Below are 135,097 nucleotides of genomic sequence, written 5' to 3'. Positions count from 1 at the left end.
AAGTGGTGCCACAGGATGCAAAAGGGAGTGAATAGGAACAAGAAACAAATTGTACGTCACCTCAGGGATTTAGCGATGGCCTTCCAAATACTTCCAGATGAAGTATTTCTGTAATCTTCCTATTTCCTATTACTTGAGAAAAGATCAAGAATCACTTCTAAAGGCCAGTTTAAGCCTTTGTTGTCTACGTAGAGTAACGAATAAGTCAATCTGCCTCATAATTTCATCCTGTTTCATGCCTTCATAGTTGCCAATATTCTTGAAACTGACAACCACAAACCATAAAGAATTCTCCCACTCCGTCCACCCCGATCTGCAAGACAGTCACTCCCCCTTCATTCCAAATGAATTTCTTCCAGTAAGTTTCTTCTGCAGTAGGTGGGATAGGAGAAAGATGCTTTTACAATCCAAGTTAATCATATCCCTAAAATATATTAAAATGTGAAATTAATAATGTTCATCCTACTCACAAGAAAAGAAAGCCCATTAGATTTGATTCAAAGTATAAGTTCATGACAGCCAGATGCCTTGAAACCTAGTCTGTGTCCTTTTATTGTCCCTGATGCTTTTTGAGCTGGTGTTCATCTTAACATCCAAACAATTTTTAGAAGAAATTAGTTTCTTCAAAGCTGTTGCTTAAAGGAGGATATTAGACCAAAAAAACCCAAGACAAAGCCAAACAAAAAAACCTGTTACTAAGTGTTCCCTTTTTTTCTGCATTGGTAATATCAGAGAAGGATACACACAACTGTTCTTTCTTTTAAACTGCTTTTATAGTCAGTGGAATAACCTGCAGGGCTCACAGTTGCCATAACTATATGCACGGCTGGATAATATTTTGAGATATTTATGGGTCGTTGTTTTGTTTTTTCCATCCTTCATTTTCCCCTTTCCAATCACCATTTGAGTTGGTAGTAAGCTGTGTGTGTCAGTGCCTGGGGGAAGTCAGGGAAGAGTGCAGTGTAAGTCTGGAAATTTTATTGGCTTTTGTTTCCAAAAGTCGAAAACCTAGAGGATAAAGTCTGAGAAAATAAGCTTGGAGAAGCAGAAGAGAAAGAGATACGATTCTCTTTATTAATGAGGGCCCCAACCCAAGCAAGAGAGCTCAGGTTGTTGGCCTCGCTTGCGAGAGGAGCTGTGCGTTGCTCCCTGGCCTCAAAATGCTGGTCTCCTGAGGCACGTCAGGCCTGGGGCTCCAGGCCTCACAGAAGGTTCCTCTGCTTCATCCGAGGCTGTGCCTGAGTGCCAATTGGAGGCCTCAGAGAACCACTTGGGCTTGGCCAACAAGGATGGCTAGAGTGACCAGAGTAGATTGGAGATTATTACTTCTTGGGCATCAGGTAGGATGATTGAATTTTAGAAATCCTGGAAGATTCCCTCTTCTGTGGAGCCCAGGAATGGTGGAGAAATAGTCTGCCACCATTACAATGGGTTAAGGACTCAGAAGTTTGTTCATTCATTTAAAAATTTATTTAACAAATATTTGTTAAAAGCAAAAAAAAAAAAAAAAAAAAGCAATTGATAAGTCAGGCACTGTTCTAGTGGCTTAGACACATTCATGAACCAAAGGAAGATCCCTGCCCTCATGGAGATGAAGTTATTTTCTGAAGTCATATTTCTCTGAGCAGTCCTTTTCTTCACCGACTTCCTCCTTCTGACCCAGGTCCCCTTGCCACCCCCAGCCTTGGGGCAGAGAGAGGGAATGAGTCCGAGGGGACTGTTCAGGAACGTGAAGGTTGAGATGGGGCAGAGGGAGAGAAACACTGTGGAGAATATGCCAAGGGAAGGCCCCTCCTTGAGGAAGAGTGCTGATAGAGGTAAACAGCTAACAGGATCCTGGGCCCCAGAATTCACATAATTCTTCCCCTTTGGACCTGCAGTTTTGTCTTCCTTCACCATTGCTGCACTGACTTTTTTCCCTCTGGTGACGCTTTGCCCAACACCCTCTCTTTCTGCTCCAGGTTTGGTGATAGCTGGTGCAGTCCATGCCAGTATTTTGTCTCACAGGCTCTTTGCCAGGATTACATCACGAGCTGATTGTCTGTGTGCTCATGTGATGAGAACAAGCAGGCTTGTCTCCTAGAAACAGAATCTTGGAGACACCGGTTGTGATTGTCTTTCGAAAAGCTTAGTTCAAAAGGATAATGTCTTCAGACAAGATAATTTCAGAATTTGCCTCTTTCTCAAGTCACCTTAGTATTTTTCTGGTCTCTCTGACATAATGCACAAGTGGACCAATCAACTCATCATTCTCCTTCCATCAAGGCCAACTGAACTGATGTCTCCATTGGAGAAGAAGTAAAACAATAAGCAATCTGTCTACATTTTGTAGAGTATTTCCACTTTGATTCAATTTATTTTTGTCCTTTTCTTTTCAGTGTCTCCCATATAGGCTTTATGTGTTCCTGTTGTAAGCACTGTATGGTCAACTATCTAATGAGAAGCAAGTCCAGAAATATCTCCTAACTACTCTTCTATAATATTATCATGGGAATAAATACCTTCCATTTATTTGCCCCATACAGAAAAATCAGACATTACTTCCTTCATCTTCATAACAGCAACAAAATGTGGTTCGGAGTTGTGATACAGGGGTACTGGAGTAGGAGTCATAGACCTGGTTAGTTGTCTCAGCTCAATCCCCACTAGCTGTACTCCTTAGATAACTCACTTAACACTCTCGGCCCTAGTGTCCTCATTTTACAGATAAAGGAGCTAGGGTGCCTGGCTGGCTCAGAAGAGCATACGACGACTCTCGGTCTCCGGATTGTGAATTCAAGCCCCCCAGTGGTTGTAGAGATTGCTTAAGTAAATAAACCTTTTTTTTTTTTTAATGGGGGTGGGGGCTAGATTAGGTTATCTCTAGAATCCCATCGAGCTCTAAAATTCTGAGATGCCTATCTTTAGTATTTAAGCTGCCACACTGGAAAAGAGATTTAAAAGCATGTTCATCTATTTCCTCCTCTACTTGGTTCATTTAAGTAGTAAAAGCCATTTTAAGTAATGTCTCCATGGCTGACAAGTTTAAAAAGTGAAGATTTACAGGGTCACCTGGCTGCCTCAGTTGGTAGAGCTTGTGACTCTTGATCTCAGGGTTGTGAGTTCAAGCCTCATGTTTGGGGGTAAGAGTTTACTTAAAAAAAAAAAAAAAGATTTGGAAAGTGACCACTAATCAATAAAACATAGATCCTATTTGCAGAAACATTTGATCAGGACCCAAGTAGCTGTGTTCAAATTCAAGCAGTTTTGGTCCCCACTAATCTTATTAACAGTTGTCTATGGGTGAAGACCAAACTGGAAGGGTCTCATTAACAAAAAAACAAATGAGAACAATTCCTCTGCTCATAGCTGTTTTCCCAGAAAACAGAAAAAAAATCTTACATACCTGTGCCCCTCTTTCCATTATGCATCACACATAACTCTTCTTCAACCATGGAGTTTAAGGAAGATCAAGGGGAGCAGGAATCCGGGACACTTTAGTTGATGTCAGACTGTGACCAAATACATAGCACATATCGTCAATTGAGACACCTTCCCTATGGACTGCCAATATTATTTCACACTACACGTTTGACAAAGCACCCTGTTCGTAGGTGACCATGAGCTCTGGTTTAGATGCCTCTTGTCTCAGCCTAATTCTTTTTTTTAAAATTTTTTTTATTCTTATGTTAATCCCCATACAGTACATCATTAATTTTAGATGAAGTGTTCCATGATTCATTGTTTGTGCATAACACCCAGTGCTCCATGCAGAATGTGCCCTCCTCAATACCCACCACCAGGCTAACCCATCCTCCCACCCCCCTCCCCTGTCTCAGCCTAATTCTTAATATGACCCTTTTTACTCTCAAAAATGTCCTGTTTTGACAATAAATTATATGGTCATTCTATCTAAAGTTTCTACTCTGGAAAACCAGTTAATGAAAACCTTTTTCTGAGTTAAGAGTTTTTAGTATGTTTTGTGGAGGATTCTTAGATATGAATTGGTTCTCCTTAGTAATATAAGTTTTTAATAGTCAAAATGGTAGGGTGAATGGGCATACAGAGCTGGGACATTGAAATTATAAGACAATACTGAAATAGCAACCCGTATGAAGAACAATGAAATGTTTATATATTTTTGTCCTGATCATATGAAAAGTGGGAAAGACAGGCACAAGGATGCCTATCAGGTTATTATGGGGAAAATTAAACATCCAAAGATTGAGAACTGATTAAATATAATATGGTATAACCTGTACTGGTATATTTTGTAGGCATTAACATTGTGGTTATAAAATGTTTAGTAAAATCAGGAACAAAAGTGTACATATTTCATATTAAGATGGAATAGAATTCTCTAAAATAAAAAAGTGGGATCATACATGAAGAGATTAAGAATTTCTGTTTATAAAAAAATAGAATGATCAAAATAAAAATATTTATAATGTATGTGAGAAACAACTAATTTATTAATCATACCTTGAATAGAATGAGAAGAAACCTGATATTCCAATAGGTAAATGAATAAACAAGTCACACACAAACATATCCACAAAGCCCAGTGGTCAATCAGACATTTTAGAAAATGCTCAGGCTCAACACTAATTAAAGAACTATATAGTTTAAAGCCATATTTTCCTCATATAAAATGATTTGGTGTCTGAAGTAAATGACTGGCTTCTAATGCAGCAGAAATTGATCTTATAAAAGTACAGATATTCAAAGATCTAAAGCATATATCTATACAAATAGGTCAATGATACTACTCAAATGAGGAGTTGAGCAGGCTTGGAAGCACAGAAAAGATCCACAAGGACAGCCTTGATAATCCTCGCCCAGCCACTGTCCAGAGAAGACATGGAGATGTAGGTTTCTGACTTGGAATACATCCATGGTGACACCTGGCAGGTTGATCCTTACTGTCAAGTTAGATACAAGGGACAGGAATAATAATAATGCCAATAATAACAATGAACATTATTGAATGCTGTTTGCTAGGCATTGTGGTAAGTGCTTTACACGAATTTTTAATTATCACCAAAAACTCTTAAGAGAAATTTTATTATTTTTATCTAGTTCACAGATGAGGAAGCATCAGTACCTGAATCCAGATTTTTCTGACAACAATGAACATCTTCTTAGCCATTTTGTATAAGACTTTTAAGTAGTTTTTCATTCAAGAGATATGCACTAGACCTGTATTAAGTTCCGAAAATTTAACTGATAGGAAGACAGATGTCTCTTGTCCCTATAGAACTTACAGTTTAGCAGGACCTTACGGTCTGATGGTGCTGCTGACAAGCTCAGGCTTACTGTGAGGTGAACACATTAGGCTCTCTTAACCCGATGCCATTGGTGCTAATTCTGTTGGATTGACATTTATTCCTAACTCCTTCTATATGACTTTCTGTGCAGCAAGGACTGGAAAGCTGAAAGCTATCTTTCCCAGAATAGCTTGCAGCTAGGGTTCTAAATGAAAGTTGGATTCCTCCAATCAGATATACGCATGAGCGATATGGAGCCAGCTGTCAGGTAGAGACCATCAATCTTCCTTCCTTCCTTGCTTCCTCCCTGCCTGTATCCCTCCCTTTCTTTCTAATTTTGGTGAGAATATTGAAGTTTTACTCTCTGAGCAATTTCAAGTATACATTACAGTGTTATCTATCGACTATTGTCACCACATTATACACTAGTTCTTTAGAACTTATTCATCTTTTAACTGAAAGTTTGTACCCTTTTACCAACCTCTTCTTATTTCCCCCACTTCTGAGCCTTGGCAACCACTTTTCTACTCTGTTTCTATGAGTTTGACTTTTTTGGAGTGATTCCCCATACAGGGCACCTGGGTGGCTCAGTTGGTTAAGCGACTGCCTCCGGTCCAGCTCATGATCCAAGCGTCCTGGGGTCCAGGTCCCTGCTCAGCAGGGAGCCTGCTTCTCCCTCTCCCTCTGCCTCTCCCCCTGCTTGTGCTCTCTTGCTTTCTCTCTCTCTCAAATAAATAAAAATCTTTAAAAAAAATCTTCTTTTACCCTCAGTCAGTAATCCTGGACACCAATAAAGCAAGATCTTTCCCATCCAGTTTCATTCTTAACCTGGTGCAGTGGCCCAATGGTCTCCAAATCTTTTTGGTCATGCACCTCTAACTAAGAAGGTTTGAGCATCCACTATCTCAGTGTGTGTGTGTATGTGTGTGTATGTGTACATATGAGTGAAACATGTACTACTGAAATATTATGTACATCATAGAACATCCACAAATTGAATTAAAATATAAAAATAAAAATTCTATTTTTTTATCTTGTGTCCCATTATGTGAATTTACCCTCCACTGGGGTACACACACTACATTTTAAGATGAACACCTTGAGGGGCACCTGGGTGGCTCAGATGGTTAAGTGTCTGCCTTTGGCTCAGATCATGATCCCAGGGTCCTGGGATCAAGTCCCGCATCGGGCTCCCGGCCCAGTGGGGAGCCTGCTTCTCCCCCTCCCTCTGCCTCTCCCCCTGCTCATTCTCTCTCTCTCTGTATCTCTGTGTCTTGAACGAATAAATAAAAAAAATCTTAAAAAAAAAAAAGATGAATGCCTTGAACTTCAGAACAAGTTTCAAAGGAGCCAACCTCCTGCAGTGATAAATCTACTCTGGCTCCTTCCATAGAAATATTTTTAAAACTAGTTTTTAATGGCTTTTTAGTTTCTTAATCCCCACAAGTATTCCTTACATCAAGCCAGAACTAACTTAATCCTTGATTTTTCTTGTTCTTTTCTGACTTATCATATTTCTTTTCCTTTGCTTACTCACTATATTTGTAGTTTTATTTTCTCTCAAGCAATCTATTTCCAACATATTTTAACATTTAAGCCATATGTATTTACATTGACTTTACAAAATATTGTTTCCAGCAATATTGACAGGATACACACACAAACAAGGAGGGAGGGAATTTCCTTTAGATTCCACTTGGATTCTGCCCAAGATGGAAAGGACCTGGAAGCCATTCAGAGACTGGATAAACTGCCAAGTGGATGGAAAATTGTAAAGTACTTTGGGATTTTCCACAGGTAGAAATATATAAAAGAAACATGAATAGAAACAAAACCTGTGCTACTTTTCACTAGAAATCACTCTTTATCTAATACATAATAAAAGCTGTGATCTCAGCGATTTGGCCATCATACCCTGGATCGGTGTCAAAAGCCTATAGGCCAGCAGTGAAAAGCAGTATATTGTTAAAAAACTTTATGGGTCAAATTTGAGGCATTTAAAGATACATTCAGTTTTATTTCAGAAGACAACCACCCGTTACCAGTTCTTTTGCATCTTTTCAAATATATCATACATAACACTAATAATAATGTACTATATAGACCATCCTGAACCTTTCTTGTTTTTTTAATTTTTTTAATTTTTTAAAAAAAGATTTTATTTATTGACAGAGAGAGAGACAGCGAGAGAGGGAACACAAGTAGGGGGAGTGGGAGAGGGAGAAGCAGGCTTCCCACGGAGCAGGGAGCCCGATGCGGGGCTGGATCCCAGGACCCTGGGAACATGACCTGAGCTGAAGGCAGACGCTTAACGACTGAGCCACCCAGGCACCCCTCTTGTTTTGATTTAAAATTTATCTTTAGCAAAGTTTCTAGTCAGTAAAGGAAGAGGACCCTCATTCTTTTTTATAGTTTCATGAAAAGCTGTAAGATAATTTAGTCAATTATTTATTTACCAATATTAATGATCAATAACACCAGTCCAGCTATTTTACAAATACTCCTGCATGAATAATCCTACACATGCCATTCTATGTATGTACTAATGTGTCTGTAGTATGAATTCTTAGAATTCAATTGCTGGCCAAAGAGTGGTTTTAACTTTTATAGGTATTGGCAATTATTGCCAGCAAAAAATGAAAGTGCGTAATGTGTTCTTTACGATGCTAATGATAATGCTTTATAGTTAGTAAGCATTCACATATTCATGTGGTGATCCAATTAATTGTTGTAAAATCAAAGCACAATATGTGACAGAAATGGGACATACATAATCTTCAAGACTAAAACATGATAATTATTCTCCATGATGAATTCAAAATCATCTCATGTTAGACGAAGGAGGTTCTGAGTTTATTGTTTCCTTGTGTTGGGCGGGGAACAGAGAACTCAGAGGTAAACTTTCCATCTAAACTCTACCCTAAGCCTACAAGCTTGCATCATTTGGCTGCCATGGATGGCTCTCACTTAAAAAAAAAAAAGAAACCTTCATTTTAAGAAAGAAGGGTAACGTCATGCCTTATAAATCAAAAAGCAAGAACAAATCATTTTCATAGGACTGTTTAGAGGAGGAACAAAGCTTGCTTTGTTCTTCCAGGTGTGCTCTTTGGATAAAAAGATATTCCTGTTAAGGCCTCAATTGAAGTCAACCTACTGAGCAGAGAATACTGTTCAGGATCATCTCCAGTTGAAAGCATTCAGGGTATAAATGAAATCCTATTGGCAGGAAAGACAGCATCAAGATGTCCATACCTCTGAATTGAAAACAGACGAAGACTAAGGAGTGAACAGCAGATGCAACTGTTGGGCAAGACGGTTGGTGCTCTGGCACCTGGGTTTGCATATATATATATATATCCGTTGGCACCATTTGTATCTTTACCCAATGGTACAGATTATAAGTGTCATTGCCTTTATGGTTACATCAGCTCTGTTAGAGATGCAAAAGCTCTGCAGAGGACCAAGCCTTCTCTTAAGGACACACACACAACTTTGTGAGCTAAACACACTGACGCAGCTGTATTCGCTGATACATAAATGCAACTTAAAGGGAGAGCAGAGGACAAACAGGCCCTGTCCTGGGATAATGAGTCTGTCTGGCCCAGTGCTGGTGCTCTGTGATTCTGTGATGCTGACCCAATTCAAACAGGTCTGAACTCAGTTCTGCTCCTGTTTTTTTCCACAGGTGGCTTAAGCCTTGAATCAGCCTAGACCGTGCACTCCACAGTGCTTAGCTCAGGCCACTGCACACTGACCTCTTATCCATGATCTTAGTCCTAGGGGCTTAATTTTTCACTCTGATCTGCTTGCCCACAATTTGAATTTTGCAGGGGGCCTCAGGTGAGGGGCAGCTCAACACTTGCATCTTAATATCTGCTTTGCCGTTACAAGTCACGATAACCATCTGCTTCCTCTCCCTGAGAGCTGGTGCATGCTGACCCCCAGAGCCTTTGTCCTGCCCTAGCAGCTTTACTCGCCTTCTGGGGTCCTGATTAGAGTCTCTCAGAGTCAGGGGAGCCACAGAGTGCAGTAAAAATACAGACTTTGGAGCAAGACAAATAGTCTTGGGTCACAGCTTGATTCTTTCCGGCTGTCACTCTGAGCAAGTCCCTTGGCCATTTTGTTCCAGCATTCTCATCTGTAACATGGTCACCTCAGTGTTAACGTCATGAGGTTATATTGATAGGAGTGGAAGCAATAATGTGCATAACATTTTTGGCAAAGGCCGACAGGTTCTATGCACTTTATTTTTATTGCTCTATCCTGTAGCCACCTTTAACCAGAGCCTTTTCCCCTCCAGTCTATGAGGACGGTGGCGGTCTTGATGACTTGTATATTAAAGAGATGAGGGGGAAACCGTCCTTTTTCTTCTCTTCCAATGTGACTGATATGTGGATTCTTCCTCTTCATGATCCTGAATAAAAGACAGAAGTGTTCTTAGGACTGCTGTTGGGGTATGGCCCAGATAACCTTCTCCTCAGTCGAGAAGGAGGGTCTCCTATGGGAGGTCCCAGCTTGAGCTCTTCTTTTAGTGCTAGAAATGGTCTTTCACAGGGGTCCTGCTGGCTGTGAAAAATGCAGGCTTTCAGCACAGAGCTCACACAACCATAATCCTCATTTTGGACTTAATAATAATATAAGAGGAAAGCGCATTAGAAATTACTCTTTCATCATGCATATCCTTACCTTGAGAAGGCCAATAAACACTAATTAAAGTACAGACCAATACAACTACAGATAAGGAAATCAGACTATTTTGTGCACGAGGTCATGAGGAAAAGTAACAGGTGCAACTGTTGACACCAAGCACCCTAAAGGGGTGTTTTCTTGCTCTGTGCTGAAGAGAGATGCAGAATTGCTAGTTACTATTCTTCTGCAAAACCTTTCAAGTCTGATGACCATTACTGAGTTTGTCTTCTGGCACTTCTTACCAAGTTAAAAGATTCTAATTTTTAAAAAGATGTTTAGATATTCTGTTTTTCAATTGCTTGATTCTACTTTGAATTCTTCTTAAATATCTCCATATTTTTAAGTAAAATAACCTAGTGATCACAGTGTTCCAGTGAGATTTAAACCACTGCTGATTATAATTGCAGTTCTCTTGTCCGATGCCTTATCACCTGGAAGACTAGAAACCCATGTTTCTGATATACTAAAAACAATCTCCAATCTAAACTTGGATCAAGGAATCCCCCTACCCAAGGGAAAGCAGTTTAGCTGCTTTGAGAGTTGTTGGAACCTATAAGTAGTTCTTGTATATGTGCCTGTGGGGATTTGGAGTTTCGGAAGACAGGGAAATGTTAATCGATGGCAAACCTAAAAGGCTGGCAATAAACAATGATAGATAGCTCCTTTTCTCTTAGAAATCTAAGGAAGGAACCAAGAGAAGAAATACAGAAACCTGTGATGCAACAAAATCACAGGATGATTTAGACTTTGAAGAAACTTACTGTTCTTCTGGTTTAAATGCTTTATTCAACAGGTGATGATCCAGGACTATGATGCTAGAAATTGACATAAGTTTAATTTTAATACCAATTTTAGGGATGATGAAATTGAGGTAACTCAGACAGTAAGTGTAGAGCTGGAATTTGGACCTAGCTTTGGTTGGCTTTGGGGCCTAAGTTTTAGCCTCTGTGCTACCTCATGCATATACATCTATGAGGTGTTTTCTTGCATTGATTCACTGTGTTTGTTCATAATGAATGACTGCATTTGCCCCATTGCGTTTTGCTTATATTCCCTAAAAGAGTTAGGTGGTTTTAGTGTAAGGAAAAGACATTCCCTTACGTTTAAGAGACTTGGATTAACACTTGTGCTTTTCCCCTCTGGAGAATTTATAACCTCCACAGTATCCCAGGAGATCAAATTGGCAGGGGGAAAAGGGCCAGGGAGTCAGGGAAGGGCACAGAAAGGCCAAGCTGAAGTTCATACAAACAATCAAACAAAAAACTGGGGGTAAGATGTGAGGAGTAATGACCAAAGGACACACCTAGTAAATTAAAATACTGAAAATAATACTGGTCATGCTTTAAAATTGGAAAATAATATTGATAAAGGAGATAAGTCAAATTGAGGGGCTGAGTTAAAAGGATGCTCCTATAGGGGAAAAAAAAAGGACTCACTGTTTTCCCACAGCCTGGCTTGAAGTTTTAAACATTTCATCTATCTTTACATGATAAGTAGAGAGGAGGAGAAAGGAAAGTAGCAGGTCCCTACCTAAGACACATAGCAAAAAACGTATTTATTTCAAAATATAAGTACTAAATTTCTACCACTTCACCCGTTCAATAATTAAAATTTATTGAGCACCTATTCTGTGCCAAGCCTTGCATGAGATACTACATATCCATAGCTACATATCCTCAATCAATTTACTGCCCAGCAGGGGAGATAATAAGCAGATATCTGCAATATAATGGGCAGGTAATAGGACCATAAAACTTTAATACAATAATTTGAACAAGCAACTCAGCTTGGGGTATCTGGAATATAATCACAACAATTCCTTTTGAGTTGTAGGATCCTTTTGAAGGATGAGAGGAAGTTTGCCAGATGAAAACAAAGGGGAGAAGATATTTCAGGTGAATGGCACTGCTTGAGCAAAGACACAGAATTATGCAAGCACATGCATGGAGGGTCTGGAGAACTGTGCACAGTTAGCATGGCTCTAGCTAGAGGACCGAGGGTGGTGGCTACTGCAGGTGATCCTTGAACAATGTGGGGGTGAGCGGTGCTGTCCCCCTGTGCAGCTGAAAATCCACATCTAAATTTGGGCTCCTTAAAAACTTAACTACTAATAGCCCACTATTGACCAGAAGCCTTACCAATAACATAAACAGTCTATTAACACATATTTTGTACATTGTATGTATTATATATCTGTTCTTACAATAAAGCTAGGCAAAAGAAAATGTTAATAAAGTCACAAGGAAGAAAAAATACATTTATAGTACTATACTGTACATATCAAAAAAAATCTACATTGAGAGTGGGCCTGCAGTTTAAACCCATATTGTTCAAGGGTCAGCTGCATAACACTAGCTAGTTAAAATGAAAGTGTTAATAGTTATATAACAAGTTAGTTCCACTTACGCTAATGCCAGACTGGAATGCAAGTTGAGCAAGGCTGGGTCTAAGAGAGTGAAAGTTTCTGTATATGATAGAGATTATTAAAGATAAGATAAAAAGCAGCTTCATAGCAGAATGATGGACAATATAACCAAGCTTATCATTGCCAGAGTTTAAGGAAGTCTTGACAACAAAGAGATAGAGTCAAGCGGACCACTTCACCCTGAGACAGCAGTGGTGAGTGCTTTCTTGAAGCACTGAGCAAACTGAGGTTTCAGTTCAGCAAACTGAAACTGAGCAAAACACTGTAGAACAAACAGAATGAATAAACAGAAGAATCTGTGCAATCCTCTTGGATTTCCTTTTAGAGAACATGTCTAGAGAAAACAGTATGGCATTTGGAGACTCAAAGCCTGAGGTCTGAATTCTGGCTCCGCCATTTACTAGCTACGTGGCTGGGAACAACGTGACCTCCAAGAGTCTCAACTACCTCCTGTGGAAAGTGGAGGCATGGAGAGGTGCCTTGCAGAGATGCTGCAGTGAAAGGTCTAGCACGAGGCCTGGTACCCTCAACATGAGAGTTAACACTTGCTGTGACCTCAGAGGGCTTGCTTTGAACATGTAATTAAAGTTGCTGCCTTCTTCAGAACAACTCTGGAGTAAGTCCTTGGAAATAAGCTATGTTCCATGAACCATCTGGGTAGGACGGTTGTATGTGGTGGCGGTATGTCTATGGATAGGTGAGCAGGTTTTTTTTTTTTTTTTTTTTCACTTACATGCAGAATGTTGCTTTTATTGATTTGGATTCATTCATCCATCAATCATTTATGCAACTTATGAATTATTGAACACTACATCTGAAATTAGTGATGTGCTGTATGTTGGCTAATTGAATTTAAATTAAAAAAAAGAATTTAGGTGAGCAGTTTTTGAAATAGTTTTAGAACTAAGAAAAAAAATTCTCCTTTATACAGTGGGTGAAAGATAACTATGTAAAACTTTTTACCAGTCAGTGTTATACAGAAATTGCCAACTCTCAAAGAAGCAGTAGACCTTACAAAACCTAAGTTCTACAAAAGTAGATGGCTACAGGTTCATCTTTTTTTTTTTTTTTTTTAAGATTTTATTTATTTATTTGACAGAGACACAGCTAGAGAGGGAACACAGCAGGGGGAGTGGGAGAGGGAGAAGCAGGCTTCCCGCCGAGCAGAGAGCCCGATGTGGGGCTCGATCCCAGGACTCCGGGATCATGACCTGAGCCGAAGGCAGATGCTTAACGACTGAGCCACCCAGGCGCCCCATGGCTACAGGGTCATCTTTATGTTGTTCACCATATCCCTAGTACTGAGCACTGTATCTGACACATAGCAGGCACCAAAGAACTACCTGTTAAATGAAGGAAGAAAGAAAGGAATGGTATTGAAAGGGTTTGGGCATGTTCAAAAATGACATAACCTTAACATAATCCAAGGGCAAGTTGATAAGTATTTTGGGGATACATTGGCTTCTTTATGTTGACACTGAGATAATCAACTGTCATATTTTCCCACTAAATATTCCTTAGTACAGGGGTGCTTGGGGTGGCTCAGTTGGTTGAGCATCTGACTTTTGGTTTTGACTCGGGTCATAATATCAGGGTCGTGAGATGGAGCCCTACATCGGGCTCCATACTCAGTGGGGAGGCTGCTTGAGATCCCCCCCCCCCCGTGTGCTCTCTCGCTCTCTCTCTCTAAAAATAAATAAATAAATAAATAAATAAATAAATAAATAAATAAAATCTTAAAAAATATTCCTTAGCACCATTTTTAGAGAGAAATATTCACTGGATAAATCCTTGAGCAGGTGAAGTTCTTAGAAATTCCAGATGGGTCGGTTTATAGAGTTCACATCTGAATGGACATTGTTATACAAAAAGACTGAAGGAACCCAAATCATAGTGCAGTTTTACATTCCTCCTTTCACATGAAACCCAGGAGCCGTCAGATGATTTTTGTACTCTTTTCCGTTTTCAGCCAAAATAGACCCTTTCTGCCTCTCTCAAATTTTCCCATTATTGCATAATCTAGGAGGTCCCTGCAGAGCTTTCCTTGTTGTTAAGCAGAACTGACCAGAAGAGTGATACTTTCTATTTAAGGCAGAGCTTGGAAGTTACCAGCTGATTCTCAAAGAGCACTGAGAAACAAATGCTGCTATCATGCACAAGATGTTTTGTCCCTTTGAGTTTTACTTTCTTGCCTCTTAATATCGGCTCTTATGCAGCAGCTTGGTGGTTACTTACATGGGATCATTGGCATTGCTATTAGTTCTTTAGAAGGCAAAATTTAGGCTTTTATATTTTGTTTTCATTACATTTGAGAAAGAATGCCTCACGTCCGCATAAACAATCCTGGAAATTCCATCTTGGAGTTTCATATTCAAAATATGATAGTATCGGGTGCCTGGGTGGCTCAGTTGGTTAAGCGACTGCCTTCGGCTCAGGTCATGATCCTGGAGTCCCGGGATCGAGTCCCGCATCGGGCTCCCTGCTCGGCAGGGAGTCTGCTTCTCCCTCTGACCCTCCCCCCTCTCATGCTCCATCTCATTCTCTCTCCCAAATAAATAAATAAAATCTTTAAAAAAAAAATTCAAAATGTTATAGTATCTTTGTTCCTTTAAGAGGCCCCTGATAAAAAAAAATACCTCTAAACAAACAAACAAAAAACAACCCACACCTCACAAGGTGAAGGGGTTCTGGACAGTATACAATTTTGATAATACGTCATTTTATAGAGTGATATCTGTCTTCAATATCTAACTGGCATTTTTTCTCAATTAACCTAAATTATTTCTAATATCTTTCATAATTATTTAAAACATGTTCCTGTCATCGCATTTAAATCCTATGAAGGGCAAAGGGACTTGACCTTTATATAAGCAAACCTCAGAGACACTGCAGTTTAGTTCCAGACCCCACCACAGTAAAGTGAATATCGCAATGGATTTTTTGGTTTCCCAATGCATACAAAAGTTAGGTTTAGTCTATTAAGTGTGCAACAGCATTCTGTCTAAAAGAACCCCAATGTACATACCTTAATTTAAAAATACTTTATTGCTAAAAAGTGCTGACCATCATCTGAGCATTGAGAGAGTGGTCATCTTTTTCCTGGTGGAGGGTCTTGCCTCAACGTTCATGGCTGGGGACTGATGAGTGATGGTTGCTAAAGGCTTGGGTGGCTGTGGCAATCTCTTTTTTTTTTTTTTTTTTTTTGATGTAGTGTTCCATGATTCATTGTTTGTGCATAACACCCAGTGCTCCATGCAGAATGTGCCCTCCTCAATACCCACCACCAGGCTAACCCATCCTCCCACCCCCTCCCCTCTAGAACCCTCAGTTTGTTTTTCAGAGTCCATAGTATCTCATGGTTCGTCTCCCCCGGCAATCTCTTAAAGTAAGACAACAATGAAGTCTGCCCCATTAATTGACAAATTCCTTTCACATTTGATTTCTATGCAGCATGTGATGTTGTTTGATAGCATTTTACTCCCTTTCAAAATTGGCATCATTCCTCTCAAACCCTGCTGCTGCTTTATCAGCTAAGTTGATGTAATATTCTAAATCCTTTGTTGTTTTTTCAACAATCTTCAAGCATCTTCACCAGCAATAGATTCTATCTCAAGAAACCACTTTCTTTGTTCATCCGTAATATGTAACTCCTCAACCATCTTATTATGAGATTGCTGTAATTCAGTCCCATTTTCAGGCTCCACTTCTGATTCTAGCTCTCTGGCTATTTCCACCACATCTGCAGTTACTTCCTCTACTGAAGTCCTGAACCCCTCAAAGTCATCTTGAGGGTTGGAATCAACTTCTTTCAAACTCTTGTTCATGTTGATATTCTGATCTCTTCCCATGAATCATGAATGTTCTTAATGGCATCTAGAATGGTGAATCCTTTCCAGAAGGTTTTCAGTTTACTTTGCCCAGATCCCTCAGAGGAATCATTATCTATGGCAGCTAAAACCTTACACAATGTAATTTTTAAATAATAAGACTCGAAAGTCAAAATTACTCCTTGGTCCATATGCTGCAGAATGAATGTTGTGTTAGCAGGTATGAAAACAACATTAATCTTGTATGTTTCCATCAGTTCTGTTGGGGGATCAGGCACACTGTCAATGAACAGTAATATTTTGAAAGGAATCTTTTTTTTTTCCTGAGCACATCTCAACAGTGAGCTTAAAATATTCAGTAAACCATGTTGCAAACAAATGTGCTGTCATCCAGAGTTTGTTGTCCCATTTATAGAGCACAGGCAAAATCGATTTAGCATAATTCTTAAGGGCCCTAGGATTTGGAAATGGTCAATGGGAATTGTTTTCAATTTAGTCGCCAGCTACATTAGCCCCTAACAAAAGAGTTAGCCTGTTTTTTTTTTTTTTTTTTTTTAAGATTTTATTTATTTATTTGAGAGAGACAATGAGATAGAGAGAGCATGAGAGGGGGGAGGGTCAGAGGGAGAAGCAGACCCCCTGCCGAGCAGGGAGCCCGATGCGGGACTCGATCCAGGGACTCCAGGATCATGACCTGAGCCGAAGGCAGTCGCTTAACCAACTGAGCCACCCAGGCGCCCCGAGTTAGCCTGTTTTTTGAAGCCAGGCATTGGCTTCTCCTCTCTAGCTATGAAAGTCCTAGCTGCTTCTTCTAATATAAAGCTGCTTTTTCTACATTGAAAACCTGTTGTTTAGTGTAGCTATTTTCATTAGTTAGCTAGATTTTTTTTTTTTTTAATTTTATTTATTTGAGAGAGCGGGCAAGAGCATGAGCAGGGGCAGGGGGAGAGGGAGAAGCAGGTTCCCTGCTGAGCAGGAAGCTGAACCCCAGGACCCTGGGATCGTGATCTGAGCCGAAGGCAGACGCTTAACCAACTGAGCCACCCAGGCACGGCTTTTTTTTTTTTTTTTTTTAAGACTTTATTTATTTGACAGAAAGAGCACAAGCAGAGGGAGAGAGAGGGAGAAGCAGGTTCCCTGCTGAGCAAGGAGCCCGATGCGGGACTCGATCCCAGGACCCTGGGATCATGACCTGGGCCGAAGGCAGCCGCTTAACCGACTGAGCCATCCAGGTGCCCCCAGGCACGGCTTTTTAAAAGATTTTATTTATTTATTTGAAAAAGAGAGAGGGAGAGAGAGAGAGAGAGCATGAGCAGGGAGGAGGGGCAGAGGGAGAAGCAGACTCCCCACAGAGCAGGGAGCCTGACACAGGGCCCCATCCCAGGACCCTGAGATCATGACCTGATCCGAAGTCAGATGCATAACCAACTGAGCCACCCAAGCGCCACTTTTCTAAAGATTTTATTTATTTGTTTGAAAGAGAGAGAGAGAGAGAGAGCAAGAGCAGGGATGAGGGGCAGAGGGAGAGGGAGAAGCAGACTCCCCACTGAGCAGGGAGCCTGTCACAGGGCTCAATCCCACGACCCCCAGATATGACCTGAGCCAAAGTCAGACACTTAGCCGGCTAAGCCACCCACGTGACTCTCAGGTAGATCTCGATAACTTGCTGCTTCACCTTACACTGCTTTGTTATGGCGAGGGCTTCTTTCCTTAAACCTCATGAACGAAACTCTGCTAACTTCCAACTTTCCTTCTGCAGGTTCCCGGCCTCTCTCAGACTTCACAGAATTGAAGAGAGTTAGGGACTTCCTGTGGATTAGGCTTTGGCTTAAGGGAATGTTGTGGCTGGTTTGATCTATCCGGGTCACTGAAACTTTCTCCATATCAGCCATAAGGCTGTTTTTCTTTCTTATCATTTGATTCTCACTGCAGTGAATTTTCAGTTTCCTTTAGGACCTTTTCCTTTGTGTTCACAACTTGGCTAACTGGTACAAGAGGCCTGGCTTTCAGCCTGTCTTGGCTTTCAACGTGCCTTCCTCACTGAGCTTAATCATTTCTAGTTTTTGATTTAAAGTGAGGGACGTGCAACTCTTCCTTTCACTCGAACACTTAGAGGCCATTGTAGGGTTATTAACTGGCCTAATTTCAATCTGTGTCTCAGGGAATAAGGAGGCCTCGAGGTGAGGGAGAGAGATGGAGGGAATAGCCAATTGGTGAAGCAGTCAGAACACACACATTTATCAATTAAGTTTGCTGTCTCATGTGGGTATGGTTCACAGTGCCCTAAAACAATGACAATAGTAACATCAAAGATGACTGATCACAGATCAACCAAACAAGAATAATAAAAACTCTGAAATATTGTGAGAATTATCAAAATATGGCACAGAGGTATGAAGTTACTAGCATTCTAGTTACTAGCATTCTAGTAACAGAATGCTATTGAAAAAAAAGGTGCTGATCAACTTGCTCCATACAGGGTTGCCAAAACCTTCAACTTGTAAAAAGCACAGTATCTGGAAAGTGCAATTAAAGCAAAGTGCTAAAAAGAGGTATTCCTGGGCGCCTGGGTGGCTCAGTCGTTAAGCGTCTGCCTTCGGCTCAGGTCATGATCCCAGGGTCCTGGGATCGAGCCCCACATCGGGCTCCCTGCTCAGCGGGAAGCCTGCTTCTCCCTCTCCCACTCCCCCTGCTTGTGTTCCTCCTGCTCTCGTTCTCTCTCTGTCAAATAAATAAATAAAATCTTTAAAAAAAATAAAAAAAATAAAAATAATAAAAAGAGGTATTCCTGTAATCTCAATTTAACCAGTCTGTGAATATGGGCTTTTCCAGGGAAGGGGGTGTGATCTCAGGTTTATGGCTGTCTTCAGTCAAAGGCAAGTCCCAGAGAGGGACTCAGCTCAGAGACAGTGATTGCCAACACTCCCAGAAGCTGGCAGGATGTGTTCCAAACCTGAGGTAGGGGATCCTGGTGCTACACCCTGGCCTCTAAGTAGAGATGGAAGTGGGACAAGCGTGTGCAACTCTGCTCAGAGTTCTGGCCCTGTTCATTTTTAAATCATGGCAGATCATCTTTAATTTTTTTTTGAAGATTTTATTTGTCAGAGAGAGAGACAGAGAGAGAGCACAAGCAAGGGGAGTAGCAAGCAGAGGAAGAAGCAGGCTCCCTGCTGAGCAAGGAGCCCGATGTGGGACTCGATCCCAGGACCCTGGGATCATGACCTGAGCCGAAAGCAGACGCTTAACTGACTGAGCCACCCAGGCATCCCGAGATCATCTTTAATTTTTAAGTTAGTTTTAAACTTTTAATCATGACATATATCACGCTAGAGAACTCACAATATTTGTATTACTAAATAGACCATTTCCAATACCTTGGGAGCCCCCACATAAATCTCCTTAAATGTATCCTCTCCAGAGGTAACTGCTGAGCCAAGTTGGATGTTAATAATTTATTGACTACTCTTTATAGCCTTTTTTTTTTTTTTTAAATTAAGACACCAGTGGGATTGGGTTAGAGGAAACCATTCAACCTACAACATGATTTTTTTTTCCTTACAAACATTTTATTTCAAGTGTGCTTAAACACATCTCTACACCGATTACAGAATGGTTGTCCCATCCATTCACAGATAGGACACTGTTCTCGACATGGCAAACAGGGAGTATCCCTACAAATATCTTCTTTACATGTGTTCTTAAACACTTCTCTCATGCATTCTTTTTATGGCTTCTTAAAGATACATAATTATCTATTCCTAATCAATATTTTTTTTTAGTTTAGTTTAAATGGAATCATTCTACTTTAGTCTCTTCCTGCTTAACATGATCTAATTTAATTTTATCGATTATAGCTGCAGCTTGTGCTTTTTCTTTATTGCATATTATTCCATTGTATGATGAGTTATTACGCAATGCCATTGATTTCTTTTGTATTGTCTGATGTTGTTGGTTGGAACTTTGGGTGCTGACTTGTCTATAAGAGTTTGTTTTTTAAGAGAGGTTTTATATTTAACCAAAGCCTTAATCTCTAGTTGTTGACTTCCATACAATGGCACAAAACAGATATAAATATTGTTTTCAAATAGGAACTTTTTGTTTTGATAGAAATGTTTTCCACTTAATCATTAGAGTCTGTTGACCTATGGTGGTTTGTTTTAGTTAGAGCATAACTAACATTATAAATAATTTTCAAAAATAAAATCAATGTTTTATAATTGATAAACTGTGATTCTATAGTAGAAAGACTATATGAAGAAATGCTGTCTTTAAAAATGATGTTAAAAGAATCAGCAAAGTCAATAATAATTGTGGTATATAAAAACAAATTTTGTGTATGAGCATCTCACGAATAACTCTGATCATTTGAGTTTTATTGCTGCGAATATCAAACATGGGGCCTCAGCCTGGAACACACCTATTCAAGATGATGAATCATGGGCAGTGAATTAAGAAATGTTGAACTTCAGCCTACAACTCTAACAATAAGGAATTTGGCTAATTGCTTGGGTTTTTACAGTACACTAATGTGAACAGTTCTTCAAAAAAGATTAATTTGCTAAATATAGCATTGCTGGAAATGACCTTTCTCTAATGGTTTTCCTGATGAAGAAGCAATTCCTACAAGACACTTTGGCCCTCAGTATAATTTCAAGCAGCTAATGACAGAACAAATCAATGGCTTTAATTATCTACTTGCCAAAATTAAGCTAAAACTCTTGAGAGCAAAAGCCCCAGCGGGGGTTTGTTCAAAAATGATTTTAAAACATCTAAAACAGCTAAGTATTCTTGATTCAGAAAAATTTCTTTGAAGGAGGATATAAATTCAAGATCTGGAAGTGCCTTTCATTTTCCATGAGTTCAGATCCATTAAGCTCTCTGGGGCAATGGTTTTTTCCCCAGGAGGGAAAAAGGAAGGTGTGTGTGTGTGTGTGTGTGTGTGTGTTCCCCCCCAAAGGAATGCTCTTCTCTAATTTTTATTTTAATTTTTTAAAAATTTTTAATTATTGTAGACTTTTTGTATCAGGGCCAAAAGTCTGCACTGTCCTTACTATGTTTACAGAATGATGGCTTTGTAAGTGATAAAGTAACACATAAGGACATTAATTACTCTGTGTATGCTTGCAGGACTCTGTTAACTCTAATCAGGCAGGAGAGATTTGCTGCCATCTTGTTTGGCGTGTGAGACTGTGTGTGTGTATGAGTAAGTAGTTCACTCCACCCAAGCAAGACAATAAAACGTTGTTAGAGATTGGGGGAGGGGACCAGGTAGCAGAAAAAGCATGTGCTTCCAAAGTCCTATTACTGTAAGAAGGATAATCTGTGAGAAAGGGCAGAGGGAGGTCATCTGTGGTTTGGGTGGCTCGGGTAGAATCAAATGGAACGAGCATCTAGACCCCTTGTTCACATCACGAATCTCTGACTATAATCACACCTGAGAAAGCACTTTGGTCCTGGATTTCATACCAATGAACTTAGCCATTCTGAGGTGGTTGTCTGCTTTCTTTGTTTTTATTTATTTATATAACTCATTTAAAGATTTTATTTGAGAGAGAGAGAGAGAGAGAGAGAGCATGCACGCATGTGTGATCACGAACAGGGGGAGGAGCAGAGGGAAAAGCATACTCCCCGCTGAGCAGGGGGTTCCGAGGAGACGAGGCAGGGCTAGATCCCAGGACCCCGGATCACGACCTGAGTGGAAGGCAGATGCTTAACCAACTGAGCCACCCAGGTGCTCCTATATAACTTATTTTATTATTTCTTAAAATTCCAGTATAGTTTTTTTTTTTTAATGTTTTATTTATTTATTTATTCATGAGAGAGAGAGAGAGAGGCAGAGGCAGAGGGAGAAGCAGGCTCCCCACCTAGCAGGGAGCCCGATGCGGGACTCGATCCAGAACCCTGGGATCATGACCTGAGCCGAAGGCAGACACTTAACCATCTGAGCCACCCAGGCGCCCCTCCAGTATAGTTTAATACAGTGTTATATTAGTCTCAGGTGTACTGCTTTCTTTAGTTATACAGGGGGCTTTGTAACCTTGCAAAGACTCTAGCCATCATAGAAATGATGACATAAATCAAAATAATTTTAATGCTTCTATGTACACCTAGAGGTAAGTTTTAAAATCACCATTATAACCTGCCTCTATTTGTTATTTAACACATTTAATACAATTAAGGAGATCTGGCATTTTGTACTTGTGATTTTATTTTTTTAAGTTTTATTTATTTTTTAGTAATCTCTACACCCAATGTGGGGCTCGAACTCATGACCCCGAGATCAAGAATCCCATGCTCTTCCAACTGGGCCAGCCAGACGCCCCTGCACTTGTGATTTTAATTTGAAATGCTTAATTAATATTAGTCTTGTGATTTTTATGAGGCAGGTATTTGATATAGTTTGAAAATAGTATTGGACTGTCTAAAGGAATTGGATATTTCAAGTCTTTATGCTCAGGTTTCCTTTTTTTTTTTTAAAGATTTTATTTATTTATTTGACAGAGAGAGAGACAGCAAGAGAGGGGACACAAGCAGGGGGAGTGGGAGAGGGAGAAGCAGGCTTCCCACTGAGCAGGGAGCCCGATGCGGGGCTCGATCCCAGGATCTTGGGATCATGACCGAAGCCGAAAGCAGACGCCTAACAACTGAGCCACCCAGGTGCCCCTATGCTCAGGTTTCTTAGCACCATTTAACTTAGGAAAGTTTAGTTAAATATTTGGATCTAATATGTTGGATTATGAAGGCCTTGAGATACACTGAATTTCTCCGATTATTGTTTAAAATGCTTAATTGAAATACAATTAGTTGAAGTGTTATTTGGAGTAAATTACTGTTAAACTTATTAGTTATTGGAATATTAATCAAAGATCAAGTAAAAATTTTATAGAAAAATTACACGTGTATTGAAAACCAAATATTTAAGTTTAAGAAACACAAATCTTTATGATATACCAAAGCTCCCTTTTTAACATGAAAGAACTCAGCAAACAATTAGGCTCTTCTGGGAAACTAATTTCCCCAATTCCTGGCAAATATGAGTGACTGAATACTCAGCGTTCGGCACAGAAAACAGAATTCTAACAGAGGAGAATTTCTACTCGCGCAACAGTGTACGAGTAGAAGGGACTTTGGGTGCTCACACCGTTGTGCAAGAACTGGAAGAGCTGAAGTCTGGAGGCCCAGTTGCTGCTGGTCCTACCATCACACCTGCTGCTATCACTGAGGGACTGGGTGCTGGGTGCCCAAAGACAAGATCTGTGAAGCAAAAAGGCCACAAATCCATGGCCTATTTTTTATGACTTGGCATTATTTTCTAACACCACAGAATGCAGGTCAGAAATTGGATGCCTTTTATCAAATAGAGCTCCTGGGGGATACAGAATATTGGTCAACCGTGGGTGGTTTTCCAGTAGTTTTAAAAATGTTTGTGACCTAAATTAGGCTACTTAATGGCTCTTTTCATTTTGTAGAAACTATTTCCTCTTGACATTGTAGAAAACAGGCTTCTCTAGTCACATAGTTTTACGAGGATTACATTTCAGGCACTACATTCCCCCTCACCCCCCACCCCAGGCAATATGCCCGAGAGTGCGCTTCCCAGAGGAAATAAGACACCATTAGCTCAAACCTGTGTCTTCCAGTTCCCTCTTGGAAACGTATGTATTTTTCTATTGAGTAGAATTAATTTCACAATGTGCCCGAAGACTGCTTTGAAAAGAGTCTTATCAACAGAATGGATCTGATTCAGATGGATCAGATGGATCTCCAATCAGAATGGATCTGATTCCAAAATTAACTCACCACATTTACTTCTCATTTTTTGTATTCTTGCTAGCAGCTTAATCTTCTAGTTGGCATTTTGATCTAGGACAGAAGCACTGTATCTTCTGGTTTGGAAATTAATTTGATTTTGCTCTATAATAGTGTCAAGAAGTGATAGCTAGAATTAAGTCTGTGAGATATAAAAACTAAAATAATAGCTTACGGGCGCCTGGGTGGCTCAGTTAGTTAAGCGACTGCCTTCGGCTCAGGTCATGACCCTGGAGTCCCGGGATCGAGTCCCGCCTTGGGCTCCCTGCTCGGCAGGGAGTCTGCTTCTCCCTCTGACCCTCCCCCCTCTCATGTGCTCTCTCTCTCTCATTCTGTCTCAAATAAATAAATAAAATCTTTAAAAAAATAAAATAAAATAATAGCTTACACCCAGTAAAATTTTCTCTCTCTCCTGTGTGCAGTGTCTCAAGGTAAGTGGCCCCGAACTGGTATGACCAAGTTCCACTGAGATCACTGTCCTACCATACCTGAGTATGGCCTTCATCCTTGTGGCCCAGGCAGGTGACGTCAGCTTTCCAGGCAGAATGGAGAAAGGGGGAAAATGAGGGCAAAGGGCACGTGCCCACTGTGTTAAGGAAGGTTTTGAGAGGCTGGGGGCTTATACTTTACTTCCATGCTGCTGGCTAGCATTTACTCACATGCTTTCAACTTAGCTGCCACGCGAGTCAGGTAAATACAGTTTTTACACTGCGCACTGCATGTCCTGTCAAAAATTCTCTTGTGTTGGGAGATGAGAAAGGATGTAGTGGGGGCAATGAGCAGTCTATGCCACACCCATACTTTCATAAACACACACAAAACATATACTTCAGAAAAATATCAGAATACTCTAAAAAAAAAACCACTTTTTTTTTTCAGTAAAGGAAATTAAGCTCTACCATCTGACCCGATGCATTATTTGCCCTAAGTAGCACAAATGCCTTTTTTTTTTTTTTTTTTAAAGATTTTATTTTTTGACAGAGAGAGACACAGCGAAGAGAGGGAACACAAGCAGGGGGAGTGGGAGAGGGAGAAGCAGGCTTCCTGCCGAACAAGGAGCCCAACGCAGGGCTCGATCCCAGGACCCTGGGATCATGACCTGAGCGGAAGGCAGACGCTTAACCGACTGAGCCACTCAGGCACCCCAAATGCCTTTCTTTAATAGAAAAACTTATTCAATATTATCTCCCGTTACAACACTAGCAGTCCGGGGAGTCCTTTCACTTTGTTCCCCTAGAAGGTTTACCTGATTTGAGTTCTTCAGGAGGACAGAGTTTGGTGTGGATTATGGATCAGCAGAAGAGTGAGCAGAACCAGGAGGCATGAGGAGGGGCCGGAGGGGACGAGAATATCCAGCAGGGAAGTTTTCCTCTCTCTCTCTCATCATTTCCTGTTTCAACATTATGGAATCTGCTTTCTGCGCTAAGATGATTCCTGGGCCACTGTGAAAAGCAGGGTAATGAAACTGGAGGCAGAAGCTGAAGGCTGGGGAACCCCTGGGCAGCAGCCCGATCTACAGGAGGTCGTCAAGGCTACTTTGTATTGAGAGTGCCCAGGCGCCAAGCATGATGAAAACATCACCTCATTTTATTCCCTGAACAATCCAATGAAGCAGTAATTGTCAACTCCATTTTACCAGGGACTCAGAAAGTTAAAATAACTCCCCAGAGTCAGACAGCCAGGGAGAGGTAAAGTCAGAATACCAATCCGTGTTTTAGTCTACTGGTTAAACCGATGGCTCACTGAGGTAATGAGATTATCCAAACACCTCAGGCGCAGACCAAACGTTCTTCTAAGGTGATTTGGTCCATGAAGGTATAACTTGGGTTCCATAATTGACTAGTTAAAGGTGAGGAATGGTAGATGTCAAGAAAATGAATAAGAGGCACAGTACTTCTGAAATGATTTTATTCTACCCCTACCATTCAGCTGAGCATCGTCTTCTTTCCTTATTCTCCTTGAAATCATGATTATTGGTTTAACTGCAGTTCCCAGCTCTTCCACCATTCTTTATCCACAAGACCTCACAGACTTTGTCCTAAATGCAATGCAACTGCCAAACTTTTTCTTTCCCCTGTGGCATTTGAGACAACACTTCTTTTACAGGCCAAATGAAGTCAGGTTGCTAAAAAATGTTGAATTCTTAAAAAAAAAAAAAAAGTTGAATTCTTTCTTCTTCAAATGTCCTTACAGATAGCAGGCGATGTTGGTTGACTACTCTGCAGCCCCTTTTGTCCTTGCTCAATAAAACCCGGGCTTCGTTCAAGTATTCTCCATCCAAGCGTCTCAGGGGAGGTAGGCCCAGCCTTGGGTGAAATGTGATTGGTTTGAGAAAGGAACAGTTTTATTTTTCTCACCAGGAATTGATTTAGGAATGGACAGGTGATAGAATTCTGGGCAATATGAAATGAGGGATACCTGATGGAGACTTCTGGGAAATTTTTCTTTACTTATTAAGAAAAAGGATGCAAGAAAGGATTGCTTCCTCTTCTGGCCTTTAGACACGGCCCTGTAAAGGTGGCATGTTTGGAGCTGCTGCAACCGTTTTGTCAACATGGAGAAATCAACCAGGGGACAAAAGCAAAAATGCTGAGGATGGCAGAGCAGAAAGACTGAAGGAATCTAGATTTTTAAAAAAAAGATTTTGAGAGAGTGAGCAAGAGAGAGCACAAGTGGGGGAAGGGAGGATGCAGAGGGAGAGGGAGAAGTAGCCTCCCCACTGAGCAGGGAGCCCCATGCGGGCTCGATTCCAGGACCCTGGGATCATGACCTGAGCGGAAGGCAGTCACTTAACTGAGCCACCCAGCCACGCCAGGAATCTAGATTCTTGATGACTTCAATGAGCTGCTGGAATAACCAAGCCTGAGCCTAAACCTGGTCTTCCTGTTACACAAAATAAATACATTTATTGTTTAAGCCACTTGAGTTGAACTTTTTTGTTACTCAAATGCAAATGAAGCATCTTAAGTGATAAACTAAAGCAGGAGAAATAGAACCATGGGATGAGGAAATGGGTCACTTTAGGTATGAACCACCAGAAGTGGGAATGTGCTATTTTATATGTTCACACATAATTATAAAAAGCTGTTCAGGCAATACTACAAAAATAGGTTACTTCTATTCTTTAAATTAGGAACTGCAAAAACCTCCAATTAGAGCAAGAGGCAAAACAAATTTGAGAAAAAGAATTTTGTCAATTTTTTCTAAATACTAAAATTTTCACACACTCTATTAAAGGATATAAGTTCTAACAACTCCTTCTGGCTAAACATGCAGGTATCTTCTTAATAATCCTCTGCCTCTCAGGCTAACCATTTGTGTTTTAGGAGAGACCTATTCCAGAAGGTCTGTATGGGTCTAGAGTTACCCAACTCTCACCCTATAGGATGATGACGTTCATTTCCCAGGAAATGACTTTCCATTTCCCAGATAACGCAAAGGATACTGTAAACTGTACAAGTGTCCATCACAGAGATGTCCGTTTTGCTCAGACCTGTGAGCACTTTCTCATAAAGGTGCATCTCACTGGTCCTCAGCTCCAGGAATAAATGTTCAATACATGCACGTTGAAAGATAATTAAAAGTGGAACTCCCCCTTTTTTTCTAAAACAAAACTCCCAAAGGATTACTTGTTACTGGGAAGAACATCATACTACAGTTGTAGGAAAATCTGCAAGTTTGAACTTGTTTTTTATTCCTTGCCAGATGGATTGTTAGTAGCTTACGGTGAAATTTCGGCCTGTGAGAGATATAACTGCTTCTTGCTGTGAGATTTATGACAAGGTTGATGTGAGATTTATGACAATTATGATCAGCTGGATGTAGGAATGTCTGTTGTTGCCTCAACCTGCTCCTCTGGGCTAATAACCGCCTTCTGAGTTGCCTTCCTGCCTGTAGATGAGCACACTCCAGGTGGGAAGGAAACAAAATATTCAGGAACTAGTCCTTAATCTATTGAAATCATTGATTTTCAGATTTCCCTAAATCATGGCTAAGCCCAGGTATGGTTTCTGAGTAGTCCAGGCCTCCGGAGATGAGCTGGACTAGCCTGCCGAGCAGATAAATGCCTCTTGTCCTCCTGCCTCTGGCCCAGATCACAGTTGCCTACAACAGAAGCATAGTTTCAAGAGCCATCGAAGAGAAAAGGGTGTATTGATTCAAACAAAAATCTCCCATTCTTGGGAGATTTCACAATGCACATTGCATGTTAGGGACTCTGAGAAGTCTTGCAATCAGTCTTTGTATAACTCAGCCCTTCTCAAACTTATTTGATTTGGGGATATTTCTTTTCATATTAACACTTATAAATACCTCCCAAAAGACTTGTTTCCTGAGGTACAGACATTCAAAATCAGTTGACTGGGCCATATTTGTTTTCCCCGTTTTTACCTTCTAAGGGATGGGTGTGTGTGTGTGTGTGTGTGTGTAAAATGGGTAACTGGGGGGAAGGGGTTAGGGCATTTAACTGAACCAACCATATCTGAAAAGAGGAAAAAGTATATCCTTCATGAGGAGACTGTGAGGAGTGCTCAATATATGTTCACTATTGTTCAGTCAAAGCTAGTCTCACAAGTCTCTACCTATTGGTACTGGTCTGTCTTCTACTCAGAATAAGACTGTCATCTTTTATACAAAGGTCCTTCAGATATTTAAAGACAGGTAACATGGCACCTTTCTTCCAGGCTAACTATTGCTGGATTCTTTACGTGTGTCTCCCAGACTATGGCTTCAGAATGCTTTTCCTTCCACTCATACTTTAAACAGCTCCTTTACCAACATACAGCATTTTGATCTCTCTTTCCTGAATATGTCATAAAAAGAGAGTTTTCCTTTCTTTTACAGTCCTTAAAAGGTTGAAGTTTATTTCCTAAGAGATGAAACTGTCAGTACCGCTATAAACTAAAATATTAAATCTAAAGCAGGATTTTATTTTGAAAAGTTTGTTTCCTTTTTTATTTTCTCTTCCACAACAAATACTTTAGTGTAACAGTTACTGACTCTTAAAATGAGCGAATTACAGGGTTACGCTGAGCATCAGCTGAAAGAATGACTGCAAATTTTCTCCTGTCCCTTTGATAAGAACTGCGTCTTTTCTGATGCAAGACAATACTTTAAGGAGGACTTGACCAGATGTCCTCTAAATTCCCCCCTAATCCTCACATCCCGTAATTCAAGGCTTCTGCAATTTTGTTGAAAGTACAGCATACTGAAGTAGTCCTCATTCCAAAGCATAATAAGTTCATGACACATTTTAGAGGAAATTTCATTTATAACTATAGTACAAATAAATTATATGTATATAAAGATATATTTAAATATATTTATTTCCTATTTCCTTTTTTTATTCTAAGAAATTGCTTCTTCAGAGGGTGATTAAATTCATTTTAAAGTGGTTTATCTACTCATGCTGCTTATTTTCCCATTTGACATGTTAATCCCCTATCTTGCCAGATAACCCTTTGGTTATTTCCATCACATATAAACAAATGTTTCCAGTGACAGAAAGCCAGGGCAGCACCCTCCCATATGCCACAACACCATTAAGAATTCTTGACAAGGACGCAGCCCTTTGGAGCTCTTAGCCCAAATACACAAAAAGGCCACACTCAGCTTGTCAATTGCCCTGATGACATGGGCAAGGTTGGGACACATATTTTTTTTAAAAAAAGGGCTTTTTGTGTGGACCTGTGATCAAAAACTGATATTCAACACACAAGGACCTCCTCCCTCAGAGGTCTCCACAGATAGTAAAGTAGTGAGGTTTTTGGTAAGCAGATGAACAAAGCAGGACATGGGGATCAAACACTATCTTATCAGTGTCACAGACCAACTCAATTCACTAAAATCTACCACATTTGTATGTCTCTCCATGGTTATATGCTTTAGTCATTAGCTAATTCCAGTCTTCTTACTGGAAGTGTTTCTTGGTAAAGAATTTAGGGCTTTAAGTAGGGAAGAAATAGAAACATTTATTAAACCCTTACCAACCGAAATTTAATCATATCACATATACCACGATACACAAATAAATCAGATATACACAGATACCAATGCAGGCAACATTATTTTGCCCTCTTTTTGTGTTTAAGAAATGCCTTAAAAAACACAGAAGCTTCTTGAACATCCATCAGTTACCTGGAGGAATAAAAATGTTCCAAATGTTATTCATCAAAACTCTAGAAAAAGAGATGATTTCTCTCTTCAGTATTTAAAAATTGGTATCTAACTAATTTCATTTTGAACTAGGTTAGTAATCTAAGTCTTCTCCAACAAGCTCTTAAAATTCAAAGAATTTTATCTTCTAAATATAATAAAGACTTAAGTACACATTCAAATTGAAAATGGGAATTTATTTTTCTATTACACTTTTCTGGCGAAAAGGAGCTGACGGATTTTTTCCTTTTTATTTTCTTATAGCAAACATTGTCAGATTTTTTTTTTAAAAAAGCAAAATATAACAGAATTGTAGTTGAGAAGACTAATTTTATGTAAATGGTATTAATCACAGCTCAGTTACAAGAACACTTGATATAGATTAGCTTCAGCAGATGATGTCAACTTTTCAATATTAGTATTTCTCATATAATTTCTGGGTGGCCTTGACATATTTTTCCTCAACGTAATGTCTTCATTTTTTTTTGCTCCAGAATTTCCTTGACTTAAAATAATGACTTGAGGAAGATCACATGAGATTGAAAGGCTCTGTGCTATTTTTTAAATGTTGGGCAAAGTTCGGCTGATTGATATGTAATTCATTAAAATGAGCTGTATTTTTAGTGCCCTGGGCTCACACAACAGTTTGAGAGGTTCTGGTTCCTTTTGTAGCTGAGGAGTGTAGAGTCCATTTTTCTAACAGACCACAGAAGTTGCTGAAAAAGTCCAGTCAACAGATCACATTGAATCCTACTATTCAGAAGAGATTTGCATTTCATGGTATTGTCACAGGGTAGGTATTTCCTTGAGCAAGACTCATGTTTACCCAGTGTTAGAGGGAACATTGAATTTCATAACCATAGTCGCCTTTGTCTGTGAAAAAATTTTTAAATTTGCTGTGATTGCTTCATTTCAATTTCATTTTCTTAGAGTCACGCATGCTCTGTGATCTAAGTTTCTTAAGTTCATTTCAAATCGGAAAAAAAAATTCAAGAGGATAGAAACAAGCACAAAGTAAACAAACGTATAATTTTGCCATTAAATTTTCTCCTGGATAACTCTGCAAATATTTCTTGTCGTTTCCATTCTGCTTCAACACTGCAGAACAATACAATCATGGCTCAAAGGCGAAGCAATGTGCATATGAGTGACAAAACATGGAAACCAGAAAAGGAATATAAACGTAAATAAAACTTTTAAAATCCTAGTAATACAACCACCTTCTTCCTTAGTTGTTGTTAATGTTCATTCCACATGAATTCACATTTTGGTTGCGGAAGGCCCTGCACCATAAGCCCAGGTCACAAGGACCGCAATCTGTGGAGCGTAAAAGCGAGCCTGTTGCCAGTATCTACTGGTAGCAAACTTGCAGAAGTTTTTTAGAAGACTAATAAAATTATATTCTGCTTATTTGTTTTCTGGATTCTGGGGACCTTGGAAATAGAAAAGGCTAAGAAACAGGGCATGCTTTTTTGAGGTTTCTTGGGCGGGGAAGTAGAAAAATAGGTGTTTTCCTTTGGGGCTTTTTTGTGGCTGAGAATGGTGAAGTTGAGATTTCTGAGAGCACGATTTTTCATTTTCCTCAGTCTTTAAGGGAGTGGTAGGCTTTGGCAGTCCGGCTGTTGACAAAATCTGTCTTCTTAAACTGAGCCTTTGGAGTAAGCAAACAGAAATGTGAAAGGTAACAACATTTTCACAAGAGAAAATGGAGTTTGGAGTGATGTCTCACCAGGGGCAGACAAGCGGGACATTACGATCTGGCTGTTAACTGCAACCCATACCCTTTTAGTGTTCTTACCTTCTTGTAGGCATTATGGAGCTCCGTGTGTGTCCACAGAGAATAGAGGAGAACAGAAGCAGCTTTACTTGCTTTGTTGGAGGCATAGCTGAAAAGAGGAAAAAGGCATTCCGAGATCAGTGAGAACGTGTCAGGCTTCTGGATGCTGTCTTTGGACGTTCCGTAAATCTTCTTTAACTGCTGTTGCTCGGTGGCCATCCACTAAGTCAGGCCACTCACAATGACAAGATGGTGAGCCTTGAAGGCCAGGGGCCACAATGGGTTTAAAAAAAAAAAATTATTAAAAAAAAATCTTTTAGGGCGCCTGGGTGGCTCAGTTGGTTAAGTGACTGCCTTCGGCTCAGGTCTTGATCCTGGAGTCCCGGGATCGAGTCCCGCATCGGGCTCCCTGCTCGGCAGGGAGTCTGCTTCTCCCTCTGACCCTCCTCCCTCTCATGCTCTCTGTCTCTCATTCTCTCTCTCTCTCAAATAAATAAATAAAATCTTACCAAAAAAAATAATAATAAAATTAAATAAGGGAAGGGGCGCCTGGGTGGCTCAGTCGTTAAGCGTCTGCCTTCAGCTCAGGTCATGATCTCGGGGTCCTGGGATCGAGCCCCGCGTCGGGCTCCCTGCTCCGCGGGAAGCCTGCTTCTCCCTCTCCCACTCCCCCTGCTTATGTTCCCTTTCTCACTGTGTCTCTCTCTGTCAAATAAATAAATAAAATCTTTAAAAAATAAATAAACAAACAAATAAATAAAACCACTAGCACAGGCCAACAAATAGTTTATAGAGCATATTCCTGGTATTTATAAGGAATATATCCTTAGATTTTATAGATCCTTGATTTATAGAATACAATTTGTATATTTATATACACTATTTACATTTATTTTATATTGCATTAATAAATAAAATTAAATATATATATACACACTATAGAAATGTATTTGTACATCTATAACGCATATATGTAGAATACAAATTCAGGAAAGCATGACTGAAAAATATATCTACCTCCTAGACTTAGTGACTCTACGAGTGTTAAGAGTAGTATTTTCAAGGTAATATAATAAATTCTTGTTGAAATATTTGTTAAAATAGCTTCAAAATTTCTTTGTTTTTGTATAAAGTGAATGGAAAATGCACTCCTGTTATAAATCCAAGTCACTACAGAATTGGACACTGTATTTAGTTTTTTTCTTCAATTTTTTAAAAAGATTTTATTTATTTATTTGAGAGAGAGTGAGAGAGAGCGGAGGAGGGGCAGAGGGAGAAGGAGACTCCCCGTGGAGCAGGGAGGCTGACATGGGGCTGGAACCCAGGACCCCGGGATCATGACCTGAGCCGAAGGCAGACTCTTAACCAACTGAGCCACCCAGGCACCCCTCTTCTTTATTTTTTAAGTAATCTCTACACCCAACGTGGGGTTCAAACTCACAACCCTGAGATCAAAAGTCACATGTTCCACCCACTGAGCCAGCCACGTGCCCCGACACTATACTTAGTTTTTGATGTTTTGCTTTCAAATTTGTCCTAAAACAAGGTGAGTGGGGGGGATGAGGTAACTGGGTGATGGGCATTAAGGAGGGCACTGAAGTAATGAGCCCTGGGTGTTGTATGCAACTGATGAATCACTAAATTCTACCCCTGAAACTAATAATACATTATATGTTAATTAAATTGAATTTAAATAAAAAACAAAACAAAAAGTTTGTCCTTTTAATCCTGACTCTGAATATGGTCTTCCTTCCCCATGAGGTCTGCCAGAGTGGGGCTGCAGAGCACAGGGCCTGCCTGAATGGGGCTGTGGGGAAAGAGATGTGTGTTTACTCCAGGACACCACAGACCGCTGTGCTTTCCCGTGGGGCCAGGCACACATCTGTCTACCAGGGGTAAAGTCCGTTTGCTTTACAACTGATTAGAATTGGGGTATAACATTTCATCTCTTTCTTAGTTGTTTACAAAAGTAACTTGTATTTAACAAGTCAAACAATTCAGAATTGTATAAAGAGAAAAAGATGCCCTCTTTGGATTCCATGCCTCTAAATTAACTAATAGTAATAATTTTGTTACACAAGGTTTTTCATTCTCTTTATCACCTTTTTTTTTTTAAGTGGGGAAAAATTAAAGACACAGAAATAGGGATGTAGAATGACTTCTATACATTAGGCCTTCTATTCTCAAAAGGGAATAAGAGATGGAAGAGATGTGATAGAGAAAACCAAGAAAGCAAGAATTTCTGATTATGTTGCCTCCTACTTCTTGTATTATCCCTGCTTCTTCTAAGCCACCTGGGGCGACACTGACTCCAGATCTAAGTGAGGAAAGGGGCAGTCCCTGTCCCTAGGACTCCCACTTTGCCTACGTTTTGCTGGTTTTAAATCACAGCTGTGGCTCTGGGAAATAAATTAATTCATTAGGTTGATAAAAGGCTGGAGTGTACTACCCAGGGAAACTATTGAGTTCGACTATCTGGATATTTTAGAAGTGAATGGGCAACGATTTGGCTTGGAGAATTCAGTTTTTCATTTGCTTGATTATCAAGGATTGAACCAGAAGATCTGGCCCAACTTTACAATCTCGTTTTTTGGGCATAATACCCATGGTACTCAATGTGTGTTGAAATTTACATATGGGAGTGGTGGTGAGGAATGAGGAGACAGCCAACAGGCAGATACTATAGGACTTACACATCGCCTGAGCTGATGGTCATGATTTTCTGCAGGCCTCCAGTATTTAGAAGATCCCGTGCATTCTGGTAACTATTTTGGATCATATTGTTCAGAGTGTAGCAGGCAGAGGCTGTAGTCTCAATAAGAAGATCAGTACTCGGGACTGTGTCAGGAATTATGGAAACCAAATCCGGTAGAGTTTCTTTGGCTATAAAATGAAAAAAATCAACACTTGATTAGAAGGACTGTCCCTTAATCTCAAGATCCTAATACATTTTGGGTAAAGAACATTTTTTTTTTAAAGATTTTATTTATTTATTTATTTGACAGAGAGAGACAGCGAGAGAGAGAACACAAGCAGGGGGAGTGGGACAGGGAGAAGCAGGCTTCCCACTGAGCAGGGAACCCGATGCGGGGCTCGATCCCGGGACCCTGGGATCATGACCTGAGCCGAAGGCAGACGCTTAACTGACTGAGCCACTCAGGCGCCCTGGTAAGGAATATTTTAAAAAGAAACACAACTGGTTAATGAACATATGGAAAGATATAATCTCTGATACTCAAATTTAAAAAAGATTTTTAAAAAGATGATATTCTTTTTTTTTAAAAGATTTATTTGATAGGGAGAGAGTGCATGTGGGTACACATGCCTGTGAGTGGGGAGAGAGGCAGAGGGAGAGGGAGAATCTCCAGCAGATTCTCATGCTGAGCCGATCCCATGACCCTGAGAGAATGACCTGAGCTGAAATCAAGAGTTGAATGCTCTGGGGCGCCTGGGTGGCTCAGATGGTTAAGCGTCTGCCTTCGGCTCAGGTCATGATCCCAGGGTCCTGGGATCGAGCCCCACATCGGGTTCCTGGCTCAGCGGGGAGCCTGCTTTTCCCTCTGCCTCTGCCTCTTCCCCTGCTCATGCGGTCTCTCTCTATCTCTGTGTCTCAAATGAATAAATAAAATCTTAAAAAAAAAAAAGAGTTGGATGCTCAACCAACTTAGCCACCCAGGTGCCCTGAAAAAGATGATATTCTGTGCTCAGTACATTGGAAATCTTTTGATAGAAATGACAATGACAATCTGACAGAAGTGAGAAGAATTAAAAAAATTTTCACATTCTTTGATTCAGTAATTCCACTTCTGGAAATTCATCCTAAAGACATTACTTTTAAAAACAGAAAAAGCTTTATGCAGAGGCTCTTATAAGTAAAAAATTATAAAAAGCCTAAATAACTCAACAGGAATATGATTATCTAAAACACATCTGCCAAGATTATGTATCCCAAAAATATTTACGAAACATGTATAACAAGAAAATACTTATGTTAGTATTCTGTGAGAAAATTCAGTGCAGTTATTTATAAAGAATATATAACATTTGGAAAAAAAATATTCAAAAGAAACCTGAGAAGAAATACATTAAAATACTAATAGGACTTGTTTTTCTACAATACTATTGATGGTGACTTAAAAATTTTTTTTTTGACTTAAAAATTTTTAAAAAATTATCTGTACTGCTTAGTTTCTTCAATGTACAAATACTTTTTTTTTTTTTTTAAAGATTTTATTTATTTATTTGACAGAGAGAGAGATAGCGAGAGCAGGAACACAAGCAGGGGGAGTGGGAGAGGGAGAAGCAGGCTTTCCACCGAGCAGGGAGCCCAATGTGGGGCTCGATCCCAGGACCCTGGGATCATGACCTGAGCCGAAGGCAGATGCTTAACGACTGAGCCACCCAGGTGCCCCAAATAATACTATCATTTAAAAAAGAAAAAAAAACCCCACTATTTCAAATTTATCTTTTCACCTTCTATGTAAGTTCTTGGTTGTAGGGTTTTAATTTGGCTTTTTTTGTGGTAACAAAAGAGGTATTAATATTTGATGATTTGATTATAACTTGTCAAATATATTGGTATATATTTTAGGCAATATGAATTTATACTGGATTTTTTGCAATAATTCTTTTCATGTATGTTTTCTTCTTTTTCTCTTACTACTTTGGACTCTTCTTAAATGATTGAGAGCATGCTCCTACTGCTCCTCACAACTCTTCAATACAGTGTTGTGTTTATCATGGTTGTATAACAAATACTTCTGCCTAATTTTATTGTTTCTTCATCTGAATTTATGTGTCACGATGAACTGCACTCTTCTCTAGGGCACTGCATTGTAATTAGTCATGGGCCTGTCTGAATTCCAAAGGGGGCTATGGGTTCCTTGAAGACAATTATCATATTCATTTCTGGACTTCCAGCATCGATCGCTATGCCTAAAACGGAGAGGGATGCAATAAAAGGAACTGAGCAACTATCATCCTTTGATAATACGTGGACATGATTGACAGGAAAGACACACCTTCTGCTCAATGACCTGAACTCTGGCTTTGACTCTCATTGAAACATCATGGCCCAGTGTTCAGAGCTCAGAGCTCAGCCTCTGAGGTCACACTTCTTCAGTTTCAGTCCTGTCTCTGCCACTCAGTGGCTGTGTGGTCTGGGCAAGCTACTTAACCTCTCCATGCTGCATTTTCCTAACCTGTAAAATGGGGAATAATAGTATCTACTTCAAAGAGTTGGTAATATATATACATACATAATTGCATACACATAACGTTAGGAAAGAAAATAGGCAAAAGAAACCTGAGAAGAAAGAGCATAGGTATGTATACATACATACACACACACATAACTGGGCCTGGATAAATATATTTATTCTGGGACAATTAAAATGGGATCTTTAATAGTGATATATAAAATTAAAGGCCTGATCATCATATTGGAGGGTTAGAGCTCAATGTCATATTGTTGAGGGAGATTTTATTTAATCTTTAAATTCAATGCCTTAAAAAGTCAAGACATTAGTTGGATGTCTGAAAACATCTGTAACTATGAGTAAATGGGAATTGAGAATCTCAAGATGTGTCCAAATACTTCCTTATAAATACATTATTTTATCTGATGCTTGTAAAATCACTGTGAGGTAGTGACCGAATGACTAGCCAAGGAGATGTGTGTAACGAAGTAGCACTGAAGGACGCAGATCCGCTGTCCTCTGCATGAGATCTATTATTCTGTCACCATACCAAGTGTGCCTATCTTTAAATTTGTAAGGAAACAGAAGTTTGTAAAAAAGATTTTATTTATTCATTTGAGAGAGACAGTGTGTGTGCACAAGCAGGGGGAGGGTCAGAAGGAGAAGCAGACTCCCCGCTGAGCAGGGAGCCCGATGCGGGGCTCGATCCTGGGACCCTGGGATCACGACCTGACCCGAAGGCAGACGCTTAACCAACTGAGCCACCCAGGCGCCCCAATAAAATGTAAGTTTTAAGTTTATTTCTGTAAATCTGAGTAATATGTGAGGATTTCATTCCAGGTCAACATATGGAAAGTTTTAGTCTAGAAGTCTCTCATGAGAATGCGATTCATGTATTTCAAACTGATTTTCATTTATTCCTGGCTATGAATACTCTGAATCAAGATGGGTCCTGTCACTCAAATTGTGTATCTGACATAAAGCTGATTTGGAATTTAAAAATTGCATTTATCTTGCAGAAGCCTCTTCTCGATACTGTCTTTGAAATGAGAGGAGCTTTATCAGGGGATCATCTTATGAAAGCATGGGGCTACACAGAAGCAAATGCATAATTATATCGTCAATTAATCTTTGACAAGGGAGGTAAGAATATGCAATGGGAAAATACCAGTCTGTTCAACAAATGGTGTTGGGAAAACTGGACAGCAACATGCAAAAGAATGAAACTGGACCACCTCCTTACACCATACGCAAAAATAAGATCGATTAAGGACCTCAGTGTGAGACCTGAAACCATAAAATTCCTAGAAGAGAGCACAGGCAGTAATTTCTCTGACATCGACTGTAGCAACATTTTTCTACATCTGTCTACTGAGGCAAGGGAAACAAAGCAAAAGTAAACTATTGGGACTACATCAAATGAAAAAGCTTCTGTTCAGCAAAAAACAACCAGCAAAACTAAAAGATAACCTACTGAATGGAAGGAGATAGTTGCAAATGACATATCTGATAAAGGGTTATTATCCAAAATATATGAAGAACTTATACAACTCAGCACCCATAAAACAAATAATCCAATTAAAAAATGAGCAGAAGACAAGAACAGATGTTTCTCCAAAGAAGACAGATGGCCAACAGACACATGAAAAGATGCTCATCATCACTTATCATCAAGAAAATGCAGATCAAAGCCACAATGAGGTATCACCTCACACCCGTCAGATGTCTAAAATAAAAAAAAACTCAAGAAACAACAAGTGTTGGCAAGAATATGGAGAAAAGGGAACCCTCGTACACTGTTGGTGGGAATGCAACCCGGTGCAGCCACTGTGGGAGACAGTATGGAAATTCTTCAAAAAATTAAAAATAGGACTACCCTACCATCTAGTAATTGCACTACTGGGTATTAACCCAAAGAATACAAAAACACTAGTTCAAAGGGATACATGCACCACTATGTTTACTGCAGCATTATTCACAGTAGCCAAATTATGGAAGCAGCCCAAATACCCATGGATAGATGAGTAGATAAAGAAAATGTGGTGTGTGTGTGTGTATATATGCATTATATGGAATATTATTCAGCCATTAAAAAAAGAAAGAAATCTTGTCATTTGCAACAACATGGTTGGAGCTAGAGAGTGTAACACTTAAGTGAAATAAGTCACTCAGGGAAAGACAAATACCATATGATTTCACTCATATGTAGATTTTTTTTAAAAAAAGATTTTATTTATTTGAGAGAGAGAGAGAGCACAAGCAGGGGGAACAGCAGAAGGAGAGGAGGAGCAGTCTCCCTGTTGAACAGGGAGCCCGATATGAGGCTCGATCCCAGGACCCCAGGATCATGACCTGAGCCGAAGGCAGGTACTTAATTGACTGAGCCACCTAGGTGTCCCTCATATGTAGAATTTAAGAAACAAAATAAACAAAGGGAAAAAAAAGGCAATCCAAAAAACAGACTCTTAATTATAGAGAACAAACTGATGTTTACCAGACGGGAGGTAGGTGGGGGGGGGGGGGAATGCATGAAACAGGTGAAGGGAATTAAGAGTACACATACTGTGATGAGCACTGAGTACTGTAAAGAATTGTTGAATCACTACATTGTACACCTGAAATGAATATAACACTGCATGTTAACTACACCAGAATTAAAATTTTAAAAATTGCAAAGAATCTAATAAAGATGATCTCATTAGAATTTTATGGATAAAAGCCTCAATACAATAATAGGTTCCAAAAAATAAACTGAACAAAACTATACTTTTGGTGCAAAGTACTTCATTAGTGAGAGGATTTGGATCAGGCTGGTCATAATAAATCCTGATGTGACTGTACCATAATGGTCCTTTGGACCTATTCCATAATAAAGGAGAAGGCCAGACCTATTTAACAAAACACTGGTCCTCCCTATAATGTACAGTGGGCATCACCTACAATTTACATGGCACTTTAGTTAAGAGGACCACTAAAATGACAAACTGGAATACAGACATTTGAATAGAAACTTTCCTCTCTCTTTCCCTCTCTCCCTTCCTTCCCTTCCTTCTTTCCATTCTTTGTTTCTTTCCATTTTATGTTTTTACAGGCTGGTGACAAAAATACACATTATACATGTTACACACATATCATACGCATGTTACAAAAGAGGAACTATTAGAGATTGAGGAGACTAATATTGCTGCGGGGGCAATCAAGACATTCTTCTAGGTTTGGCCAAAAGTTGGAAATCAGGACTGAGACAAACTTGAGTACACATTACCACAGTCTCTAAAACATGCCTGAAATGTAGTGAAAAATTTATCCAAAGTTCAGTGATTCTATATCATTTAGTTTGCTTTTGTTAAAATTAACTCTAATTAGCCACTAGATGTTGTATGATCCAATTTTAATATCATTTATCTTTCTGTTTGTCTAAACTCTTATGTCCATAGGCATAGAGAGATGTCTGGAATAATATTCATCTAAGGGTAACAATGGTTGTTTTCTGAGTGGTAAGAGGAAGTATTTTTGCTTTATTTGTGGTGCTTTTCTTAATTGCTTGAATTTTTAAAATGAGCATACGTCTTTTAAAAAAAATTGAAGTTGTTCTTTAATAAAACCATCCAAAACAATGATTTTCCATTTACCTAGGTCTGGTTAAAAGTGACAAATATGGGATGAAAAGTCACATTGTTAAGCCATTAAAAATTAAGAGGAAAAAAAGTGTAATTATTCTAATTACCAAGGTGAGCCAAGAAAATTTCAGATGTAATGTATCAAAGCCAGAACTCACTCAAAGTAGGCAAACTAAGAAAATAAATAAACATTAAGTATAGTGAAATGCAAAAAACACCTTCTCTCTGCTAAGGCCATTTTCTGCTCAACTGAAGAATTAAATAGAGGGTTTATATATATATTAAAAAAGAAAAAAAAAAAGGAAAGTGTGGGGCTACACTTGTATCTTCCCAACAGTTAGAAGATGGTAGAACATGGGAACAACAGCATTTCTGCCCTGAAGGCATGTGTAGAACGCGTCCAGGGCGGTTACCTCCATCAGCCCTGCTTAAAGATGGAGTCAACATTTCCTTTGCGGAAAAAAAAAAAAGTCAAAGGATGATACACCTGATTCAAGTGCAGCACAAAAGTCCACAAAGGACAATGAGAACACTTTCATAATTTTCAGAGCGCCTAGGGCAAGGTTTCTTTTAGATTCGTGAAAAATTTCCAGGCTCTCTCTATATTTATAATGGGCAGGAAACCATTGCATGAAACCACCTCTCCAATATTGTGTGGCTGGCTGGCTTTGGAAATGACATTAAAACATAACCACAGACTTCAGTATCTCTGGTGCTGTGTGTCTGTGTGTGTACTCCAAATTAACCCAATCCCCTAAAACCAAACAAAAATTTGTCTATAATTTTAGTGGAATTTTGTGAAAAACTGAACTTCGAGTTGTCAGGAATGACTAATTTATGGAGCATTAGGAAGCATGACTGATTTTGGTGTTAACAACCTTCCTATTATCTCATTTTATAGTTTTTGACCTGATTCACATTTATCAGACATTTCTGTGTATAAAGCAAATGAACAAAACATTGTATTACTTGATAGTGTAACATAGTTATCTTTGTCAATAATAGACTCTCAAAAAAGGGAGCAAATGTTTCAATGTATTCATTGTAAAACCACCTATGCCAAATTTTTTTTTAATTTTTAAAATTTTTTATTTAAATTCAATTTAGTTAACATATAGTGTATTATTAGTTTCAGGGGTAGAATTCAGTGATTCCTCAGTTGCACATCTCATCAAGTGCCCTCCTTAATGCCCATCACCCAGTTATCCCATCCCCACCCACCTCCCCTCGAGCAACCCTGTTTGTTCTCTATAGTTAGGAGTCTCTTACGGTTTGCTTCCCTCTCTGTTTTTATCTTATTTTTCCTTTCCTTCCTTTATGTTCATGTGTTTTGTTTCTTCAATTCCACATATGAGTGAGATCATATGATAATTGTCTTTCTCTGACAGACTTACTTTGCTTAGCATAATCCCCTCTAGTTCCATTCACGTCGTTGCAAATGTATGCCGAATTCAATATATATTCAGTGACTCCTCCTTCTTGTCTTTTTGCATGTCCATCCATTTTTTTCTAGTGCAACAGGGACCAAGCTTCTAAAATGAGGACTGCTGTGTGTATATTTTCAATGTTTTAGAAGAGCAGTGCTTAAGCAGGTTAAACTAACTGTGCGGGTTAAAAAGACCCCTGACCGCACAGCCAATGGCTGAAAAACATCAGACGTGTCACCTCCCTTGTTAGTTATAATTAGGGATGAAATTTTTCTTCTGCAGTAATTCAAACAAAAAAATGCTGGATATTAAGAAAAATCCTATTTGAAACCCAGGGAGAAAGCCTACCTGGATCTGGATGCCTGGGTGCAAAGGCCAGGTCTATTTCCCACATTTCGCTCCTTTTGTCATTTTCAGTTCGTCATTGTATAAAACATGATAAAGACAATGGTTCCCTGCCTTTGTAATTTCAACATGTATTCACGACATCGAGACACGTTTGTTGACTCACCAATTTCATTCTGCAGAGAAAGATTCCGAGACAAATTTCTCAGCAGGGAGACCGCTGTCTTTTTCACACTTGGATCACCAACATGCAGCATCTTGCGGGTGTGCTGAAGGCCATTTTCCTTCTGGACAACTGTCTGAGCTACTGACGTCGGCATCTGTTGCATGAGACATGTCTTATCAGTACTACTGCCTTTTGACTTCATGCTAATATTAAATTTCTGTGGATTATTAGAGACTGAGCAAGATGTTTTGAAAACTAAGCTGTGATGAAACTAGTCTGAAGATATTTCCTTTAAATTCTTATGTTTTCAGGGGCGCCTGGGTGGCTCAGTTCATTAAGTGTCTGCCTTTGGCTCAGGTCATGATCCCGGGGTCATAGGAGTCTGCTTCTCCCTCTCCTTCTGCCCCTCTCCCTGTTCGTGCTCTCTCTGCCTCTCTCAAATAAATAAATTAAAAAAAAAATTCTTATTACATTTTCAATTTTATTACAGGATAAAAACAGCTTATTTGGTATTTTTATTTTTATTTATTTATTTATTTATTTATTTTAAAGATTTTATTTATTTATTTGAGACAGAGAGCATGAGAGGGAGGAGGGTCAGAGGGAGAAGCAGACTCCCTGCCGAGCAGGGAGCCCGATGCGGGACTCGATCCAGGGACTCCAGGATCATGACCTGAGCTGAAGGCAGTCGCTTAACCAACTGAGCCACCCAGGCGCCCTTATTTGGTATTTTTAAATAGAACACTAGATTTGGTTAGTTTCTATGTTTTTGCATGTTTATAAATAAAATGGGCCTGTCTTTTCTTTTATTTCCTCTTTATTCCCATTTTCAGCTCAGCATTGTGAAAAGGATATAAGGACAATGTTTTAGAATCAAACACTAGTGTCATGAAATTAGTTGCATAATGTTTTTCCTTTTTCTATTTTCTTGAACTATTTGTTTAATACAAGAATAATCCCAACTTTGAGGGCCTCGTGGAATTTACCTATAAAGACAACTGAGCTGAGAAAAATTTTAAAGGGAGATGTCTTTAATATTTCAGCATATTTGCTCGCTGTTGCTTTGGTCACCTTCTTGCTCACATTTTGGTATTTTACATATTTTAGTAAACTTATTCATTTCTAAGAAGTCAGCTTATCCTGAAAGAGATATTGGGCTTTTAAAGAAAAGAATGTATGGCTAGTTAGATTTACTTTTACATTCTCAATCAGAGGTTGTATGTGCAAATCATATTTGGAATCAGGCTGGCCACCTACTTTCAGGGGGTCTGAGTACTGACCAGAACCTTCCTAGCATCAATAAACTTCTAATACTGGGGTCTCAGCTTATATCTAAAACTTTATAGATTTGTATTTGAAGCTAACTTGAGGCCACTGGCCAGAAATTCCTAAAATTCTTGACCATTCTTCAGGGTGTCTATCTTCTCTGTTTCTCTTATCTAAACACTGCTTATTTCCCCCACCTCCTGCAGACTGCTCTCCTTACATTCTCCACTATACTTTTTAGAACAGGGGTTCTTAATATAGGGCCCAGGATAGGTTTCAGGGAGGGGACAGGAGGTCCTTAAAACTGTTTCAGTATTGGGGCACCTGGCTGGCTCAGCTGGTGGAGCCTGCGGCTCTTGATCTTTGAGTTGTGAGTTCGAGCCCCACTTTGGGTATAGAGATTACTTAAATATTAAAAAAAATCGGGGGCGCCTGGGTGGCTCAGTCGTTAAGTGTTTGCCTTCGGCTCAGGTCATGATCCTGGACTCCAGGGATCAAGAGTGATGCACTGGGCTTCCTGCTCAGTAGGGAGTCTGCTTCTCCCTGTGACCCACCCCCCTCTCATGCTCTCCCTCTCTCATTCCCTCTCTCTCAAATGAATAAATAAAATCTTTAAGAAAATAAAGTGTTTTAGAAATTTGAAAAGTGCTTATTTCAATGACTTTTAACTTTGGCTATATGACGTTTAACTTATTTCTATTGATACATAACTGACACATAACACTGTAATAGTTTTAGGTGTAAAACATAATGATTTGATATACCTATATACTGCAAAATAATTACAATAAGTTAATATTCATCACCGCACATGATTACAACTTTTTTTCTTCTTATGATGAGAACTTTTAAGATTTATTCTCCTAGTAACTTTCAAATACACAATACAGTATTGTTAAGTGTAGTCACGATGCTGTGCATTATATCTTCGGGACTTACTTATCTTCTAATTGAAAATCTGTACCTTAATCTTTTCTTTTTTTGTACCTTAATCTTTTGATTTCTGTACTTACAGAGTTTGCTAAATGGGTAAATATTATTAATTCTTTCTCTTTCCTTACTTATTATTAGAATGACCACTATATCTAAACCAATAAGGTTTAATACTGACTAGAAATTACTGTCATAATTTTATACTTAAATTACATAACCAATCTTTTAGGAAGCTACTCATTTCAGTTTAGGTTCTTTGCCATTTCAGGCACATGGCCATCAACTGCTCAGCGCTATCTCAGTTATGAACACAAGGTTAATGGACTGGATGTTTTCTGAAACTATTTTAAATGCTTTGCTTTTCGTGTTTTCCTATTCAATGATTCTTTTTAGAAATTCTAAGAACAAGTATTTTTGATCATACAATTTAAGCATAACAAAATTAGGAAAAGTAATAATTAGAAAGGATATATATGTCAAAATTTTAATAAAAAGCATCTTGTAACTTAAAAGAACATTTCACTGTCTCATGGTGCTAATGATTTTCTCCTATAAATCTCCAGTCAAATTAAACTCTAACAACTTGAGTACAGGTTCATACCAGTTCAGTGTAGGCTTCCTTTCAGGGGACCAGACTGGTTTAACGTTAGGTATGATTTTAAATGCCTTGACACAATTAGGACAGTTATGAGGATATCTCCAATGCTTGGACTCCTTTTGGACTTGGAATCTCCTAGTACCTTAGATTTCTTTTTATGTATTTATCCCAGTTAGATTATTACCAAGCACAGGGATTTTGTCTTATTCACTGCTACATACTTAGCACTAGGCTAGTTAGTACCTGCTATAGTAGGTGCTCAAAAAATGAATAAAGGAACTTAAGATCTAGGTAGTAAACTACATATTCAGAACTTAAGTGGCATAAATATTTCTATCCTTAGGAACATGGAAACATCTCTGGACTGTTTGGAGTCCATGAGAGATCTTGGAATGGAAGAGGCTAAAATGCAGGCTTAATGGGTTAGCTCGTACTGAACCATACTCATAGCACAGGGAACTCAGATATGCACACACATAGGTGCACACTGCGTTAATTCCTGACGTTTTCTTTGAAGTCGGCTGGGAGTTAATAAGAGGGCTTCCGTAGTTTGGGAAAGTGAAAGAAATGGTTTTGGGAAACCTAGCATGGGAAAATGAGAAGGTATGATGACTGTGCATCATTCAGGGCTCCCTGGTAGTTTCTTGTTCCCTCCTCTTTGTGCACAAGTAAATTTTGCAGAAAATCAAAGAGATAAAAAAAAAAAAACTTTTAAGATTTTATTTTATTTATTTATATATATTTTTAAAGATTTTATTTATTTATTTGACAGAGAGAGAGAGACAGGGAGAGAGGGAACACAAGCAGGGGGAGTGGGAGAGGGAGAGGCAGGCTTCCCGCTGAGCAGGGAGCCCAACGCGGGGCTCGATTCCAGGCCCCTGGGATCATGACCTGAGCTAAGACAGACACTTAATGACTGGGCCACTCAGGCACCCCTAGATTTTATTTTTAAGTAATCTCTACACCCAACATGGGGCTCAAACTTACAACTCCAAGATCAAGAGTCCCATGATCTACTGAATGAGTCAGCCAGGTGCCCTAAGTTTGGTCATATTCTTAACCACAGTGCTAAGATAAGAGAAATACTGGTTTTAGTTATTTCACAATTTTGTTCAAAACAGGGCAAGCTTCTTTGTAAACACATTAAAGAATGAATATGGTTTCTTAAGAATAAATAATATTTTTGTTATCTACAAGAGTACTCTTCTCTATGAGGATGGATAATTGGAAACTGGACATATAATGAACAACTTTGTGTGTGTGTGTGTGTGTGTTTATTCTAATAATTTTATGATCAAGACAAAGAATATAAGCTTAGTTCAAATAACTAAATATTCATAGAATCCTAACTGTGTAGTACGGTGTAAAATACATAGGGAGAGGAATAAGCTTTTACTGTTTTATATATTTTGACTTTGCTGGTATAAAGTAAGTGCATCAGGAAGAGAAGCAGCTCTTTATTTTGTAGTTGAGTTTCTGGGACGTAAAAGCACAGATGTCCTTTCCAACTCCATACACAGTGGACATCTGTTGTTTTTGCCTGGGCAGCACTCATTCTTCCTTTTGCTAATGAGCAGCTCCTTTAGCATTTCAGTCCATGTGGTCCCAGTGGCAATGACCCTGCCTGCTCAAACCCATGCCCTTGAAATTCACAGGTGGGCATATCCCCCAGACCTGGCCAGTCAGAACATCAACAGGCTCCTAGCCACAGGTTCAGATATGGGCAAGTGCGACTCATTTCTTGAGTTCCAAATGGAGCTATTGAGAAAATAGTAGTTTCTTTTCTGTGGGGACATTGGGTAGATAAAATGTAAGTCTGAAATCACTGGTGACCTTTGCTATCATATGAGAAGAGCCTTTGAGAATAAAAAAGGGGAAGAGGGAACCCAGAGATAGAGTTATAATTACAACTGCTAGGACACCTACCTACCATGACAGAAAGAAGACTCACCTTGACTTTCCAGTTAAATGGGCCAAGATACTCCTCTTTTTTGCCCAGGCCAGTTTAGGTAGGATTCTGAGACTTATAACTGAAAGAGCTCTAATATAAATATCTAGGAGCCTTTCACTCACAGCCTAACTTGGCTCTGCAGAAACTGAGGCTGAAAGTCCTAGAAAGCTGGACCTCTTGCTGGCAATTACTGAGAACTGTCTTGACTGAAAAAACTTTTCCCTTACTTCACTGTCTCATTTCTGAACCTAACGTAGGTAAGACCCACAATGTCATTATTTTTATAAAGCAGAAGAACAGGGGTGATACTCACTGGTCCACTTCCTGCAGTGAGATTCTGCAAAGCTCCCAAAGATGCTTCCTGAGTGTAGTTTCGGACACTCTTGGCGATCAAGGACAAATACATCCGTATCACGATGGAATGCCATAGCCATTCCACACCCTTCGGGTTGCTCTTTTCTTCCGGCATCGGCATGTCCTGATATTGCTAACCACGTACACAGTGAAATCCAGAATTAATGCCTTCCAGTGATTTCTAGAATTCCACACCCAAACTAAGGGACCAGAAAAACCATTTAGTCTAGATAGACGGACAATTTGCCTAATAACAAGCCCCTGATATGGAAATGAAAAAGCAAATATGTATGATTTCCAAGCAGTTAACGTTTAGCTCATAATGTCTATTTCTCCTTAACAACACCCCAACTTTATATTTCATACTGAGAGAAAACTCGAGAATGAAGCATAGGCTATTCTAGAATAGTTTTCAGGCTGCTGTTAAGCTAAAAGCTAAATTAGTCACAACCACTGTGGAGATAAGAAAAACAGGCCTCTTCCCTCAGTCTTGTGAAGTTGTCTGGGATAACATCAGGATTCTAAATTTACCAGTTGCTCTCCAAGTTCACAAATACGTACCACGATAGTCTGAGGAACAGGAGGGGTTACATTCTTCCAGTTTTCATGAAACGCCAGTAGGGACAGTATTCCTTCGTATGGATGTACTTTTAGGATACCCAGAGCTAAACATCAGCATTGCTTTTAACGTTACACAGTCTATATACCACTGGCTACACTGTATTAAGCTTATTTCCTAACTTATAAAGCATACAGCAGTGGGTACAGTGGTTAACAATGCAAATCTGTAGCCAGACGACCTGGGATTGAATTCCACCCCCTCTTATAATTTCCTGGATTTTGGGGGGGGAAATTAGCCATTCTGTACTTCCGTTTCCTCGTCAATAAATGAGGATATTAATAATACACACCTCCTAAGGTTGATGTAAGGATTAAAACAACTTAAAATAGTGCCCGACATACACTAAGTACTCAGAGATACACACATACACACTTTTTCTTTCAAAGTCCTTCCAACATACCTCTTTTATTTTCCTGCTTCGACTGCCAAAACACCCAATACTTTTGTTGTTGTCAGTCTGGATAGTCCGGTTTTGAATATAGATACTCTGGGAATATCTATCTGGGAGCTCTGCCTCCAGCTGGTAGGAGAGGTTATGAAGAATGCACACACAGTTCTCTGTGGCCTGAGAAAACAGGAGATGAATACTGATCATAGACATACAGACATCCCTCTGCAGTGTGCTACCACAGGACGTGCTACGCTTTCGGTCTTACACAGTTTAGTAGATGCGGAGGGGTGTGCTTGCACGGTGTCTGGGGGAGTGGAATGAGTGTGGCTAGATCACGAATGGTCACGAGCACAATGCTAAGAAGTAGAGGCTGGATTTCTTAAACCACTGGAGAGCCTTTCTGGTTTACTTTGAAGAGTGTGTTCAGACGATTCTATATTTTATGATACGTAATTTGGTAGCCACATGGAGCTGGAAAACAGAAGAACTGTTTGCAGGACCCGTTAGGAAGCTATTGCATGGTAAGTATGAAAGATGCACAAACCAGGGCAGCAGTCACGGCATGAGGGAGGAGGAGCGCGCCAGCTGAAGGGTGTTTCCGAGGTGGCACGCACATGGTTTGCTGCCTGAGGGACACAGGGTGTGAGCGAAGGCAAGCAGGCAGTCAGAGATCATGCAGATTTCTGCTTTCATTTGGTGGGTGGGGATAATTATTAAGAAGGATTATTCAGGGGCGCCTGGATGGCTCAGGCGTTAAGCGTCTGCCTTCGGCTCAGGTCATGATCCCAGGCTCCTGGGATCAAGCCCCACATCGGGCTCCCTGCTCGGCGGGAAGCCTGCTTCTCCCTCTCCTGCTCCCCCTGCTTGTGTTCCCTCTCTCGCTGTGTGTCTCTCTCTGTCAAATAAATAAGTAAAATCTTTAAAAAAAAAAAAAGAAGAAGAAGAAGGATTATTCAGAGAAGGAGCAAGTTTGGGAATAAGGGAAGAGATGAACTTAAGTTCATTATTGCACACGGAACTCTTGGGCTCCTTTCAAATACCTACATAGAGTTGTTAAACAGGTAGTTGTAAACTGGGGTCTGGAAAGTAGACAGAAAAATGGGGCTAGGTAGATTTTAATATTTCTAAGCATGGATGGGAAACTTTAAGCTTAGCAAGTGAGTTAATGAATAAAGCTAAACCCAAACAGAATACTTCCAGAATCCTCTGAAGCATCTTAGTAAGACAAAGTAAGTAATTCAAACAAGAGATATTTAACCCATGAATCACCTTGTCATCTGGCTGGTAGTCTGCGATGGTTCCTCTTACATAATGGACCAGCGAGTCGATCAGTCCGTCACATCTTCTCATCACTTTCCTCCCATCAGGGCCGGCTGAACTCATGTTTCTATCAGGAAAAACAACCAACCGTTAAGACTTAAGCTGTGTATCTAATAGGGCTTCGTTTCAAAGCTTTATTTGATTGATGCTGCTTCCAAGTGTTCGGAAAACTGACAAATTTGTAAAAGAGTGGCAGACAGGTCCTGGGGTCAGTTCATTATCAATTGCCTGATGGTCATCAAATCTGGACACAACCTCTAACTATATTCCTATAACATGTCATTGGGTCAGTAAAAGCTTTCTGTCTACTTCACTTCAAGCACCAAGGGCACAGCATCATTTACTTAATCTGCAATCTGTTTCTGAGAGGGTACATATGAAGCAAACACTCTGCAACTAAAACAACAAATGGATCATTTGACGTAGCAGTATACTAGATGTCCAAGTGCCAACCTATTCCGTGTCTTAACTCTATGTAAGTTAAAGTGACTTAAATTCTCTGGGCCTCAGTTTCCTCATTTGTAAAGACATGATGTTGGACTCTACTATTTTGGGGTTTTGTAGCTTTCAGTGTAAATAATTATTGACAAATATCAAACCAGATATTCTAAAATGTGATGATTCTATAATTAAAATGGCAGAGAGATGTGACAAGAATGCAAAGTTCCACAGTGTGTAAGACCTAAGTCAAAAGCATGACCTATAAATATCTTTGCACTTAGTCTATTTCTAATTTTGCTAGGCCATGACACCTTTCTATAAACAGTACCTACATCTACAAGTGGAGGTTGCTTCCTTACAGAGAATTGAAACTTATCAAATCCAGCAAGGTAATTTATTTGGGGATCAAATTTCAAATTCAGAATCTTAATTGCTAAGAACTATTCCTATAAAATTTATCAGACCGGTTTTTTGTTTTTGTTTTTTTTTACTGGTAGGTAGAGTATTCAAAGTATATTCAAAAGTTTTTGTTTATAATGTTTCTGTCAGACTGAACATCAAAAGAACTACAATTCTGAGAACTTTTTGGGTCTTATTTTCTTCATCTGTAAAACAATATATTGCATTAAGTGATTTCAAAAAGGCTTTCTGCCCCAAAATACTGCTTTCAATACATACTATATCAGAGAACAAATGTACCCAGCATGGTATCAAGAACTAATGGGAACAAGAAAGGAACACACAGCATTGTACCCTGCTTCCCATGAAAATCACATCCATAGGATGAACTTGATGATACAAGACTGTTTTTAACCCACAGAAATGTAATTTCATGATTCAACCTAATAGTTGAGATGAGACTAATATATTTAAACTAAGGATATACAAAAATTTAATGGTTGTTGGGCTGATACAATGAATTTTTAATTTTAAGAAAATCCTTTGTGACTTTGGTTTTCATTCGACTATTCCAATTAAAGATTTACCTCAATTTTTACTGTACCTAAAAAACTGACACTTTGTCCATTAACAAAAGATAATGCATGGGTTTATAAACTAAACTGAACCATTTTTACTATAGCTTTTTTTCTCAAGAAATGATCATTTGAACCAAGATCCTGTATCTATTCTCTGAAGAAGCCTGACAGAAACTGAAAAAGCATCTTTTCCAGTCATCTTCTTTTTTTTTTTTTTTAAAGATTTATTTATTTGAGACAGAGAGAATGAGAGACAGAGAGCATGAGAAGGGGGAGGGTCAGAGAGAGAGGCAGACTCCCTGCTGAGCAGGGAGCCCGACGTGGGACTCGATCCCGGGACTCCAGGATCATGACCTGAGCCGAAGGCAGTCGCTTAACCAACTGAGCCACCCAGGCGCCCTCCAGTCATCTTCTTTTACACATGGAGAAACGGAGGTCCAAAGAATTTAAAAGTTACTTTTCCCAGTGACAGCATAGTAGTGGTCAAGTCAGAATAGGAGAGCTGCTCTTTATTCTGTTCTCAGGGGCGGCTCCAGAATAGAGCACACCTCATCAACATTCATTCACTCTGTCATTTGCTTATTAGCAAACACCAGATGTCCCCCAACTCCAAGACAGCGTTATCACATCTTTTAAAGTTTCCCCTTGACCTTTTTAACCTCTGGCTTGGAGAAATGGCAGTAGTTTAAAATTGCTTTGACAAATCAAAAGGTTTCTGACTAGCTAAAGCTGCCACATACCTTGCAGATGGATGACCTAGCTTTGTTAAACTTCAGGGTATTTATTTTGGGTGCGAATGGTAATTCGCTTTGGTGGGACTGCCAGTTCACATGCACGGACTCTTGTCTCGTAGTTTGGTATTATCCAGACTCTACGTGCTTAAAATGGGACTTATCAGGGTTTTCTGGCACTCGACATCTTTGTTGACAGAAAGTGTAACCCCACTGCTTCAGTATTTGCTCCTGCATATCAAAAATAGTTCCTACCTTACTCAACTGCCCAGAAATATGAATGATAAGGGTGGATTATTTTATAGCACTACATCCATGAATAGAAGTCACTAGTCAGAAAGGAATTTGTTATTGTACCACTCTGAAAATAAGCAGTAATTATGAAAGTGATATATCTATCTTAAGGGACTAAAACATTTTTTTCAACAGCTAGTACTTAAGTTTGTGGAAATCAGAGAATTACCATGGCTAATCTTAGGCAGAATGGAAGCTTTTACAATGTATCTACCAAACCCTGAGAAATATTTATTTATAACTATTTCCTCTATGTAGCCCAGAAGAGGTTTAATATGAAAAATATCCCACAGTTATAAATGAAACAGTATCAAATATCGATATATGGAAACAATTATCTTATTGAAAAGTAAAAAAGAATGAGCATACAAACACACTACTCAATAAAAATTGATTATCAGAGTTACCAATGAATATATTAGAAATGTTTAATTTAGTGTCTATGATTTTAACTCAATTAGATGATGGTTTTACTTCCCCTGGTATAATCTGGACAAAGGCTGAGTAAATATGTGGGCAACTTCCAGGAAACCAAAATATGTATGCTTTTGTACACTGAAATTTAAAAACCAGATCCTTGGACTGGGGGGTTGGAGGCTGGGGGGAGAAGTGGGGAATATAAACTCTTCCCACAAAGGCAGGATTGTTTTGGAGCTCTTCATCTTCCCTGAGCCAGAACAGGGGGAACACTAGCTTGATCAGTTACTTATGCTTGACATGAGGAAGAATTTTTCTGGTAATAGGACTTGTTAAGCGTGGGGGAAAAAAACAGAATCTGAACCTCTGCATGTCTCTGAACAAAACTTTACAGATTTAGGAAGATTCAGGTGTTTTATCTAAAAGCAAATCAATGACTGATGACTGTCTCTAGCACCACTTTTCTCACACATTCCTGTGTGTCATAACGAAAAGGAGAAAAGAAAACCAAACACTCAGGACTTTGCTAGAACTGAAAGAATGGTATGTCTTTGTGAGATTAATGACAGGGTGACTAAACCTTAAATTCATAGGGCAAACCAAAAAATGGACAATGTCAAATGATAAAGACAACCGCAACTCAGTGTGTGTGACAGACATTGCAGTAGGCACTTCACAAATACCGTTATCTGTAATTTTCACAAAATTCTCCAAATTGGGGCATGCTAAAATTTCATTTGGAATCCTGACCTGTGACTCTTGTTTAAAATCAGAATTCCCTGCTTCTAGTAGGCTTTTTACTGGCCCGTCCATAAAAAGTTATGTGTGTGCAGCTGCGTGCAGGCTGTTACAGCTAGTTGGCCAGCACCGACAGGAAGTCTGTCACAACACAGAATGTCCAAAGCTCAGTGTGTGGTGTATGGTCAGCGAGCGTGGGGAAATGAACACTGTATGTTAACTATACCGGAATTAAAATAAAAAATAATTAAAAAAAAAAAAAAAGACTACAATTACTTACCAGATCTGAGAATGGCAGACAACATAATCATATGGTTAGAGTCTTTTCAAGACACTTCACCAACAAGTAATTCTAAGAGGCAGAGATTTTTTTTTTTTAATGGGGCAATACCTACTAATAATAGGTGTCATTTCCTCCTAACACACAGGTTACGTGTGTGTCACATACAAGACCTACTGCCTATGGGGCCAGTCTTCAAGGTCTAGCTAGCATACTGAAAGAGTGATCACCTTGATGGTTTTACAAATATCGTAGGTACATCTTCACGTTCACCAACAACTATAGGATTTCTAATATCATGTATCGTAAACTGTGCAATAAGGCCCCAGTCCACTAAGTGCTTGGAGTCCATTCTAAGACCCAACGGGCACTTGATAAAGAGATTGGTGGATAAGGAGGCGTCCTTCTTCCTCTTGTTATTTGAGATTTAGGGCTGGGCTTTTGTTTATCTCTCAGCTGATATATATCAAACAGTTGGGCCTTGTCTGTGAGTAACCCAGAGAAAGCAGCAGAAGCAGCTTGTTATTGCCCAGAACAAAAGGGGAGCCTCATTTGAACTGGCAGAGGGACAAAAACTCTTTGCCAAGAAAAGGGATTGTCTGTTACCCTAAAGTCAACATCAGTTCCTGAAGGTATCTGCAGATATCTGTCAAAGTCAACTGTTTGGTCTGCAAACAGAAGCATCATTGGGAGGTAGAACAAAGCTCTCCCACGTACATGTCTTGTTCCTTCCAGGACAAGGAACATTAACCGAACAAAGATATGTCAGCATCTATTACACATCAAGAAACCAGAAGGCAGAGGAAAAGAAAATCTATCCTTAAAAATCCTTTGGTTTTGCTTTCCTGTATTTTTCAGATCTTCTAAAAGTATTCTGAATAATCAATGTAGCCAGCAATCATCTGGTTGGTAGGTAAGAGTCACTTCCTTTGGATTTAGCTGGCTGTTCAAGGTAGAATGCCAAATTCCATTTCAAATCGATTATAAACAGCGAACTAATTTTTGTAATATGCCTGGGAGCCACTGGAACTTGAATAGACATTCTTGACACCTAAAGGAGATTTCTCAGATGCCAGACAATGATTGATGAAGATGCTTAAGACTTAGAGTAAAATCATATGATGCTCAGATGGTCTGCATCTCCAATACAGGCACAGATTTTAACCATAGGATAGCAACAAAGTCATCAGCTGCTTTATTCAAATATACCAACCTGCTAATTTTTTTTATCATGATGAATTACAAAATTTTTAATAGTTCTATGATGATAATCAAGTATTTTTAGAAAAAGATTTTCAGTGATATAAGATACAGTTAATAATAAACTACTTCCAAATTAAGTTATACACAGATTTTTTTTTAAACATGAGGATGCTAAGAGAGTAAATCTTAAAAGGTCTCACACAAGAAAAAAAATCTTTGTTAACTATGTAAGGTGACAGATGTTAACTAGATTAACTGTGGTGATCATTTCACAATGTCTACAAATATCAAATCATTATGTTGTAATGAAACTAATGTGTCAATTGTACCTCAACAAACAAACATAGGATGCTTTTAAAAATCTCTGACAAAGTCATTCTTGGGAATTTTTGTTCAGGACCCAAGTCACATACTGACTGATACAGAAAGACAAGCAAATACAGTCCTCTTGATATAATAAAAATTATTCTTCTGTTACCTTCATTGATTTTTCTTCCTCCATATTAGTTCTATTCATGTATCCTTAATAATTATCCCAGGGCTGAGCCCAAAGTAGGTAGTCAATATTTATGCATTGATTGATAAGAGTAAAGAGTTTCTTTGGCAAAGAGATATGTCATATAATTACTGAGAAGTACAACTCCTAATCTGAGTCTATCTGCTAAAGGCATGAATAGGATAGTAGAAAATTTAGTTTGAAGAACTGAGACATTTGCAAGGTTTGTAGCTGTGCTGTTTGACAATTCCAATGCGACCTAAACTCTTAACACTGGGTTCAGGAAGATCAGAGAGGGGTGGGGTGATCAGGTAAGCATAGCTGGATTTGCTTGGTTTGATGTTTGATTTGTTTGCTTTACTAAGTACTAAGTACTTTATTAAGTACTGTTGAGAGATTTCAAACAGGTGACCTAAAACCCCTGAGATTTCGCTTATAAACAATCATTTTTTTTAAATCAAGATTTTATATATCCATTTAAATACCACGTACATCTTTTAAATTTACTTGAAGAGAAATTTACAAAATACTTTAATTCATTAAACTAAACATGTGTTTGTATTTTATTAGGGATCAAGAATTCCTGTCCCCGTTGAAGTCCTTCTATCTAGCTGGACTAAAAATCAAATTGACAAGATTAAGAGGAGAAAATCAAATAGCGTATGTACAGAGAGTCCACACAGTCATGGAAATTCTAAAGACAGGCAAAATGAGGTATACATGTTATTCTAAACTAAGGATAGAAGGGTAGGGGTCTGGCACTTCAGAAGAAAGGAATGTAATTCACAAGGTGAAAAGAAGAGCAAATGTCTGGTAATTAGATGTTTGTCCTGCCATACAGATAGGACACTCAGATAAAATTTATCTCAGCTAATAAACCTTATTCTGGGAAAGACCCCCCAATTTAGAGTTTTCTATGTAGTTAACGAAGGGGCAAAAATTTCTCTTGAGCACACAGGGTCTTGATTGCCTTCAGCTCAAAATAATCTTCATGTCAAAGTGGCCTATCTTAGCGTGGCCTATCCTTGGCCCCCACAATACCTAAAATACACAACATATGAAATGCAATTATAACTGATAGTTTAACATTGCTAGTAATATTGCCAATTCCATTATTTATGGTGTAGGGGGAACAAATTTTGCCACCCCAAGATATGCCTCTTTGACATGTTATTTTAAGCTGGTTATTTTTAAGAAATAGCAAACACAGGAGAAGTTCAGCAAACCAAGTGGAAGTTACCCTTTTGTAAGAGACATTTACATTACTTACATTGCAAGAGACATTTATATTCCCTTACAATTTGTAAGGGAAATCTCCATTTGTAAGGGTATCCCTCTGCTATATCAGGAGAGGAAAGACTAAATCTCTAGAAATTTATCAAAGAAGAAAGCATGGATTTAAAACTGCATAACAGGGGTGCCTGGGTGGCTCAGTTGTTAAGCATCTGGCTTCGGCTCAGGTCATGATCCCAGAGTCCTGGGATTGAGCCCCGCATCGGGCTCCTTGCTCAGCGGGAAGCCTGCTTCTCCCTCTCCCACTCCCCCTGCTTGTGTTCCCTCTCTCGCTGTCTCTCTCTCTGTCAAAATAAATAAATAAAATCTTAAAAAAAAAATAAATAAATAAATAAAACTGCATAACAGCCTTATTCTTGTTTACTGTGCTTTGCCTGGTACCCTCCTTTAACTGACTCCCCACCCAAACATCTTTGTCTTCAGCTGAAGATGATATTTAAGGTGATGGCTTGGAGTGCTTGGGTGGCTCAGTCTGTTAAGCTTCTGCCTTTGGTCATGATCCCGGGTCCTGGGATCCAGCCCTGAGGAAGGCTCCCTGCTCACTGGGGAGTCTGCTTCTCCCTCTCCCTCTGCTTGTGCTTTCTCTCTCTCAAATAAATAAATTAATTAAAAAAAAAAAAGGTGATGGCTTTAGTTATTTTGGGGAGTTACTCACTTTTCCTGGTTTCTCCCATGTTTACAGGAGGTATACATGTTATTAAGCTTTTGTTAGACTTTCTCCTGCTAATCTAAGTCAATTTGATTATTAAACCAGCCAGAGGAACTCTGAAGGGTAGAGAAAAAATTTTCCTCTTCAACAACCGACTTCTTATTGCTTATGTTTACATATCAAATGAAGACTTTAAATAATTAATTAATAACTGTTTGAAGTATATTTCTGGAAAAATCACTCTTTAGGTTGAATTATGTGAATACTTCTATTGGGTTTTGTTATTGTTTACACTATTTTAATTAACATTCTTCTAGTTTTATATAAATTATTTTCCAGGAATAAAGAACTACATTTAGATTACAGTTTTAAAATGTAGTTCTGGCCTGCTTTGGATCTGCAGTCTGACAAAAAATTATTTGATACTCAGGGAAATTATTAGACCCTCATTTAACTAAGTATCTTAATTATTGAATTTTTAATTATTTAAATAATCATCTGGCATTATGTGTATGGTTAAACCAAATAAATCCTCTTCTGTCATAAGTATTCAGAACAAGGGATGACCACAAGTAAATAGAACGAAAATATACAATTAAGGAATGCAGACTCAGGAAACTTCTGAAGTTTGATATCCAGATATGTATAAAAAAATTAGATTTAGTAACATTATATATATATATATATATAAAATATATGTATGTATATATATATATATATATATATATATATACATATGTATTGGACAAGATAGAAGTATTTGAATATATTAAAATTCTACATGGAGACACTCTTTTTCCAGAGAGTGGGTATACTGATACTCAAGACCCCCTCTCCCACCCTGTGACATTACTCTTAACCCTGTGGCTAATTAGGAACATGATTAATAGTTACACCTTTTCTCTCTAAAGGTAGTTTGCTTTATCAGACCACTCAAATCCACCGCAGTTAGATTTATAGTGGTGACAATGGAAGTTTCTTTTAAGACAGTTGTAAATTTTAGTACATATGTTATATATTCATCAAAACACATTTACTACACCATCACATATGGGGGGAAAATGAAATTTAAGTAACTTGCAAGAGAAATGTATTACCAATTGCTTTTCTTCTTTAACTGGCATCTATAGGCACAAAATACAAGAATAAGAAAAATCATCCTAAACAAAGTAGCAAAATTCTAGGGTGGCCTTCAATTATGGCGATAAGATGAAAGTGCCAATTTTATATGCATTTCTCATTATGACTATATTGAATAATGATAGAGGTGAACCAGTAATAGAATGAAGAGCTGAAGATAGAGAGGGACATTCAAACGCCTACTCATCCTTCAACAGTTCCTTAAATATGACTCTCCAGTTAACTCTTCCCAACCCTCAGGCAACATCAGTTAGGCAACTCAATGCCTCTGGAACAGTCTTTCATACCTTTTACACTTCTTATCAAATGGATTGTGATTCCCTTCAGGTGCCTGTCTTTCCCACTAAACCTGGAGTTCCTCTAGGGCAAAGGTAGGTCCCATTCCCCTTGGAAATTTCAGAAATTTAAACTGTGCTTTGAATATAGCAGGTATTCAAGGAACAAATACAGTGTTAGATAAGAGGAAGAGGAAAGACAGACCAAATGGTAAAACCAAGAAAGCTGGACTAGTTTCCTTTTGCAAATTTCTGATAATGGTTCTATAATTGTGAGAGAGTTACTGTCAATTTCTTCAAGAATGAAGAAGGAGACTGCTAACAGAGGCTGCCGAGATGTGTTTGGTCAGAAGTGTCTTCCAGAACTCTGAATCTCACTGCTCTCAGAAAAAGCATATTTTTCCCATTCTCTACTCTGACAGCTTCCACCATTGCCCATGGTCTTATACCTGTCCACCTAAGTCCAACTGGAACCCTGGAGGCACTCTAATTTCTGACCTCTAAGTTGTTTCCATCCCTTCTTCTTTAAGAGAACAAAGACTCAGGGAAGAGAAGGGAAGAGAAGGGAAGAAAGGAGGAGGGAGGAAGGAAAGAAAGGGGAAGAAGCCATAAGAACGACATGGAGGAATGGAGAAATAATGATAAATCTTTGGTAGAAATTTCAAACTTCCTCCTAAATGAAACAAGACGAAAGCAGAGAGGGAGATAAACCATAAGAGACTCTTAATCTCAGGAAACAAACTGAGGGTTGCTGGAGTGGAGGGGGGGTGGGAGGGATGAGGTGGCTGGGTGATGGACACTGGGGAGCGTATGTACTATGGTGAGCACTGTGAATTGTGTAAGACTGATGAATCACAGACCTGTACCCCTGAAACAAATAATACATTATATGTTAATAAAAAAATTAAAAAAAAATTAAAATAAAAAAAAGAAATTTCAAACTTCCTCCTGATAATAACTATTGGTTTTATTTGTCACATCCATAGGTTTTCCAAAGGTGTGCCAATCAGTGATGTGGAACATACAGACTTGACAGCCATGTCACATCAATTCCTAAGAAGTTACCCATACTAAATAGAAAAGCAGGGGCTCATCACAATGAGTGTGCATGTAGGAGGGGTGTTAAATCAAAGAAGGCAGCTCATGCTTTTTGGTAATTTACAATTCTATGATTGTCACATAAGTCTTTTGGAATCTGAAATATCTTAAAGAGTATCCTACTGATTGCAATAAATTATCAAATATCAAATACTGTTAGACTTCTCACCCTAAGTAAATGAAAATAACTTGTAAAAAAAAAAAAAAAAAGAATGGGGCATTTTAGCATGTTTTCTCCATTCAAAAAAAAGGAAAATGATGAAGCTTTGTAATACCTTCCAAGAAAACATAGGAATTGTTTCTTCTTTGAAAAGGGATGTGTATAGAAAAAAATATGCTTATACCCTAATTACCCACATTTTGGTGTTAATATTAACTAACAGAAATTCAGTGCCAGTGGTGTGCTGGTAAATTTTTATTTAACTATCAGGTTTTTTTTTTTTTTTTTACTGATGCAAAATATTTATTCCAAGTTAGTTATTTTATGCAGTAGTTTTCCCCCTCAACAGACTTGTGATAACCACATCTTTTAAATCTGTAAATAATGTTATCAAAATAATCTTAATCTTTGAAATCTCACAAAAATTTATATTTTACAATCCACCCTGAATATCAAGGCTGCAAGAATAACACATTTCCTATATCCAAATATTTTACAGCTGTACCCAAAAAAGGAAAAAAAAAAAAAAAAGAAAGAAAAGAAAAAAGAAAACCATGTATGTTTGGTTATGGGCTAACGTTACCCGAGCAGCCAAAAATAAAATAAAATATCCAAATTATTAGCATTAATTTAATACAATTATAACTTCAATAGTCACTTTGTCATTGACAATGATTGCATGAGCACGGGGGTGAGCGCCCCAAAGGCTGGCAGCAGAAGCTGTGCTGCTGAGCAGCCTCCCCTCTCTGCACGGGCAGCTCCCATCCGTGTGTCGTCATTTTTTTTTTTTTTTTTAAGATTTTATTTATTTGTGAGAGAGAGAGAGAGCACAAGCAGGGGGAGTGACAGGCAGAGGGAGAAGCAGGCTCCCCGCCGAGCAGGGAGTCCTATGTGGGACTCCATCCCAGGACCCTGGGATCATAACCTGAGCCAAAGGCAGATGCTTAACCGACTGAGCCACCCAGGCGTCCCAACAATCAGTTTTCTAGGGGCAAGGGAGTGGGGAGACCTCTGACTTGTAGCATTTGCCAATTTCTGTGGTGTAAACACTCCCACCGTGGCTGATTTCAACCTACCAATATGATGTCACTGCCTGTGGAGCTATTAAGAGATGCTGACAATTCCATTTGCTGGCTCTAGCACAAATTGGAGTGTACCATTTTATTTTTCCTCTCCTAACTTGGGTTTTACTACTCATTATTGCTAGCATAATATTGTTTAAGATGTTTTCCTCATTGCAAAATTTGTATCACCTTTCAGGGAGTAACTTCAGTCATTAAAAGTATGTTAATTCCAAAGGGACCTCAAGAAGGCACCAAGGCCCATGCATGTTAAAGCTGCTGCAGACAGATGCTAATCCTGTAGATAAATGATCTGATACCTGACAAATACGCTGTACCTGACAGCATTGGTCCTTTCGAAGGATAAACCCTGCACGTTCTCCTGTGTGAATGCAATCTCAATGTACCAGGTCCAGATGGGAAGAGCCGGGGTCACTGCCGCAAAGCAAGTTCATCAACAAAGCAAACATCTTACCTGCGGAGCAGACTCACTCTATACCATTGCTATATGCAGACCAAGGGAAGTCCCTCTCAAAACTGATCTCAGTGTCAAGTTAGTAAAGGAAAAAAGTCACTGGTGTATGCAGTTTTTCTCCAAAGGAGATTGAAAAAATTTAGCTACACTAACCTGAGTCAACCACAGTGCCAAAGATATTGCTCATGTTGTCAATTCATTGTTGGCTCTACACCCACTGGGGGAGAGAATACCTCAAATAAACTTAGAGCAATTAAGATATTTGCTAACATTTGTGACCTTATTATTCAGCAAGATTCACTTTTGTTAGAACCAGTCAACAACTGTCTTAAAATCTGTTTAGAGAAGCTGTGGTCATAAATAAGCAACTACTCAGCAGACACCTCTATTGTTATGGAAATTGAGACTATTTGATCGCAGGTCCCCTACAGGTCTTTTCTTGCATTCTGTGCATATCTCCTTAGTGGCTTTTATACTCATTGTGACAACATCCAACCTGACGTTGCCTACAATGCCCTCTCCTTTCCTGGAAATGTCTCCCACTTCATAGGCTTCATCCTTTGTATCTTCTCTGTTTATATGAAATGCAGTACAGAGTTCCATTTGCATAGAACTTCTAAAACAAAAACAATGAGACAATGTGAGGTTGCAAGGCTGTGAAGGGCAGAGGTTTTATCCATATCAGCACAGTCTGCAGGAGTGTGACAAACATGAATGTATGAATGTACTTGGCTTTGGAGACAGGCTTCCTGGATTTGAACTTCAGCTTTGTCTCTTACTAGCTGCATGACGTTGGAAATATCACTTAATCTCTTTGAACCCCTCAACTATAAAATGGGGAAAGCTTACTTTATAAGGGCTGTTGTAAGAATAAACTGAGAAAATCCTCATCAAGAATTCAGAACAGTTTCTAGAACGTAATACACAATAAATGTCAACTATTATTATTGTGATTTAGATACATAGGTGAAATAAGAACAGATATTTAAGCATATACTATGGCATTCAAATTTTGTAGATGTTTTGCTATATTCTACTTCTAAAAGTAGTTCAAGTCAGTGGTTTGGACTGGCTGTGCAAACACTGTTTAAAATGGTGTCATATTGATGGGAGTATATTCAGCTATTACATCTTCTGGAAAATGTGTGTCAACTAAGGCACTGCTTCACTCAAAACATCCATCTTTTATTCCTCGTTCATAAGGGGAAGCAGCAGGAAGAGATTTGCAACTAATATTTTTGTCTTTATTATTCACTTTCTCAATACACCTTTCTTGTTAATATTATAATTATTCTTCACACAGAACTTACCATATTTCTATTCTCCCACACTAGCTAATCTTGCTTACAGAAGAAAAAAATTAACCTCTTAACATGACCTTCAAGGCCCCCACAATCTAGCCTTAGCCTATGTTTCCAACTTGTTTGATTACTTCCCATCACAAATTTGATACTCTTGCCAGACTTGATTATTCACCCAGTTCATCATGTATTTTCATTTGCTCACTCCTTCATTTATTTTTTTCATTCAGATACTTTATAATTGCTTACTATATGCCAGAAACTTTGCTAGGTGTTAGGGATTAAAGATAAAAAGAATGCACAGCCTTGTTTGCATTCGTACAGAATGAGCCCAACATGTGAAAGAAGAAGAGCAAATGGAGAGGAGATACAAATTTAAAAACAGAGTGAGTCCCATGGATGCTGAGTTTCTGCCCGAGTCCCTGAGGTCATGGTTCCTGGTGCACTTACTTCACTTCCACAAGTGACCGTCAACATCTCACCCACAGGAGCCAATGAATCCCTACGTGGCTTTAGCAAGTTTGAGTTGAGTAACTAATTTTGAGTTGAAAGAGTCCCTACTGATACTTTAAGAACTCTGATGTAACACGGTCAGGCAATGGGAGCTACAGAGAAATTCTGAGATGCAAAATGTTTTTAAATAGTTCAAAATGTATTATTAGATCAAAAGTGTAATAAAAAAGTGGTTCTAGTGAACTGTACAGAAGACGGATTCAAAGAGACCATTTAGGCACCTCTTCTGCTATTCAAGGATTGAGTGCCTAGTCCTTAGAGAATTTCTGACTATTGAAATAATCCACCAAGGCCTAGTTCATTTGGCACCTCTTCTATAGCGTCTTTCTGATCCCACTCTGCTGGCATGAATGGTCCTTTGTTCTGCATTCCTGCAGCACTTACTTCCCTTGTACCTCTGACACCATGGGTCTCCTAATTCAGCTGCATCAGAATCACCTGGAGGGCTTGTTAAAACTAGACTGCTGGGCCCCACCCTGAGAGTTTCTGATTCAGAAGGTCTGGGGTGGGACCTGAGGATTTTAACAGGTTCCAGGTGATACAGATGCTAATGCTCCAGGAGCTACTGCTCTAACATATTTCACTGCCAGCTGTGTTCTCTTTCCTTTACTCATCTGCATCCCCACCCCCCCCACCCCCGTTAGGTTAACGGTTCCCTAAGGATTCTCTTATTCATTTTTGTGAAATTCCCAGGAGCTAACATAAAAGCTTACACAAAACTGGTATTTGATATGATGTGTGATTAACAATGGAGAGAAGATAAACATTTTACCATAATAAATTCTCTTAGTTACAATCTAGATTCCCTCAAAAAAATGAACTGTAACTAGAGAAAATATCAAAAGGCAGAATATATTCTGACCTCTCATGGGCTGCCTAATTTTGATTACTTTTTTTTTTTTTTTTTTTGAGAGAGAGAGAGAGAGTGTGCGCATGCAGAGCCTGATGCTGGGCTCAATCTCACTACCCTGAGATCAGTATGTGAGCTGAAATCAAGACTTGGATGCTTAACTGACTGAGCCACCCAGGCAGCCCCTGATTGTATCTTCCATTTGATTTCTTTTAATCCTTGCACATAAAGCACAATGATTATTTTCAAATATAAGAAAGCTTGAGATGCATGATCTTAGAGATGACTAGCACTTTTCTTCCTCCTGCCATGTATTTCTATTTCCTCTTGATTTAGCTGGCATCTGACAGCCCAAGGGAGAAAACCTTTAAAGCATTTTCTCATCCCATTATTTAGAAATGCTGATCAAACTAACTTCCTTTGTAGCTGTTCTTATGGCAAAACTTTCTGTCCCTTTAGGCTTTGTTGCCTTACAGCTATTTAAAAACATCTAGGAATAAATTTAACTAAGTAGGCAAAAGACCTGTATACAACAACAACATGACACTGATGAAACAAACTGAAGACATAAATAAAGGGAAAGATATACCATACTCATGGATTGGAAGAATTATATAGTTACAATGTCCAAGGCAATCTACAGTCACTGCAATCCCTATTAAATTTCTAATGGCAGTTTTCACAGAAATAGAACAAACAGTTCTACAATTTGTATGGAATCACAAAAGACCCCAAATGAAGAAAGCAGTCTTGAGAAAGAAGAGCAAAGCTGGAGGCATCACACTCCGCTTTCAAACTATATCACAAAGCTATAGTAATCAAAACAGCATGTGGACACACAGATCATTGCAACAGAATAAAGAGCCCAGAAACAAACTTGAGCATATATGGTCAATTAATTTGCAACAAAGAAGTCAAGAATACTTGGGGAAAGTGGGGAAAGGAAAAAGGAAAGTCTCTTTAATAAAGGGTGCTTGGAAAACTGTACAGCCACATGCAAAAGAATGAAACTAGACCACGATCTCACACCATGCACAAAAATTAACTCAAAATGGATTAAAGATGAATATAAGACCTGAAATCATAAAACTGCTAGAAGAAAGCATAGGCAGTAAGCTTCTTGACATCAATCTTGGTGATTATTTTTTGGATCTGACACCAAAACGTAACAAGAGCAAAAATAATCAAGTGGGATGATATCAAACTAAAAAAGCTTCTGCACAGCAAAGAAAACCATCAACAAAATGAAAAGTCCATCTGTGGAATGGGAGAAAATACCTGCAAATCATGTATCTGATAAGGGGTTAATATCCAAAATATATGAAAAACATACAATTCAATAGTAAACACAATCTAATTTAAAAATAAGCAGATCTGAATGGACATTTTTCTAAGGAAGATACAGAGATGGCCAACAGGCACATGAAAAAATGCTCAACATCACTAATCACCAGGGAAATGAAAATCAAAACCACAAGGAGATATCACTTCACACCTGGTAGAATGGCTATCCTCAAAAAAAAAAAAACAAGAAATAACAAAAGTGTTGGTGAGGATATGGAGAAAAGGCAAACCTTGTGCAATGCTTGTGGAAATGTTAAGTTGACACAACCATTATGGAAAACATTACAGAGGTTCCTCAAAAAATTAAACACAGAACTACCATATGATCCAGCAATTTCACTTCTGGATATTTATCCAAAGAAAACAAAAACACTAACTTTGAAAAGATATATGCACCCTCATGTTCATTGAAGCATTATTCATAATAGCCAAGAAATGGAAACAAGCTAAGTGTCTACAGATAAGTGAATGGATAAAATCTGGTATATATATGTAGACTATTATTCAGCAACAACAAAAAATGAAATATTGCCACTGGCAACATCATGGATGGACCTTGGGGGCATTATGCTAAGTGAAATAAATCAGGCAAAGACAGACAAATACTGTATGATCTCACTTATAAATGGAATCTAAAAGAAACAAAACAAAACAAAAATAAAAACCAAGGTCGTAGGGGCGCCTGGCTGGCTCAGTCAACAGAGCATGTGACTTTTGATCTTGGGGTTATGAGTTTGAGCCCCATGTTGGGTACAGAGATTACTTAAATCAACAACAACAACAAAAACAAGCTCATAGGTAACAGAGAACAGACTGGTGGGATTGTCAGAGGCAGGAGGGGTGGGCAAAATGGGTGCAAGTTGTCAGAAGGTACAAATTTCTAGTCATAAAATAAGTAAGTCCAAAGAAACCATAATGGAAATAAATTTTTCATATGCCATAAACAAACGAACAAGTTAGTCAGTCCTGGTGAGGTAATGTACAGCATGGCAACTATAGTTAATGATACTGTATTACATATTTAAAAGTTGCTAAGAGAGAAAAGTCTTAAAAGTACCCATCACAAGAAAAAAGAAACTCTGTAACTATGTGTAGTGATGAATGTCATCTCGACTTACTGTGGTGACTGTTTGCAATATACACAAATATCGAATCATTATGTTGTACATCTGAAACTAATATAATGTATAAGATAAAAGAATAAAAACCCTAGGTTTAAAATTATTTTTTAACCATGTCAGTAAATTAGATTTTTGTGAATTAAAAAATAGCATGGAGCCTACCTTAAACCCTGGGAGACAGGAAAGGCCAGTCTGCATGGGATTCTGGGCATTCAGATCAGCTCTCTGTTTTCTTTATTGGAAATGACATCCTCTCTTTTGTGAGCTAATGTGGGTAGGTGATAAAATCAAATATGCCTAGAAACAATATTCTGTTCTTACTTTACCTTTCTCATTGTCTCTACACGCCCCATTGGTAACAACGGGTAATGACACACTTCTTGTGCTTTTTTTATTTAGACTGATCTTTATAATTCTTATTGCATCTCCAGGTAATGGAGTAGAGTTTTAGAAACCTGGATGCAGTATGTAAGGTATACAGAGAAAAGATCTGTAGAGTGGCATTACCTTAAACATCCTGTGACGTTGTAAAATATATCAAAATCAAGCAAACCGTTAGCTTTAGGGTAATCTCCTTCTGGCCACCCCGAGAAGGGAATGATGATATTCTCAGTCAGGATAAGCAAGGCTTCTGTTATCATGAGATTCTTGAGTTTGTCATTAGATGACAAATTCCACAGCAAACCTAGAAAAGCAAAGAGTACTATCAAAACAGTGCAGGGATGGGTCAAATGACTGCTGAAAAGATGAATTAGGGCCAGCATCCCCCCAGGCTGTGGCTAGCTGTTTGGAAAAAAGGGGGAGCGAGACAGCCCCTTTCCCAACCGAAAGAATCGGTTTAGAGTTTGTTAGATGGCAATGAAGCCGATCCACAATGAGAGAGAGAGATTATGATATAAAATTATGCCAGTTTAAATCAATCAGGAATGTGAATGAAAGTTAGAAATCCTTTAACATTTATGTTGTTTCTCTTAAAAGATCCTACCATTAAGCTGACCTCACTGAGATAATAAATTCTGGTCTCATTAACATGGAGGCTGGAAACGATCCTATTTTATTAAAGACTTCAATGTTTTTATTTTATTTTTTTAAAAAATATTTTACTTTTTTTTTTTTTTAGTAATCTCTATACCCAACATGGGGCTTGAACTCACAACCATGAGATCAAGACTTACACGCTCTACCGACTGAGCCAGCCAGGCACCCAAGTGTTTCTTCTGTAGAAGCAGGAGAGAATATCTCCCTCTGCCTCCCGCTCCCCACTACCTGCAACTTCCACCTGATATTTGCCTCCCAGTGAGAGCAGAAGGGCCCACAGAAAGCCTTTGCCTGTACCCATGCCTGTCACCAGTAGGCTGATCAACATTACCAATTAATACTTATTAAATCCTATCCAATGATAGACTTTCTGTCCTCCTGGAATTTATGCTAGCTACCTCACGTATTTCCTACATTATAGTTCGGCAGTGAAGGAGATACAAGAGTATTTGATCTATTTGCCGACGTGTATGGCCTAAAGCATTGGCCTAAGGCTGGTACCACTGTCCTCATTCAACTTTCCCTTTCCTCTTGAAACGTCTCCACCTGACCCGCCATTAAAGAGAAAGGCTATATAAGCCAACTCAGAAATAAATTAAAAGAACAGCATACTGTACTTTCCAGGGCCTTTGTGAGACAGAGCCTGAAGCTGGGTATCTCAGAGAGAATACAAAGTGGCACCATACATTTAGGATTTGTTTTTCTTACAAATTTGGCATTCAAATACTTCCGATTCAGTGGAAAGACTATGCATCTCTCGCTGGCTATTCCAGTGACTCCCAGCAGGTGTCAAGTTGCCTTAGCTTCCTTCATCCCTCCGTGAATGACTCTAACTCACTAGCATCCAGGAAGGCAGAAAGAGAGAAGGGGCGGAAAGAGAAGGGAATCTTCATTTTCTTCCCTATTCATGCCCCTACCACCCAATCGGTAATTCTTACTTTTAAAATGTACTGCTTTGTCTGCATAAAAGCAAGCAGGAGCACAGGTATACAGGACAGCCTACCTTGTGAAAAAAGCGAAGGTGTTTTTTTTTTTGGCTGAATTATGTGGTGATATCATCAGCCCTGATTTTAATGACTGAAATAATTGTCCGTGTGGTTAAAGCTTGCTAATTATTCAACCATACTAATACTTGGCCCACCATTTAGAACACTTGAGGCCAAACACAGTCTTTTGACCTTCACCAGTTCACTCTGGTTGTGTACCAGTACGTAATTTCTGAAACAATAACCAAATTCCCACTGCAGCCTACACTGAGCTTCCGTCAGATAGAGAGACACTGGGTCTAGTGTCTTGTGAGGACCAGCATTCTGGCTCAGGTCTTCTCCTGATCCAACTCGCACTGGGGATTACTCAGGAGCAGTGTCCCTCAGCCACAGGTTTTGTAACACAATGACTTCATTCCTCCCACTTCATCTTGAGGGGCACGGGACAGGGGGAGTGACAGAATAAAACTCCAAAGGTGGTTGAAAACAATTTAGAGGCAGGTCTGAGGTTGAGTGGTCTGGTTACTAAGCTACTAAAGGAAGTTAAAAAGAAAAGAGAGAAAAGGAAAAAAAAATAGCTTCCTGTTTTAAATAAACAAATTAACAGTCTCTGCTTGCCAGAGGCTTAAAAATGTAAAGTATAATGACATTTCCTCTTTTTAAAAAGGACCACACAGGGCACTCAAAGGAAAAGTATACCTTACAATAAAAACCAGAAGAGGATTAATTTTAAACAAAGGGAGTGGAATTTTCCCTCAACGGTCGGATGTCCTTCATAGCTTGGCATGCAGTATTACTTCCATAAAAGAATCTGGCTTGGGAATGTCAGTATAAGTTTTGAATTTTTAATGTAGGATATTGTATAGAAATGTCATGCCTGCCAAATTTGTGTATGGCACGAAGCTAGGAAGGAGCTTAAGTGTTCACTAGAAATTCGGGATTATACATACTTAGACACTTCCCCTACGTGTACACACAAAATCAATAAAGGACCAATTGCAAATTGGGAAAATATGTATGACAATACGAGGTTAATAGCCTCAATATATAGAGTTCTTATAAATCGCTAAAGATTCAATTGCTAGAAAAATTAACCCAATCTAAAAAATGTTAGAATCTAATACACATAGGAATGCATTTTCTCTAGTAATGAAAGAAATGCAGGTTTAACAGCTAGATATCATTTTTTGTGACTATAAGAAGGCAAAACCAGAACTAATGAGTGGAAATTCTAGGGAAAAAGATTCTGGCTCACTGAAAATACAAACTTCTAAGAGAGCTTTGAAGACAACAGAAGACCTGCTTGTAAGATCCAGCTTTATCGCTGGAGCTGATAAAAAATGAGCTCATCCTTTATGAAAACATTGACAAGGAGTTTTTTTTACCCCCAAGCTAGAGTGGTCCACTAGCCTAGCAGTTTCCAAATGAACTTAGTGGCATATCTGAATCACATATTTCTGGGCCACATCCCAAATTTACTAGCCAGAATCTCAGGATGGCTCTCAGGAATCTGTATTTTATAAAAATGATTTCCATGGCACCTGGCTGGCTCAGTTGGTAGAGTGCATGACTCTTGATCCCAGGGTCATGAGTTTGAGCCCCACGCTGGGTGTAAAGATTACTTAAAAAAATGATTCCCATTTCTGGCACTGAGAAACGAATGGGCCAGATGACCCTTGACAGAGGTTCCTTTCGATGACTTGATTCTAGATGCCCTGAGCTAGTATTAGGGTTTAGGTTTTCATTGGTCTCACCTTTAACTTCTAGTTAATTTATTCATAGTGCCTAGATCTCTATTATAGTTCTTCGTGGCAGCCGATAAGCCTGTCATTTTCTATCACTAAGTTCTCATTTGAGCCAAAAAGAAAGAGAAATGGATTCTGGTAAGGGATATACTTTGAATAATTAGCACTTGTAACAGAGATAATAATAACTGCATTATCCAGAAATTTATTGCCAACTGTGATATTTGCAAAAAATAGCTAACTATAGTAAAGGGATCTTATAAAATATTAAAATTCATGTTTTATTAATATTGCCCTTTAGGACTAGAAATATAGTTATTTAACAAAGTCTGCATGATACTTTGGTAGCAAAAACTGCAAGTATTATGACTAAATAAATCCCTATTATCAGTACAGAGGAGAAGGAGGAACAGGAGAACTGGTGTGTTTTAACCTCGTTTTGCAAAGTGATCACAGAACAGGAGGATTTTTTTTTTTTTTTAATAATTTCCCTTGCATGGATGGATCTACTCCTCTCACCTAAGTTTTGTAAATCTCGCCTGAAATACCACACTATTGCAAAGGCCATTTAGTCTGAGTTATATATGAACCCAAGGTAACCTGTTGCACATTACAAATGAAGAAAAAAAACAATTATTTTTAAAAGGTGCATAATGGGGCGCCTGGGTGGCTCAGTTGGTTAAGCGACTGCCTTCGGCTCAGGTCACGATCCTGGAGTCCCGGGATCGAGTCCCGCATCGGGCTCCCTGCTCAGCAGGGAGTCTGCTTCTCCCTCTGGCCTTCCCCCTCTCATGCTCTCTCTATCTCATTCTCTCTCTCAAATAAATAAATAAAATCTTTAAAAAAAATAAATAAAAGGTGCATAATGAATATTTTACAGTAAAATGTTTCTGCTATTAAAATACAGCAATCCAATTAAATATTCCCATTAAACATGCAGAGGTGAATATGCATTTTCGACAAATTCCATCAACAATCATCCCGACCCTTCCTTATGTGACATGCAGGACAAGAATCTCCTGCTTCATTCTTGCCAAGGCAGAGCCCTACTCGCTCCTCAAAGTCCTCATTACTCAGTGACCCTGAAGATGAACCTCTGAGATCAGTATGTACTGTTCTCATTTCAATTAAAGTACACTACCACGCTTACTTGGTAAGGGAGGGGAACAACCTTGTAGAGGGAAAGTCTTTGATCCTGAAGTCTTTTCACCTGAAAAGGAAAGAGCTTCCCTCCTCATCTGGTACTGAAAACGCCAGGAGGGTTAGTGAACAAAGCTCTGGTGCTTCTTCTATGCATATATAGAAATCAGATGGTTAATGGTTTTATATCTTGGCCAAAAAAATCAGGGTCTTATCTGAAAACACACTTGATTCTCTTATTTGTGTGTAATCTAGATATTCCCAGGTCACAAACCTCTTTTTTTAACAAAGATTTTATTTATTTATTTTTTAAAAAATGTATTTATTTGAGAGAGAGAGAGAGAGAAAGCACGAGAGAGATCAAGCATGAGTGAGGGGGAGGGGCAGAGGAAGAAGCAGGCTCCCCACTGAGGAGAGAGCTGGGTCTCAGGACTCTGAGATCATGACCTGAGCTGAAGATGCTTAACCAACTGAGCTACCCAGGTGCTCCAAAGATTTTATTTATTTGAGAGTGTCAGTGGGAGGGAGAGGGAGAGAGAATCTGAGGCAGACTTCATGGTAAGCACAGAGCTTGACGCGGAGCTCGATCCCAGGAACTGAGATCATGACCTTGAGTGCAACCAAGAGTCAGACACTTAACTGACTGAGCCACCCAGGTGCCTCCACACGTCTCTTTTACATATTCAATCAGACAGCCACAGTTGAGAAACATGGAGGCATAGCACTGTTGTTATTGCAATAAACATACAGGCATGAAATAAGTGGCATCCTAATATTAAAGGGTGCAAAAGTAGTTCATTAGAAGCCTGTTCTTTCAAAACTCTGCTGGGGGGATGGGGGGAGACAGGGAGTAAAGTATGAGAGGATCGCATCTGAAAATGCTTCAGAGGAAGAGATGACTTTCGAAGGATGAGAGGGTTCACCAGGTGGTCAAGGTGTGGAAAAGGATGCTATCTAGTCCAAGGAACAGCAGAGACAAAGATACCAAGATGTGGAACAGACCAGCTAATCCTCTGGGATTTCAGAACCTGGGCTGGGAGGGTATGAGAGGAGACACTGCTGCCCATGGTCACCGGGCTCACATCATATCTTAGGGGTAGTGGGGAGCCCAATGGGGCAGTATTTTCATATTAGAAAGAAATCACTAGGTGCAGAGTGATGGATCGAGTGGGAATGCACAATACTGAATCAGAGGGCGGGTAAGAAGCAAATGTAGTAGTAGACCAGAGGCGTGAAGAGGACCGAAGCACGTCAGTGTTAAGTGGAAAGAGAGGAAGGTTCAGAGAGGAGTGAAGGAGCTCTCTGATCTGAGATTCTTAAAGACAAGCCCTTTCCCAAAGAAGTGTAAAAATGAGTCACTCTCTGCCCCCAAAGCAGTAGATGTGAGCCACTTTCATAGAGCAAAACATCCAGATAAAGCTAGGTTCGAATCTGGGCCTTGTGCTCTGCTAGCTGTGTAATCCTGGGCAATCTACTCCCCCCGACCACCTTGCTGCGTGTCACGCTGATCATGAGGAAATCATCAACAATGCGTTAGGGAGATGTCGGGGGGCATAAAGATGAAAAATGGAAAGTCCTAACTTAGTGACTAGCATGTAAAAGGGGCTCAATAAAAAGATGTTCACCAAATAGACAAGATTCACATATATGGTTGCTCGCTTGTGTTTCCTTACAAAGATACAAACATGTCTACATTAAGTCAACAGTTTATTTCTGAGGCCCTGAAAGCACTTACTTAGCTGTTCTATTAATAGAGCTAAAGGAAGTTATTTCGAAGGATTTGTATCAAACATTCAAGTATCAACTCAATTCAATTAGCATGTAATGAGCACCCTCTGGTAGGGGTGCTTGGCTTGTTCTGGAAATCCTGAGAATTGCACAATAAACCTCCATTTATCAGCTCTGTAGATTATCTAAAGATAAATGAATGGTTTCTATGGCATTAATACCACAGAATGTTCTCTGACCATAGTTTCCTATTGCCTAAACAAAAGAAGAGGAAGAGAGGTTCAATGGATTACTTCCTTGACACACACCCACAAATCCTTCCAAACTCTCTAGCTACAATATACCCTAACCTCAATACTCTATTATCCAACTCCCTCTCAATGACCAGCAGCTTCTTTTTGCTTCTTTGCTTTGCTAATGATGTTCACTTTCCTGGGAATAACTTTCACTGTCCTTCAAAACACCAAAGTGTATCCTATCCTTCTTTAAAAGTCCACAAGGAACCATATCTCCTTTGTGAAGTCTTTTTTTTTTTTTTTACTGTAAAACAGTGCATCTGTTTGATTCTCTCTTATGGTTGTCGTTACTATATTTTAATGAAGGAAATGTTAGGTTCTAACTATGAGGTTTGGTCTTTTTTTTTTTTTTTAAGTGCCAACCATCACATAATTGTTCATGTTTTAGTAGAGGGAAAAGAATGTCTACAGTCTCTCTAGACTGATTCTCATCGCCTGGCACTTGAAGGCAGTCCTGTAAACGCTGGCTGAATGCATGAATGAATCAATGAATGAGTGAGATCACCCTTAATTTCTGTAGGTATTTTAATATAAGTCATAAATATGGAAGGAAATTTCTCATGGGACAAGATAGCATGCTGGCAGAAGGGCAGCATGGTACGACCCTTCATACAGTTTTATAAAATTAAAATATATCAAGATAAAAAAATATGTGATTATTATAAATAGAAATGGGCAGAGAAGATTGAATGGCAACATTTCTACAGAAAAAAAGAACTATTGGGGGTGCCTGGGTGGCTTAGTCGGTTAAGCGACGGCTCAGGTCATGATCCCAGGGTCCTAGGATCGAGCCCTGCGTCGGGCTCCCCGCTCAGCCTCAGGGAGTCTGCTTCTCCCTCTCCATCTCCCTCTCCCCACCTCCAGCTTGTGCTCTATCTCGCTATCTCTCTCTTCTCTTTCTCTCAAATAAATAAATTTAAAAATCTTTAAATAAAAAAAAGAAAAAAGAACTGCTTTATGGTAAAGTGGACATGGCAGAAGTGCAGAATATATTCAATTTAAAATAATATTTGTGAAATACCTCCTTTTAAATAAATAACACTGTCAAGCATTAGTACTTAAAAATACTTTTATAGGATATATTAAAAAGGTTAACTTCTTTGGGCTTTACTTTTCTCATTTATAAAAGTGAGATTTAATCACCCAATAATACCTAAAAATACCTCAGAACCTTTCCGTGATAATTAAATTAAAAATGTATGTTTACCACCTGGGCCACTGAAGCTACTTAATTAAAGTTTCCCCAGGGTAATCCTACTGACAATCGCAGTCTGTAATGTGTGCAGGGAGCACCAGCAGGGAGCTGAAGATGATGGCGAGGAGGGTGAGCTTGAACATCGATGCACCATTTTCTCCTCTACCATATGTACTATTCATTTAAATGAAACTAGGTCTCTCTTCTCCATGTTTCAAGGGTTACTAAAACTGTTGCTTTAATGCTATCAGATTATTTCATCCTTCTAATCTCTTGGGCAGAAAGAAGATATTTATTTGTACAAATCAGTATTTTGAAATATGAAGTAGAGAACTAAAAAAAAAAACCACATCCAGCCACTTTCATCTTTTTTTCTTTTTTTAGGGTGCAGGATGGGTGGGCTAGGGAGCAGGTATTTTGAGGGGTCCAGGTAATGGAAGGATTGGGAAACAACATTTCCTGTATTTTGACTATTTGATTAAATTGACCCTCTACATTCAGGCACTATTTGACTCCCTGATTCGCTTTCTTCACATAGATCCAGCGAGTGGATTACCAAGTATATAATAAAAATAACTGGGTGTGGTTCCTATTGAGTCTCTTCTGAATGAATGCCTTGGACACCCAAGGCAGTACTGAAACCTCACACATCCTCAAACTACACAACTGGCTGTTAGTAAACTGATGCGGGATTTCTAGGCTGTGAGTCTTGTAAAGTTGTTTTAAAAACATGTACTCAAAGTCACAGTTTTTAATGAAAAATATTGAACAAAGCTTCAAAATAATTTCCCCTTCAGAAAAAAAGGAATTCCAACTTGACCTGAATCTGGGGTCTAACTCAGCAGGGTGACAATGTTCCCTGAAAGCCACCTCTCAGATAATGATGAGCCCATCAACCACTGGTTCCGGGAACCTTAAGAAAAAACAGATAACATATCCAGCTGGGGTACCCTGTCCTATGTCCTAAAATTCTGTAAGCACTACCTGTTATTTGTTTTTTAGTCTCCAAGTCCCTGGTTTGCTTCAGCACCTGCAGCAGCCGAGGTACCCCATTGAGTTCAGCCACCTCCAATTTGTTGTCATTGTCTTCAAATACCAAGTTTCTCAAGGCCCCACACACGGCTCGCTGAACATCTTCATTCTGAACTTTTAGGAGCTGTAGCAGCTTGGGGATGCCACGAAGCTGATTAACCTGGGAAAGAAATGCATGTGTATTTCAGATATTTATTCTGATGTGGCATTAAAGACATTGGTTGTAATATGAATGAACAGATGAAGTTCACTAATGTGGATTAGAACTCCCATCAAACAACAACGGAGACACAACCTGAGACGCACGGCATACAATACACACCTGCTATCAGGCAGTACCTCTCATCAAGGAGCTAACAATAAATTCGCGAAGGCTGAAACCTATGAGATAATTGAAGGGGAAAATGAAGTGACAGAAGGTAGGTAAGTGATAGCGAAGTGGATAGAAAGAGTTTAGTTATAAAAGCCTTGAGCATAATGAAGATGAACAGACCTGGGAATGCAAGGAATGAGGCGTTTTATGGAAGAACAGCACATTACATGAGTGTTTTTTCCAGGAAAGAATTTTACAGTCAATACAAACAAACAGACTCAATTTCATTAACAGTAGAAATAAAGATTCATTTACCATAGCAACGGTAGTAGCAATGCAAACTAATCCTAACTGCCAGCAATTTTTATGATCAATTGCTTTGGGTATTTAAAAAGATATATATAAAAATTATGCAAGCATTTTAATTTAAGTAAATAATGTAATTTTACACTTTTTGAGATGCTATTTTAGAAACATTTCTCCGATCCAAATATGCAAGAAAGAGTGTGCTGAGAAAGGGCCAGAACAAGGAATAGAAAAATAGATGATTTAGATTCTGAAATGGATGGTTGTTCAAGAAGACATCAAATAATGACAATCTGAGCAAAGTGATTTTATATTTCAGGCTGCAAATATTATCTAAAAAAATCAAGAGGTGGACATGGGTTGCTGAAGAGAAATGTTAAGTTGCAGACTGAGGGCTTTCCTTCTCATAGACTTCCACTGGCATCTGATGCAGAAAAATTTATTTGTTTTTTAGAGACAGCAAGACAGAGTGTGAGTGGGGAGGAGCAGAGGGAGAAGGAAAGAGAGAAATCCCAAGCACGCTGAGCGTGGAGCCTGATGCAGGGCTCGATCTCATGACCCTGAGGATCATGACCTGAGACAAAATCAAGAGTCTGATGCTTAACTGACTGAGCCACCCAGGCACCCTCAGAAATTTTTAGTAAGAACTTTTGGTAAAGATCTCAGTCATTTTCACCATCTTAATGCAGAAATTTTTAGGATATAACTGTTGTTGTGAATGGGCAGGTGTTTCCCTTTCGGATGAAGTTCATCACCTACAAATGATCCCCCAACTGCACAACAGTTCATGCTCTGGGCCTCATAACACCTTTTCATATTTTCTATGTATCATCAAATTCCAGTTTCCCTTTCATAGACAGATAAATGGTATTTAAGACATAATGTTCCAATTTGACATCTCCCTTTGTTAGGATTGGGAAGAAGACTAGCAAGGCAAGAATAAAGTCAAGGTTTAAAAATAGTAACTATAATAATAATAAAACAGATGATGACTCCTCCACCCACTTCCAGGTGTTATCTGATAAATAGCTTCTTAAGAACCTTAAGAGATTAAGTACTCTTGCGGCACCTGGGTGACTCAATCGGTTAAGCATACAACTCTTGATTTTGGCTCAGGTCATGATCTCAGGGATGTGGGATCCTGCCCTCGATCAGGCTCCATGTTGGGCATGGAGCCCTGCTTAAGATTCTCTCTCTCTCCTTCTCCCTCTGCCCACCCCTCTTCCTTCTCTTAAAAAGAGAGAGAGAGAGAGTAGTCTTTTGGTGCCTTTAAGGCTTTGCTGGTAGTAATGAGGAGTACCACTTCCATTTATTGCTCCCTTCAGAGACATTCATTTGCAGAACAGGACACAACTGGTAAACTGCTCACAGCAATTTTGTTGGGCCTATGTCTAGAACCATTCTAATATATTTGTGTGACAATGCCAATGAGAAAGAATACTTAGCTATCAATTAATTCTGGTCCAACAGATCATCTATTTGATCACTTCATCTGTTCTCATTATTACACTTCCTTAAAAGCAGAAAGGCACAATTTATTTTAAAACAGTCTGTAACTCACATGTTTCCCTAATTCCATCAATTTCTATTTCATAGTTAGGTTTTAAGATGGTTAAATTTACACTCTGTAAACTTCATAAATGCCACCTATACTAAATCTGCACACCAGCAGTATAAACATCAGACGCGAAAAGAAAATCCTGTTTGGGGGGCGCCTGGGTGGCTCAGTCGTTGAGCGCCTGCCTTCGGCTCAGGTCATGGTTCCGGGATCCTGGGATCGAGCCCCACATCGGGCTCCCTGCTCTGCGGGAAGCCTGCTTCTCCCTCTCCCACTCCCCCTGCTTGTGTTCCCTCCCTCGCTGTGTCTCTGTCAAATAAATAAGTAAAATCTTAAAAAAATAAAAAATAGGGTGCCTGGGTGGCTTAGTCATTAAGCGTCTGCCTTTGGCTCAGGTCATGATCCCAGGGTCCTGGGATCGAGCCCCACAATTGGTCTCCCTGCTCGGCGGGAAGCCTGCTTCTCCCTCTTCCACTCCCCCTGCTTGTGTTCCCTCTCTCACTGTCTCTCTCTGTCAAATAAATAAATTAAAAAAAAAAAAAGAAAAAGAAAATCCTGTTTGTCCTGAAGGTACTTTGCAAACTTCAGTAATATTTTATTACTTAACTTATAATTTATAAGTTGCCTTCTTCAAAATATGATGCAAAGTGGCTTACTGGCCATATTTCATTTCCAGATGCAATTACAGAATTAGCAAGAAGTGGCATGTGGAAGTCTCCACTGCCCTGACTGGGGGGAAAAGGCGGCGGGGGGGCGCTCAGACGGCAGGCTTCCCTTACCCTGTCACCTCTATCCCTTTGGCTTTCAGCACTTGTGCCAGCCCGGAAAGAAGTCATTGCAGACACACCATGCTCAGATAAAGGTTGAAATCTGCTACAGCTCTAGTTACTGGAGAATTTGACTCCCTATTATCTAGCACCTAGCCCAAATTAAAAAATAGACTTTAGTAACTTTCATCCATTTTATCAAGCAGATTGAAACAAAATCAGTATCAAATCCAAGAAGTTGATGACATTCACCTTACTGCATATAACTAGAAGGATGGTTGCTGATGGATCCTATATACATTAGGGCCAATGTCAAATGTACTGTCCTTGCCCCCTTTAAATTCAGGGAAGCAGATGGGACCAGAGAGGTTGCATGCATTTCCCAGTTATACCGAATCCTCAGGGGATTTGTTCTCCCTCTGGGGAAAGGAAAAAAGAAACAGACTAACATGAATGTCTCAGAACTTCAAAAGAACTTTCATTTGAGATGGTTTCTAAATATATGGAACAGCTCTATTCTGATTCTCTTTCCTGCGAACTATAAAATAAATGATGAGGATTTCTGGTGGCAAATAAGCAGAGGGTGACTCCTTTGGGGCAAGGGCTCCCTTGTGCCCTGGTGCCTTTGCTCTTTCTTTCCTGTCTGGAATGCTCTGACCACTATGCCTCACTTCCGGCAAAGCCCTACTCATTCTGCATGAGCTGGCTCACATGTCACTTCTGTGAAATGTCACCCCCTTCTCTCTTTTCCTTCCCATTAGAATTAATCACTCCCTGTAAACTGGTATAACCTTTCAGGAAGGCAATTGGCAATACGTGTCAAAAACTTTAAAAATATTCTCTTCTAATAACCTTTACTTGGAAATAAATTGAAATGAACACACACGTAATTGTCACTACATTATTTATAATGGTGAAAAATTTGAAACCATAAATGTCCAACAACAGGGGAAGACTGGTTAATGATTGTCACATATCTTTATGTTGAGGTTTCCATGGAAGAGGCAGAGCAATATTAGAACTGACCAATATTTTATTAGTCATTACAGTTTCCTCACCAGTCAAATGGAAATTATCTAAGAATAGCAATCTCCATGCTAGGTATATAGTATTCACTCAAAACATGGCAGCTACTACTGTCACCATTAATATGCCACCATTAATATGAGGTATGCAAAATATTGGTCATGTTATGACAAACTGCTTGTGATATAGTGTTACTGAAAAAACTGTATAAAATATCTATGTATTTCCATTCAAACAGTCATAAAGGAGGAAATGAAATTAGGGAGCTTGGAAGAAATGATGGGGGTATGAAAGTAGTTATGTTACTTTGTATTTTTTTAAACAACAAGCATATATTTGTGCATGTTTTTAAAAATTAAACAAAAATAAATAAAAAAATCTTTAAAAAAAAAAAAGGGGTGCCTGGGTGGTTCAGTCGTTAAGCGTTTGCCTTCGGCTCAGGTCATGATTCCGGGGTCCTGGGATCGAGCCCTGCATTGGGCTCCCTGCTCCGCGGGAAGCCTGCTTCTCCCTCTCCCACTCCCCCTGCTTGTGTTCCCTCTCTCGCTGTGTCTTTCTCTGTCAAATAAATAAATAAATAAATCTTTAAAAATTAAACAAAAAAAATCCCTACACACAAAGCTACATATTCATTTTGATTACAGCTATGTACATATATGCATTTAAAAAGTCAGGGGACAAAACCAAAATGATAACAAGAGTGGGAATTGTGGGTGTGTTTTTCTTTTTTGTTTCTTACTTTCTCAAATTCTGAGTAATGAATTTGTATGAGTTTATAATAAGATTCTGCAAGACAGTTATGGCAGTCAATACTCCAGTGATGAGATACGAAGCAGGCATGGAAATAAGGTCAGTTTTAAAAGGGACTTGCAGATTAAATTAAGGGGTTTGTCCTTTCTCCTGGAGGCAAGTGGAGCAGCTACGAGGAAGGTCTCCCTCCATGCTGTAAGGCGACTCTATCAGGAGTGGCTAAGAACGGAGGAAGGCAAATTAACCAGGAAGCAGCTGGATTAACAGAAAACATCATGATAGGGATTAGCATAGTAGCACTGAGTGGGGAGGGAAAGATGTGGGTAGATTCAAGACACTTTTAGTAGTAGTACTAACAGGTCTTCAAAACTGCATGAATATGAGTATCTTGAGAGGTAAGAATAAAAGAAGGTCAGTCTCTATTCAAGTTTTTGTGTCACACCACCTGGGTGCCCTACCCTCACCTACACAGGAAATAATACGCTCTGACTCGTTACTTCAGGGCAGGCACCGTACCATTATCTGACTGCACCAACTGCATTCTCACAATTCCTTCCAGTAGGACTATTATTTCAACTTTAGAGGTAGGAATGCCGAGAGACTTGGAAAGGTTAAATATCTTGCCCAAGGTCACTGAGCTAATTAGGGTGCTGGGTTCACCCCGCCCTGAGTGACTCCTTAGAGTTAACGCTCAAACCACCAAGGGTCCTGCCTTCCAATCCAGTAGGAAGAACAAGTTTAAAACGAGGGTTGGATACTAGAGAAGAAAAACAAAAGATAATGTGTTCATTTTTTGAAATGCTGATGTTGAGTTCAGTGGGATGTCCAGGAAATAGATGAACACATGGTTTGGAGCCCAGGGCAGAGATAGAGACTGGAGATTCAGTGAGTCATCAGGATCTTTGACACATGGGAATGGAAGTTGTAAGAGTGGATGAAGCAGGTCAGGAGGTGGTGTCGAGGGAGAAAAGTCCCAGGAAGGTATCTAAGGAACACGAACATTTAAGGACAGGTTGAAGATAAATTTTTCACAGAAGAAACCCGAAGGTGCCAGAGCGATGGAAAAAGAACCAGGAGACCCTGGGCCAAAAGAAGAAAGTTTCAAAAAGAAGAAAGAGATCAACCATATTAAATGGGCTGAGTCCTAATCAAATAAAATAAGGATTAAAAAGTTGCTGCTGGTTTTAAAAGCTTATGATTTAAAATTTTGATCTTTATTTACACATTGTAATTATTTTTTTAAGATTTATTTTTTAGAAAGAGAGAGGATGTGCACACGTGCGAATGGGGGGAGGGGCAGAGGGGGAGAATCTCAAGCAGACTCCCTGCTGAGTGTGTGGAGCCCAAGGTGGGGCTTGATCTCAGGATCCATGAGATCATGATCTGAGTCAAAACTGAGAGTCAGTTGCTTAACTGACTGAGCCACCCAGGCGCCCCTAAGATTTTAAGTAATTTCTATACCCAATGTAGGGCTCGAACCCACAACCCTGAGATCAAGAGTTGCATGCTCTACGAACTGAATCAGCCAGGCACCCCTGTAACTGTCTTTTATACATAAATTCAAACACTGTTGCACTATGCTTAATATTAGCAGGATTTTGTTAATATTCTTGGGTTATAACGTAATTCTTAAATTTTTCTACCATGCATATATATTTTTAGGTTTCAGTGTGATTTTCATGTTTCATTATTCTCAAAACCAGTGTTTGTCCTAGCTTTAGAATAAGAGCCAAGAAGGCAAGCGCAGCATTAATCCTGTGTGTAAGCAAAATGATATTTATAATCAAATTAGTAACTTAAGAAATAGTGGAAGTCTAGCCTAACTTGAGTAACAAAAGAAAAATTCAAGTATTTCCATATTAGAAAATGAAAGCATGCATAATAATGCCCAGCTTTTTAAAATTGGAAATAAAAAAAGATTTAAACATTTATCTGATTTAGTCATAGAAAGGACTAATTTTTAGTCCAATTTTCTTCACCTATATGTATAAAGAAAGTTCATTACTAGTTAAATATATTATTTTTTTAAATCCTTACTTATTCTTTCCATGGAACAAACATATAGGCAAAGGGGCAATGAGAAATACCCAATAATTATATAGCTTTTAAAACCAAAAATATTCTCAACATGGGGATAGGTTTTTCAAAGAAACACCTAAAATACAGATGCAATGAATAGAAATATTGATAGATTTGACTTCAGAAGAATTTTTAAATCCTGCATGATGTGGCGCCTGGGTGGCTCAGTCGTTAAGTGTCTGCCTTCGGCTCAGGTCATGATCCCAAGGTCCTGGTATCGAGCCCCGCATCAGGCTTCCTGCTCCATGGGAAGCCTGCTTCTCCCTTTCCCACTCCCCCTGCTTGTGTTCCCTCTCTCGCTGTATTTCTCTCTGTCAAATAAATAAATAAAATCTTAAAAAAAAAAAAATCCTGCATGATGAAAGATACCATAAGATGGGTTAACACCGTGGATTATATATAATATGCATAATAGGTAAAGAACTCCTACAAATCATTACGGAAATACAGATCTTAGTAGAAAAAAGAAGTCAACAGAACTCTTTTGTCTGGCTCTACTTAACTGACCTGCAGGATTACCTACATTCTCTTTATTCCCTCTGTGAACCTTATGGATTCCCTGAGTACTATCAAAGCTGGTAGGTTACTCTGTGTTGGGCTTTGCACTCCCATCTCTACTAGATGAGTCACATGTTTTCCAAGGATAACTTAGGTGTGATTCCCAATGTATTTAGGCCAACTATACTTGTTACTGTAATTATGTAATTTATTTACCTGTCCTAAATATGAAAGAAATATAAATGTGAAAAGAGTTCTGTCTCTCTGAAAACCAATCTGAATGCTTTGGAAAGACTAGATAAAGGTAAACAGCTCTATAAAGCTCTGTAATTATTTTTGGACAAAATTAATGTAAAAGACTAGGGAAAATGTAAAAATCCAGAAGGATTTGAACTCAGATGAATTAGTGCCATTAAGTTCTCATTTCACTTTAAAGAAACTAAAAATTGCAGATGATATACATAGTGGGCATAGTTTATGAAAAATTAAGACAAACTGTGTAATTGTATGTGTATATAATTAATTTTTTTTTCTCTGTAACTCTGATTAAATGACCAACTATTAGTCTTGATTTCAAAAAATAGGAAAATTTCTACCATAAAGAGATGGCTTTTTTTTTTTTTTTGATTAGATTAACAAAACCAAACAAAGAATAATCTCGTGATGGTACAGGTAAATGGGCAATGGGCACTGGGATACAATGTTACTGGGGTGTAAGTTTACACAATTTCAGGGAGAATTTATTAGGGAATTATTTATCAAAACTGATAATGACTCAACAGTGAGGACTGGATTTGCCTACCACCTGAAACAATTTTGAAAAACAGATAAAACATGCAATGGTTTCAAGAACTGGACATGTAGCAATGATGGACAGTGATCCCTCAGGGATGGAAAACAAGCAAGGTGAGCCCCACTGCTGTCAAAGATCACTGTCTCGAGAGAGTTCTCGGGCTATAGTGTGGTGAGGGGAAAACCCAAATGGAATTCAACAAGCAGAGTTAATTAGTCCTAGAATAAATGCTGCTCTGGTCCCACCTAACAAATCTCAAAAGCAAGATTTGAAAGGATCAAACTGTTTTCAAGCAACTACATCCTAGAACAAAGCTCAAGAATATTTACAGAAATATAAAAATACCGAGCATCCAACAAGGTAAAATTCATAATACCTGGCATTCAATGAAACATTTCCAGTTATGCAAATAAGAAAGGACATAGATATTAGAATTAGCAGACAAGGTCATTCAAGCAGCTATTTTAAGTCTTTCATATGTTCAGAAATCTCGAGGAAGGATGGAACATGTCAGGTAGAGAAAGAAGATTTAAAAAAAAAACCCAAGTGAGACTAATGGCATGTTAAACATTGAAGAAAGGATTAGTGACTTTAAAGCATAGCAATTAAACATACCTAAAAGGAAACACACAGAAAAAAAAAAAAAACCTAAAGAAAAAGAATAGAGTATGGAGGGCGCCTGGGTGGCTCAGTTGGTTAAGCGACTGCCTTCGGCTCAGGTCATGATCCTGGAGTCCTGGGATCGAGTCCCACATCGGGCTCCTGGCTCAGCGGGGAGCCTGCTTCTCCCTCTGACCCTACCCCCCTCTCATGCTGTTTCTCTCTCTCTCTCAAATAAATAAATAAATAAAATCTTTAAAAAAAAAAAAAAAGAATAGAGTATGGATAAGCTATGAGACAACTTCAAGCAGACAAATATGTATGTAACAAGTTTCCAAAGGACAGAAAAAATATTTGAAGAATTAGTGGTTGAAAAATCCAACCCAAACTCCAAAATTTGATGAAAAGTAAAAATCTACAAATTTAAGAAACTCAGTGAATTCTCAAGCACAAGAAACCTAAGGAAAACTACACCAAAGCACATTGTGACCAAACTGCTCAATACTAGTGATAAAGAGAAAATCTTAAAAGCAGCTTGGGTGGGCAGAGAGAGAAACAGTATGTACAGAGGAACAATAAAGATGATAGATCACTTCTTGTCTGAAGCAATGCAAGTGAGAAGACAGTGAAGCAACAACTTTCAAGTACTGGAATAAAAATCTCTCAACCTAGGATTCTACTGCGAGTGAAAATCTCTCAAAAGCAAAGACAAATTCCTTTTCAGACATACAAAAGCTGAAATAGTTATCACCAGGAGACCTGCACTAGCATAAATTTTATTTTATTTATTTTTTTTTAATTTTTTTTTTTTAGCATAAATTTTAAAGAAAATTCTTTAGGAAATGGGAAATAACAGATAACATCTATACAAAGAAATGAAGAGCACCGGGACAACTTAGATGAAATGGACAAAGTCTTTGAAAGACACAAACCACCAAAGTTCACTAGGAAGAATACATAGCCCAAAAAGCCCTGTATCATGAAGAAACTGAATTCATAGTTAAGAACCTAGCTAGCCTCCTTAGTACAGTAGGCAGTGTGTCAGTCTCATGATCTGAAGGCCCTGAGTATAGTTAAGAACCTCTCACAAGAAAACTTCAGGTCCAACTGGCTTCACTGGTGAATTCTACCAAACATTTAAGATAGAATTAATATCAATTACAATCAAACTTTCAGAGAATTGAAGAGGAGAGAACACTTTCCAATGTGAAGCTAGTATTACTCTCAATCCAAAACTGGACTAAGACATTACAAGAAAAGAAAATTATAGATCAATATCCTTTATAAATATAGCTGCATAATTGTTTTAACAGAATTTTAACAAATCTAATTTTAAAAAGTAACAGTACATCATGACCAAGTGAGATTTATCCCAGGAATGGGATAACATTTAAAAATCAAAGTAATTTATCATATTAGCAAAATTAAGATAAAAACCATAGAAATATTTTAATGGGAAAATAAAACATTTGATAAAATCCAACAAACATTCCTGAGTAAAAAACTAAAACAAAAACTCTGTAAAATTAGGGATAAAGGTAGTTCTTCAACTTGAATGGTGATTTATAAAAAACCTACGGCTAACATCATACTCAATGATTAAAAGCTAACAGCTTTTCTTCTGAAGATCAGCAACAAAAGAAGGATGTCCATTCTGACCACTTTTATTCTAAATAGTATTGAAGTCCTAGCTGGTGCAATTAGACAAGAAAAAGAAATAAGTGGCATCCAAATTGGTAAGGAAAAAGTAAAACTGTCACTATTTTCAGATGACATAGAAAACCCTAAAGACTCCACCAAAAAAACTCTACTAGAACTAATCAATAAATTCAGTGAAGTTGTAGGATACAATATGCAAAAAGCTGTTGAATTTCTGTATACCAATAATAAACTATCAGAATTAAGAAAACAAACCCATTTACAATTGCATAAAAAAATACCTAGGAATAAATTTAACCAAGGAGGAGAAAGACCTGTATACTAAAAAGTATAAGATACTGACGAAAGAAACTGAAGACAAATATAAATGGAAAGATATTCCATGTTTATGGATTAGAAAAATTAATATTGTTAAAATATCCATACTACCCAAAGCAATCTACAGATTCCATGCAATTCCTATCAAAATTCCAATCGTATTTTTCACAAAAATAGATCATACAATACTAAAATTTATATGGAACCACAAAAAGACCCTAGCCAAATCAATCTTTTTTTTTTTTATGATAGAAGTATTCTCAAGACCCAAAGGTAAAAAACAAAAACAAAAGACCCTTTTTTTTTTGACAGATGGTGACAAGCATTTTATTTTTTTAAACTTTAAAAAAATTTTTAATTTCTGTATAGTTGACATATGGTGTTATATTAGTTTCAGATGTACAATACAGTGATTCAACAATTCTGTATATTACTCAGTGCTCATCAGGACATGTGCGCTTCTTAATCCCCATCACCTATTTCACCAATTACTCCCACCCACCTCCCCTCTGGTAACCATCAGTTTGTTCTCTATAGTTAAGAGTCTGTTTCTTTAGCCAAATCAATCTTAAGAAAAATAAAACTGGAGGCATCATACTTCCTGATTTCAAAACTACATTAAAAAGCTATAGTAATAAAAACAGTATATTGGCATAAAAAGATGCACAGATCAACGGAACAGAATAAACACTCCAGAAACAAACCCACACACATACGGTCAATTAATTTACAACAAAGAAGCTGAGAATACACAATGGGGAAAGAAGAGTCTCCTCAACAAACGGTGTTGGGAAAACTGAACAGCCACATGCAAAAAAAATGAAACTAGACCACTATCTTTCACCATACACAAAAATTAACTCAAAATGGATTAAGTCTTTAATATGAGACCTGAAACCATAAAACTCCTAGAAGAAAACCTAGGCAGTAAGCTCTTTGACATCAGTCTTTGCAATGGGTTTTTGGATATGACACCAAAAGAAAAGGCAACAAAAGCAAAAATAAGCAAGTGGGACTAGACCAAATAGCAAAGGAAACCATCACAAAATGAAAAGGGTAACCTATGGAATGGGAGAAAATATTTGCAAATCATATATCTGATAAGGGGTTAATATTCAAAATATATAAAGAACTCACATGACTCAATAGCAAAATGCCAACAACAATCCAATTAAAAAATGGGAAGAGGATTTGAACAGATATTTTTCCAAAGAAGACCTACAGATGGCTGACATACAGAAAAGGTGTTCAGCATTCTTAATCATCAGGGAAATGCAAATCAAAACCACAATGAAATCTCATATCACACCTGTCAGAATGGCTATCACCAAAAAGATAAGAAATAACAAGTATCGGCAAGGATGTGGCAAAAAGGGAACTCTTGTGCATTGTTGGTGGGAACATCAACTGGTACAAGCACTCTGAAAACATGGAGGTTCCTCAAAAAGTTAAGAATAGAACCACCTTGTGACTCAAAAATTCTACTTCTGGATATTTATCAGAAGGAAATGAAAACACTAACTCAAAAAGATAAACAAACTACCATTTTTACCACAGCATTATTTACAAGACCGAAGACATGGAAACAACCTAAGTATCCATTGATGGATGAATGGATAAGGAGAATGTGGTATATATACACAACGGGATATTATGCAGTCATAAGTAAGAAGGAAATCCTGCTATTTGCAACATGGATGGATCTTGAGGGTATTATACTGAGTGAAAAAGCGAACAAATACTACATAATCCCACGTATACATGGAATCCAAAAACAAACAAACAAACAACAAAATCAAAGATACAGAGAACAGACTGGTGGTTGCCAGAGACAGGGGGTTTGGCATGGGTGAAATCGGTGAAGGTGGTCAAAAGATACATACCTCCAGTTAGAAAACAAGTCATGAAGATGTAATGTACATCATGAAGACTAGTTATTAATACTGTACTGTATATTTGAAATTGCTAAGAGAGTAGAACTTAAAAGTTCTCATTACAAGAAAAAAAATTGTTTACTGTATGGTGACAGATGGTAACCAGACTTGTGGTGATCATTTCACAATATATACATATATCACATTGTACACCTGAAAATAATGCTTATCTATATTATCAATATAATTCAATTATAATGCTAAAAAAGTAGGAAAAAGAAATGGTGTTAAAAATACTAAAATACAAAACTTCTTCCTTCCTTCCAAAAAGAACCACATAAAAACCTCCCAGATTAAATTCCTGAAAACAAACAAACAAAAACTTACAGGTTGCACCATACTTAACAGTGAAAGAACAATCAAATGCTTCCCCCTATGATCAAGAACAAGACATGTCCACTCTCACTTCTTTTTAATATTGCACTAGAGGTTCTAGCCAATACAATAAGAAAAAAAGAAAAAAGAAATAGAATTCTCCAGATTGAAAAGATACAAAAGTGTCTTTATTAGCAGACAGCATGCTCTATGTAGAAAATCTGATGAATCTACAAATATTCTACTACAGCTAAAAGTGAATTTAGTAATATTGCAGTAAAACTACAAAATACAGCTGAGAGCAATTAAAGACCTAAATAAATGGTGAACTATACCATGGTCAGGAGTCAGAAGACTCAATATTGTTTAGATGAAAATTTTCCACATACTGATCTATAGATTCAATGCAATCTCAAACAAAATCCCAGCAGTTTTTTCATAAAGAAATAGATTCTAAAATTCATGTGATAGCAAAAGACCTAGGAGAGCCAAAATCACTTGAAAAAGAATAAAGTCAGAGGACTAACACTAGCATCTTCAATATAAAACTATATTAATATATAAAACTATAGTAATCAAGACAGTATGAGATTAGCATGAAGACAGACCAATAATAGATCAATGAAATAGAATACATAGTGCAGAAAAAGACTCACATATATGTGATCAATTCATTTTCAACAAAGGCAGAAATACAGTTTAGACACAAAATAATAGTCTTTTCAACAAATGGCACCTAAACAATTGCTCATATATTTATATCTTTTAAAAGAAACTTCAGTCCACATCTTGCAATATATACAAAATTCATCCCAAGTGGATGGTAGACCAACTATAAAATCTGACACTTATAAAACTTCTGGAAGAATATATAGATTATCTTTGTGACCTTAGAGTGAGTGTCCAGAAAGATTTCTTGGATAACCATGAAAAGCACAATCCATAAAGAAAAAATTTGTAATTAGACTCCATCAAAATTAAAAACTGTTAAAAGAATGAAAAGATAAAATACAACTGGGAGAAAGTATTTCCAAATCATGTATCTGGAAAAAAAAAATAAAAAAAGACTTATACCCAGAATACATAAATGTCAAAATTCAATGACAAGAGAACAAAAACCCAAATAAAAATGGGCAAAAGAACTATAATGAGCTATCACCTCACACCTGTCGGAATGGCTAAAATCAACAACACAAGAAACAACAGGTGTTGATGAGGATGTGGAGAAAAAGGAACCCCATTTCTTTTTCCTACTTTTTTAGCATTATAATTGAATTATATTGATAATATAGATAATATAGATATATACACTGTTGGTGGGAATGAACACAAACTGGTGCAGCCACTGTGGAAAACAGTATGGAGGCTCCTCAAAAAATTGAAAATAAAACTATCCTACAATCCAGCAACTGCACTATGGGGTATTTACCCAAAGAATACAAAAATACTAATTCAAAGGAGTACATGCACCCCTATGTTCACAGCAGCATTATTTACAACAGCCAAACTATAGAAATGGCCCAAGTGTCCACTGACTGATGAACGGATAAAGAAGAGATGGTATATATACACAATGGAGTATTACTTGGCCACAAAAAAGAATGAAATCTTGCCATTTGCAATGACATGGATGGAGCTAGAGGGTATTATGCTAAGCAAAATAAGTCAGTCAGAGAAAGACAAATACCATATGATTTCACTCACATGTGCAATTTGAGAAACAACACAAATGAGCATGGGGAAAAGGGAGAGAGAGAGGCAAACCAAGAAACAGACACTTAACTATAGAGAACAAACTGACGGTTACCAGAGGGGAGGTGGGTGGGTGGACGGGTTAAACAGGTGACGGGGATGAAGGAGGGCACTTGTTGTGATGGGTACCAGGTGTTGTAAGTGTTGAATCACTCTTTTGTGCACCTGAAACTAATGTTACACTGTATGCTAACTAACTGGAATTTAAAATTATTTTTAAGGGCGCCTGGGTGGCTTGGTTAAGCGTCTGCCTTTGGCTCAGGTCATGATCCCAGGGTCCTGGGATCAAGTACCACATCAGGCTCCCTGCTCAGTGGGGAGTCTGCTTCTCCCTCTGCTTCTGGCCCTCCCCCCGGCTTGTGTGCTCTCTTGCTCTCTTGCTCTCAAATACATAAAATCTTTAAAAGTATTTTTAAAAAAGAAGAAAATGGGCAAAAGATCTGAACACACATTTCACTAAAGAAAACACAGGGATGGAAAGCACATGAAAAGATGTTCAACATCATTAGTCATTAGTCATTAGTCATTTGGAAATGTAAGTTAAAACCATAATAAAATACTACTACAAACCAACAGGCTAAAATTCAGATTGATCAATTATTAGGATGTGGAGGAACTAGAACTCTCATACATTGCTGGTGGGAATGTAAAATGGCTCAGCTATTTTGTAAATAGTTTGGCAGTTTCTTAAAAAGTCAAACATACAACTACCATATCATCCAGGCATTCCACTCCTAGGTATTTATTTACCCAACAGAAATGAAAACATATGTTTGTACACATATGTTCATAGCAGTTTTATTTGTAATAGCCAAAACTCAAATGTCCATGAACAGGTGAGTGAATAAACAAATTAAGGTGTATCCATACAATGAAATACTAGTCAGCTATACCCAAACAAACACATACCCACACACCTTTTGATACACACGACATGGATGAATCTCAAAAGATTAAAGCTCAGTAAAAGAATCCAGAGGAAAAGCATATATACTATATAATTTATATAAAACTCTAGTAAATTCAATATAATCTATAGTAACAGAAAGCAGATCATTGGTTACCCGGGGACTAGAAGAGGGTTGGGGAGGGGTCAGAAGTATGGATTACAAAGAGGCACAAGGAGGGGCGCCTGGGTGGCTCAGATGGTTAAGCGTCTGCCTTCGGCTCAGGTCATGATCCCAGAGTCCTGGGATCAAGTACCACATCGGGCTCCTGGCTCAGCGGGGAGCCTGCTTCTCCCTCTGCCTCTCTCCCTGCTCATGCTCTCTCTCTCTGTATCTGTGTCTCAAATGAATAAATAAAATCTTAAAAAAAAAAAAAAGGCACAAGGAAACTTTGAAGGTAATGAATATATTCATTATCTTGATTGTGATGATTTCATGATGTCAAAACAAGGCAAAACTTAAATGGCCCTTAATAAAGCTGTTAAAAAATGAACAAACTAAACTGGTACATTTATACAATAGAAATCTATGTAGCAATTTTAAAGAATGAAGTAGGGTTAATATATACCAAACATTTCCAAGATACAGGGTTAAAGGAAAACAAAGTGCAGGGTACTATACATAATCTGCTACCATTTGCAATTTTGTTTTAAAAAAGGATACTGAACCAACCTATCTAATAATTGTTTCTATAAGCATAGAATATCTCTGGAAAGAGACCCAAAAATTGATGAGAAAAAGAGATAGGGAGAGAAGGAGGGAGGGAGGAGGAGAGAGGACAGGAGAGTGAGAGAGAAGGAAAGAGGGAGATGGGGGGGTAGGCTGAGATTTGGTGCAGAAGGGAAACAGTTTTCACTACATACCTTTTTGAACTAGGATTTTTTCCTGCACAAATGTACCACTTTTTCAACAAACATAAAATGACCTATTGATTCCATTTTGGTGAGCTCTGTCCTATAGAACACTTACACCAGGGCGTCTGGGTGGCTCAGTGAATTAAGTGTCTGGCTCCTGATTTCGGCTCAGGTCATGATGTCAGGATCGTGAGATCGAGCCCCACATCGGGCTCCACGCTCAGTGCGGAGTGTACTTGAGATTCATTCTCCCTCCCTCTCCCTCCCCTTGTCCCTGCCCCCACTTGTGTGCATACGTGCGCGTGCTCTCTCTCTTAAAATCTTTTAAAAAAAAGTCTCAAGACTTTATTAATTTATTTAAAATTGACCTATAATTGACATATAACTCAATAAAGATTTTTCTTAAATTTATTTATTTATCTTTTAAAAGATTTTATTTATTTATTTGAGAGAGAGCAAGAGTGAGAGAGAATGCAGAGGGAGAGAGAGAAGCAGGCTCCCCGCTGAGCAGAGAGCCCTATGCCGGGCTCGATCCCAGGACCCCGTGATCATGACCCAAGCTGAAGGCAAGATGCTTAACCCATTGAGCCACCCAGGCGTCCCAAGATTTTTTAAAATTTAATTAAACTAATGGTTTCAGTTTGCATGGCCACTGTAATAGATGTGAAAGCATGATAATTTTAAACTGGACTTAAGATGACACTCACCCTTTTCCGCGCTTCAGATTTCTGGAAGCACTCGTGCTGTATGAAAGTAGCTGCAGCAGAAATTCTGGGTGGCGGTGTGTGGTCTGCATCGAGCATACTCACTGCTCGCTCCAGAGTCATCTCCATGTCTGCATTCCTAGACAAACAGTCACAGATTCAGCAGAATTCCAAACCTGCTCCCTCCTGCCTACCAACCTGATCCTCCAGAAATGACTCTGCTAAATATCCGAAAGCACCTAGAACATCTGAGCCTTGGCTTCTCTTCCCCCAAAAGAAAAGTCAGCACCTGAAGATCAGAAGGTACAGGAAGCTAGCAGAAGAAATATTCCAGCTCTGGTCAGACTGGCCTCTGAAAATGTCACTGAATTGAGCAGACTCATAATATATACCAAAGAAAGAAGATGAAGTCTGTTAAGATAAATATGTGTAGTATGATAAGTATGTATTAAAAGGTCACTTTAAAGGCACAATGTGTGGGGTGCCTGGGTGGCTCAGTCAGTGGAGCCACTTATAAATACATACATATATACATACATACATAAGGCACCAATAAGACTTTATGTGGAACTTAAAATAAATTTGATCTTAGAAATTAAGAATTATTTCTACCATGGTAATGTTACATCTGTGGATGAAACACCTTCCCTCAATAATCATTAGATTTTTCTCAAAGCTGCTCAGAATCTGTTATTTCACCTAACAATGAGTTTTAAAATAAGCATTCAAAAAGTTTTCTAATAAAAATAATAGTATGTAAACAGTAAAAGCCAGTAAAATTGAGTTTGTTTTGTTCAAATAAGGCATGCTGATGTGACAGAACCCATCAGGAAAAGTAATGATTAAACATAATTATAATATGCTTTTTCTTAAAGAAAACAATTTTGTACCCATTCTGTCACCATTTGCTTTGCCACTGCAATGACATTTGGTTTATGTCTATCTAGTAGCATACTTTTGTCCTTTACTAATTGTGGGTATTTATAGTGATGATGAAATCTGATGCAGTTCGACACAAGAGAGGATAATTTATAGAGGACAAATAAAATTGCCACTTGTAAAACAATAGCTCCCAAATGCCTCATCGAACTGTTTTTTTCCTCCCTTTTATTTCTGCCTGGAGGGTAACTAGGTTAGGCAACCTATTATCACCGTGGATGTTAACACATTCATGCTTCCGTAAGCACTGACTCAGAGAAAGCAGACGCAGGATGGCAACATCTTAGAATTATGGCTAAAAACTTGTCTTAAAGGTATCCTAGGACTTTGGCTTCAAAGAGGATTACACCTGATTCACTCCTGGTAATGGAGAACAAAAAGATAGCTTGGCAGGGTATTTTCCAGTATTTGCTAACAAGCACAAGGAATACAGGCATACCATGTTTTATTGTACCTTACTCTACGAGGCTTTGCAATATTGCTTTTTTAAAGATTTGAAGGCTGTGCCAACCCTGTGTCAAGCATGCCTATCAGGGCCAGTTTTCCAACAGCATTTTCTCCCCCCATGTCTCTGTGTCACATTTTGGTAATTCTCACAATATTTCAAATTTTTTGCTACAGTGATCGGTGATCAATGATCTTTGATGTTACTACTGTATTTATTTGGGGGGGTGTGCCACGAACCACACCCACATAAGATGGTGAACTTCACTGATAAATGTGTGTATTCTGACTGCTCCACCAACTGGCTATTTCCCCATCTCTCCCTTCTCCGTAGGGCCTCCATATTCCCTGAGACACAGACTGAGCCAGTTAATAACCCTACAGTAGCCTCTAAGTGTTCGAGTGAAAGGAAGAGTTGCACGTCTCTCACTTTAAATCAAAAGCTAGAAATTATTAAGCTCAGTGAGGAAGGCACATTGAAAGCCAAGAAAGGCTGAAAGCCAGACCTCTTGTACCAAGCAGCTGGCCAAATTGTGAACGCAAAGTAAAAGTTCTTGAAGGAAATAGAAAGTTCACTCTAGCGAACACGCAAATGATAAGAGAGTGAAACAAGAGGGGAGCCCGGGTGACTCAGTCGGTTAAGTGTCTGCCTTCAGCTCTGGTTGTGATCCCGGGGTCCTGGGACTGAGCCCGGGGAATGGGGTTCCACGCTCAACGGGGCGTCTGCTTATCCCTCGCTCTCTGCCCCTCTCCCCTCACCCCCGCTCATGCTCAGTCTCTAGCTTGCTCTCTCTCAAGTAAATAAATAAAATCTTAAAAAAAAAAAAAGTGAAACAACCTTATTGCTGATATGGAGAAATATTCAGTTGTCTGGAAAGATGATCAAACCAGCCACAACATTCCCTTAAGCCAAAGCCAAAACCACAGAAAGGCCCGGACTCTCCTTAATTCTGTAAAGTCTGAGAGAGGTGAGAAAGCTGCAGAAGAAAAGTATGAAGCTAACAGAGGTTGGTTCATAAGGTTTAAAGAAAGAAGCCGTTTCCATAACATAAGTGCAAGGGTGAAGCACATTTAAAAAAAAAAAAACCTATTTATTTGAGAGAGTGCATGCAGGGTAGGGGCGGGGAGGGCAAAGGGAGAGGGAGAGAAAGTCTCAAGCAGACCCCTCACTAAGCGCAGAGCCTAAGCGGGGCTCAATCTCACGACCCTGAGATCAGGACCTGAGCTGAAATCAAGAGTTGGATGCTCAACAGACTGAGCCACCCAGGCACCCCTAGGTGAAGTACTTTTGTAGAAGCTACAAGTCATCCAGATCTTGCTAAGATAATTAATGAAGGTGGCTACACTAAACAACAGATTTTCAATGCAGACAAAGCAGCTTTATATTAGAAGAAGATGCCATCTGAGACTTTCATAGCTAGGGAGGAGAAGCCAATGTCTGGCTTCTAAAACAGGCCGACTCTTTTGTTAGGTGCTATTGCAGCTGGTGACTCTAAGTTGAAGCCAATGCTCACTGACCATTTCCAAAATCCTAGGGCCCTTAAGAATTATGCTAAATCGGGCGCCTGGGTGGCTCAGTCGTTAAGGTCTGCCTTTGGCTCAGGTCATGATCCCAGGGTCCTGGGATCGAGTCCCACATCGGGCTCCCTGCTCTGCGGGAAGCCTGCTTCTCCCTCTCCCACTCCCCCTGCTTGTGTTCCTGCTCTCGCTATGTCTCTCTCTGTCAAAAAAATAAATGAAAAAATCTTTAAAAAAAAAAAAGAATTATGCTAAATCTACTTTGCTTGTGCTCTATCAATGGGACAACAAACCCTGGATGACAGCACATTTGTTTGCAACATGGTTTATTGAATATTTAGCCCACTGTTGAGACCCACTGTTCAGAAGGAAAAGATACCTTTCAAAATATTACTGTTCATTGACAATGCATGTGATCACCCAAGAAATCAGAAGGAGACATACGATGAGATTAATGTTGTTTTTATGCTTACTATCACAATATCCATTCTGCAGCCCATGGATCAATGAGTAATTTTGACTTTCAAGTCTTACTACTTAAGAAATACATCGCTTTGGCGGTACATATACTAAAATTGGAACCATACAGAGAAGATTAGCATGGTCTTTGCACAAGGATGACATGTAAATTCATGAAGTGATCTACAGTTTTTATAAGTTGGGAATAAAAGGCACAGCATAAGTATAGTCAATGATACTGTAATAGGGTTGTATGGTGACAGATGGTAGCTACACTTGTGAGGAGCAAAGCATAATTTATAAACTTGTTGAATCAATATGTTATATACCTGGAACTAATGTAACATTGTGTATCAACTACACACACTCAAATTTAAAAAATTAAAAAAAAAAAAAAAACACTGTGCAAGGCTATAGCTTCCATAGATAGTAATTCCTCTGATGGATTTGGGCAAAGTAAATTGAAAAGCTTCTAGAAAGGATTCACCATTCTAAGTGCCATATAAGAGCATTCCTGAATCAAGGTGCCTGGCTGGCTCAGTTGAAAGAGCAAGTGACTCTTGATCTTGGGATCGTGAGTTTGAGCCCCACAATGGGTGTAGAGATTATGTAGATAAATAAAACAAAAAAAAAAAAAATAAAGAGCATCCTGATTCACAGAAAGAGATCAAAATATCAACATTAACAGAAGTTGATTCCAACCCTCAAGATGACTTTGAGGGGTTCAGGACTTCAGTAGAGGAAGTAACTGCAGATGTGGTGGAAATAGCCAGAGAGCTAGAATCAGAAGTGGAGCCTGAAGATAGGACTGAATTGCTGCAATCTCATGATAAAATTTTAACAAAAGAGGAGTTGCTTCATATGGATAAGCAAAGAAAATGGCTTCTTGAAATGGAATCTACTGCTGGTGAAGATGCTGTGAAGACTGCTGAAATGACAATAAAGGGTTTAGAATATTACATCAACTTAGTTGCTAAAGAAGCTGCAGGGATGGGAGAATTGCTTCCAATTTTGAAAGAAGTTCTCCTGTGGGTAAAATGCTATCAAACAGCATCACATGCTAAAGAGAAATCATTCATGCAAAGAAAAGTCAATCAATGGGGCAAACTTCACTGTCTTACTTTTTTTTTTAAAGATTTTATTTAGGGGTGCCTGGGTGGCTCAGATGGTTAAGCGTCTGCCTTCGGCTCGGGTCATGATCTCTAGGTCTTGGGATCGAGCCCCATGTCGGGCTCCCCGCTAGGCGGGGAGTCTGCTTCTTCCTCTCCCTCTGCCTCTCCCCCTGCTTGTGCTCTCTCTCTGTCTCTGTATCTCTCTCAAATGAATAAATAAAATATTTTTAAAAAATAAAGTAAATTTAAAAAATAAAGATTTTATTTATTTGACAGGGAGGGACACACAACGAGAGAGGGGACACAAGCAGGGGGAGTGGCAGAGGGAGAAACAGGCTTCCTGCCAAGCAGGGAGCCTGATTTGGGGCTCGATCCCAGGACCCTGGGACCATGACCTGAGCCGAAGGCAGATGCCTAATGACTGAGCAACCCATGTGCCCCGTAAACTTCATTGTTTTATTTTAAGAAATTGCCACACCCCAACCTTCAGCAACCACCACCCTGATCAGTCAGCAGCCATGAACAATGAGGTAAGACCCTCCACCAGGAAAAAGATTACCACTCTCTGAATGCTCAGATGACGGTTAGCATTTTTTAGCAATAAAGTAGTTTTAAATTAAGGTATGTACATTGTTTTTTTTAGACATAATGCTATTGCATATTTAATAGATTATGGTGTAAACATAATCTTTATGTCCACTGGGAAAACAAAATATTCATATTTGCCCCACTTTACTATGATATTCACTCTATTGTAGCCATCTGGAACCTAACCCACCATACCTTCGAGGTATGCCTGTAAATTCTCTCATATCAGGCTAGCCCACTAATACATGTATAGATATGAGTGTATGTATGTGTAGTGTTGTGAATGGTGTGTTTGTGTGTGGGTGGATGTGAAAAAGGTGAGGAGGTAAGAGTAATGGGACTCATGACTAAAAACCAATACCCAGTGCTTCTGAAACACCATGTTCAAACATACCAGTGTTACCTCATGAGTATAAGAGTATTAAGAAGGAAGCAGAACAGTTCTGGCATCTGTACTGAGAATTATATAATGATTTATATTTTAAAGTTGTGCCTCAGGAGTCAATTTAATGGGTAAAAATGTAGGTTATTACTATTTGAGTCACTTTTGGTATAAACACAGCTTTTAAAAGAGATGAAGGGGCGCCTGGGTGGCTCAGTTGGCTAAGCAGTTAAGCGTCTACCTTCAGCTCAGGTCATGATCTTGGTCCTGGGATCAAGCCACATGCTGGGCTCCTGGTTCAGCGGGGAGACTGCTTCTCCCCCTCCCTTGGCCCCTCCCCCCACTTGTTCATGTGCTCTCTCTCTCTCTCAAATATATAAATACAGTCTTTAAAAAAATAAATGAAAGAGATGGAAATATTTTATATGCATGGATTCCAATGCCTTTACAGAGAAATCAAAACTCTAATACGCTCCATCTCGTGGCAATTTCAAGTGTTTACCCTCTAACACTACAGGTGTTTTAACTGATGAAGGATCACTTGTAAGAATAGCCTTCTGTTCAATGCAGCCTTTTTTTTTTTTTTTTTTTTAAAGATTAAGCCTTTAATCTACTTCGTAAGTCATACATGACTCAGGAAAGTTCGAATTTCCCAACACTGTAACACCCACAGATAATTCCATTACTCTAATCCTTTATTTTCCTGAACATGATTCACAAAGCAGCTCTGCATCCACTGCTGGTCAACCCAGCGCTACTTCACTTTATCACTAAAAACAATTCCCAAACCGAAGGAAGACTTCCTCTTTAACAGGGTCTGCTACAACTGTGAGGGTGTCGATTTTCTGTTTTGTTAGTGTCTGTGAAGTCCAACTCTGTAACACGGCATACATTCTGACCCCAGTCTGGCTCCATCTCCTTGCCATCCTCACCCCCTCCTTTCCCTCCTCTGACCGCCTACCCCATCCTCCAACCACACTGAGCTTTAATCCTTCTCTAAACACTGCATGCCTCTTGATAAGCTGCTCTGATTTTTCTAGAAAGCCCATCGTTCTACCCCATTCTTATCCATTCTTCACGACTCAATTCAAGTATCAACAGCTCTGTGAAATCTTTCCTGTGTACCTATCCCCAGCTAGAGCTTTTCTGAATTTCCTCCTCTATCCTCCCACAGCATTCCTCCCCTCCTTCCCTCCTTCTTACTTCCCTTCCCACTCAATCACAAAACACTTCTTGAAGCCTGTGGAAATGTGGCTTGTGAGATGGGGCGGGGTGGGAGGGGTGGTGGTGGAGAGGAGAGTCAGGAAGAGTAGTTGCCCCTGGGCCCCATTATTACCTGAATACATTCTCCAGAATTGAGTCTTTTTAACAACTTTAGATAATGTTAAAATGATGTCAATGTAAGTGAAAAATGCAAGAGGAAGCACTGTAAAATATCTTTGGTCAGATAGGAGATGATATAGGCAAAAAATAAAAAATGGTACTTTTTTGTGTGTGCAGTCGTTCAGCAACCAGCATTCTTGCCGACTAACAATGCAGCCCTGCCCCAGGCTGGTTCCCAGATATTATATATATTAATAGGGCTACACCTCAGAGGGCCAAACCAATGTGAGATGAGGAATGGAAAGCTCCTGGGTGTTGGCAGATGCTCAGGAAATACAAATTCCCCCACTTCACAAAGATTTAAGTGTGATGAAAGAGCACTGCTTTGGGAATATGCCTCTGGTGTGGGTATGTGTTCCCAGAGAACATTTTGAGGGAACTAGAAGAGTCTTAGTGGGGCAATAAAGCCTTGAACTGGGCTATTAAAAATGGAAATGGAAAGAAAGATATAGCTGAAAGATACTTGAAGAATCAAAGAACTAAAGACATTGGTAATTAAGAGAATATGGAAGATTTTTTTCTGCTCTGTGCCTCTCTATGTCATGAACTTGATTGGTAATCCTACTAGGGATCCAATCTCTCTCCATAGGCTCCATCTACTAATCTTAGAGCACAATGCTCTTTTGTTCTCTGAATTCCCATATCCAGCACTTGATGATGTGTCTTATTTTCTTTTTCACCAATCCTCTCCTAGACCTTCATATAGTCCATTCCATTTTCTATCTCTTGCAGTGCTGGGTACACTGGAGGAGCCTGACGTTCATTTGCTGAACCACCAGTCCCCGACAGGTACAAAAATCATATTTTCAGAAAAACAGATCTGGAATGTTTCACTTGGTAATTTCTTAAACCTTTTTCATCAGTCTGATTTAGACCAGATATTGACTCTCTTTTCACTCCAATGTCTTGGTTTTCAGCTGCCTTAGTAACTGTCTGACCGGCCATTCTTCTTTTGGAAAGAAAGATCCATTGTTTAATACTTTATGTTATTATGTAGGTTTATAATTGTACCTACCTACTCTGTAGGAATGTTCCACATATAGGAAAGAACTCTTCTTTACATGTGGGACTTTCACTAGACATAAAAAAAAAAAAAGTAGATTCCAAAAACAGGGGCTGGATAGGTTTGAAATGGGAGAGAATGCAGGGCAAAGGAGAACACAGGGTCCCGGAGCCAGGACTCTCAGGAGGCGGCCCCGGGAGCTGAACCGCCATGGGGCACGCCTCAGAAGGAAGAGACGCGGACACCAGAAACATAGGCGTCAGGCGGAGAGTCCACCTTGAGGACTTACTTTCCTCATTATTGGAAATACCGCTGACCCCCTTCTCGTTTACACGGAGAGCAAAAATTTCAAGAAGAGTTCATTTTTATGAATTCTGGTCTCTAGTATGGCAACTTTGGGAATTCTCAAGAATAGATTTCTTACTCTTTATTTTAATATTTCTTGACCCTCAAGTGCTCCTTCTATTCTTTGAAATGGGATAAATTATTCTAATAAAATCTGCCCTGTCCGTTAAAACGATAACCCAAAATAGCACAGTTAATACTTCTTCTAGAATCCAAGCAACAAAAGAACTTAGATGACAAAAAGTATAGATTTTATATTTCATTTCTTCCATCCTTCTTTCATTCTCTCACCATGCATTTATTTAGTGCCTATAATGGGCCTGCCTCTGTTTTAGGGTACTGAGAATATAAAGATGGTAAGACATTCACAACAGGTTCAAAGTCTAGAGGGAAAGACGTAAGAAATGAATAACCACAATGCATTAGACTGGCAGAGACACCCACACAGTGCAGCTATCTGGGGCACCTAGATTGCGAGGGGAGTGATTAGGAAATAGGCAGGACCTGAGCTACACCCAGAATCAAGAGCCAGGCAAAACCAGAGCTACTGGGGGGGAAGAGAGACAGACAGACAGAGACAGATGGATATAGATAGATGGAAAAAAGGAAGGGAGGAAGGAAGAAAGGAGAAAGGCAATACACGAATGAATATCTGTTAAGTGAAGAGGTTCCAAGTGGTTTGTTTGTATAGGGGGTGTGTGGGGGGATGGTGGTGAGAAAGCATGGAGGGGAGTAAGACTGGAGTGATAAGCAGAGGTGAAAACTCGGGCTGAGCCATGTGTGCCATGCTGGAAAGTATGAAAACTTGGTGGAATTACGGAAAGGTTACAAATGAGGCAGAGAAAGAATCAGATTTGGAAAGATCATTCTAAGGGTCAGAGAAGAGTTCTGAGGGAGCAAGACCAGAGACACAGAGATGTGTGCAATGGAGATGGACAGAAAAAAGTTTAAGGCCCATTAGGGAGGTTGAAATACAGTGATGGGGGATTGTGAGGGGTTGAACATAAGCATGACTTCCAGGTTTGTAAGGGACAGGACTTCAGTTTGAGGAGATGGTTAGGAGTAGAGGGTAGGGAGGAGCTAATACATTTATTTTTTGATATACTGAGTTTGGGATGCCTAGGAAGTTGCTAGAAATACATGCAGATCTCAGTAGAGCTCAGGATAGAGGACAGTTCTGAAAAAAACTTGGGGAATCACAAGGATACGAGTGTAATAAATGGGCCTCTCTGGAAGAGAGCCTAGACTCGGCAAAGAAGGGTTACTGAAGATGACCTCTCTGGGCATGCAGAAAAGGACCACATAGAGAAGACTGAGACACAGCTTGAGAGGCGAGTGGAAAACCAGAAGAGGCTAGTGCCCTGGAAACCGAGGGAAGAGAGAACTTCACAGACAGTGCTGTCAACTGCTGCCCAAAGGCTGAGGAACGTAAGGACAGAATATGTGTCTGCTTTGGATGTAGCAAAAAAGCAGTCATTGGTACATTTGTGAGGACGATGCTTTGGTTAAATGGTGGGGATGGAAGCCAAAGTGCGGCAGAGTGATGAGAGACTGGGAAGTGACAGGTGCCTCAAGAAGCATGGGGGCACAGAGATGCAGGAAGAGAAGAATGCCAATTGTCAGAGGATGTGGCATGAGAGTTGTTACTGCTAAAATCACTTTGTGAAAATTGTGCCAAGCACAATTCCTAGAATATGGCAGGTGTTTAATAAATTTTAAATTATCCACTTAAAGGCCTTGATTAGCTTTTTCCTCCACAAATAATGACCTCATGCATTTTCTTCTTTATAAGTACGTCCATAGTGACAAAGATCTACATTCTATAAAGGGCTTTAGGACTTAAAAAAAAAAAGATCTGCATTCTATAATAAATGTTAGAAGTCTCACACTCAGTTTTGTTTCATAAAAAACATTTCCTGGGGCGCCTGGGTGGCTCAGTCGGTTAAGCATCCGACTCTCAATTTCAGCTCAGATCATGATCTCAGGGTCAGGAGGTCGAGCCCCATCCCCCCACCCCCAATCAGGCTTTGTGCTCACAGGGAAGTCTGCTTGAGATTCTCCCTCTCCCTCTGCCCCTACCCACTCCCCAACCCCCGCCGCATGCTCACTCTCTCTCAAATAAATAAAAAATCTTTAAAAATTTCCTGCTTCAAGATTAGATGAGTCCTAACATCTTTTATCACCAGTGCCTGCCCAGTCAATGAATATACTGCACAATTTCACTTAAAGGGATGATGAGAGGTGACAACATGCATCAAGCAACTTTAGAAATAAAACAAAAATCATGTATTTAATGTTTTACCATAATGATACTACATCATTATTTCAGGAGTTACTAATTTAATCACCAATTTCTCAACCTTTCTCTTAGTAACTTCCTCAGTTCAAGAAATTTGTACTCCAGCATTAAACCTGAGTAAGACTTAGGTTCCAAAGATCAGACTGGTCGTGCCAGAAAGTCAATATGAGAGGCAAAAGAATGACTTCAAAAATCTGGTTATTTTAATTATGCAGTATTGCCAAAACAAATACCCTCCAAATCACTGCTGCTAGAATCAAAAAGTAAAAGCATCAGGTATCAAAAGAAGGAAAGAGACACCTAGAGATTAAGCTGCCTTTCCTTACTTAGCTCTCCAGCTCGCCATCTTTTCACGATAGTAGTTATCAAAATAGCATGTGAAGTTCCCTCTTAGCACCAGCAATTCGCACTTTTTCCTCTTTCCTCTTTCCTCCCTTTATTTCGAAGACTGACTGAGACAATACATGCAATTACCCGTTTCTTGGCCTACTTTGGAGTTAGCTCTCATTCGGAGCCGATTTTTCACACAGCCAAGGGGTGGCCATCCACCATCTAATTTGGAACAGATGGCCTCCATGTCACATTTCTCCATAACCTGCCACAGGAGCAGATAACTGGGCCCCTGTCCCTGAGGTAAACAGGCTCATCTGTCAATCAGGTAGCCGCCTAAGAAGTCACTGTTGTAATCACTTATCTCTGGAAGCCTCTCTCGGGAGCCCAGAAGCGCCAGCTCACCCTGAAGGGCTGTGGGAACAGAATGTGCCAGCACCGGCCATCCCGCCGACGGAGAGGGGAACTCACCCGAGCTGGGAGTCGGTGAAAGTGCTTCTCTCCAGGAGCAGGTTCCCACTTCCATAGGCTGCCACTTGGCCAGCGGCCATGTGCGTTCTCCTCCCGCCTGCACCCACGGCAACACTGGGCCCCGCTTCCCGCCCCATGCGGGTGCTGTGGAAGGAGCTCTGGTGCCAGGACTGAGCAGCCCTGTTCTGACTGGCGGCCTGCAGGGGCACCAGTGGCCGGAGGTGCCCAGGGGCAGGCCCCGAAGTCAGACAGTTCTCCTTCTCCAAGAGGTTTCCCATGCTGTGACTGGTCCCAGGCCTGGGGTACGTGAGCACCACCGGGTTGACAGGGGCGTTGTCACACACGGTGTCGTTCACAGAGCCGTACTGGTACTGTCTGTGGTAAGTGTCATAGTGGCGATGTCTGCTCGTGGCCCCGGAGTGACTGAAACCAACGATTTCTGAGCGAGCATATCGAGGCGGCAGGAGGAGGGTGGATCTCCTGCTGTCTTGGTGCCGCAGAGCCTGCCCGGCCTGGCTTCTCTGGCCGTACTGGAAATCACTGTGCGAGTGATGAACCCTCTCTGGGCTGCTGTCTGGGGAAATCTCAAGTCTCCTCAGAGGCTGCCTCAGGGACCTTTCTTCCACTGACTTCTGCGAACTGTACTGTGCCGTTCCTCTCCCCCAGCGACTTTCGTAAGTGCCAGTGGTGCCTGTCTGCAGAGAAGCAAAGTTTAAATGAGGCCTAAGTCAGTTTTCATCTTTGTTAAAGACCAAGGACTCCAGGACTATTATATAAGGCGTCCATTTTCTGAACCGAATGAAGAAGTTGGCCCCTTTTCTTAAAAAAAAAAAAAAGAGTTGGTTGACTAGTTATTTGTACTAGGATTTATACCACCCAGGGCACCTGGGTGGCTCCGTCGTTAAGTGGCTGCCTTCAGCTCAGGTCATGATCCCAGGGTCCTGGGATCGAGTTCTGCATCGGGCTCCTTGCTCAGCGGGGAGCCTGCTTCTCCCTCTCCCTTCCCTCCCCCTACTCGTGCTTGCTCACTCTCAAATAAATAAAATCTTTCTAAAAAAATAAAGTCTCCAGTTTTCCCTGGTGTCCACACAAAATCAATCCTCATATAATTCATTTAGGAAATGGCAATATTTGGGAAAGGTAAACATTAAAAATAATCTATAGAAGGGGCACCTGGCTGGCTCAGTCGGTGGAGCATGTGACTCTTGATCCCAGCTCAGGGTCATGAGTTCAAGCCCCATGTTAGATATAGAGCTTACTTAAAAAAAAAAACAAAAATTAAAAAATTAAGATCTACAGAATTAAAAAAAAACTATGGAAGTTTAAAAATGTTTTCATCGTAATCTGATAACTAGGGTTATTCTTTGGTATCCTACCTTAAGCATGTCATAGGTTTTAGTACCAGGTGAACGCCCGCCAGCAAAGTCATTTTCAACCAAGTGTAGGTTATAGACATACTCAGGAACACTGCTGGTTCGGTGAAGATTTCCTGCAATCAAGCATACAGTAAAACATTAAGTGGGCCAATCAGTAGTTAAAGATTATCTAACAATAGTGTATTTTAAATTTAAGTAATTAAGACCAATAAGAAGTATCAGGTTTATATCAGTATTTTTAAGTGCTTGTTTAACATCACCCTTGGATGTGGGAAATGACCAAATGTTATCACAACATTCTTTATGAGATTTCAAAATAAAAGCTGAATTAAGAATAAAAATGTATTAAAAAATTAGTTAAATTTTTTTTGTAAGAAAAAGGAAGAATGAGGAGAGATGATTTTTACAAAGATCCAAAAATGGGGGCACCTGGGTGGCTCAGTCGATTGAGCGTCCATCTTCAGCTCAGGTCATGATCCCGGGGTCCTGTGACTGAGTCCCACATCCAGCTTCCTGCTCAGCGGGGAGCCTGCTTTTCCCTTTCCTCCCTGCTCGTGTTCTCTCTTGCTATCTCTGTCTGTCTCTCTCAAATAAATAAAATCTTTAAACAACAACAACAACAGAAAAACCCCAAAGATCCAAAAATGTTTGTTATAACACTGAGAAATTGGGGAGTCACTTATTGGCTTAGGTGGTCCATACCATAAACGTTGTTACTTAAGTCGGAGGACGAGAGAACTCTACACCCGGGGTGGGAATTCAGAAGCTTCCTGAGAAGGATGTAGGTGCTTAAATATAATGGTGACAAACAGAATAGTGACTCAATACTAGTAGATAAGACAGCTTGTAAAAAAAAGTAAGGTGGGTCAGTGCGGTCAAGAAAACACCCGCTTGAAAGGGGCCAAGCCTGGGGTTGAGGTATTTGGCACCCTGAGTTAGGCAGGAGAAGAAACCATTCTCTGCACTACAGATGAGTGCTTCTGCGGAATTACCAGACTCACTCTTAGTCTGGTGGTCTAATCCAGCCCACTCCCCTTCCTGCTCAGCTCTGTGGGGTCTACAGGGACTCTCAATGGATGCATGTCTCTTAAAACACTCCTTTTTGGGGTGCCTGGGTGGCTCTGTCGTTAAGCGTCTGCCTTCGGCTCAGGTCATGATCCTGGGGTCCTGGGATCGAGCCCTGCGTCAGGCTCCCTGCTCAGCGGGAGGCCTGCTTCTCCCTCTCCTGCTCCCCCTGCTTGTGTTCCCTCTCTCGCTGTCTCTCTGTCAAATAAATAAAATCTTAAAAACAACAACAACAACACTCCTTTTTGAGAAAGGGGGTGGTAGAAGACAGTGTTGTGACCCTCTTCTACTTCCTTTATCCTTCTCTCAGCTTTCTATTTGCTCTTCTTTATATATAATCTCCCACTGCCTTACCAAAAACAAAAAACAAAAAATTAATCAAAATAATCACAGATCAAGGGGCACCTGGGTGGCTCAGTTGGTTAGGTGTCTGCCTTCGGCTCAGGTCATGATCCTGGAGTCCCAGGATTAGCACGTGGGGCTCCCTGCTCAGTGCGGAGTCTGCTTCTCCCTCTGCCCCTCCCCACCGCTCATGCTCTTTCTCTCTCAGGTAGATAAATGTAATCTTTAAAAAAATAATAATAATCACAGATCTCTAAAACCTAGGTAATTTCTGGTTCCCGGATTTTAATAAAAATTTCTTTTTCCTTTAAAAATCAGAGGAAAAGGGGTGCCTGGGTGGCTCAGTCGGTTGAGCATCTGCCTTCGGCTCAGGTCATGATCCCAGGGTCCTGGGATCGAGCCCCACATCGGGCTCCCTGCTCTGCGGGAAGCCTGCTTCTCCCTCTCCCACTCCCCCTGCTTGTGTTCCCTCTCTCGCTGTGTCTCTCTGTGTCAAATAAATAAATAAAATCTTAAAAAAAAAAAAAATCAGAGGAAAAAATACTCAATGAACTCTCCTAGGTTTCAGATTTGTGAAGGATGTGGAGAATAAAACAACACAGGCAGTCCCCTTCCAACATGATTGGAACATACCAACATACTCTCCCAGCAAGATTGTTATAAAGTCAAAATTTCAAAGGCTAACGATAGATTCACATTTTTTTTAATAGAATCACATATTTTGAGGGGGAGGGGAGATGGTTGTGGAGAGGACTAAAAAGTATGAATCCATCCCAAATTATGTTTGTACATGTGTCTTATTTCCTGGAGCCAAACAACCTGGCCGGTGAACAGTTTCAGGCCTCAAAGGGTCCTGGGGGGAGGCAGGCTTGTAACTGTCACCTTTCTATAGACCAGGGAAGTTGTTTCTAGAGGTCTGATTTCTCCATAAGGGTGGGCAAAAGGTCAGACGGCCCCTTAAGTTTTAACCTCAATGACAGAGAACCAACACACAGAATGAGGGAAAGGAATTCTTTACAACCCCAAAGCAAAGGGGGCAATGCCTTAAGGACTTAAATCTCCATGCCTGCCTGGGGCTCCTGCCCAATGTGCCGGCTAGCTGAGGCTGTCCTAGGCCCCAATTCTGCCCTCAGTGGTCCTTCTGTCACCCCGACTCCCCACCTCAGGCTGTCAGAAAAGCAGGGCAGCAGGCCACACTGGCTGGTGTGGAAAAGGTGGCTGGCTGAGCAGGTCCAGGGAACATCTTAGCTCTCATACTGAAGGGTCTGGGGACTAGGGTGCTCTCAGCACTGGAGATGTAGAAATCAAATTTTGGTCTCTCAAAAAAGTCATTTCAGAATTTTAGATTATATGAAAACTGAATATATGAGGAAGGGACAATCTAGAATGGGAAAATACTAATAACATATGTGGATGGTAGCTAGAACTATTAATTCCAGTTACATGGCAGATGATGTAAGGGTGCACTTTTAAAAACCCATGAAAGTTTTTTTCCTGGGCCCCTCTAGCCCATCATCGCCTGCAGTATTAAGGATTACCCCTGCCCTACTTCCAGACAGACATTCAGGAACAGTTAATACGGGACAACTTCCATTTTCAAGCTGAGATTCCTGCAAGGATTTTTTTAAAGGTGTAAGAATCTTTGGAAAAGATCCAGTGCAACAACGTATCCTATCAAAATAGCTAATCAGTGAGTTTTATAATCAGGCCTATTGAAGTAAAAGGTTTAACTCACATTGTTGCTGGGGGCTGTAAGGCTTTTTAAGGCAACTTATATGAATTCCTTGTATCTCAATATTACTTTTCTTTAAGGAGCTCAGATTATTTTATGTTTCTTTCCAATATTCTGTGATGCAGAGCCAGCTCCTATCAACTCCTTTATAAACAGGGAAACCTAATTACTTGCTTTAGATTGCAAAGCAATTTTGTATCACGTTTGAACTCTGGGTTCCTCATTTCCCCTGGTCTCTGCTGTTTGACTGCACTGGAGTTTTTCCGAAACTGCCATTTACCAAAGCCCTGGAGGGATCATTATCATAGGTTTTGATAGGAAAACCAAAGCAATCATTCTCTTTCCTCTAGAATCTTCACCTGGGCAACCCCAAATACTCTATTAATTCTTTATTTGCTGACATAGTCCTTCTAAGGAAGCTTCTCCCTCAGTTTTCAGATGAATGAACCGAGACCAGTTTACTGATTCCCAAAATAACTATAACACAGTTGGGAACAAGGAATAAAATAAGCTTGGATCTTTAAACCACAGACTCTCTTCCTGTGCTAGAAAGGCTATGACTCCTGATATTTAGCTTGCAGGTTTCTCTGGTTAAAAGGCCAATCTCAAACAACAAACAATGCACACTGATTTGCCTCGGCAGTCATGAGTTTGCCATCAGTATAGTGGCTTAAAGATGAATTAGCAAATGTATTCTAAGATTTTATTTTTCTTTTAAAGATTTTATCTATTTATTTGAGAGAGAGAGAGGGAGAGCACAGAGGGAGTGCGAAGGAGAAGCAGACTCTCCCCGCTGAGTAGAGAGCCTGACGTGGGGCTTGATCCCAGGACCCTGAGATCATGACCTGAGCCGAAGGCAGACACTTAAGCAACTGAGACACCCAGTCATCCCTCTATTCTAAGATTTTAAAGAAATTTTGAACTGGGTGGAATTTTTTACTATTTTTACTATTTTTTACTATTTTTAGTATATATATATATATATAAATCAGGATGGAAACTTAATCTCATCTAAGGCAAGTCATTTTCTCTTCAGAGGATAAAATATATAATAATAACTACTAAACATATGTAATAACTACTAAACATATGTGATAACTCAGCCATGCCCTTCTCCAAAAACAGAAAAAAAGAAAGCAAACAAAAACACAGCATAGTTACAGGCATATCCTGCTTTAAATAAACCAACATGAAAACTCAAGATTTTCTAACATGGAAAATTAGGGTATCATTATATCTCAAAGAATTTCTTTATATCACAAAATGAGGCAGGTATCTTCCCTAAACAGAAGAAATATGTGGACTTGGCCTGGAGCCTACACTCCCCTATTCTCTGTGTGCCTAGACAAATCACTTATATGCCTCAATTTCCCATAATTCTCGTCACTAACAGAGTTGCTGAGAGAGAGGTTTACCTGAGAAGCATATATTCAAACGCTTTTAGAATTGTAAAACAATATGCAAAAATGAGACATTGTTTTTTAGAATTTGGGTTACGAAAATTTGTTTTTTACCCTTTCTCATGAAGTAATCTGTTCTAGAAAGAGGGATAAACTAGAGTGCATGCCCTAATTTACACTGTGTTATATCTCAGAATTTTTATTCTGGTAAATTTACCAGTGATCTGGAATTTAACTTTCTCTGGTTATTTGTGACTGACCCAGCCACTGAGGATCACAATGACTGTATTGTGGTTTTTGCAGTCATTCATATTTCATTTGCACAATGTGCAAATGTGCTTCTGTTTCCTGAAGAAGGTGATGATTTATAGGAACTATTTCAAATTAATATAAATTGGGCAACATTATCCATACCTTTCCATCTAAGAATGCCAGAGACATTTTATGGAGCCCACTTTAAGGGAGATGAAGAAGGTAATTACAGAACAACTTTAAACTCCACCTCCTCAAATAATAAGCAATCCCAGTCAAAGCAATGATAGAGTAGGGGTGGGGTGATGGGAGTTGGTTTTGATGGTGGAAGGATTCCAAGCTGCTCAGAAGACTACAGAGGTGTTGACCTCACAGGATAATGTAATTTTCTCTCTTTCCTGGTCTGAACATGAATCTTACTCCCTAAGGAGCTGTGAGGGGGAACTATCTTGGTTTCTGGTTATGTATGCCAGTATTGTCCAAAATAATGAATTATTGTTAGGGTTAAAAATAAACTGACTTCCATAATCAGTCTTTTGTTTCTGGGTCTTGTGAGCAGTTTTATTACCTAATTGGTTAAATTTAATACACTTATAAAATCAAACTGACAGGTCTCTGTGACTCTCTTACCTCTATCTGAGCATGTTTAAAAAATCAACTACAGCTTTCCTTATGGGAAATAGATGACTGAGAACTGCTAAACAAGCAAACAAAACCTTTATATAACCTGCTTCTAACAAAGTAGCATTCATATTCAGAAAAGCATCTTTTCTTTCAAGCTTCTAGTACTCTCTGCTCATGGTTAAAAAACGGATTTGGTTTACCCTAAGTTCTAAGAAGAGAATTTGTAGAGCTGGAGATAGAAGAAATTCCCATGAAAACAGGTATAGTTAGATGCATACATAGAGATCAGCAGGCGTTCACTGCTGGTATTGATTTAAATGCTACACTTAATTGTGCTGCTGGTCACAAGACGTTGCCTTCAGTGTGGGCTGACAGTGGTCTTTTGGTGGGAAGAGAGCCCAGAAGTCTAAGAGTTATCATCTTGTATTTGGACTTTCTGCAGCAACCTCTGGGTAACAGCAGTTCTCTTTCTTCACATATCTTAAAAAAGATTTAACTTCTTCCCTAAGGGTAAAATTGGGGGCCTGTTATTACAGGTGAGAAAGGGTATCCTGAACCTTCTTGGAAGAAATCTGTATAGAGAAATTCATTTTTAAATGGCTCCTTAAAGTCATTTACTAACAAAAGTAGGAGCTTAAAATATGAATTACATTAGGACCTATGAAGAACCGTACAACAGGACTCCGGAACTAGTGAAGGATTTTTCTTTGCCTGTGTGGGCCTATGACACAAGGTTCACTTCCCTGGATTTACATTAAAAAAAAAAAAAAAATACTTCTTTTATCTTCGGTTCTTTCTTTCTAAGAAAAATAACCAGATTATTTGTGGAAACCGCAATTCTACGGCATGCATACAATTCAGGTGAGTACTTGCTCAGGTTGGAAAATGAATGGAATTTGGTTTAAAAACGATAGCAAAGATTTATTTTAAAGTAGGTCAAAGTCTATTCATGCTCTGCCTTATTGAAAAATTATCAAAAAGTGTACAGTGCTGCTTATCGTGACCAGTTAAACACAACTTACATAATCGACTATGAGAAACAACTGATATATTGGGTATATGGTTGGAAAGTATGAGCTAGGACTTTCTTACAAAGCTGATATTCCAGGAGTTGGCACCGGGGGTGTAGTGGGAAGGTGATTATGCCAGGGACAGAACAGCTCTCCTCACACGATGGGCCACATGCGCCATCTAGTCCGGGGCTATTGTCCCTCACACAAGATAGCAACCAGCCACTGGAAGGCATTATTTTTCAGAAGCCCCCTAAGCAGCTTGAGGCTATCCTTGGATAGATCTGTTTATGGCATCTGGGGGACAATCCTCATATTACTGCTTGAGATAACCACGAAAATACATATTAAAAAGGACCCTTATATAACTGCGGGTGTACAGCATGCATTTCGTTTCGGTAGCCAGATTATGTCATTATAGAATATGTGATTTTAAGCTCACTGACGAAGTCCTACATTGATACATGCTGGAAGGTTCTAAATCTATTAATTCCTGTCACTTGTCTCCTTACTTTGGCATTCCTGCAGTTCATTTGCGGAAATACCTGATAATGATTACTTTAGAACTGCAATGACAAATACCACGTTATACTCACAATAGCGCAACTAATGGTCAAAAAGATGAATTTACAGAACTCACAAACTTAATTATTTTTCTTTTAAAAACTCATTACAGGGGCGCCTGGGTGGCTCAGTCGTTAAGCGTCTGCCTTTGGCTTAGGTCATGATCCCAGGGTCCTGGGATTGAGCCCCACATCAGGCTCCCTGTTCAGCAGGAAGCCTGCTTCTCCCTCTCCTATTCCCCCTGCTTGTGTTCCCTCTCTCGCTGTGTCTCTGTCAAATAAATAAATAAAATCTTTAAAAAAAAAAACCTCACTACAGGTTTTTGTAATGAGTCTCAAGTCATTATATCCCCACCACCTCTCATGTGCCAGAGCTAATCTTTTCCCTCCCAACTCATTCATAGCTGCTGTCCCTTCTCCTTTAAAATCTTCCTTGCACCAAATCTTCCAAATGCACTTTCAGAAATCCCCTGCATTTTTCACATTTCTCTCTTGCTGAAACTTCTGTGACTTGCAAATATCAAATCTTTAACTGCATTCAAGATCTCTCTCTACCCTCTGAGATAGTGTCTATCCAACACCACAACTTTACTGAGTTTTGAGGGGGCGGGTAAGAGGTTAACCAAGCCAGGAGAAGGGAGGAATGAGGGTGGCAGGAATAGGAACACCAAGTAAGATAAGTCACACGTGTTTGTTTGGTGGGGCGTGGGAGCAGGGGTGATAAGATGAAGTTTGAGAAGTTGCAGGCATCAGACCATGAAGAACTTGGAATGCCATGCTGAATGAGAATTTTACTCAGAGTGGAATAACTATGTTGGTAACAGCAAGGAACTGAAGGCATTTAAATCAAGAAATGATGCAGTGAGACTTTAGAAAGTTGACTCTAATAGTGAGGTGAGGAATGAGTTGGAGTGAGGCCAGGGAGAGTCTGTCTTATCTTCTAGGTAAGTTTTTACATCCTGACGTAAAGAATCACATCTTTTACTGCTGCTTCTAGCACAGTCCTGCATCAGCACTTGACAAGTTGTTAATTAGTCATATTTCTTTATCCATTTGAAATATCCTAGTTACACAAATTCGGTTTACACTTAGTGCTTCAGGCCCCACATCCATCCCGTGGATCGCCACAGTGGAGCCAAAATATAACGAAGGCAGTCACATGTGTGCTCTTGCCCTGGTGTGGATGGAAGGTGCTCAAATATTTTCTACTGTGTCTGTCATTCTGGGAATATAGAGAGGAGAGAAAATTTCTTTCCCCCTAACATAGGCAGACTCTTTCTTCCTGAGTGAGCAGACAGGCTATGTTCCTTTTAGCAAGGTTGATTCTACATCTGGATGCTAAATATTTATTGTCATTCTCTTACTGTATGGCTTGAGTATTTACCTGTAATATTTTGGTGGTCTAAAATAAGTTCCTATTATCTGTTAAGAAAAGTTCCCATTTGTTTTCCTCCTTCAAAGACATAAGGTAACCCAATACAGTAATTATGATGTGATCCTCCTTACTCCCATCCTATGGATGTGTTTAAGATTTAAGATTTAGTGGGAATAATTTATTAAGCTTCTAATGAGCAACATTTTCTTCTAGAAATCAAGAGATTTCAGTACTTTGATCATGATGCTTTCACCAATTAACAGTGTTAAGCCTAAATCTGATTATTCCAAGAATATAAGTATGTGGATTCTTCTAATAGTAACAGCGAGTTTCGTTTTCAAATGCTCAAGGCTCTTTTCTTCAAAATATGCATTTCTATCTAAGTCGACATATTGGGTTCCCTACCTCATTTTAAGCACTTAAGAACATAACTATTTTTGGGGTGCCTGGGTGGCTCAGTCATTGGGCGTCTGCCTTCGGCTCAGGTCGTGGTCCGAGGGTCCTGGTATCAGCCCCGCATCGGGCTCCCTGCTCCGCGGGGGGCCTGCTTCTCCCTCCCCCACTCCCCCTGCTTGTGTTCCCTCTCTCGCTGTGTCTCTCTCTCTGTCAAATGAATGAATAAAATCTTTAAAAAAAAAAAAAAGAACATAACTATTTTTATGTCCAATATCCAATCACCACTAATGGCATTACACAAAAGATATAAAATAGATTTTTAAATATTTCTATTGTAAGAGGATCTGAAATTCTGTTATTCCTACCATAAAAAGTCAGGCAAGCGGGATAGTTCACTCTAATGCAAAGATTTTCTCCTCATTTTTTCTATTCCCACTTGCAATGCTGCCTTCTACTGTTTACTTCCCCAGGAGAAATATGGTATTTATGTCTTCATACATTTTTGTACATGCACAAAATAGCTGGAGTCCAGCATTTATCTCAGAATTGTATAATTTTAAATTCTTGAATATCACCTGAGATGGAACCAAATGATCTTTTATGGGACTCACTAGTCAAGTTTGGTTTATAAATTCCAGAGGTTCTAGCAACATATTTGTTATTATATTTCATTACTATCATAGATAGGTTGCCAATAATATGCTTATTCTCTTAGAAAAGAAAAAATAAAAGCTTTTATTGATCAGGCCAGAACCTCAGTTTTACTGTAAAATCAATGTTAACTATATCTGAAGATAAAATAATGCAAATACGTATATCCTTATTTTAATACATGAGAAAAAAGTTTTAAAGCCGATAACCAAAACAGCACTTTAGAAAAATGAGCCAATGTGAGCAACAAATACCTCGAATATCTGAGTCAAGTGAACTCCCCTCTGTTTCCATCATTGGAACTACTAGCACAGGGCATAGATAACATTAAAGGAGGTTTTTAAAAAACCTTAATAACAGTCTTCTCTTGAAGGGAATGTCCTGCATTTTATCTATGACACACAGAGCAATGAATTTTTATAATCGAAATCAAACATTGTTATAGTTCCACTAATTCTGAAAGATCCCTAGCACACTCTCATTCAAGACCTTATCCATAAAGAATGTGTTCTCACTATTTCTAAGGGTGTGGAATATAGTTTTTGTAATCGTATTTTGCTAACATTCTATTTCCTTTTATTAACTATCATCAGAAGAATTTCTAAAAAACAAAACAAGGGGTGCCTGGGTGGCTCAGTTGGTTAAAAGTCTGCCTTAGGCTCAGGTCATGATCCCAAGGTCCTGGGATGGATGGGGCTCCCTGCTCAGCGGGGAGCCTGCTTCTCCCTTTCCCTCTGCTGCTCCCCCAGCTTGTGCGTGCTCACGCTCTCTCTCTCGCAAATAAATAAATAAAATCTTTTTTAAAAAAACCCACAAAACTAAACTAAAACCCCCCACACACTTTTTCTGTACTCACTGCAATCGATCTGCTAGACACCAGACAAAAGTAGCCCCTGGGCAATACTAGGCACACACAGAGGTACATTAAATCAGGTTCCACTACTGACATATCACATTCGGAACAGCCTGGGCACGTCTCTGCCACCCCACCATCGGACTCTTTTTTTTTCCCCTCTCCTGATCCCTCCCACTTTCTGAAGGACCAGCCCCCTCGCTCCCAGAATTGCTTCATTCCTGGAATTCCTTTTTGGCAAACAAATAATGCATCAGGATTTGAACACCCTCTCCCCCACTCTCCCCAATAACACCTATTAATAATAACCTTTTTTTGTTTCCTTAACCAGTTTTCAGTCCTTTCTCCAGAATTTCCTCTGATCACAGATAATCAAAACATCTCGGCCAGGGAAACTAAGTAAATGACATGCTTCAAGTTTTTTGGTGGATATCCAAAGAAGTTGCAAATTTTATTAGGATATTGTTCACTGTGTTTTACAGGTATTACCTATAACAATTTAAAACAGGACTTTCTTCCCATTCAAGCACCTGGGGGAACTGTGTAATAAGTACAGTAGTACTTTCAAAGTAAGTGTAATAAATAGGATGTGGACACTTTAAATTTTTTCATTTGCTAATACCTGCAGTTCTTAAACGTCTTCTCTGTGATGTTTATAAAGTGATTTTTTAAAACTCCCTACAATACACTCACTCATTTCACAATGCTGCTACACACCTCTGACCCCCTGTCCCTCTAACCCACCCCCCTCACACACGCACCTTCCAAGAGTTACAGTGAACTTTAAACTGTTCAGCACAGTTTAAAACAGCAACAAAGGTTAGAATGATTTACAATGAAAACCACCCACCTATACACTGAAGCATTCAAGACCCTTGCAGGGTATTTATCAACAAATCAACCTCATTTATCACATCTCTGTTTTCAGCAGATTATCTGCTGCCCCAAGCTTGCAGGTATGTCAACAATTCAGAATTCTCCAGGGCTCTGGAACTAACAGCAGTTAACACCGGGGTCCTTTCTTCCCAGACTTGTGTTGATACAGGATTCTTTCCAGACCAACCCTATTGTAACAATTGCTTGTCTGTTTCAACTTTAGAGACATGATAGTAATAGGGAAATAATAAAAACAATACTCACAACCATCACAAGCCCCCAAGCCTTTTCAAAGAACTTTAATTAACATACACGAACCACCCTCGGTAATTGTTCCATGGCATGTTAATGTTAAATTCCTTTGAAGCCGATTTCCTTTTTAAGTCTCAGAAAGCTGAGGCTTTAGAGTAAGTAGGTGTTGTTAGCTGCCTTATCTCTCGGCCTGCCTGAGAGGCTGCTGAGCGTATTTCAGCTTGCAGGGAAGCTGCTGTTGTAATCAAAATATTTCAAACACTTTGTTTCTTAGTAGGCAGAACCACTCAAGTAGTTGCCCTAAGCATTAGAGCAGAAGCACCCCAACATGATTTGTTCCTACCACATCAATTCTGTGAACTATGGAATACCCCTACTGCTCTCCCCGAGAATGCTCTTCCTCCAACCACAGACCCCTGTCCAGTGCTACTGAATTTTTGAGATCTAAAATCCCAATTCCTCTAAGAAGCTTTTCAAAACTCCCTTCAGCTAGTAGTCTAACTCGTACTTCCAAACTCCGTAATGTGTTAGCTGTTCTTTTTTTGGGTTGCTTACTATTTTTTATGTGGTAACACATTTTTTTAGAGGGAGGTTTCCTTCTACAGACTTTAAACTTCTTGCCTGAAAGCAAGCACAGTCTTTGTTTTAATTCAGCACCTGCACAGTGCCCTGCATGAAGAACAGAATCATTTCATAGTTCTTGAATTCACCAAGCAACATGAATTCACTATGTTGTAAGGAGGACAGATCACGTGTGGGTTTGGGGCAAAGAAACCAATAAATGTTGAAAGACTGATGCATTCTTTATATGTGAAATGGAGCTCCATATCCATCTTATGCAATTGTTTTAAAGATTTAATGAAATGCAAACATATGAAGATTTTAGAACAGGGTTAGGCACACAGTAGATGCTCAGCAATGCTCCCTTTCCTTTTGTTGATTTTCCCCATTTATTGAATAGTGGCTGTCTAATTGCTCTTCTGGTTAGCCATTTTCAGAGGGTAAGAAATAACATTTAAGGTGCATCTCCTGTGTCCCCCAAGCAGAACACCCTAGTTTGGTTTCAGCTTAACACTGGATCTGCACAAACAGGGTGCAATGACACCACTGATCAAAAATTGGCCTCAGTTGTCACACTCTCAAATGTAAATTTAGGTTCTTTTTCTCCATGTACAGTGGCAGTTCAGTGTTGTCTGGACCTCCCTACTCTCAGAACTACCTCAATTTTATTTAGAGGAAAATGAGAGGAGACCAGGGAGGCCCCAGGGTCTAATAAAAATCCCATTGTGTATTAATAACCAAAAAGCTTAACAATATAACTGATGAGTGGTTTAAAAATTCAGGCTTGGTGGTTTCAGTACCAATTCCGCTACTTACTGTCGGTGGGAATTTGAGTGTTACTTAACTCCTTAGTTTCCTCATTTGTAAAATGGGGATTAAAACACCTAGGACAAAAGTTTTGTTTTGTTTTGTTTTTAAATATAACAATACAATGAATGCAAACCACATAGTTCAATTCCTGGCACACAGTAGGGAACTGCATTAACTACAATCATTAAATATCTTCTCTTTACCTTTCAAGTATATAAATATTGACTGCCTGATCCTTTAGGATTCTTTCACACAAACTGAAAACAATATAGCCTCCCAGGATCTGCTGTTTTAAATCTTTGTTCTGGTCTGCAAGCATTTTTCTTTTTTCCTAATGGGTTCTACATTTGCCATTGCCCAAGTTATGTCCTGAAGAAACAGTTCAACAATGCAGGAAACAAACGGATATCCCAACTTAATCGTTCAATTAGTTTCCTCTTCTCTTTTCTGTAATAAGCCTACAATGCTTTTATAATAAAGAAAATAAATAACTAATAAAAGAGTTACTGTGTGGCTCTGATTATCTGACTTTTAGCAGGGGAGAAAATGATACAGCACGTTCTCTAATTTTCACAGCTGGTTTGCCACCTTCCCTTCCACCTCCCCTATCAATTACTAATATAGTGTTATTGTCGTTTTTTGATCCCCTTTCACTTCCAAGTTTAATTTTTTTGGAGACCAGGGCTATGCCCAAGAGGAGGTCCGCTCGCCTTAGCAAGGTGGGCGAGGCTGCTGAGGGTCGGGCCAAAGTCCCCTTCCTCCACCTCCTCCGCGGGCTGGTGTGGTTGTTCCCTGGCCCAAAACCTCCTACTCAAATATTTTCACTTCCTCGATCAACCATTCGCTCCGTACACAGGGTGCAGCGCCCCGAAATACCTGGGCGAAGCACCTCAATCGCAATTTACAGGTTGTAAAAGGGAGGGCCAGTACTTTCAGGTTTTCTCTTTCAAAAAATGTATGGAAAGGTCATAGACTTAAATCTAATAAAAGCTGGGAGCATTTTCCTCCAGAAAAAATGATCATACCAATTTTCTGCATAGAATCTCAAAGTGTTTATAGACTCCCAGAGCCTCCAGATTAAGGTCCACGATATTGGTGGTGGGGGTGGTGGGGAGGGTGTTAAGGAAGGGGTGAAAATTGAATTCTTTCACACAGATATATATATGTGCATTTAATATATGTAGATGCATATACGAAGAAGCTGAGAAAGAGGTTATTTTAGGAGAGTGCTTTCCCCAAGTAAGTCGGTCTGAGTCTGGAGGCGCGGCGGGTCGTACAAAGGGCCCGCGAGCAACAGGTGGGCAGAACACCAGGTCCCGCACCCTCAGGAAGCAGCGAGTCGAAGCAACAGGGCGCTGAGAATGAGGGAGGGGAAGGCATAAGGGGTGGGATGCGGGCGATGCGGGCGGTGCGGGCGGCTGGGCTCCACTCACCGTTGCCCACCAAGCTGCGGCTCTTCCGGGCCAGGGTCTGCTGCACCTGCTCCTGAATCCGCAGGCTCTTGGCCGCCTGGCCGCTGCGGTTGCTGCTCCCCGCCAGCTTCAGCTTGGCCTCGGAGGGCAGAGCCAGGCTGGAACTGTCCAGCTGCCCCAGGATCTGCTGGCCCAGGACTGTCCGGATGTAGCCGCACTCAGCAGGGGAGCCGAGGGCTGCCATGGGGCCGGAGGGGGCGACGAAGGCGCTCGGCTGCCGCGAGACCTGCGGACGAAACTGCAGCAGAGCCCGCGGCACTGGCGCCAGCCCCGCCCCGCCGTCCCGGCCCCGCCTCCGGCCCCGCCCCCACGCCTGGTTTGAGGCCAGAGCCGGGCGGGGAGCGCGGCCTCGGGAGCAGAGGCCCAGCTTTCCCCCCACCCCCCACCTTCCCCGGGCAGGGGGCGCGTCTCCGGCCAGGCACGCGCACTCGGCCCGGGAGCGGGGGCGGGGCCGGCCGCGCGCAGACACCTGGCGAGTTACGTCCCGCGGGGAAGACCGCTGAGAGGCGCGGTCTGCCCGGGGCCGCGCAAACCCAGCGAGTCACCTCGGATACCGCCGGCGGGGGCCGCGCCCGGCTCGGGTTGCAGTGATCCGCGTCCGCGCAGCCTTGGCAGAGGATGTGATTTCCGCTTAATTGCAGAAGCAGCCGCCCTCTAGGCAGGTGCGCCCTGGAGAGTCACTCCTGATCCTGGGCTAAGATTTGCTTGTGGGATCCCCGAGTGAGCGGTTTATCCGGTTAGGCAGCCTCTGTCAGACTGTTCAACATTTCATGGTTTTCCTGGACCTGAGGGTGAGAAAGGTCAGGCAGAAAGGACAGTAGGAGGGAAATGTGCCAAGAAGATGTGTGTGAAATAAAACTTTTTTAAAAGGTTTTTTTTTTTTTTTGTACAACTTCAGGGGCTATGTACTTTTTGCACAGATGCAGTCCCAGAAACATATGTTCTTCCTCATTCAGATCTTCTGTTTTTTCTTGTAAATACACAAATTGTACCCCGTATGCTCTTGCTCACCCACTCCCTTACGAACACACCCACACAGAGAAACTCCAGTAAGAGGCTCTAGAGAAGAGCATGCTTTTAATAGGTGACACTGTTTAATAGCCCTGTTAATGTTGATTAAGTCTTGTTTATGATAGGCTTTTTGTAGGGGGCCCATGGAAGTGGCTCTGACTTTCAATTGCATCTTCCACAACTTATATTTATCTTGCTATTAATTATGTTTCACGCGCAGTTGACTACTGAGAACTTGAGAGCCAAGCTCAACAGAAAGGGTCCTTGACCCTAAAGTTTACAAGTCACTTGTCCTGATTTTCCTCTTTGGACTTGAGAGGCAGAAAGAAAAACTTCTATCCCTGGTATTAAGTAAGATCATCTTCCCTTTAATTGCTTGGGTTTGTATGTTTACTTTCCCTCAAATCAGTTACTGCAAAACTCCATTTGTTCAGGTCTGGAGTGGCTGGAGAACACAGCTTCCCCCTTCTCCTGTGCATACACCTCTATCCTTACACACACACTTCATGCACAGATACACGTGCTTCCAGGGAGTGAAGAGGAAATCCAGGGGCCCAAAGCCTAGACAGAGTGGTGATAGTTCAGCCAGCTTTTCTCAGCTGGCCACAAGTCTAAAGCCTTGCAGAATGTAATGCTTAAACGAAGTCATGTGGATGGCGGATCTTAATTCCTCACAGCAGGACTAGTCCTGAAGTAGATTATACCTTGTGAAGAGTTCAATTACATAGCCAGATATAAACATTCACCCTGATGCTGAGATTCTATTGAAAAGATCAGTGAACTGAAGGGGAAGTGATGATAGAGACTTCCAACATCAGACTCAGTTCCTGTACTCCCCTTTTTTCTCTCCCCCTCTCCCTACTCATGGCCTCTTCTTGCAGCCCTGCTAGTGCTGCATTGAAAGACATTTCAGTACCAGCCCCCATGGGGCAGGCTGAGGTATCCTCGCTTTCGTGCCTGGAGAGCCCTAACAGACAAGGTCAGATCTGCCTTTATCTAGACCCCTAACCAGCGGACTGGAGAGGAATTTTTTTCAATTTATTTGACTGAGCCAAACTTCGTTTACCTTTTTCCTCTCAAGTCGGTTTTTTACTCTTTAAGTTGATGTTGTAATTGAATATCCTCTTAGGTAGGTACCAATATTGAGCATGTAGAAATCTTGTTATAGGATAGGTAGGTGATTTGTCAGGAGGAAGGTGGTTAAAAGCCTCATACACTTCGTGAGGGTGGCAGTTCTGGGTTCAGATTTGACCTTGCCCTTTGTGAATAGTGTGGCCTTAGGCAAGTTTCTTTACATTTTTTGAGCCTTGATTCTCTTACCTGTAAAATGAGAGCAATAAAAGTACCTACCGTAAAGTGCTGCTGTGAGGATTAAATAAGTGGTTCATAAGCATACTCAATAAGGGGGCGCCAGGGTGGCTCAGTCGTTAAGCGTCTGCTTTTGGCTCAGGTCATGGTCCCAGGGTCCTGGGATCGAGCCCTACATCGGGCTCCCTACTCCGCGGGAAGCCTGCTTCTCCCTCTCCCACTCCCCCTGCTTGTGTTCCCTCTCTCGCTGTCTCTCTCTGTCAAATCAATAAAAATTTAAAAAAATTTTTAAAAAGTCACTTAGATATTATTATATATTCTAGGTATTCTACCAATTAGCTGTGTAATATTCCCTGTAAATAAAAAACAAACTAAACTGAAATAATTTTTGAATACTTTCGTAATTCAGTGGTTCAGTAGAACAACTTCTTTGAAAATAAGATAAACATATAAACTCATTAAAAGGATCTCTTTGGGCGTGAGAATCCTATTGCAACAGCAATAGTTAACTACAGGGTGAGGAAGTATGCAGGCTCTGGTATTGTGCCCCCAAAACACAGAATAGATGTGATTCTACTCCAACAGAGTGCAAGTCCTGTCATGCTCTTTGCATTTCCTGGGAATGCTGCCCAGCTGACTTCCTAAATTGTGAGCAAGCCCTCAGATTAAATGCTAAAGGCAGCTTTTGGCCAACAAATTGTGACATGGAAATAAAATGCTGTGAATACTTTTGTGGTATTTGGCTGTTCTGCAATCTGCTACTTTTTAGTATTTTGGTTCAGTTTTGAAATGCTTCCATTTCTTTTGTTTTTCATTTATCAACAGAAACTAATCAAAGAGGAAAAAAGTAAAACCACAGAAATGTTTAACTGGATTGTAAATAACAAATTATTAGGTTACTTCTGTTGGAAATCTGCAATAAGGATTCAAAAAATTCTTGAGTTTTAAATTTGCATTTTTATCTGATTTATACATTATAGCCTTAAAGCACTAATCTTTTATTGTTTTCAAATCTACAGTTAGGGTTTCCTCAGAGTAACCTTTATTTTCTTTACTATTTATAAATTCCAGTATGGGAAATTCCAACATGCACAAAATTCAGGAAGTTACTAGAACACTATAGTATAAATTTTTGAGCAGAAATGTTCTTTAATGTTCTTCATTAAAATATTAATGGCATCAAAACTCTTTGATACACAGTTAAGAAAATAAACTTTAATACATTTTCATGAGTGTCTTCTCTCATGAAACATTTTCTTGTTACTATTGTGGGCTATTAATATCTATTTTATTTATTTATTTTTAAAGATTCTATTTATTTATTTGAGAGAGAGCACAAGGGCAGGGGCAGAGGGAGAAGCAAACTCCCTGTTGAGTGCAGAGCCTGAGTCAGGACCCAAGGATCATGACCTGAGCCAAAGTCAGCCGCTCAATGGACTGAGCCACTCAGGTGCCCCAATATCTATTGTTTTTAAAAAATATTTCCTAAATTAGTGTAAGAGACCTGGCAGATAGAAAATTTAAAATAAACCTCAGGTTTTATTTCTCCTTTTAGCAAATGGGTATGTTGCCAAGGCAATGGGTAACAGTTTTATCATTAGCCACATACAATGAAACTGAATCAGGAGAGGAAAAGGAAGCTCTAAATGTGTACGTGCTGAACATCACTCTGTGATGGGGACTTTCAATGGCAGTGAGGTTTAAGGTGTTTATCTTTAATACAGATGTTCATCTTGTCTGCTGTTTTGGATACATTGTCAGTATGTAGGTCTGAAAATTATTCTTTTTAAAAGACTCCAAATGTGATGTGGGAGGTGGAAACCAGGTGGGCAATCATGAGGGCTGGCAATGAGCGATTTGTTCATAGTTACTGAGGCTTTCAAGACAGTTCCTTTAGGGGCGACTGGCTGGCTCAGTCAGTAAGCATGAGACTCTTGATCTGAGGATTGTGAGCTCAAGCCCCACATTGGATATAGAGTTTAGTTAAAAAAAAAAAAAAGAGAGAGAGAGAGACAGTTCCTTTAATCATGGCTCAATGGCATGTATAAACCCAGTACATTCTGGGGGGATGACTGCAGCTGCTACATTAATGGCTGTCAGCACTTCAATCTGACAGCCAGAGAGGCTGAAGGGAGGGAACAACTTGGTGGATTTCCACTGTACATTCTTGGTTTCATAAGAGACCATGTTCCTCACTTCTAATGAGATACATGCAAGTGCTCAATAAATAGCTTATTGAGTATAACCTCTCACCTACAAGCATTTTGATTAATTAATTTGCCTCTGAGTGGGCCCAGGTGCAGCTGGGCAAAAGGAACCTGAAGGAGGTGGCTTGACCTGAAACAAAATCTCAATGTGATTTGAATGCCTAGGAGGGAACAATGGTTTTTTGTTGTTGCTGTTTTGGTTTTTTTTTTTAATTTAAATTCAATTAATTAACTTAAAATGTATTATTTGTTTCAAGGGTACAGGTCTGTGATTCATCAGTCTTACATAACACACAGCGTTCACCACAGCACATGCCCACCCCAATGTCCAAAATCCAGCCACCTCATCCCTCCCACCCCCCACCCCAGCGCCTCCAGCAACCCTCAGTTTGTTTCCTAAGATTAAGAGTCTCTTATGGTTTGTCTTCCTCTCTGGTTTTATCTTGTTTCATTTTTTCCTCTCTTCCCATATGATCCTCTGCCTTGTTTCTTAAATTCTTCATATCAGTGAGATCATATGATAATTGTCTTTCTATACTGGACTTACTTCGCTTAGCATCATACCCTCTAGTTCCATCCACGTTTTTGCGAATGGCAAGATTTCATTCTTTTCATGGCTGCGTAATATTCCATTGTATATATACACCACATCTTCTTTATCCATTCATCTGTCGATGGACATCTGGGCTCTTTCCATACTTTAGCTATTGTGGACATTGCTGCTATAAACATTGGGGTGCACATGCCCCTTCAGATCACTACATTTGTATCTTTGGGGTAAATACCCGGTAGTGCAATTGCTGGGTCATAGGGTAGCTCTATTTTCAACTTTTTGAGGAACCTCCATAGTGTTTTCCAGAGTGGCTGCACCAGCTTGCATTCCCACCAACAGTGTAGGAGGGTTCCCCTTTCTCTGCATCCTCGCCAACATCTGTCGTTTTCTGACTTGTTAATTTTAGCCATTCTGACTGGTATGAGGTGGTATCTCATTGTGGTTTTGATTTGTATTTCCCTGATGCCAAGTGATCTGGAGCACTTTTTCATGTGTCAGCCATTTGAAGGTCTTCTTTGCAGAAATGTCTGTTCATGTTTTCTGCCCATTTCTTGATTGGATTATTTGTTCTTTGGGTGTTAAGTTTGATAAGTTTGTTATAGATTTTGGATACTAGCCCTTTATCTGATATGTCATTTACAAATATCTTCTCCCATTCTGTTGGTTGTCTTTTGGTATTGTTGACTGTGTCCTTTGCTGTGCAAAAGTTTTTTATCTTGATGAAGTCCTAATAATTCATTTTTGCTTTTGTTTCCCTTGCCTTTGGTGACATGTAGAGCAAGAAGTTGCTGGGGCTGAGGTTGAAAAGGTTGCTGCCTGTGTTCTCCTCAAGAATTTTGATGGATTCCTGTCTCACATTTAGTTAGGTCTTTCATCCATTTTGAGTTTATTTTTGTGTGTGGTGTAAGGAAATGGTCCAGTTTCATTCTTCTGCATGTGGCTGTCCAATTTTCCCAACACCATTTGTTGAAGGGACTGTCTTTTCTCCATTGGCCAGCTTTGTCAAAGATTAGTTGACCCTAGAGTTGAGGGTCCATTTCTGGGTTCTCTATTCTGTTCCACTGATCTATGTGTCTGTTTTTGTGCCAGTACCATACTGTCTTGATGATTACAGCTTTGTAATAGAGCTTAAAGTCCAGAATTGTGATGCCACCAGCTTTGGTTTTCTTTTTCAACATTCCTCTGGCTATTCGAGTTCTTTTCTGGTTCCATACAAATTTTAGGATTATTTGTTCCAGTTCTGTGAAAAAAGATGATGGTATTTTGATAGGGATTCATTGAGTGTAGTGTAGATTTCTCTAAGTAGCATAGACATTTTGACAATGTTTATTCTTCCAATCCATGAGCATAGAACATTTTTCCATTTCTTTGTGTCTTCCTCAATTTCTTTCATGAGTATTCTATAGTTTTCTGAGTACAGGTTCTTTGCCTCTTTGGTTAGATTTTTTCCTAGGTATCTTATGGTTTTGGGTGCAATTGTAAATGGGATTGACGGGAACAATGTTTAGTGATTTTTAACCTTATGAAGTTATCAGAGAAATTCAGAAAAAATGATTTTCTATTACTTGGTAGAGCATCTAACACCACATGGATCTAACAATGTCATGAATTGTTTAAATTTAAAAAAAAAATTACTGCATTATATACACTTTTTGGATTGTTTGGAAATTATTTGAATATAAGATGTTAATTGATACAAGTTTATTTTCATTCACAAATAAATTATCTTTATTTTTAATTTGTGTCCTTTTCCCATATATATAATTTCCTTGAAATTCTATAAACAGAAGTATTACATTCTGTATAAAAAAATAATAATAATCTGGCTTGGATTTTAAAAGCCGCATATCCCCCTACTTTTTTCCTTTTGTAAACATCATCGTAGAATGATATTTTAAACATCCTCATAGAATGGTAGAGGGATGTAATGTGTGCTTGAGGCCAGACAGTACTGGATTTGATTTGTTGCTTTACTGTGTGATCTTAGGCAAGTTACTTAAATTCACTGAGTTTCAAGTTCTTTATTTGGAATGTCCTGTCATTAATAGTATTGGCTTCTCAAGGTTGTTAAGAAGATTCATTTAGATACTAAATATAAAACACTTACTAAATATAAAACACTTAATCCCAGGGCCCTGGATCAAACCCTGCTTCAGGCTCCCTGCTCAGCAGAAAGCCTACTTCTCCCTCTCCCACTCCCCCTGCTTGTGTTCTCTCTCTCACTGTCTCTCTCTCTGTCAAATAAATAAAATCTTAAAAAAAAATAAAAAAATATAACACCCTTAGATCTCCTAGTCCACACTTAGTTCAGTTATCCACAATTGCAAATCCAACATTTTGGAGTATTTATTTATTTAAAGATTTTGTGTATTTATTTGACAGATTGAGCCACCCAGGCTTCCCCATTTTGGAGTTTAAAACAACAATGATTTCTTTCTTGGGGTGCCTGGGTGGCTCAGTCGTTGGGCATCTGTCTTCGGCTCAGGTCATGATCCCAGGGTCCTGGGATCGAGCCCCGCATCGGGCTCCCTGCTCTGCGTGAAGCCTGCTTCTCCCTCTCCCACTCCCCCTGCTTGTGTTCCCTCTCTTGCTGTGTCTCTCTCTGTCAAATAAATAAAATCTTTTAAAAAAAACAAAACAAAAAACAAAAAACCCCAATAATTTCTTTCTCATGATCTGGTGGTTGACTTGAGAGTTCTATGGGTTTAGCCTGGGTTCACTCATGGCTGAGGTCAGCTGGTGGCTTGGCTGGAGCTAGATAGTCTAAGACAGCCATACTTCTGAGTCTGGGAACAGCTAGGATGGTTGAACCTCTTTCCATATGGCCTCCCATCTTCTAGGAGGCTAGTTAGGCTTCTTTCCAGGGTAGTCTTGAGTCGCATTCTATGAGAACAAGAGCAGAAGTAATAGGCCTTTTTAGGCCTAGCCTCTGGCACTTGCTTAGTGTTGTTTTGACCACATTATTTTGGCTAAAGCAAGTTACAAAACCAGCCCAGATTCAAGAAGGAGGGGGAAGAGATGCCACCTCTTAAGGGAGAGACTACAAAGTTGTATTACAAGGGACGTGCATGCAGGGATAGGAGGAGATGTGGTGGACATCTTCGCAAACCATCCAAAACACTTAGTGCTCAATAAATGGTAGCTGCTGTTATTATTTATCATTACCAAGAATTGGTATTCTTCTCAGAGCTTAGCAGGATTGTTATTATCTTTTGAGGGCTGGAGTAGCAAAGCCAAAGGAAATCAATCTTGATTTACCTATGATGAGAGGATCCATGTAGCTCTCTGCCTGTTACATCAGTGGAGTTTAAACACTATTCAGAGAAAACTTGGCTATCTTTAGAAATCAAGTGCAGTTAATCTAAACATGTTTCACCAGATGTGGGAAGCAGTCCCTGCTGGTCCTTCACTGGTTCAAAAGTGGATGGAGTTCCAGTGTGTTCACCATCTTGGTGATGTCACTGGTGCTTGAATGATCATCATCTTGGATTTTATTCAGAGTACACGCATTAATAACTTTAAAAATACATAATTGAATCTTAAAAGTGATTAATAGTATAGAGTCACTGTATTGTGTCATTCCTACTTATAATGGTAAGAGAAAAATACATAATACCTTTCCAATAGTAAGAAGAAATGTTTGCTATTCACTTGGAATATAGTTGCTGTAGTACAAAAGAACAGCAATTGCCAAGAAAGAATATGAATGAGAAAGAATAGACAATTGTTATTCCAACCCCATTATTTTACATTTATATTCCATTATCATCTTAGTATAAGCCGCTATACAAAATACCATAAAAAGTGTGGCTTAAGGGGCACCTGGGTGGCTCAGTCTGTTAAGTGGGATCCTGGGATCAAGCCCCTGCCCCCACCTCCCTGCTGAGCAGGGAACCCGACGGCTCTGCTTCTCTCTGTCCCTCTAACCCTCTTCCCTGCCTGTACTCTCGCTCACTCTCTCTCTTTCTCATGTGAATAAATAAAAAAATCTTTAAAAAGAAAGTGTGGCTTAATGGCAACAAACATTTATTTCTCACAGTTCTGGGGGCTGGAAATCCAAGATCAAGACACCAGCAGATTAGGTGTCTGGTGAGAACCCACTTCCTGGATCACAGAAGGCATCGTTTTGCTGTGTCCTCACATGGCAGATGGAGAAGAGATCTTTCTGGGGTCTTTTTATAAGAGCACTACTCCCATCCATGAAGGCTCTGTCCTCATGACCCAACCACCTCTCAAAGGCCCCACCTCCTAACACCATTACATTGGGCTTTAGGTTTCACATATTAGGTTTCACATATTAGGGAACACAAACATTCAGACCATACCAATTATGTTCTGTTCTCTTTTATTAGGTCTGCAGCCTCAATTTAAAAATTGTCCAGGTAAGACTTAGGTGGTGATGATAAATATCCTTTCTCATATCTTGATGAAATAACACCTGTGCCTTCGTTCTTTCCTCTTCCTAGAAGATGGCTTTCCCCAGATCATCATGAGGTTGATTTCTTTCTGTCATTCAGATCTGTTTAAATATCTCCTCCTCAGAAAAAATTTCCCTAGCTGGCTGGCTCAGTTGGTGGAGCATGCTACACTTGATCTTGGGGTCATGAGTTTGAGCCTCACATTTGGTATAGAGCTTACTTTAAAAAAAAAAAAAAAAAAAGAATTTCCCTGGCCAAGCAGTTTGAAGTAGCTACTCTGCCACTCTCTACAAACCACTTACCTTGTCCTGATAGTTGTCTTCTTTATAGAGGTATATATGTTCATATGTGTTATTTCCCTACTAGAATGTAAGATTCCTGCAAGCAGAAACTTTTTGTTCACCAATTCATCTGTAGTGCTGAGAATCTATATGTATAGTAAGCTTACAGGATTTGTTAAATGAATGCGTAATAGAAATACATTTTAATTTTAGTTCCTCTCTCTTCTTTAATACAGTTTATTTATTTTTAAAGATTTTATTTATTTATTTGATGGTGGGCGGGGGGACACAAGCAGGGGGAGTGGCAGCAGGAGAGGGAGAAGCAGGCTCCCTGATGAGCAGGGAGCCCAATGCAGGGCTCGATCCCAGTACCCTGGGATCATGACCTGAACTGAAGGCAGACATTTAGCCTACTGAGCCACCCAGGCACCCCCTTTAATACAGTTTAAATGTGAGGACAAATTTTTTGTATCTTTTTCTCATGGAAAAAAAAAGCTTTATAATGAAAGATGGTATTCTGCTTCTTTTAAGCTTAAAGTGTTATACCTCAAATAGTAGGAAACTTTTTGAAGAAATATTCTGGCCATAGAACCGAAGTCAACTAGGAATCCTAGTGATTGTCCTGTGATACAGAAGAGAAGGTAAGAAAGGAAGTCCCTCTGAAGTTATGACTATGCAACAGCTTCCATGAAAATGGTTTAGAATGATTGGCTCTGTATTTTGAATGGCCTTGCTGATATTTTAACGTCAGTATATTTCAGTAGAAACATCAAGCTTTGAGGCCATGAATAACAAGCCAATTATTGACTCAAACCAAATTTCAAAGACATTATCAGGAAAGTACTTAAGTGGGAAAGTGACCCCATCAGCAATCAGTAGCATAAAGGATCAAGCCAGCCTTAATTTTCCTGTCATTCAAGATCTTTCTCATCAGTCTCACTTTACCAAGCTGACTTTATCTCACAGTATGGAACTCTCCAGAGCAAACATTCTAAAGCAGGCAGGCTAAAATTCTTTTCACACCCTGAATTGTTGGTGTTCATTTCCTATTTTCAGTGACTGCCCAGTTTATGTCTACACTGTCTTTTAAGGTCCAATTTATGTTTCCTCTCCCTAACAAGGCTGACTTAATCTATTCTTATGGGTTCTCCTATGACCCACCCCCAGACTCCTTAGAATCATTTGGTTTTGCCTCCTGAGAATTAAATGAGATGACATTTTTAAAGAGCTCTGCCTAGTGTTCAGAATAAACTTGCTTGTTTTATGTTTGCTTGCATATCTGGGGTACTGAAAATAAAAATTAGTAGATGAAAAATTAATAGTAAATGCACAACGAATAAAGAACTACAGCATAATGGTTAAGAGGTTAGCCTCTGGAATTAGATAAACCTGAATTATTTTCTCTATCTGCCATTTAATACATTTAACCTTGGTCAGGTTACTAGACTTCTCTAAGCCCTAGTTTTTGGCTTGAAGATGTAGGGTTAATATGACAAATGAAATAACAGAAAAATTCTTTATAAACCGTAAAGCACTATGTGAATGTTAAATATTATCTTGCATATTTTAGAATTTTTAGATACATGCCATCAAAGTAACAGATTGTTTTAAAACTAGCAATATGCAAGATAGTAGCTAGGAACTTGGTATGCAAAAAGAATAAGGCACATTCTTGCCCTAGAGGCCCTTCCATCATAGACAGGGAGATAAAACAAAAATAAGTCAAAAGTTAAATAACAATAGCATGTCAAAAATTATTCAAAGCAACAATACAGGAGGTGGTACAGGATGATCTGCCAAATAAATTGGAAAGATAAACAGTATTCCTGAAGTCCCAGGCATAAGAGATTGCTTTCCATTTGGCACAATAAGTATAGAGATTGTGGTAGGGTATTTATTGAGCTGGATCTTGAGGGTAGGTAGGATTTAATTAGGTGGAAAGTGGTAGAGGGTTTTAAGAAGGTGGGCAGCAGAAGAGTGGAGATAGAAAAGTGAGATTGTTGGAAGGCTGATAAGGAAACTAGTCTGACTAGAGTAATTCTGGCTAGTGTTTCCAAACCAGCTGAACATTAGAATCAAAGAGGAGGGGCACCTGGGTGGCTCAGTGTGTTAAGCAGGTAAGCATCTGCCTCTGGCTTGGTTCATGATCCCAGACTCTTGGGATAGAGCCCCAGGTCGGGCTCCCTGCTCAGTGGGGAGTCTGTTTCTCCCTCTCTCTCTACCCCTCCCCCTGCCCCTTCTCTCTCTCTCACTCACTCTCTCCCTCACTCTTAAGTAAATAAATAATAAAAATCTAATCTAAAAAAAAAATAGCATCAAAGAGGAAACTTAAAAAATTATACAGATTCCTGGGCTCAGGCTCAGACCAATTAAATCAGAATCTGTAAGCTGAAAAAGGCTTTCAAGGAGATTCTGATCAACAGCCGGGCTTGGAAACCACAGATAAAAAGGATTAGTGGGCCATAAAAGGAGAAATTTAGGTGAGGTGCGAATCACAGAAGCCTTAATGTTAGGAGCAGATTTTGTACCTTATACAACATCACATCTCAAACTTTAATGATGTACAAATATATTTTTTTTAAAAGAAAAGTGTATCTGGGGACCCTAGGAGAAAACTGCAGAAGTCAGTGAAGAGTCATGGAAAGTTTTGGGGAGTGAAGGTGCTCTGAGGTATGAATCTGAGATCCTGAGAGGGAAAAGAAAAGTGGAGATGAGTTGGTAAACTAAGAGTCTCCAGCTGCAGTGCAGGGGTCATGGGGTCCTAGGTGACTCCGGGCTCTAGAGCGTGTGTTTTCTTAGCCAGACGCAGAGGCAGGAATGGTAGCAGAAAAATTTGTTCTGTAGGAGGGATGTTTAGCAGTTTTCAAAAGGCCCCTAAAAAGTTTGGCTGGTTAGAAGGTTAAGACTGCTTCTTTTCTTTTCTCCTTTGGCTCTCAACACAACTCTTGGGACACTTTTGCGAACTGATTTGCTTGAGAATTCCAAATTTCCAGTCCTGCCTTTAAAAAGCTATTCCTGTAACTTTTTGCTGGTCAGCTTATACATTTAGAGTAGTGGTTTTTAAAGCATAGTCTACAGGGGCGCCTGGGTGGCTCAGTTGGTTAAGCGACTGCCTTTGGCTCAGGTCATGATCCTGGAGTCCCAGGATCGAGTCCCGCATCGGGCTCCCTGTTCGGCAGGGAGTCTGCTTCTCCCTCTGACCCTCCTCCCTCTCATTCTCTTTGTCTCAAATAAATAAATAAAATCTTTAAAAAAAAAAATAATAAAGCATAGTCTACAGACCCTTAGGGATCCCCGAGACCCTTTTATTTATTTTTTATTTTTTATTTTATTTTTAAGATTTTTAAATTTATTTGACAGAGGGAGAGAGACAGCGAGAGAGGGAACACAAGCAGGGGGAGTGGGAGAGGGAGAAGCAGGCTCCCCGCTGAGCAGGGAGCCCGGTGTGGGACTCAATCCCAGGACCCTGGGATCATGACCTGAGCGGAAGGCAGATGACAGAGCCACCCAGGCGCCCCCCCTGCCCCGGACCCTTTTAGAGTTCTGCAAAGTAACACTATTTTCATAATATTAGTGAAACTCTCTGCCTTTTCTGCTATGTTCACATTTGCCCTTGATCCTTGAATACATGTCTCTTAGAAATCATGTGTGCTGGAGTGCCCAGCTGGCTCAGTAGGTAGAGCATGTGACTCTTGATCTCAGGGTCATGAGTTCAAGCCCCAGCTTGGGTGTAGAGTTGACTTAAAAAAAAAAAAGAAAGTTCTGTATGACGAATTGGAGGTACACATAAAGGACTGGTGCTGTGTACAGAAGTCTGAGGATTATCATGAGGAAAAACATTTGTGCATCTGTTTGAGTTGTGAGTGAAGCAAATCCCATTTTTTAGGAGATAGCATTTTTCCCTTGTAAGAAGGACTAACAAAATATGACTGTAGATTTGGGTATTCGGCAGGTATTTTCTTGAAAATAAATGAAGCCTATCAATTCAAAGACACCAACTACAAGTATTTGCTGCAAACGACAAGATTCAAACTTTTCAGTAAAAATGAGGACTTTGGAAAAATGTGTCACCATTGTGACCTTAAAATGCTGGAGTGGTGGGGGGGGTGGAAGGGATGGGGTGGCTGGGTGATAGACATTGGGGAGGGTATGTGCGATGGTGAGCGCTGTGAATTGTGTAAGACTGTTGAATCACAGACCTGTACCCCTGAAACAAATAATACATTATATGTTAAAAAAAAAGAAGAAGATAGCAGGAAGGGAAAAGTGAAGGGGGGGAAATCGGAGGGGGAGACGAACCATGAGAGACTATGGACTCTGAGAAACAAACTGAGAGTTCTAGAGGGGATGGGGGTGGGGGGATGTATTAGCCTGGTGATGAGTATTAAAGAGGGCACGTCCTGAATGGAGCACTGGGTATTATATGCAAACAATGAGTCATGGAACTCTACATCAAAAACTAATGATGTAATGTACCGTGATTAACATAACATAATAAAATAAAAGAAAAAAAAGCTTTCCATATTTTTCTGAGATTGATGGTGATATTAACAAATATGTTTTTTTGTTATAGTATAATAAGATGTATCAACATTTAGAAGAGATACATAACTCAGTGAACCAACATTTCTGTTACAAGCATGCATGGATGAAAGAGCTAGTCAGAGTGCTAAATAGACAAATGGATTTTAGTGTGGACAGTAAGAAAAATTCATTAATGTAATTTCAGATTCCACATCACAACTAACCTTTAAGATTCTACCATTTAACTTTTCATGTAGTATCAAATAAAATGTTCATAAATATCCCGAAAGGCTACTAAACCACTCCATCCTTTTCCAACTACATATCTGTGTGAGGCTGATTTTTTTCCTACACTTCAATAAAACAACTTATCACAACAGATTGACTGTAGAAGCAGATATTAGAATCCAGCTGTATTATTATTATTATTGCTTTTTATTAAAGTAATCTCTACACCCAGCATGCAGCCTGAACTCACAACCCTGAGATCAAGAGTTGCATACTCTACTGACTGAGCCAGCCAAGGACCCAGAGAATCTAGCTGTCTTACATTAGTTTCAAATTTATGAAAATTTCACTCTTGTCACTAAATTTTTTCATTTTGG

The 135,097-nt window shown here is 39.5% G+C and overlaps 1 protein-coding gene and 1 non-coding gene across 2 annotated transcripts; one reads left to right on the top strand and one right to left on the bottom strand.

Moving 5' to 3' along the window:
- Positions 1 to 30,312: 30,312 nt before the first annotated feature.
- Positions 30,313 to 120,438, bottom strand: PKP2 (plakophilin 2). Its single transcript, XM_035027919.1, has 13 exons — positions 120,152 to 120,438; positions 105,957 to 106,069; positions 104,581 to 105,275; positions 93,311 to 93,446; positions 76,087 to 76,294; positions 67,482 to 67,659; positions 50,067 to 50,184; positions 48,807 to 48,971; positions 47,744 to 47,917; positions 42,683 to 42,836; positions 34,620 to 34,809; positions 31,948 to 32,035; positions 30,313 to 31,800 (listed from the first exon to the last, which is right to left on the bottom strand). The coding sequence occupies exons 1-13, from the start codon at positions 120,372 to 120,374 to the stop codon at positions 31,732 to 31,734; spliced, it is 2,511 nt and encodes an 836-aa protein (XP_034883810.1). The 5' UTR covers positions 120,375 to 120,438; the 3' UTR covers positions 30,313 to 31,731.
- Positions 96,756 to 96,860, top strand: LOC118025845. The gene has a single exon (XR_004683406.1). It is a non-coding gene; the product is annotated as a U6 spliceosomal RNA (small nuclear RNA).
- Positions 120,439 to 135,097: the final 14,659 nt, after the last annotated feature.

This window comes from Mirounga leonina, unplaced genomic scaffold, assembly GCF_011800145.1.
Source record: "Mirounga leonina isolate KUSES-001 unplaced genomic scaffold, KU_Mleo_1.0 Mir_201, whole genome shotgun sequence".
In the NCBI taxonomy this organism is placed as follows: domain Eukaryota; kingdom Metazoa; phylum Chordata; class Mammalia; order Carnivora; family Phocidae; genus Mirounga; species Mirounga leonina.
This window is presented reverse-complemented; position numbering and strand designations above follow the sequence as displayed.

Coding starts and splice junctions, on each gene's coding strand:
- PKP2 (XM_035027919.1), bottom strand. CDS start 120,374: ATGGCAGCCCTCGGCTCCCCTGCTGAGTGCGGCTACATCCGGACAGTC. Junction 106,070..120,151: donor CCGCAGCTTGGTGGGCAACG/GTGAGTGGAGCC, acceptor GCTTGATTGCAG/GAAATCTTCACCGAACCAGC. Junction 50,185..67,481: donor AACGTCACAGGATGTTTAAG/GTAATGCCACTC, acceptor TTTTCCTGATAG/AAACATGAGTTCAGCCGGCC.